This window comes from Equus quagga, chromosome 14, assembly GCF_021613505.1.
Source record: "Equus quagga isolate Etosha38 chromosome 14, UCLA_HA_Equagga_1.0, whole genome shotgun sequence".
Taxonomy (NCBI): Eukaryota; Metazoa; Chordata; class Mammalia; order Perissodactyla; family Equidae; genus Equus; species Equus quagga.
The window spans coordinates 87,820,034-87,952,138 of record NC_060280.1 but is presented as its reverse complement, the minus strand read 5'-3'; the positions used below and the strand labels follow the sequence as shown (position 1 = coordinate 87,952,138).

The window sequence follows — 132,105 nt, the reverse complement described above, 5'->3', positions numbered from 1 at the left end:
GTGGGAGGATAAACGGGGGGACTTCCAGATGGCAGTCACTACCGCAGGGGTCTCACCTCTGACTCGTGGTCCCCTGCCAAGCTTTCTGATCCCCTGACCTCTGACTCTTGACCCCTAGAGCCGCAGAACTGCGCCCGCCGTGGCCACCTGATCCCCAGCTGCGTGTCCTCCAGGGCTCCAGCCATGTGTTCGTCGCCCCGTGTGCCCCGCCCTCGATTGAGGTCTGAGCCCACACCCCTGCCGCTGCCCCTGCCACTGCCCGCGCCCACCCCCAGCCAGGGCCCCTCGCCCTCCTCCCCTGGGCCTGGGGGGCCAGGTGGGGGTGGCGGACGTGGCCGGAAGCTGCTGCTGCCCACACCTCTCCTGCGGGACCTGTACACCCTTAGTGGACTCTATCCGTCCCCCTTCCACCGGGACAACTTCAGCCCATACCTGTTCGCCAGCCGCGACCACCTGCTGTGAGGCCCGACCGCCCACCCAGAATCTGCCCCGGCCCCATTTCTTCCCTGCCACACGTGTGTGTGCGTGTGCCGTGTGAGTGCCAAAGCCCCCTGTCCCCAAACCAGCCAGGCCCAGACATAAGAGGATGGTTGGCAGGACACCTGGGGGACCCCCTGCCTCTCTTGCCCCCTGGGACACCCAAGTGGGCATAACTGGGAGGTGGGCCCTTGCCCCTAGGATTGCCCTTTTAAAGTCCAAAGCCTGACCCCATTGGCCATCGCCCAGCCAATGGGAGCCCCCAGTTCTCAGAATCCTAACCAAAAGGAGTTTATTGCAGCCAATGGGAGCCTCCCTCTCACTTCTTAGAATCCTCAGGCAAGAGGGCAACTCCAGCCAGTGTTGGGCATCTGAACATCCAATAGGAGTCGTTGGTTTTCAGAATTTTTAGGGTGGGTGGGTATGATTCCAGTCAATGGGGGACCGCCCATGTCTAAGCCTGTGCAAAGGAGAGTAGGGAGATGGGTCATCCTTTGTCATCTCATCCTCTCTCCTCAGCATCAGAGAGTCCAGCCAGAGGGTGGGGGGCAGGCTCCCCCGTGGCAGGGACCTCGGGGCACCCCTCTTCCCCAGCTCCTCCCCCACATACACCCTCTTCCCCCGTCCCTCCTAACTCCCTACTTAGGCAGGGCTTGCCCCACTTCAAAGGTTTTGGGGTTCAGGGTGCTGTGTCTCTTCTTGCCTGTGCCCAAGTCCCCCCAAACCCTTCTATTATTTATTATGGCTGTGGGAAAGGACTTTTTTTTCTTGGAACCCCCCGTGCTCTTCACACTGCTCCCCCGTGCCTCAGCCTCCTGCTGATGTGCCATCCCAGGGGGCATGGGGGGGGCAGAGAGGGCTCCCTCACCGCAGGCGGCCAAAGGCAGTGGGCAGCAGAGACACTGCCCCCCCTTCCTGCCCTCTCCTCCTCTTTAATAAAGACCTGTTTGTAACAGAAGTGTGGCCACCTGCCTTCCTCTCCTGGGTGGTGAGATGTGGAGGTCTTTAATCATGGGTCTGGGTGTCGGTGAGGCTGGGTGGCGGCGTATTGTCCCAGGGTGTCTGAGGGCGATTGTGGAGATGCAGTGTGGGGCCAGCGACTTGGCTTTAAGTCCTGGCTCGGCATTTCCTGGTTGTGTGGCTTCAGGAAAGTTAATTACCCTTTCTGTGCCCTTGTTTCTTCATCTGTCAAATGCGGACAGCCCCACAAGCCACATGTAAGGCACACGGTGAGGGGCCTCATGTGACTGTCTTCCCCCAGCAGTTGGCCTGCTTCTGACCACAGCCAGGGCACAGGGCATATGGTGAGGGGGCCCTGACGGTCCTGATAGCAAAAGGGGATGCTGAGGGCATCAGAACCTCTAGCCAAACCCCTGGCTGCCCGTGCACAGCTCAGCCTTATTTACCTCCACCTTGTCCCAGCGCTGTGGAATAAATGAAAATAGAACCCACCTCTTAATAAAGTGGAGAGAGTGGTGCTCAGCCATTGATGAGAGCAGGAGTTCTGATTATGAGCTTGTATTGAGTCCCAACGATTGAGGACCCAGTGCAGACCAGGGAGGGTAGGAGGGGCAGGGAGTCATTGACACCCCCCCCCCCCCCACTGGGGTTCTCCGGGGCTTCAGACAGGCCAATCAGGGCACAGAGTCACCCAGGAACCAGGAAAGGGGAGTCTGCTTCCCTGCCCCCCTCATTCATTCATTCCTTCATTCAAACACTGTGGCGCACCTACTGTGTGCCAGGTACTGTTTCCTTAGGCACAGGGGCTAAGACACAAATTCCTGCCCTCATGAAGCTCACATTCTACTGTGTGAGAGAGAGACAGTAAAAAAGATAAATACACTTTATACAGAGCCACAAGTCCAAATCCCAAAAAGCTCTGCAAACCAAAAATTTTTTATAATGCATTTGGGGAAAAATCTGATTCAAGTGACATGAGGTTATGTATAGCTCTTATTTATTTAACGTGAATACTCTTGTTGCGCTGCAGATAAATTGCTTGATTTTGGGGATGTTATCCAGGCCCCCCTCGGGGGGTTATGCGATACACAGTATTAACATTACGGTACCTTTTGAAAATCTGAAAAAGACTGACTTCCAAACTCTGAGATCAAGGATTTTGGTCGGAGATTGAGATTCTGCTATGTTAAATATTGATAAGTGGTAAGGAGAAAACTCAAGCTAGAGAAGGCAATGGGACGACTATGGGATGGGGACACGGTTTGCAACTTAAAGAAGATGGTCAGGGAAGTTCTGTCTGAGGAGATGGCCCCGGAGATGAGGCATGAAGGAGGGAGGGAGCCTTGCAAACATCAGAGGTGGAGGGAGGAGCGTTCCAGGCAGAGGGAAGAGCAAGCACGAAGGCTCTGAGGTGGGAACGTGCCTGCTGTGGTCGGGGAAGTGGGGAAACCTGTGAGGCTCGAGCGGAGTGAGCGCGGGGGAGGTGATGGTGCCGATTGTGGGCTACTGGGAATGAGATGGGAGCATGAGCGGGCTGGAGGCAGAGGAAGGACAGAATCCACTTCACCGACCAGAGCTCCTGTTTCCGGAGCACGCACCTGACACCCGTGGGCCCCCTGTCGTACAGCTGCCTCCACCAGGGCCGGGAAAGAAGCGAGACTTCTGGCCAACCCAGTTGGCGCTGTCCATGGTTCTGATATTAAACGCAGGCCAAGGAAGGGTAGAGTCGGGGCCAGAGAGGGTGGCGACAGCAGCCTTGGCCTTGCCCACACCCCCATCCCACGATGGACAATCTTAGGTAGAGAACCCAGACTAATGCGTACTTGCTTATTCAAAAGCCTTCTCAACGTGCTCCCATGGGTCTCAGAGCATCTCAAACTCAACTAGACCATATCCAAACACCGGTTTAGGATATAACTCAGACTCTCCTTTGCTCAAACCCTCTCACGGCCCCCCATGATGCTCTAATTAAGAACCAAATTTCTCCCAATGCCTCAGGGCCTTTGCACTTGCTATGCCTCCATCTGGAATGCCCTTCCCCTACACATATGCATGGTTCACTCACTCGCCTCCTTCAAGCCTTTCCTCAAATGTCACCTTCTCATTGAGCCCCTTCCCTACCACCCTATTCGAAATGTCAGAAACCAATCAACAGGCCCTTCCGACTTCCTTCCCCTGTGCAAACTTTTTTTTGCATACACTTATCATCTGCTCATAGACTATTTAAACTCCTCGTTATGCTTAGTGGTGATTATGCCCTCCCTTGCGAGGATGTCAGTTTCATCAGGACAGAGACTTCGTCGTCTGTTCTGCTGGGTCCCCGTACCTACAACGGGGCCTGGCACACAGTGGTGCTCAATAAGTGTTTGCTAAATGAATGAACTAATCACTTGAGGATGCTGATAAACCAGGGAGAAGCACAGACTGATCTTGAGCTGTCCACTTCCAGGTCCTCTCATCCCTCAGTCCTCCTCGTCCAGGAAGCCCCTCTACAGTAAGGGTCCTTCTGTCAGGACTTGAAGTTGGGAGGCTAAGTGAGAGAAAGAAGCACTGTGTGCATTAGAGATACAACAAACGTCTGCATCTCTGCTAGTGTACCCACTCAGCCTACATTTATGAGCACCCACTGTGTGCCAGGCCCTGTTCTAGGAACTGGGGACCCAGCAGTGACCAAAACAGAGACCCTATCCTGGTGGATCTGACATCGTAGTCAGCAGAGAGGCAATAAAACGTGTACATAACATTGGAAGGGGTAAGTTACTCGAAGAGAAATAAACATGGATAAACAGTTAAAGAGTGAAAGGTGTGCGATTCTACACATGTGGTCAGGGAGAGCATCTCTAAGTAGGTGATACTGAAACAGAAATCTGAATGGAGTGGAAAAATGAGCCACGGGGATATCTGCAAGCTGAGGGCTCTCAGCAAGGGAACAGCAAGTGCAGCGGGGCTGCGTTCGGCATGCTCCCGTGTACGTAACTGAGTGGCACTGTGTGATACGGGGGTCATCACTGGGTGCCTGTGAATTTGGGGTGTTTCAAAGCGAGGTGAATCATGGGTTGTGCATCTGTTCCGGTGGGGGCTGAGGTGGTGCATTTGACAAGGCAGTGTAACAATGTACGTCGTGTGTGTGTGTGTGTGTGTGTGCAGAAAGAGCTGTACGTGCATCAGGCGAAAGGAAACGTGACTGTGTGTGTGCAGTGGTAATGTCATGGTTGTATCTGAGTGTGTTCTGGTGAGTGTGCAAGGGAGAGAGTGTGTATGGGATGCTTTGTGTCAGGGTAGGATAGGGTTGTGAGCATGTGCTCGAAAGTCCATGGGGATTCTGGAAGTGGAATATATAGAGACGCTGTGGGGGTGCGTGTGTGTAGAGTGGCGTGGGGGTGCAGGCTGTGTGAGTGGGCGTATTGGGGGGACGTTGTGGAGCTGTGTTCCGGCCCCAGAGGGAGAGAGAAAGCCCAGGAAATCTCAGTTCCGCCTTGCCCCGGGTCTCCTGGCAACGGCACCACTTTGAAGTTACCAAGAGACCGCGTTGCCAGGGCAACAGGGGCGTGAGTGGCAGCTCTGGGGCGAAGTCTGGGTGAGGAGACCCAGCTAGCGACCGCTTGATCACTCACCTCGTTCCTCCTTCTCTCCCAGTTTCTCATCAACCCTACCTTCCTTTCTTCATTCATTTATTTAAAGAGCATATATTGAGGATCTAGAATGAGCTAGTAGCTGCTCCGGGCGCTGGAGACGCCGAAGTGAAAAGACAAACGAGGTCCCTGCCGTGGCTCTCCCTCTGTCTTCCAGTCGCTGTCTCTGCCTCTCCCAGGGCCTTCTTTGGTCTATGATCTGCCTTCCCCCGGACTCCCAAGCAGGACCCAAGGAACCCCTCGGCCAATGAGGAAGCCAGCTGATAGCCCTCTTCTCACAGCCCCTCAGAGACAGCTGCTGCTGTTTTGCACACAAATGTCCCCGAGCCTGCAGCCCCAGATACACGCTTGTGCGGGTACTCGGGTGCAGACAGAGACGGGCCCACAGCTCATCCCTCTCTCCACTTCTCCAGTGGAATTGGGTGACATCAGCGGGAACACACACAGACACATGCCCACCGCAGTATTCCTCTGAGACATCATGAGCTCCATTTTACAAGTGAGCAAACTGAGGCTAGGAGACTAAGTCATGTCAGTGATTAGGGCTTGCTCCCTCCAACTCTCAGCTCTTATACCTGCCTGATTAGATCACAATAGTAGTATTCGTGCTGCTTCCCTCAGCAAGCTCGCCCAAGGGAAGGAAGAGCCTTTTCTCCCTCAAACGCCCTGATTCCTCCTCGGTCAGACTAGGTTATTTCCCCCTCCACCAGGGGAGGAGCTAGCAGGCCGATCTAAGGTTGATGGACAGATCCATGGACCAACGAAGAAGCCAAGTGCACTGTAACCAATGAGACCTCGCCTTGGGCGGGATTAAGGGCAGAAACGGCCGCCGATTGGACAGAGTTACGTTGCGAATGGCGGAGGCGCTGAGGCGGGTGCTAAGTCCCAGCAGCGCGGCCGGGCCTGATGAGGAGAACACAGCTGAGGCTGGGCCACCTTTGCTGCTGCTCGGCGGTCCCGGCTCCGGAAAGACAGCGCTGCTATTCGCGGCGGCCCTTGAGACGGCAGGGGAGGGCCGAGGCCCCGTCCTCTTCCTGACCCGGAGGCCTCTGCAAAGCCTGCCTCGCGGGACCGGAGCGGCGCTCGACCATCTGCGGCTGCAGGTAACGGAGGGTGGGATCAGAGGCGGACCAGCCAGTGACGGGGCGGATCGATGATTGAGTGACAGGTCTACAGACCAATGGCGGCGACGAAGGGAGGGCGAGCCGGAGCAGCCATTATGGGGCGGAGTCAGGAATGAGCGGAGGGCGGGACCATGCGAAGCTAGTGAAGATTGACTGAAAGACCCTCCAGTGATGGAGCGGAATTAGCGAAAGGTGGTGCCCAAGGGGTGGAGTCTGCGGTAAGCAAGGGGCGGGGCTAAACTTGGGTCTCCTCTGGACGCGAGTTGGTACCAGTGGAACCGGAGTCAGTGATGGGGTCAGACTTGGGGCGCCACTGGCGGGTTTTCCGTGGAAACTTAGAGATTTGGCAAAAAGACATACCTTGTTTTCAACTAATACTAGGCAGTGATGAGTGCTGGATAATAAAAGGGGGAGAGGGCAAAAGAATATTCCATCACTGTGAACTGCTAAAGTCTGGTACCAGGTACCCGCTGCCTGGGGAGTGAGCGCCTCGTCCAGGACAGTATACAAGGAAACAGGGCTGCTGAGTCTGGCCCTTTCCTTCTTTTCCTCCCTCTAGAAGATCCGCTTCCAGTACCCACCCTCGACCCGTGAGCTTCTCCACCTCCTGTGCTCTGCCCATGAGGCCCGGGGGCCAGCCCCGTCCCTCCTGCTGCTCGATGGCTTGGAGGAGTACCTAGCTGAAGACCCGGGGCTCCAGGAAGCCGCCTACCTGGCTGCCCTGCTTCTGGACACTGCTGACCACTTCAGCCACCGAGTTGGACCTGGCGGTAGCTGTGGGCTCATTGTGGCCCTCCAGACCCAGGAGGAGGGAGACAGTGGGGATGCCCTGCAGCTGTCAGTGCTCCAGCGGTATTTCCCTGCCCAGTGCTGGCTGCAGCCGGATGCACCAGGGCCAGGACAGCACCGCCTCCGAGCCAGCCTGGAGCCAGGTGGGCTGGGCCCCAGGGCAGAGTGGTGCGTGGCTTTCCGACCAGATGGAGAGATGACAGTCACCCCGTGGCCTGCCCAGGCTGGCGACCCCAGCTCAGACAAGGGTTCAAGCTCTGGAGGCCAGCGCTGAGCTTTGGTGTGTGACAGCCTCTCTATGCCTCAGTTTCCCCTGGCTGGAATACTTCCCCCAGGGAAATGTACAGATTCGAAGACCTAAAGAATGTAAAATGCTTTTCCCTTTTAAAAATAGCATTATCATGTACACATTACACCCAAGCCACATACTGTTTCGTTTTGCTGTTTTGAACTTTATAAAAATAGTTTGATGATAAATGTAATTTTTTGAGACTCCCTTTTCTCCCACTCAACATCATTACTAAGATTCAGCCACATTTTTCAGTTCATTCCTTTTTCTCCACTGCATATGATTCCATGGGTGACCCCACCCAAATTTAATTATCAGATTGACTTATTTACTGCTCTGAACATTCTTGCACACATGTCCTGGTGCATGTGTGTGAGAGGTTTTTTGTTTTTTTTTGCTGAGGAGGATTTGTCCTGAGCTAATATCTGTTGCCAATCTTCTTTGTTTTTTGCTTAAGGAAGATTAGCCCTGAGTTAACATCTGTGCCATCTTTGTGTGGGTTGCTGCCAGAGCGTGGCTGAGGAGCGGTATAGGTCCACGCCCAGGATCTGAACCCGAAAACCCAGGCCGCCGAAGCAGACAGCGTGAACTTAACTTCTCCACCACAGGGCTGGCCCCGTGTTAAGAGTTTCTAGAAGGGGAATTGCTGGAGCAGAAGGTTTGCACATGTTCAGCTTCCCTAGGTTATGCCAAACTTTTAAAAAATAGTTAAACCAGAACTCCCACTGAACCACCTGATGACACTTGGTGTCATCAGAGTGCTTTTTTCGAACAGGGCCTGACACAGGATAAAGCCCTATGAATTAAGGTTATTATTATTAGTGGCAGAGCCTAGCTAGGGACTCACTGAACAGCTTCCTCTCCCTGGGCGCACAGCTAAACTACATTTCCCAGCAGTCCATGGGGCTAGCTGGGCGGGGGGGGGGGGGGGGGTCCCATGACTATTTCTGGCCAATGGGATTTATGAAGATGAGATGGCGCCCACTTCTAGGCTAGATCCCTGAAACGGCCCACAGAACCTTCTGCTGTCTCTCTCTCTGCTTCTTGGCTGGCAGGATGCAGAGGATCCATCTAAAGACGCCAGGGTGGCCCTGGGGGATGGTGAAGCTACAGACCAGAAGAGTCTGGGCTTCTCACTCATCTGGGGATGGCCGCCCACCTGTCGGAATTGAGATGCGAGCAATAAACCATTCAATGTGTTAAGCCACTCCGGTTTAGGCGTTGTTTGTTATGGCAGCTGGCGTAACTTATAGTGACTGATTGATTTTATTAGGATGATTATTCAGATTGCCAGGTCCAGAATTTCACACTGGGCTCAAGGCTTTTGATTGCTGCCCCTTATGGCTTGGGCCCAGGGACAGTTGGGGCTTACAGGGCATTTGCAGAAGTCCTGATAAAAAAACTTACACATGTGGATCTATACAAAAAACTATACATTTGAAAATACTGCAAGGTTGTGACTTCCTGAGCAGGATGGCTTGGGCAGAAAGCTGAGGTCAGCAATGCCCCTGGTCCTGAGGGTAGCCTCACCGGCCTTGCCCACTAAGTCTTGGGCCTGGCCTAGCCCTCGTGGTCATGCTAGGTCCCCAAGCTTCTGAGGGCTGAAGTCTTAGGAGCAGGCCACGTAGCTGGGGGCTGAAGGTTCAGGGGCCGGGACGAGGCTGTTCTCATAAGGGTTGGAATAGGGGCCATCGGAGGAGCCCCTCTGGGCACCCTGGGAGCCCCCTGAGCTGTAGTCAGTTGAGATGCCAGAATCGGACACCACGAGGTACAGGTACTTGAGGTGGGGTGGGGTTGGGGGCAGCTCAGGAGGCAGTGCCCTCGGGCGCAAGAGCTGGGAGCTGGGATCCAGGATGGTGTACTCAAAGCTGGCAGCCGAGGCCCCCTCCGGCCCAGGCTTCAGCGCCAGAGCAGATGAGCAGGAGGAGGCCTCCGAGCCCGCATCCGTGGCTGCCATGTCCAGACCACCACCAGGCTGTGGGAGGTCCTCGCTGGGGGGGGCTCCGGGGCAGCAGCCACTTGTCCAGCACCAAGTAGGGGTCCCGGGCATGCTCACTGCCCACCGGCTCCAGCAGGGGCCCCTCGTCCTCTGCCCCGGGTTCCACTGCCTGGGTCACCCCCCAGCAGCGCTCAGAGAGGACCTCCAGGGAGGCGGGGGGGTCCTCTGTGAAGGGAGTGCAGGGGTTCCACCACAGACAGCCGTCGTTCTGGTACAGCCACAGCTGGGGAAACAGCGCCAGCTGCTCAGAGCCCGGGGGTGTGGCCCAGGAGCAGGGAAGCCCCGGCCCCAAGGACAAGGCCACCTACCTGGAAGTTACCCTTGTGGGTGGTGAAGAGGCCCTCAAACTCGCTCTCGGGGCTCGGGATGCCAGGCCAGATCTTCTGCTTCAGAGCCCTGGTGAAGCCAAAAGAAACGAGTACAATACTCCCCAATACATCCCCAGCACCAGTCACAGGGGCACAGATCATGATGGAGGCAGAGGAACGCATAGGGACTGAGGAACGGGGGCTCTGGCTGAAGCATCTGCAAGGCCCCACAAAAGGGTGATGGGAATAGGGTTTTGAAGGATGAATAGGAGTTCAATACACACTGCTTCATGCTCCCTCTAAACCTGGCCCAGGCTTGCCTGGAGGTTCCTTATGTTACTTCCCTTCTCCTTTCCATGGTTCCCCAATGCATTCAGAATATAATTCGAACTCCTCCCCACAGCGCTGTGGAGACTCTGCATGTTCTGACCCCTGTCACCTCCCTCACCTCATCATCCACCACTTCTCCTTAGACACTCTGCTCTAGCCATAGAGCTCTTCTTGCAGCTGCTGCAATGTTCCAAGCTCCTCCCTACCTCAGGGCCTTTGCACTTGTTGTTTCTTCTCCCCACTTTTCATGTGGCTGCCTCCTTCCAACCTTCGGGTTTCTGCTCTGATGTCACCTCCCAGAGGCCTTCCCTGATCATCCCGTCATGTCCCTCGACCCCATTTGTTGCTCCAGCATCACAATTTATAATCAAATATCTGTTGGTTCCCTTGTTTGTTGTCTGACTCAACTTTGAGACCCTCAAGGTCAGGGATGTGTCTGGTTTGTTCTCCACTTTCTCCCCAGCGCCTAGCACATACCTGGCTCTCAAGGTGTGTTTTCCAACCAAGTAAATGAACAGGGCCTCGAAAGACAATGAGGAGATTGCTTGGGGGAGAAGGCAGGAAGGGCATTTCAGGCAGAAGGAACAGCATGTGCCAAGGCTTGGGGGTGTAAAACCACATGGTCTGTGCTGGGAATTACAAAAACCTCAGGATGGCTCGTCATATCATAAATCTTTCCGTGAAGCCCATCTGATGGATTTGACAAAAGTTGATGACATTGGGAAAAGGAATGAGCAAAGGAATCCAAGAAGGAGCAGCCGCTGAGGCAGAAGGAAAACCAGGTGAATGTCCCCCGAGAATTTTAACCAAAATTCTGGGTCTGGTCTGGCTGGCCTCCCAGCCCTGCCACTGACTGCTCACTGTGTGACCTCGGGCAAGTGCCTGACCCTCTCTGAGCCTGGGTTTGCACAGCGAAAAGGGGACGCTGGTGGGGAGGAGTGTGGGCCCGGGCCCGAACGGGGCGCTCACCGGCGGTGGGAGAGCAGCGCGAGCACAGCCAGCAGCAGCAGGATGAGCACGAGGATGAGGGAGAGCGTCAGGAGGAGGGGGTCCAAGTCTGGGGAGCAGGGAGGCGGTCAGGGCGGGGGCCTGGCCCGAGGCTCCGCCCCAGCCCCTCCCGCCCCCCGCGCGGGGCCTCACCACTGGCGGTCAGCAGCGACGCGGGCTCGGACCAGGCGCTCCAGAAGCCGCCGAAGCTCGGCTCAGCCATGCGCGCGCGCACCGCGAAGGTGTAGCGCGTCTGGCCGCGCAGGTTGCTCAGCACGCACTCCGTGCGGCCGTCCAGGATCTCCACCTGGGGGCGGGGGCGGGGTGAGAGGCGGGGCCGGAGGGGGCGGGCCCTGAGGGCCGAGCCAATCATAGGAAGGAAGGGCGGTGCTCAAGCGCGGCGGGAGGAGGGGGCGGGCGATGAAAGCAGGAGGCGGGGCCCAGGAAAGCTCGGAGCCAATCAGGGCAGGGGCGGGGCCAGAGCATAGAGGGGCGGGGTCTGGGGTTTGAGACCACGCGGGTAAGTGGGGTTGGATTCGGGTGGGCTGGTGGGCACTGGGAAGGAGGCCTTGTCGCGGGCGTCAGGGGCGGGACCCGGAGGGGCGAGGCCATGGGGGCGGGGCCGTGATGACCATCTGCGCGGGACTTAGATGGGCGGGGCGGGGATGGCGACAGGGGAGCCTTTGGGAAGCTGGGCGGTAGCGGCGGGCCTCACCCTCTGCGCGCCCCCGGCGGCGTTGCCTGCCGAGATGTTCACCTCGTAGCGGATAAGGCTCGCCATGGGGGCCCCAGGCGGCGGGAGCCAGCGCAGTAGCACGTGGCCGCCCTCATCGGCCAGCCGCGCCAGCAGCCCCGCGGGGGGATCCAGGAGCACTGCCAAAGAGGGGATGCTCAGGTGGGGGGAGACCAGGGGCCCCTCCCCCGACCACCGCCCCGTTCCCGGCACACCTACCTACTTCGTTGACCTGGATGACGCGGCGGTAGCGTGGAGCGCCCGAGGTGGCCGCTGTGACGCGCAACTCTAGGGGCACGAAGCTCGACGTGTCGGCCGTCGGCAGCGAGCACCAGAAGCGCACCGCGCCGCGGGCCGTGGACGCCTGGTGCAGGCGGCACGGCTTCCACGGCTCACCCCTGTGCGCCGAGGGACCAGCGAGGGAAGGGAGCAGGTTGGAGACATTGCCCGCACCGTGGGCGCACTTCGGACACTACCACCAGGGGGCGGCCCAGCCCCGACGCACGCGACGCCTTGGTCCTGATTTGGAGGGGTGTGGTCCCGGCCCTGATGTTTGGGGTCGTGCTCCAGCGGTGATCAGGGGAGCGAGCGTACAAGCCCTGGCCACTAAGGGACGTGTCAGTCCTGACCCCGCAGGCTTCCCCCAAGTGCCCCCCCCGGGGAAGGTGCCCTCCGGCCCCTGGCAACAAGAGGCGTCCCTAGCAACGAGCTCCGGGGCGCTCTGCCTCCCGGGTCGGACTCACTCGAGCTGGTAGGAGAAGCTGTAGTTTTCGGGGCCGACCTCGGCGCTTGCCGCCTCCTCCCAGAAGCACACCAAGTCCTCCAACCGCTCGGTGAAGCATAGAAGCTCCTCGGGCCCGCCGGCCGCCAGCAGGGCCGCTGGGGGTGGGCGCAAGGGGAGGGGGTCAGGGCAGCCGAGCCCGGTCCTCCGGCCCCAGCATCTTCCCCCTTCTTCCCGCCGCCTGTGCGCACCGATAAGAAAAAAGCCCCGCCCCGCTCTCTAACCCAGCGAGGCCCCCTGAGGGGTCCGCAGAGGTGCTGCCCCCCGAACTCCCAAGCGCAGGTTGCTTGCCTTACTGTCGCCCCCTCCACACACACCGGCCACCTCGCGAAGGGCTGAATTGCGCGCGGTATTCAAGGCCTCCGCCTCCCGATGCCGCCCCGCCCCAGCCCGGGACGTGCGTGCCCGCGGGCGAGTGTGGAGGAGGCGGGGCCCCCTATCGGCCCCAGCAGGCTCCCCGCTGCCCGATAGCGCCAACCGTGCCCCCTGCCCCCCTCCCTCGGCCCGGCGGGGAAAGGGATCTGGCGCCCGCATGCAAACCGTGTTTACAGTCGCCTGCGGCCCGGCCCCTCTGCCTCGGACTCGAGCTTTATCCTCCCTCCCACTCTGGAGGGTCCCCCAGGTCCCCTCCCTTTGGGGACTCTCGACTGCAGTACCTAGACCCAGCACCACCCCTGCCCCGTTAGCATTTAGCATGTCCCAGGCTCCCTGAAAAGATACAATAGGAAACTTATGTCCCTCTCTAGCGTCTCCCCCAGAACCCAGTCTGGGAACTGAGACCCCAACATGCCCCACTAGGACCCAGTCTAGGGGTTCAGACACCAGCTTGGCCCCCAGGACCCAGAGGGGACCTTCAGAACCCAGAAGGCCCCCAGGACCCAAAATAGAAGTTCAGGCCCCAGCATTGCTCTCCAGGCCCCAGTGCGGGGGTCCATACACAGCCCCATCCTCACCTTTGCTTTCAAACTTGGGGTCCGAGGAGTTGGGTGGGGGAGCCCAGGCGGCCCCAGCGAGCAGGAGACAGAGGGAGCCGACTCCAGGCCAAAGAGGCGCACCGAGGTGATTCATGATGCAGCCCCCGCTAGGAGGGGTCCAGGGCTCCCGCCCCCCCCTTTTCCAGCCCTGGCACAGTCCACAGCTGGGTCAGCAGCTGCCTCTGCCGGACACAGCTGGCCAGGCGCTTCCCGGCCAGGCTCCTCCAAGTGGCAGCTTCCCGGAGGGGGCGGGACCAGCAGGCAGCCTGGGCTCAGATAAGCGGGAGGCTGCTGCCCTGCCTGGCCCGCGGGAGGGGGCAGGGGCTCTCCTGGGCCCCGGGGCAGCTGGGGGGCTGGAACAGAGTTCTGCCTCAGACACACTTTCTTGCTGTGTGACCCTGGACAAGTGACTTACCTTATCTGCACTTCCATCTTCTCATGTGTAAAATCCAGCTTGGCATATAGCACACATTCCAAAACTGTAAACTTGATAGTATCGTGCTAACCAACATCTTTTCCCAGTCTGGGGAGGAATAAATAACAACAGTGATAGTGACTAGCGGTAGAGGGTTTTCGCAGTGCTGAGCAGGACGGCCAGACAGTATGCACGATCTCATTCATATTTGTAAAATACATATATTCTGGAGTGAGGTTTCATTTGTGATTTTTTTGGAAAAAAATTTTTACTGCTTACAATTTTTATATTCTTGGGATTTTAGTTTACAAGGAGTACACAGTTCTTTTAATGATCCGGAAAGTGATTCTAGAACAAACTGGAAAAGCTATTTGCTTGGGCTGAGCTCAAACGGAGGTACCCCTCGGCCCCCGCCCCAGGTACGTGCCTGGGGGAGGGGTGGTTACCTACCTCGCGCCACCTGCCCGCCCTAGACTAGCCAATCAGAGTTCTTCACTCCCTGAAGCACAGTGATTGGTTAAGGGTGAGCACGTGATCCAAGTGCATCCAATGAGCTTCCGTCTTGGGACTTTACCTGGAGTTACTGGGAAAGGGGGCGTGGCTCTCTGTCGGACGATAAGATCGGCGGATGGAGTGGCCAGAGACATCTGTGCCACTAAGAGGGAAGGAATTGCCGGATGGTGAAGCTAACACTGGCTTTTGCACCGTCTGTTCCCTCTACCTGGAAAGCTGTTCCTCTAACTATCCACAGGGCTCACTCCATCATTTTAAGCCTCTGCCTAAACGTCACCTCCTCAACGAAGCCCGCCTTGATCGCCCTCCTTAAAATAGCAACCCACCCATCCCAAACTCCCCGTCGCTGCTAAATGACTTATTTTATTATTATTATTAGTTTGCATCCTCTGTGCTGTTGTCACCTAACATGCATTTGATGTTATGTTATTGATTCGCCTCCCTCACTGGTCCATTTGGTTCATTTCTGCATCCCCAGCCCCTAGAACAGGGCCTGGCACACAGTAGGCCCTCAAGAAATACGGGTGGAGTAAAAGATGAGGGAAAAACCAAGCTAAGAGAGGTAAAGAAACACTTGGTCTTGAGTGAGTCCCCGGATGCAGCTGTGCTCGGGCGCTCCCGCGCTTTTAAAAACCAGAAGTCATTCCACGAGAATCTCTTCCTCAGGACATCGGCGTTTGGGTGTGTGTGTGAGAGAAGCAGAAACGGTAAGCCGTGATTCTGAGAGGCGAGCCAGCCCAGTGGGGAAGTAGACGTGTCTTGACACATCGGAGATAGTTCAAGTTTGAGCCCCAATCTTATCAGGCCACCTTGGGTCAATCACTTGACCCTCCCGAGTCTCCGTTTTTCGTGTATAAAATGGGCACAATAACAGTCCCTACTTCGTTGGGTTGTTATGAGGATTATGAGATAGATTCTGTCATGTTCTTAGAACAGTGTACACAGCAAGGACAGCAATTGCTTGCTTAAGCTGGTTCAAGAAGGTGATGTTACTTACACCCGATTGGCCTTAAGAGACTTAGAGGGAAAAAAAAGCCTGTAAGTAGCATGTTGTGTACCATAATTGACTTTTTATCAGACTCTCCGTGAGGCTTCAATTCTGTCTCCTCTCCCACCCCACACAGTCCTTGAGCATCCCCTTATGATTGTCCCAGGGAAATGTTTAGAACCCTAGGAATTGCTTTTGCCCATTCACCAGAGTTCTCCCTTCTCCTAACAGCGCCCAAATGTAATTTCCTTTTTTTCCTCCCCAAAGCCCCAGTACATAGTTGTATATTCTAATTGTGAGTCCTTCTAGTTCTTCTATGTGAGACGCTGCCTCAGCATGGCTTGATAAGTGGCGTGTAGGTCTGCGCCCAGGACCCAAACTGGTGAACCCCGGGCCACCGAAGCAGAGGGCATGAACTTAACCACTACGGCATTGGGGCCGGCCCCTAATTTCCATTTTTGTGCCATCCTCCAGAATCCTCTCCTGTGATTGGAAGTTTCTCTGCCAGCTCAAAGGATAGAACCAGGACCCAGGCCTGGCCAATTAGCATATTAGAATCCTCTGAACACAGTGATTGGTTCAGGGGTGGCCACGTGACACCAGCTGGTCCAATGGGCATCTGCTCTGAGACTTTTGCTGGAGCCGATGGGAAGGAGGGGCTCTCCTGGCATGGGAAGGTGGAGCTGGTGGGTTGTCAGCCTGTAACTGCCCCCAGGAGGTGTGAGCCTGCCTTGGAGCAGGGCTATATAAATTAAAATGTTCTTTTGGCTACTGCAATGGAGACCCAAATAATAGGGGCTTACATAAGATAGATATTTATTTTTCTCTTAAGTAACAACCCAAGTAGCAGTAATACAATATGGCAGCTCCCTGGTCTCAGAGAGCCATGCTCCTTCCATTTTGTCGCTCAGTCATTCAGAGAATGTTAAACCACCCAATCCAACATGATCCACTCCATGGCTTCATTCTAACCAGCAGGAGGCAGAAGAGGAAGAGGAGGACACACCCCTTGTCTTTAAGGGCAAGACCTAGAATTTGCCCAGCTCCTATCCCTTTACATCTCATTGACCAGCACTTAGTCACATGATCACATTTTGCTGCACGGGAGACTAGAAATGCGGTTTTTACTCTGGGTAGCCAGCTAAAAATCAGTGGTTCTATTACCATAGAAGAAGGTGATTGGATTTGAGGGGACAATGGACAGTCTCAGCCTCAGTGCAAATCCGAGCCAAGAGACAGCAACAAAATCCTGATGACATCTTTTTGAGTCCCTGGATCCAACTGTGCCTGAAGCTGGATCCATTGAACTTTTCAATTACACGAGCTATTAATTTCCTTTTTTGCACATGCCTGTTTGAATTGGGGTTTTGACCACTCGAAACAGACAAAACCCTGATTAATACAGTGAGCTATAAAGCCCTTAGTGTTCAGCACAGAATAGGAGTTCATAAGTGGGCATATTATTGTTACTATTATTGTTGTTGTTATAAGTATGTTGCAGGTGGCCCTACAGCTCACTGTTGCCTTCCCTACCTGTTTCTTCTTCCTCCCCTAGTACTGATAGAGAGCTCATCCCTCTGCTTTCATGCTCCCAGCCCTTACTGACTCACAGACCATAATGTTATTTGTCTCTGATTCCGATGGAATTTCATTTCGTCGCTCTTCCATATACATGGCAGAAAAGAAGCCTATCGCCCCAAAATGTTGGTGGAGGGAGTCCTGAACTCTGTGTGTGTGACAGGGCCCTCCTCTGTCATCCAGTCATGCCTCACCCACCCCCCTTTCTTAGAGCTCTTAGTTTTTTTTCTCCTTTTTAAAAAATTTTTGTCTTGATGAAGAGTAAACACGGGGCACATGTCCATAACTTTGGTCACTATTTTCATCCACTTCAGTGAGTTCTGATGCATCTCCAATGGTTACAAGATTTCTCTGGGGAAGGGTCTGACCCCCACAGTGATTCCCTTTCTATATTTACAGGAAGAAACTCTCCACCGGCCCCCCATGGGCCGATGCCTTTGGAATGGGGATCTGGTGCCAGGAGGGTCAGAGGGATGGGGTCCAATAAGGTGGGGGGAGGGGTCACGGGCTGGGGAGCACAATGGGCCCTACTGGGGAACGGAAGCTTTCCAGGGCCAGGCCCCAAGCTGCCCATGGGGTCTGCATCCTGGCGGGAGGAGAGAGCCACCTCAGGTCGGGGAGACTGAGTTTGTGTGCCGGGCCCCCTCCTTCCGGCGCAGCATGAAGTCTCCGGGGGCGGCTGGACTCATGGCATAGAAGACGTTGGCGTTGTCCGGAATCAGGAGCTCTGGCCAGAGGTGGAGATGATGAGCAAAGGCCCGCACAACCTCATTCTTGCCCCATAAAGCACCTCGGTAACGTGCTGCTGGTCACCCTGCGGCCTGAAGAACCTTGGGCCCCTTCAGCCAGTGTGAAGCCAACCTCATTCTCCTCTCATTGGGAACCTGGATGACTTCCCAGTCGAAGCCTGAACAACCTCAAGTCTGCTCCCCACCATGAACCTGGGCAGCCTCCTGCCATTTCTCCCTGGAGTCTAGACAACCTACACTAGCAGCTTGGGCAAACTGAGGCCGCCCGTCCCAAACAACTTTCTGTGCTCCCTTGCCCCCAACCAATGCCCAGCCAAGGTCATGCTGCTCTCACCATGAACTTGGACAACTTCTAACTTCCTGCTTCCAGCCTGCACAACCTCTGGCCCTCGCCCTTGACATCTGAATGACCTCATGTACTCCTTCCTAACGTTCAGCCAACCTCATGTCATGTCCAGTTATATATCAACCTCTTGCCTCTCAGTCTTGAAAACTGGACAACCTCCTACCCACATCTACACTGAAAACCTCATGCTCCCCTACCCTGAATTTCAATACCATGTGGCCCTCTCCATGCCAACTTCATGGACAAACTCATTTCCCCTCAAATCCAAACCCAGATCCCCTTCAGTCTCCCACCCCACCAGGCTGAGCCTGAACAACCTCATGATCCTACAAATTTAAGCCCAGACAACATTCTACACTCCCTCTCCCACTTGACCCTGGACAATCTCCTTTCCCCCATAAATCCTAGGAGGACATCTTTGGTGCCCCCTCCCTCACAGTGAGCCAGGACAACCTCATGACCCCACATAATTGAGGCACAAATATTTGACTGCCTCTTATCCCTACTCTGTACCTAAACTACCTCATGGCCCTGTTAGGGCCATGCTTGACCCTGGCCAGTCTGCCACCCTCCAAGCGGTCCCTGCTCACCCCGGTCCCCAGGAAGGACTTGGAAGAGCTGGTAGTCATGGGCCCAGGGCTGGGCCACATTATGCTTTTGCAAGGCTCGCTGCACCACGCTGGGGGCCTTGTCCTGACTAGTGAGCTGGGAAGAGAGGGTGGGAGGTGAGGGGTGATGGCCCCAACCCCAAGGGCAGGGCTGCTCCCAGCAGGTCCCCAGCCCAGCTGCTCACCAAGATACTCCGATACAGGTTCCCATGGTCATTATCGATGCTGACGCGGATGACACGGGCCTCCGAGCCCTGCTGTCCCGGGAGGGGGATGCAAGGGCCGCTCAGGGACAAGGCCAGGGGCCGGGGGCCTGGCAGGTCTGGGCTCAGGGGCAGCTGTAGGCAGCGGGGTGGGGGCTGAGCCGAGCACTAGCCCCCTCCCTCATTGTATCCAACTCGTCCTCTGAAACACCCAGAGCCTGGGGACACGCCATTAGGATGCACACCAGCTCACATCTACACAACTACACCGCAGACAGACCTTCATGCTGTGTTACACAAACACGCTACACACGACCCATAAACACACAAACCCACGTTCACACAGAAGACATCCCGTGTACACACACGTGCTCGCAACTGTTGTACACCCACGAGCCCACGTCCACAAACAGCCCTGCCAACGTCCCGCGGATATTGTAGAGATTCACGCCACATCTCTCCTTAACGTATGCAAATTCCTGGGGACACACATATCCTCGCAAAAGGGTGTGATCACGCCCTGGAGAGCCCTGTGGGCAAGCAGACCCAAGGGTCCAGATCTGAGCACAAGCCAGCTGTGTGCGCAGGCTCCTTCGCACATGCCTGGCCCCGGAAGCCCGCGCACGCCGGTGCGCATGCGCACACACAGTCTGGGCGCCCGCAGTCCCACGTGCGCGCACGGGAGGGCCCGGTACCTTGGTGCTGGGAACCTGGGGGCCTGGAGAGGCCGGGGTACTGCCAGGAGGAGGGTCCTTGCTTCTAGGACTGGACGGGGGGGACCCTGGGGACAGACTAGGGGAGACACAGAGCTGAAGGTGGGGTGGCTGCCCCGACCTCTGACTCTGTCATCTCCAGTCCCTTCACCAAGCGGGAAGCTCACCTGGAGGTGGGGGATGAGGGGTCCCCGGGACTCCCGCCAGGGGACGGGCCTTTCTCTCGGGACAGCTTCCTGAGAATAGGGCCAGGAGAGGAGGCTGAAGCCAGACTCCGTCCCAGCAGCAGACCGCCGTCCCTGTCCACATCGCCCCCCACACACCCCGAGACTCACGCACTGAGGCGCTTGGTGAGGCTGATTCGCCGCCGGACACGTGGGGAGCTGGGGCAGGAGGCGGCCGGCGGCTCAGTGACACGGGAGACGTGGTAGCTGAGGGGTCGGGGTGCAGAGGCAGTGGGCAGGGAACCAGGGGATGAGAGGTAGAATCAGTGGGAAGCTGGATTTTGGGTGGGTAAGTGGGGAACAGCCAGGGGGGAGCACCCAAGGTCAGGGTCAAGGTAGTAAATGGGGTAATTAGCATCAGGGTCTTATTTGGGATGAGTTGCGATGGCTTAGTTGACAGGTCACACTGGGACGCACAGGGTGGGAATGAGGAGTCAAATTTGGTGAAGGATAGAGTTCAAGGTCAGGTAACCATTGGGGTCCATGGTTAGGGTCATGGGTTCAACAGAATGGAAGGAAACAACTGGGATAGTTGAGTTGGATGGTCAGATATACGTCAAATTTGGAATCAATGTTGGGGGTCAATGATTGGGCTCTGAGAGTCAGACGGGGGGTCATGAATGGGGTCCAGGGTCAGATGGGGTCAAAGGTGGGAACAGAACAGAAGACACTTGAGTGCAGTTGCCAGCTACATGTTATAGGTTGAAGTCAGAAAGTCAGATGGGGTCAAAGTTTGAGGTCAGAGGTTGACTAGGGCCCTTGACCGGGCTGGAGATAATGCAGGGTCACAGGTTGGGGACTCAGGGCTCAGGAAGGGGTCTTAGGAGGCCTTGGGGAGGTAAATGGGGTAGGCAGATCCAGGGTGCATACAGGGTCAGCCCGGGTGGGGCCAGGCCACAGGGGGGTCACCTCTGCTCCTCGCTGAGCTGCCGCTGTGCCCGCAGGGCAGCCAGGACAGGCGGGTGAGGGCTCAGGCAGTAGCTCCGACAGCGCCTCTGCAGCTGCTGGATGCGGGCCAGGATCTCCCACTCCTGGGGGGGTGGCCTCTGAGACCCTGCCCCTGCCCTGCCCCCAACCCAGACCCCCCCACACCCACCCCAGGGCCCGCTTACCTTCCTCCTCTTCTCAAAGTTGATGAGATCCCCCTGCAGGCAAATTTTGTCTGAGCTGGAGCCTTCAGGGTCAAGGATCAAGGGTCAAGGTCGGGGGCTGAAATGTCAGGAGCCCCACTGCACTAAGGGGCTGGGGTCAAGAGTTCAGGCGGGGTCAAGGGTGGGGTGTCAGGAGGCCTACTGTGCTGATGGTGCTAGTGCTGAAGGCGATGGTGCTGGGGTCAAGAGGCAAGGGGCAGGCAGGGGTCAGACCTCTAGCATGTCCGGTAGGGCTGTGTCCAGCATAATCAGGTCCGTGAGAAAGGTACCAAGGTAGGGGACAGGGCCTGGGGGCAGTTTCTGTGGCCCCCAGAGCTCCAGTCAGTCTCAGCCATCACCCACTCCATCACGCTCCACCCCCTTCCCTGAGGGTCCCACTGGTCCCCATCCCAAACCACATCACTCACTGAGGGCAGGCTTCCTGGGGGGGTGTCCTCCTCTTGGGGTCCCTCGGTGGCCTCCTCCTGCAGGGAGGGGAAGATCTGAGCAGTCCTAGGGTCTCTTTGACCCCCCCTCGGGGAAGATGCCTCAATATACACCCATTTTGCTTTCAGCAATCACAGACCAGTTGCAAAGGTTTCCCAAGGGAAAGTGAACAGGGCGGGGGAGGGAGGGAGGGAGCAGATAAACCGCAGAAAGCAGGCCCCACCGGGACGATGAGACCCGTGGAAAGTCGTAGAAGAAAACTCAACTGGAGCCGGGAAGGCCTGTAGGGGGAGCTCTCACGCCCTGTGACACATCGTCAACTACACCAAATAGGAGACAGAGCTTGCATCATCCACGGGGAGTAAAATCACTCTACCAGGGGTGGAAGATTTCTCTCCCCACCCGGAAACAGCCCAGCCAATGAGAAATGCCACAGCTCAGCCAATGAGAAACGCCACAGCCCAGCCAATGAGAAATGCCACAGCTCAGCCAATGGGAAACGCTCCAGCTCAGCCAATGAGAAATGCTGCAGCCCAGCCAATGAGGAGCCACTGCCTCCCCGAGATGTTACTTCCCTCCAATGAGCTTTCCTTTAGAACAGCCCCTCCCTCCTCCCCCTTCTCTCTATAAAAGCCCCTCCCCTCCTTTCTTTCCTGCATTTGCCTGTGGTTCCCCATAGCGTGTACGTCGTGAATTGCAATTCTTTTGGCTCTCCCTGGATAAACCCCTTTTGAGGCTTTATAAGTTGACAGAGGTGGGGCTTGCATGTGACCCTCCAGGGCCAGCCTTGACACAGCTGAGAATCCTTGTCTGGGGCCTGGATGGAACGGGCTGGCTGTCAGTCTGCTGGAGATACCCTGAATCTTGCCTTCACAGCATCGCTTGGCTGATAATTTTTTTTTTTGGTAGTGCTTTTATTTTATTCTTTTTGTTTTTTAAAGATTGACCCTGAGCTAACATCTCTTACTAATCTTCTTTTCTCCTTCTCCTTCCTCTTCCCCTCCCCCCCCCCCCCTCCTCCTTCTTCTCAAAGCCCCCCAGTACATAGTTGTATATTCCAGTTGTAGGTTCTTCTAGTTGTGACATGTGGGATGCCACTTCAGCATGGCTTGATGAGCGGTGCTAGGTTGGTGCCCAGAATCTGAACCAGCGGAACCCTGCACCTCAGAAGCTGAGGGTGTGAACTTAACCGCTTGGCCATGGGGTGGCTCTGTGATAGTTAATTACATAGCTGCTGGAGGACTCATGACTGCACTGTGTGTCTCTCCCAAGGCGGGAACCATGCCTATCTGGTTCATGGCGGAGCCTCCTGGCACACAGTAGGTGCCTAATGCAGAGTCCCTTGTTCCTCGAGCTTATCGTTGTCATTAGAACCTAAACCTTGCCTACAATAAGTCAGATGTGCTGGCACACATTTTTCAGTTTTGCTTATCAAAGTCAAGGCCCTAGCACAATTTTTTTTTCACTCTTTGCTGCGACTGTGGCCTCAAGCGACCTTTTCCCGTAACTTCTGATATTTGTTGAATGAATAAATAAGGTGGTCACTGGGTGTGAGCTATCACGAGGGCAGCAGAGGTGGTGAAAAGGTGGGGCTGCTAACATACAGGAGGCAGGTCACTCCTGAAGGGCAAGAAAAGGACTCTAAGCCACAAGCGATGCCCTGTTCTGCCCCAGGTCCCCCTCCCGGCCCGGGATCCGCGGGGTCCGCACATCTCTACCTGGGAAAGGATCTCTCTGCAGCTGAGGTGGTTGTTCTCGTCGGAGAAAATCTGTGAAAGTTTCCTGAAAGTGGATAAGGGTTCCCTGGGGGGACAGGAGAGGGGTCAGAGGTCCGCGGCTGGGAGGCTCAGAGCTGGGATGGGGGAGGAGGAGAATCCGCCCCAGGGGACCCCCGCTCCTCGCTCACCGGCTCACGGCGCCCCAGCTGCGCTTGAGGCGGTAGATGGGGTTCGACTGCAGGGCCGACAGGATGGCGCGCAGCGAGGAGAAGTTCCGCAGCTCCCGGCAGCGCTGGGGGCGGGGTGGGGGCGCTGGTCAGACCTCAAGTCTGACCCCCAGGTACGAGCCACCTTTGATCCTATGACTTTTGACCCCTGGCCAGACCCCTACGACTCGCCCCACATCTGATAAGCTACCCAGAGTCAATCTCCTCCCGCAAGAGCCCCTCCCCTCCTCTCCCTGCAGCCCCAGCCCCGCCCCAAGCCGCCCCTCCATCCCTTACCTCTGACCTTGGCTGCTCGCGTCCCTGCCTCTTACTTCTCCCTGAGCCCTAGTCGTGCCCACAGCATCTCTCCTGGACCCAGACCCCTCCTCACTAAACCCAAGTCTCACCCCGGCTATCAACCTTCCACCCCCTCCCCTCCCCCTTCGCCACGCCCCCACTCTCTCCTGGGCCCCCCATTTCTCTCTACCTCTCTGCCCCGAGGCTCCTGCCGCGCCCCTACCCAGTCTCTTTCGGGGACCCCCGCCCCCTCCCCAGGGCTTCGGTCCCTCCTCCAATCGTATCCCTTCCCCAGCACCGGCCCCATCCCATCCTCTTATCCCTGCACCCGCCCAGCGTCCCTCAGCTGTCCCTGGGCCGGGCCAGCCTCCACCCGCCGCCAGGCTTTCTCTTAGGCACTTCCCAGCCCCAACCCTCCTCTTATTCCCAGACCGCGGTCCTCTGCCTTCCGCCCGCCCCGCCTCCCCCTCAACACGCACCTGGGCGATGTGGATCCACTTCTCCAGCCGCTGCGCCCTCTGCGGGGCGGCCAGGCCCGGCGGCCCGAGCACGGAGCCCAGCACGCAGCCGGTCACTGTGTTGAACTGGGTGACAGTGGCGCGCACGGTGGGGGCGACGCCTGCGGCCCCAGGCCGGTCCCGCTGCGACCACACGGAGCCCAGGCACTCGCAGGGCCGCACGCGGGAGAAGAGCTCCTGGGCGGAGAGGGGGACGTGGAAGTGGGTGGGTAGGAGCTGTGCCCAGCGGGACGTGCCCCCACCCCCCGCAGGCCCCGGGCCCTCACCACGTCCAGCAGGGTCAGCTGCTCGGCCACTTCGTCTACACCGAAGTCCAGGAGCTCAGGGCCTTCCTGCACCAATCCTTCCTCCTCTTGCGAGCAGCCTTCCCGGCAGCCTGCACAGGGAGTCTGGGCAGCTCCGGGAGGTCCTGAGGGAGCATTCGAGGGGGTTAAAAATGCGCAAATTTTAATCCAAGACTGGCTGTGTGACCTTGGGCAAGTCCCTTGGCGTTTCTGAGCCTCTCTTTCCTCATCTGTAAAGCGGAGACCTCCCTGAGCGTTTTTAAGGACGTGGGAGCAAAAGTAACATTCATCGAGCACCTGGCATGGATTAGCACACTCGGTAATTTAGCACACTAACCCAGCGGGGGAGGTACTATTATCCACCTTCTCCAGGTGGGGAAACTGAGGCAGGAACAATCTGCCCTATGTCACACCATCAGTAAATGGCAAGGCAGGGATTTGAAGCCAGGTGCTCAAAGGCTAGAGCAGAAAATAGGGCTTTTTGACTTTGAACCTCTGTTAGGATAAGATCCGTCTGCCCCGGTCTTGTGAGAAGTGGTAAAACTTTGTGGTTAACGGAAGGCTATTGTCCAAAAGCCCCAAGTTCAAATTCAAACTGGTCCACCGGGCTTGCTGTGTGAACTACAGCCAGGCTTTTTACCTCTCTGTGCCTTGGTTTCTTCATCTGGACTTTTTTCAGTCAAACAAGATCATGCATGCGAGACTGCCATAAAGTGCTCAAGAAATATGAATGATGTTTCCGAAGTGGGTTTCAGTGGTGGCGCCCCCTAGGGGACATTTTGAAAGCTGGCTCCTGCCACAAGGTGGATGGACGTGCACAGAGAATTGTCCCACTCAGCCTCCAAATGTCCCTCCGAGACATTTGTGTCCTTGAAAAACCTATTGTTTGCAATAATCGGCTCCCAGAATCCGACTGTCTTGCTCATAAACACGAATTATTTTGGCTCCAGGAATGCAAAGACCGTGAAAGTCTGGACTTTCTTTTGTTCGGAAATTACGAGTGTTTACTATTTCGGAAAACGATGTCACCAAGGTCTGTGCTTCCAGCGTCTGTGTTGCCAGGGTGCTAGTCGGTGTCTGTGGCTGTCACATTCATCACCATCCTGCCACAGACAAAGGCACTGGACAACTTCATCGTGTCGCCCAGTGCCCAAGCATTGACACATCAGCAAGCAGAGTTTATTGTTGTGCACGCTGCTTTCATTTGATTTCTTCCTCGGGTTACAGTTCCAGCATCATATTACTATTTTAAATTATCTTTGTGAGTCTAATTATGTCTCTGATTTCAAATTAGGACAGGTGGCATTGCAAAATATTAGTTTCAAAAAGTGGGCACCGGGAAAAAAAAAACTGCACCCAAGTTTAATCAAACCTTCAGATCTTCCAGCAAGTATGGGGGATAGAGGAGCATGCCACATGTCACCACGGGAAAGCGAACAGGGAAATAGAGAAGAACGTGTCCTTCCTCAAGACAGATGACCCATTTTTTTCCTAATGACACAGGGACTGTCACAGAACAGAGACCTAAGGAACAAACAACCAAATGCCTTGAATGGATCTTTGGATTTTGAAGAAACAACTGTAAAAAAGGAAATTTAGGGACCATGGCATGATTTTAATATAGACTGGGTATTTTTTGATGTTAACTGATGACTGATGATTTTTTTGGAAATGATTGTGGGCATGACTGTTACATATTTTTTAAAGTCCTTGTCAATTAGAGGTACAAACCAAAATATTTATGTGTGAAGTGACCTATGTCTGGGGTTTGCCTTCAAATCATCCTGAAAAGGAATTGGGGGGTCAAATGGATGATTGCTGAAGGTGAGCAATGGGTGTTCGAGAATTCCTTACACTATTCTCTCTACTCCTGTATAGGTCTGAAATTTTCCACAGTAAAAAGGAACCCAAAAATAAAGATATTAAGGTTCCCAGAGGCTGGCACACAGTAGGTATTCAATACATGTTTGTTTTCTCCTCTGACCTCAAGAACCCATAGCTTAGCTTAGCACTTTCAATAGAATTTCCTGCAATGGTGGAAATAGTTTCTACCTGTGCTGTCCGATGGGGCCGCTGAGCACTAGAACGGTGGCTAGTGGAGCCAAAGAACTGAATTATTTTTATTTAACTTAAGTGCAATTTCAATGGCTGCATGGGGCTGGTGGCTACCCCATCGGACTGAGCAGCTCTAATGACTTAGAATCCGCTGGTGAAATCTGGAAGGCAGAGGAAGAAAGGCACTTAGTAACCAGGAGGGAAGATTGCGGGCTAAAAATCTATAAATAACTGAGACTTTGTCATCCAGGAGAGAGCAGTGGCTGCTAGTTTGTAAAGCAGAGAGAAATGTGGCCACTTTATCTGAGTATTAGCGGATGGAGATGAGGGATACAGCGACACAGATGCTTTTGTGATAGGGATCAGATCAGACACAGATGGGTGAAAGATGATACTTTATAAGCAGGATGCAATTATTCAGTCAACAAATCCTCCTTGTTCCTGCCCCCTGAGGTCAGAGCCGGGGACAAGACGAATGAGAGATATGCAGAAAAATAAGGCGGGCTCAGAGGATGGAGGGGGGGGATATATTTGTTGGGAGGGGGTCAGAAAAGACATATCTCAGGATATTTTTCCCTCCCCCCCAAAGCTCTCTACAACAGAGGTTAGCAAACTCTTTCTGGAAAAGACCAGACAGTCTGCTGACACGTACTCGACAGGAAAATATCAGTGTGGCTTCTTGTATCTATTTCTTTATAAGTGGTCCATAGCTAATAAGTAAGAATCAGTGATAATAATGAAAATTACACTTTTGCCAAGCCCTCATTGTTTATTTATTTACTCGTTTACTGATTCTCTTCCCCAGGAAACTGGGTCTCCTGCCCACTCTTATGTGCCCAGAGCCGGTGGCCAAATATTTGTTGAAAGAATGAAGAGGCCAATGAGGTAAGTACTGTGATTGGCCCACTTCACAGCTAAGGAAACTGAGGCTCAGAGAGGTGAAGTGACTTATCCAAGGTCACACAGTCAGCAAACGGCAGAACTGGGATTCGAACCCAAGTCTCTGGGGCTCCCAACACAAGTAACAATGGAGTGATCTGTGGCTAGAAACACCGGGCGTCCTGACCCAATGGTGGAGTATCTTTGTAGTTAGGATGGAGGGGGTAGGGGGAGGCGCTAGACAAATGCTAATACGTTAGACCAAGAGTTATTATCCCCACTTCACAGGTGGGGAAACTGAGGCTCAGACAGGGTTAAGAACCTTGCCCAAGATCTGTAGCTCTTTGAGCAGAGAGGAGGCCCCTGGGGGATGGAGCAAGCAGGAGAGGCCTCCTCAGAGCCCTATCAGCGAGCAACTCCCTCACCTGCCCTGGCCTGGGGCTGCGCCTCCTCTTCCTGCGCATGCTCAGCCTCCTCCAGGAACTCGCCCAGCAGCTTCTCCGCCTCCCGGGCCTCGGCACCCAGGGGGGCCGCCCAGCCCAGGAAGGTGCGAACACTGCTCAGGTCCGAGTGGGCCGGAGGGTCCCGGAAATCCTGAGGGTGGTCCCGCAGCCAGGAGCCCAGCACCGACACCACAGCCCTGGCCGGAGGGGCGGGGCCTTAGAGCCCAGCCCGCAGCTCTGAACCTGGGGGGCCCCTCCTCTTCAGATCCCAGCTGTGACCTCTAGGACCCCCCCCCCCCCCACCCGATGGGAGACCAACCTCAGGTTCTGGTTGAAGCTCAGATCGCGGCCCTCTGTCTTCTTGATCTCTACCCTGGGCAGAATCCCCCAACTGGGTCAAGAGGAGGGAGCTATGGGGGGCTCAGGAGGAGGGTTCTGGGGTTGGGGGGGTTTCCGGGTTCCAAACCGGAGGGAGTGCCCAGGAGGTTTCCCGTGGGTACTGACCCCGGAGGCAGGGGCGGCGGCGGCGGGGGCAGGAGAAGGGCCAGCACCCGGGCAGTGGGCACGAAGGCCCGGTGGGTGGCCAGGAAGGCTGGCACGAAGCCCGGGTCCTGTGCGCGGTCTCCAGACACCAGCTCCTGCACCAGCCGCTCCAGCCGCGCCGCCCTCAGCGCCCGCACCTTGCTGGTACGGTAATGGAGGAAGGCGTCGCAGGCAGCGGGGCTGGGGACCTGCAATGGGACACGGAGGAGTGGCCCCCGGAGCCCCCCTCCAATCCCTCCCATCTCTACCGCCTCTCTTGCCTCTGATCCCGCCCCCTGGACTCATTATTTTGCCCCAGGCTCGGATGACCCGCAGCCTGGCCGGGACACCCTCGTCCTCCCAGGCCCTGCCCTCTGTCCTCAACGCTCCAGCCACGCTTCACTGGCGCTTCCTGGTGCCTGCCCTCCCCGCCCCCTCGCCCTCACCTGGCCGCTTCTAAAGACCATCTCTCCCTCCAGCTCAGCCCCACTAACCTGGCTAACCCGGGCCCTGCCGTCCAGTTGGGTCCCCGGGTCGCGCTCTGCAACCGCGCGCTCACCTGGCCCCGCCTTCCTCATCTCCTCCACTCACCTGGCCGCCCCAAGTCCCCTCCCCACCCTTACCTGGCCGCCTTGAAGCCCCACCCCTCCACTCTGCCCTCACCTCTTTACCTCCCCGCCCCTCCACTCGGCCCCGCCCCCACCCGGTGGCCTCCCGCCCCGCCCTCTCCGCCCCCTCCTCACCTCGCCGCCCCCAGGCCCCTGTCCCGGGCTCCAGCGCTGGCTGCGCTGCCGCCGCAGGGACACACTGTACACCGCGCCGTCCTCGGTCTCCTGGCCCCAGTCCTGCAGCGGCGCCTGGACGCGGAGGCGAGCTCAGGGCGCCGCTGGGGGCTCAGGACCCTCTCCCCCGCGGCCTCGGGCTGGCCCTTCCCGCTCCATCCTCCCTTCCCGGCCGGAGTCGGCGAGACTCAGGGCGGGGTCCCAGGCTAGAGAAGCCCCCTTGGCGCCGCGGGGACCCTCCTTCCCCGGTCCTGGGAGAATGGGGTGGCATTTTGGGACGTCCCAGGGTCCAGTCTCACGGAGTCTGTCTCTGTCCCCTCCTGCAGATGCGCTGAGACCACCCCCCCCCCCCCACACACACACCACCCCGCGTCTTCCATCCCTAAGAGGAACCTGCCACTGCACTGGGTCAGCAGCCAGGAGGCCTGAGGGCGGGGACCTGGAGGTCGCCAGGGATGTGGGGTTCCGGGAGCCCCGGCCCCCTTACCAGGGCGAGCTCCCGGCCCGCTGTCCGCTCCATGGCCCGTGCCCGTCCCGCTCAGTGGCGCCGAGGAGTGAGGCGGAAGGGCCGGCGGCGCGGGGCGGGGCAGCCAGGCCTCCCGGGGGCGGGACGGGGTGGGGCAGGCGGGACCCACACTCTCGGATGCCCCCAGGCGGACCCCCGCGCCCAGCTCAGGCCCCCGGGGTAGAGCTTCCAGCTCTCCCTATAGGTGTGTATCAACCTGTGCCCAGGAACAAGGCCACCTCTCTCTCCCAGGGGAGGGCTCTTTGCTGTGTCCCCAGGTGTGGGGGAGCTAGTGTGCATAGCTAAGTGGGGGCAGGTCTGCGTCCCCAGGCGGACAGTCCCCTGTCCTTAGACGGGGAGGGCTGATCCGCCCCAGGGGTGGGGGTATGTCCCATTTCTCTGGAGGGGCAGGGAGAGCCCCATGTGTCCCCAGCTGATGGCGGTCGTCACTGCCCCGGTCGGAGGGGTCTGGGTCTGCGGCGCTGGGTTTGAGGGGCAGCGTCTTTGGGGCGGAGCCGGATCAAGCAGAGGCGAATACCCAGGGGGCTGGTCGGTGACCTTTATTGCGCGATTCGGAGGCCGGCGCGGACCCGCCTGGGGAGATTTACTGTGGGAACGTCCGGCGGCCCAGCCCCCGTCTCTGCTCCGGGCGCCGCCGGCCCGCTCCGCTCCCTTGTGCCGGCGCGTTCAGCCCTTGAAGGGGCCCGGTGGGCCGGCGGCTGGGCCCAGAGGGCTCGAGGACTCCGCAGGGGCCGGGAGACGCCAGGTGGGCGCCAGGGCGAGTCTAGGACCTCCGCGAGCGATTGCGCCTGTTGTGGGTTTCGATGAATTTCTGGGAACGCATCTTGAGCGCCGCGCGGGTCACCATGCCGTCGTCTTCGTCCTCACTCTCCTCTTCGTCTGCGAAGGGCGATGGGGGGGGATCCAGGTTCCCACCTCTGGCTCGATTGTCTCTTCCTAGCCTTTACCACCCCACCCCACCCCCACCTGGGCCCATGGCCCGGCCTCGGACCACCTCCGGATGCTCGGCTTGGGCCCCCAGCTCCGCCCCTTTCTCCTGCCCGCACTGACCGAAGAACTTGTCCTTGGGCCTGGTGAGCGGCAGGGAGATGCGGGTGTTGTACAAGGGCAGCTTTCCCTCTAGGCTGGAGTAGAACTGGGGGGGGGGGGGGGGGGGGGGGAGAGGGGGGGGGGCGGGGCCTGGACTGCAGGAAGCCGAGTTCCCCTCCTGCCCATCCCGCTCCGAGATACACCTGAGTCCACACGCACGGCTGCCCACTCCTCCAGCTGAGTTTTTCTCGGGCCCGTCCGCGTCACCCTTTCTCGGCGCGCACCCTGATATCCGGCCCCATCTCCTCGTCCTCCCCCGAGACCCGCCCCTGGTCTCTAGGCCCCACCCCTTGGCCTCTCGAGACCCTCATCCCCCGAGCCCAATAGTATCCAGAGGACACTCTGGAAGCTCACCTGGCTCGTCCCTGGCTCCTCAAACCTCACCTGTTGTCCCTGAGGCCCATTCCCGGCCCCCCGGCCCCCCCACCCCCAGTCTTCCGAGGGTTGCCCCCGGCTCCTCGGTTTTCCGCCTCAGTCCTGGCGGCTCGGGCACCTCGCGGTTGGCGATGTGGCGCAGCATCTCCGGCACCTCGTGGCTCTGGAGTTGCCCCTGCAACTTCAGCAGCTTCTCCTCCACGAGGCCCAGCAGGTTCTGCAGATAGTCAGGCGCCTTGGGGTCCAGCTCCCTTCCCGCGGAGCGGCCGGCCTCCTGCGGCCGGGGGCAGAGTCAGGTCGGCCGGGGGCGGGGCCTCCGGGGCAGGCTCCACCCGGGGGCGGGGCTTTGAGCTGAGGGGCACCCAGCAGGGGCGGGTCCTCTAGGACAGACTCCACCCGGGGGTGGAGCTTTGAGCTGAGGGGCACCCAGCAGGGGCCACGCCTATGAGGGCAAAGCCTCTAAGAGCAGCGATGGGAGGAAGTCTTTTCGTGGGGGGGATAATAACTCGAGAGAAGCCTTTGGGGGGACAGGCTTCTGAAGAAATGGGACTCTGCTGCGGGATGGGTGGGGCTTCTGTCTCGGGCCGCTCCAAGATTGGAGGGGAGTCTCTGAGGTTTTAGAGGGGGCAAGGCGGGACCTTCCCACGGGACAGGATAACGGGGTTCCCCTAGGGACGTGGGTTGGGGCTTCCCCTGCAGGCAGGCCTCTGATGCCCCGGCGTGGGTTCCCTTGAATGGGCTACAAGGTGGGAACCTCACCTGGGTGGCTGCGCCTCCTCTTGGGTCCTGGGAAGTTGGGGGCGGGGCTCCCTCCCAGGCGGGGCCAGCCACTGAGACCTGGTGCAGCTTGCCTGCCAGGTGCTCCAGGCCCTCCTTGGTGGTCTGCATCGCCCGCAGCGCACGCTCCAGCTGCTCTCGGGCCTCCGTGCGCCGCTGCTCCTCCGCCTGGAGGCGCCCCTGCAACTCGGCTAGCAGCTTCTGCTCGCTGCAGGGAGTGGGGAGGCCGCCGTGGGAGCGCCACCCACCCCGCAACCCCCACTCTCGCCCTCGGGCCTCACGCGGGCCTCACCTCACCAGCGTGGCCTCCCCTGAGTACTTGAGGTCTTCGAGCTCCCGCTGCAGCCGCTGCTTCTCTTGCTTCAGCCTCATCAGCGTCTGCTCATTTTCGCTCTTGAGCGTCTCCAACTGCGTGAAGGTTTCACCTTGCGCCAGAAACCGCCGCACCACCGCCTGCGGGCCACCCAGCCTCAGTCAGAGCCGGGGCCTGGCGAGGCACGGGTGCACGCCTCGTCTTCCCCTTCCCCCGGGCACACAAGACAGGTGGCCTAAGCTGGTGGCTTCGGCCCAGCGATGTTTAGGGACTCTGGGATGCCTCAAAGGTCTGCAGTCCCGACAAACCATTTTTGCGGGCCCTTCCTTGTCTATATAAGGAATGTGAATGAGCCAACATCAGCTTGCGGGGCAAGGTACCAGGAGGCATCGCTGCTTTCCAGAACGAACGTGCCAGCGACATTCTGGCAGTGAATCTCGCCCAATCCCGTGAGTGATCCGCCCACCGGGCCTATTTCTGGAAAGGCGCCCAGCCCCAGTGTCCCAGATGACCACGTAGGTCCGAGACCCAGAAGTCCCCAGCGCCACCCATGGGAGAGGTCACAGGTTGGGGAGTCCCAAAGGGGAGAAACTGGACTAGAGTCCAGTGGGATCAGTGTTTGCAAGCGGAGGACATAAGGGTCTTAGAAAATGTCTAGGAAAACGCTGCAAGGCAGAGGTCCAGCTTGCCAGAGTCTGAGGGTGGCACGGGACAGTCTCCTGGGCCCCAGGCCATGTTACAGGCGCTGGAGACACAGGAGAGGACAGACAAAACTCCCGGTTCTGGCACAGCTCACTGCCAAAGAAGTCAGTGACCGCATCAGAGCGAACAGGAGAGAGAATGGTGGCGAGTGTAGACAGCGCGCGTGGGTTTTGCTGGGAGGGGCAGCAGAGAAACGGGGCAGTATCTGGAGGAGGTTTTGGGTGGGAGGAGCTGTCTTTTAAGAAGAGCGTAGGTTTGTGTGCTGAGGAGCCAACCTGGGAGAAAGGGGAGGCTGGATGTGTTGGCTTCGGGGCGGGCGGCTCGCGCGCGTCTGGAGCGGAGAGGGCTGTGGGCAGCACTCACGTGCGTTTCGGCCACGCCGGTGGCGTCCTTGACCTTGCCGAAGAGCACCTCCATCTGGTACATGTTCCAGCGCTGCAGCAGCTCCTGCTGCTTGACGTGCAGGCTGTCGTGGGTCACATCTTCCGACTGCAGCAGCACGTGCTCGCGCTGGGACTGCTCGTGGGTTGAGGTCAGGAGGTCAGCTCCGGGATAAGGGCTTAAGACGGAGGCCAGGGAGGGGTAGAGGGAGGGGGGTCGAGGAGGGGGTGGGGCCTGGCCTGGGAGCCGGGGCAAAGGCTTGGGGCCAGGGACAGGCACCCAGGCGGGAGTCAGGAATCAGGAATCAAGGCTGCTCGGCCTCACAGGCAGTGCAGAGGGGCGGGGTCAACAGAGAGGGGCGGGGCCTATGGGTTAGGGGCGGGCTATAGGCGGGGTCAGATGCGGATGGGGGCGGGGCTGAGTCAGGTGCGGAAGGATGCGGACCAACCAGTGAGTAAGAGGAGGGCTGGAGACTCCTCCAGTAGGACGGTCAGATGGGGGGCGGGGTCAGGGAAGTGGGAGGCACCTTGGCATCCAGAGACGGTGGAGGCGGAGTCAGGAGAAAAGTCAGGGGTGCGGCAGGGTCTAAGATGCGTGCCACCGTGGGGGCGTGGCCAGGACCCCGCGGGGCACAGCTGGGGCCCCTCACCCCTGGGTGCCCACCTTGCGCTCCATGCGCTCGTTCTGCAGTTTCTTCTCCTCCGCTCGCTTCTTGCACTCAGTTAAGTTGCGCTCGCGCTTCCTGCGTTCTCGGAACACTGTCTCCTCCAGAGACTGCAGCTGGTTCTGAAGGGCGGGCGGGCAGGGGAACAGCGGGGCTGGCTGGCACCTACCGTGGCTCAGGGCCGGAGCCGCGGGCCCAACTCTGGGCAGCTGGGCCAGGCTGTAGGATCCTGGGAGATAGATGGCGGGGCTCGGGGACAGCTAGGGTTCAGATTCTGGGGCCAGGGGACCAGGGTGGCTGGGCAGGACCCCCAGGGGCCGGCGGGCTGGCACCTTGGCGATGTCCCTGGCGTTGAGCGCCTCTTGATTCACCACCTGCAGTTCCTCCACCTCGTGTTTGGTCCTCACCACCTCGGCCTCCACGGAGTCCAGCCGGTTCTCCAAGTGAAGGCTCTCCTCCTGGGACGTGGGAGGTGGGGCAGGCCTGTGACCTCCGTCCCTGGCCTGGCTGCCCCTCCCACTTGCCTCCCCGCCCCGCAAGCTGTCCTGGGCCCTACCTGGAGATAGGCCTTGAGCTGCAGGTACACGCTGGTGATGTGCTCCGCCTCCTCTGCCTTCATCCGGGCCTTCTCCAGGCGGTTCTCCAGGTTCCGCATGGTCTAGAGGGACGCCAGGCTGGGCTGAGTCCTCTCCCCCTGCAATCCCTCCCCCAGGACCGAGCGCCCCCAGACCTCACTGGCGCCACCTTGGCCACCTCCGTGTTGCTGTCTTGCATCTCGGCCATCTCCAGCTCGCGCAGGCTGTGCTGCAGTTGCAGCTCCTCCAGCCACTTCTGCCGCAGCCCCACCTGGTGCCGCAGAGCATTCAGCTGCTTCACCTTCTCGCTCACCCGGTGGTCCAGGTACTCCAGGGCCTGCTGGAGGGAGGCGAGCAAGGGCAGGCTCATCGCCACGGCCATATCCATTTATTTGCCTTCCAGATGTCTCCATAAGCACCTCCAAGCCATGGTGTCCAAAATTGAGCACTTGATCCTTCCCCAAACCTGCCCTTCTGGAATATTCCCCATCTCAGCTCCTGGCAGCTCCATCCTCCCAGGGGTCAAGTCCAAAACCTTGATGTCGTTGTCATCTTCTCTTTTCCTCTCCTGCCTACATCCAATTTCTTAGCAATCCTCTGCTCTATTTCAAAGGTTCCCCCGGAGATACCTCTTTCTTCTTTCTTCTACCACTTTTCGGTGCGGCCAACACCATCTTTCACCTGGATGACCTCCTCCGGGCTCCCACTCTTGCTTCCTCACAGTCCATTTTCCACTTCTCAGATTCTTAGTACAAAATCCACACCCTTCATCGTGGCCAGCAAAGCCTGCTGCAAGATTCAGCCCTTGCTGGCCTCCCTGACCTCACCTCCTACGGAACCCCCTCACTCACCCCCATCCCACCACACTAGCCTCTCCGTGTCTCTAACACTCTATGCTCCTTCCTACCCCAGGGACTTTGCACTTGCTGTTCCATCTGTCTGGGGCGCTTCTCCTCAGATCATCTCCTGCCTGTTCCATTCTCAGCTCAAATATCACCTTCTTAGAGAGAGGCGTCTTTGCTGTCCCCCACCACCAATCTAAGTGCAAACCCCTGTCCCCATACATCTATAGTAAGTCATTCTGTTTTATTTTACTTGTTTTTCTTGTCACTACTGGAAATCACTTTGTTTCTATATTTGTTGTTTGTAGGGGGTTTGGTCTGTTTTCTCCACTATGATATGAGGGGACTTTGTTTTTTCACTGCATGGTCCCCATCATCTCATACCATGCCAGGCACATCATCAGTGCGTGATAAAGATTAATTGAGTGAATAAATGAATGGCAGCTGATGTGGAGAAAGGATTGGAGAGAGTGAGACGGGAGGCAGGGAGTCCAGTGGGAAGGGGACCTCCCCCCACTGGAAATGAAGGGGCATGGTCAGTGGAGTGGGGACACAGCAAACCTGGCCTGTCTTGTTCTTCAGGTACGGCTTCTCTGACTTCCACCCCCGAATCACTGCCTGGACCAATTTCTCATCTCCCTGCAAGGAGAAGGGCTCAGTCCGCACTCACTCAGGCCACCTCTACTCGAGGTGGCGTCCTGCCTCTGGGATGCTGCCCCCGTCCCTTGGAACCTCTTCCCTGCCTCTGCACCCTCACCTGGAGCAGGTCCGTCAGCTGTAGCTGCAGCACCCTGATCTCATCGCGCAGCTGGTTGATGGTCTCCTGATTCTTCTTCATGTTCCACTGGGTGCTCTCATAAAAGGCCTTCCTGTCACCCTCTGGCAGATGACCAAGCAGAGTGTCACCGGAGGAGGGAGGGACTTCCCAGAGGAAAGGCCTTTTGGTAATCATCAACTTAATATTCTAACAGTACTTCATTTTGAGCATTTATTTTGTGTTGGATGCTGGACCAAGAATTTTCCAGGTATCAAATACCAAATGCCAATAGGTGCATATCCAGATCCATGTCATACCCATTTTACGGATGAGAAGACTGAGGCTCAGGCTTATTAGAATGTTTGAGGCCATAAGCAGTCTGACTCCTGAGCCCATACTCTCAACCACTATGCAAGATTACCTCCTAATAATAATAAAACAACAATAATAATAATGGTTCACATCTGGATTTCTCAACCTTGGCATGACTGACATTTAGGATGGATAATTATTTGCTGTGGTGAGCTGTTCTGGGCATTGTCGAATGCTGAGCAGCATCTCTGGCCTCTACCCACTAGAAGCCAGTAGCACTGCCTTGACAATGTGACAACCAAAAATGTCTTCAGACATTGCCAAATGTCCCCTGGGGAACAAAAAAGCGCTCTTCCATTGAGAACCACTGCTTTACACTTTATATTGCTTGACCATGTGCCAGGCACTGTTCTAAGCCCTTGACACATTTCAGCTTCCTATGGGGTAATACTGTTACTATCTCCATTTTATGGATGGAGAAACAGAATAATTAGGTTACTCTTAATTCCCCAAGATCAAACAATTAGTATACGCAGGGGCAGGTCCAGGGCAGTTTGAATCCCGAAAATCTGGCTCCAGAATCTATGTTCTTCACCACGCCATGCACGGGAGAAGACTTGAAACTACACAAAAGTAGGAAATACAGTCCAGTTGGTTCTGAGCCCAGAAAAAGTTTTATGAGAGATGAGGAAAACCATGAACAAGTAGGACTCTTTGCCTCCAGAAACTGGCCACCTGGATGAATGCCGGTGAAACGCCCTTGTTAGACTTTGTGTGGTCAACGGGCTGGGCGGGCACTCTTGATTCTTGACCCTTCCTTGCCCTCTGGAGCCATCTTACCTAACAGTTGTATCTTCCTTTGTAACTCAGCCACCTGCATCTGCACAGCGGCCTTCCCTCCGATGGCGTGGAGGGATCTCGACTTGGAATGGAGTGGGGGCCAGGCCTGTGCCGCACTCTTGCCTCGGGGGTGACGTTGGTTGGCCTGAGCCTGACTCCCCTTGACCTTGGAGGTGGTTGCAACCTGGTCCTGAACAGGTTGGACGTTGGCAGAGGCCGCCCAGCACAGAGGAGACGTCATGATTGGGTTGGGGCCGAGGGCCCCTGGGAGTTACAGGGGCGACTAGGAATAGCCCCTGTCCGGGATCCGTCAGCTCGGGTTCCTCGGACTCCGGGAATGCACTTTCCGACCGCTTGGCGGGGCCTCGCAGCATCTCCCGGTTGCTAGGTAACCTCCTCCCCCGCCTCCCTCCAGCGCTCCCATGGAAACCTCCCGCGTTCCACACCACCGCTCTCATTGGCTGACCCTGCGAGGGTGGGCGGTCCCAACAGGGGGCGGAGCAGACCGCTCAGCAGGATGGTGCGGGAGAGGGTACTTTGGCTCACGTGGCCATCCCATTTCCTCCCCCACCCCGCCGGGGGTTCGGGGGCATTTTTCAGGAACTTTCTTTTCTGGATGCAGAACTCGCCACTCCCAAGATGGAGGCCCCTTGCGCCGCCATTAAGCGCGAACCTTCAGAACTATCCCTGTAAGGCTTCACAGTCCCATCCAAGATGGCCGCCCCGCTTCCTGCACAACTCTACTTGCCACTCCCAACATGGCGTCCCTAACCCGCCGTTCCGGGCGCGCAGCGCGGTGCCGGAAGTGACGCATCCACACAGTTCCGCTTTCTGTCTGCAGGAGGCACCGATTGCTGCTGGGCCAGGGGGGCGCGGTGGATCTTGACCTTTGCCCCGGCCGCGTGTAGGTGATGAACTAACGGGTGGGAGGGCGTCCCACTTTCCTATGGCGGGCAGCCGGAGGGTGTGCGTCGGGAGAGGGGGAGACTGTTAACCCCTTCGGCCTATTGGCGGGAATTGGCTGGCTCACCCCCATAGGGAGCGGAACTTTTGAGATCCCCGCCATTGATAGGAGCAGAGTGGGACTCCCCTCCACTGGGCAGGATTGGGGAGACCCCTCCCCAAATGGGAAGCAGAGTGAGCCCTGATTGCCCGGAAGCGAAGGAGGAAGAGGTGCCTTCCTTTGGCTGGAAGTAGCCCTTTGCCCTGATTGGCGCCCCTTCTCGCCGCAGCGTGGGGGCCCAGCGTTTCTCCCCGCACCTGCTTCCTCCCACCGAACCCGTTTCCGGCCTCCGAGCCTCGGGCGAGATGTTACTGTTGCTGCTGCTGCTGCCCGTGTGCTGGGCCGTGGAGGTCAAGCGGCCCCGGGGCGTCTCCCTCACCTGTGAGTCCGCCGAGGTGGGACTGGGGTGTGGGCGGGCCTGACTTTGGCACCCAGGACAGGCACTTACAGCCTTCTGCCTCAGTTTCCCCACCTCTGGGTAGGGAAGATGCCAGTGCTCAGCTGGTGGGTGGGGGCAGAGGTGCCATTCTTTGGAGAATGACCTGGGCCCCTTGTCCCCCTGCCCAGACCATCACTTCTACGACGAGACCAAGCCTTTCACTTGCCTGGATGGCTCGGCCACTATCCCTTTTGATCAGGTCAACGATGACTACTGTGACTGCAAGGATGGCTCCGACGAGCCAGGTGAGCTTTTTCTCCGTTCATTCATTCATTCATTCATTCATGGTACATTTCTCGAGCACCTGGTGAGTGCCAGGTCCTGCCCTCACGTGGCTCCCTTTGGAGTCCGGGGAAAGCAGGCACAGAAGTGAGTGATGGGTGGGTTGGTGAGGAGAGTCGCAAGCACTGTGGGAGCCCAGAGAGACCCCCACCCAGCCTGGGGTCGGGAGGTGAGGTCTCCGCCAATCGAGGGGTTCTGCCAATGGAGGGGCCAGCATGTGCCAACACCTGGAGGTGGGAGAGGATGTGGGGCTGAAAGGGAGACAGAAACAGAGGTGAAGGCCAGGGAGGGAGGAGCTGGTGGGCCCCTGTTCGTAGGGCCTCGATGGGGACAGGCAGGAGGGAGCTCTGGAAGTTTCCGTTTCGGGTCCCAAGTTTGCAACCATGTCCTGAGCACACACCGCCTCCCTCCCTTCTTCCTCACAGGCACGGCCGCCTGTCCCAACGGCAGCTTCCACTGTGCTAACGCTGGCTACAAGCCCCTGTACATCTCCTCCAGATGGGTCAACGACGGAGTCTGTGGTGAATGCGATGGCGCCCGCGCTTGGGGAAACAGGTGGTGGGGAGAGGGAGGAGGGACCTCTGGGTCTGATCGCGCGCCCCCTTCTGCCCTCAGACTGCTGTGATGGCACAGACGAGTACAACAGCGGGATCGTCTGTGAGAACACTTGCAAGTACGTGGGGACACCGACCCCAGGACCTGGCCTTGCCCTTCGCGGTCAGTCAGGCCCCCTCTCTTTTCTGCTTTTGTCTATCAAGTCCTCGCTCTGTGCTAGGCACCTTATGAACACTGCGGCACCAGTATCCCTTCGGAAACAGGTGTGGTTGTTTCCCTATTCAGTAGCTGAGCAAACTCAAGTTTAGCCAGGAAAGTGACTTCCCCAGGCTCGCATAGCTCGGAGCTAGCAGAGCGGGGACTCGAATTCAGGTTGGTCAAACTCGATACTCTGTGCTTTTCATTGCTATGCTTTGCTACAGGACCTGAGAACTGAAACGCGCACAGGCAGGCCATCTAAACAGAAATGGGCTGAGTAGGAGGCAGTAGGGAGTGGTGGGAACTGTGGCATCTAAAGGCACAGCTGCCCTCGACTCCTGTGAGTTGATGGCCGGTGGTAGGGCCAGATTTGTTTGCAAAGAAGCAAAAAATCGCCATACTTGGGAAAACTCTCCAGATCTGAGATCTTTTAAGTAGAGAGTGGCTCAAGCATGACACACTTACTGGCCCGATTGCCTTGTTGTCTGTGGGTCTTGACTTCTCTACTTGTCTCTCTTTTCTTTCTTGGGAGCCGACTTCCAGCCCCATATCCCAGCATTCCCGAGTCCCTCCCTTGACCCTGAGGATGGGAGAAACCTGCCCGCTGTCCCTCCTCCTGAGGACAGCGATGAGGGGCTCTGAGACCAAGAGAGCGGCGGGGAGGTGGCGGGGAGGAAGTGCTCTTTATCTTTCCCAGTGCGAGGGGTGGTGGGAACAGGTGAGTCGAGCCCTCCTGGAGGAGGCAGACCTGGGGGGCCCTCAGTGCCCGCTGGTGGTTCCTGTGTGTCCCCCCAGAGAGAAGGGCCAGAAGGAGAGAGAGACCCTACAGCAGATGGCAGAGGTTACCCGCGAGGGCTTCCGCCTGAAGAAGATCCTTATTGAGGACTGGAAGAAGGCCCGGGAGGAGAAGCAGGTGAGGGGCCCGGGGGCTGACCCAGGACCATCTGGAGGACGGGGCTGGCAAGGCCTGGCTGGGTTCACGTTTGCTTCTTGCCAGTGGTGTCCCGGGGCCAGTGACTATCTGTGCCTCAGTTTACTCATTTGTTCACTGGGCGTTTAGTTTTGGGGAAAGCTGTCACCAGCATGGCTGTCGACCAGAGCAGACTGAAGTAGGCTCAGAGGAGCTCTGCTCCCTTCTAGAATGAGAGGGACGCATTCCAGTTCTGCCGTTCTGTTGTCTGGAAGCTGGGGCCCATGACTGTGTGACTTCCTGGTCCTGGGGGAGGACTCAGGACAGTGCCAGGTGCAGCGAGTGGGGGAGGGGTGGAGGAGTATGTGTCCCCAGGGGTGTGTCTCTCCCTCACCCCACCCCTGCTTGCTGCCCCCTTGGCTGTCTGATGGGTCAGAGTCCTCTGAGCTGCCCCTGGGCTCCTGCCTGAGCCACTGAGCAAGGGCTCCAGCTGTTTTTCTGCCCAGGGAAGGTTCCAGGTCTTTCTCTTCCACCCCCATGGCCTGGCTACTGAGGTCTGTTCCGAATTTCCAGGGCAGGGGGGCCCCTCCTGGGTTTGGAAGGTAGTGAGCGAGGTCTTTCCTGAATTCAGAGGATAGCATGGGGGGGGGGGGGTGGCGCATGTGATAAGGTTTGCTTCAAGTGACCTTTGCCCTCGTGAGAGCTAGAAGGATTCTGGAAGCAGGCCAGGCTGAGGTGGCAGCCACAGTCTTGGAAGGAAAGTGATCCAGTGGGGGCTGGGCCTAAGACCCTACAGCCTGGGGTTGCATCCCTAGGCTGGAGCCTGCCCAACACACTCGTTCCTTCCTGAATTATCCATAGAGCCCGAGGATGTGCCATGCGCTGGGCATGAGGCTGGAAGGGGCCCTGGAACTACCTCAAGGGCACATCTTCTAGCGTGAGGGACAGAGAGACAAAGTGACACCCAGGGCTTTTGAGAAAAGGGACATTTGGGGCTGTGAGGCCTACAGGAGACTCTTGCCCAGTCCACCTCCCCCTGCCCGTCTTGGTGGCAAGAAGCAGGGAAGACTTCCTGGAGGAGGAGGCCTGTATGAAAACTAAAATCTTTCGGGTAATTCAGAGTTAGCCAGGCAGAGTGTTCCAGAGAGAAGGAAAGCATGTGTGAAGAACTGGGGGCAGAGAGTGTTGGGGGTCTGAATGTGAGGGCAGTTGGATCCTGGAGTTTAAGAGAGTGATAGGGCACATGGGGCTGGGGAGGTGGGCAGGGCCTGGTCACTCTGGGCCTGGGGGGCTACATGGAGGGGTTTGGGTTTCCCTCCAGTGGGCTGTGGGGAACCACAGCCAGGGGGACACCCAGGGAGGTGTGTGTTCTGGACAATCCCATAGCCACCCTGTGGAGTAGAGGTGGGGAGGGGACAGAACAGAGGGAGAGCTGGCCCTTTGCTTTCTGCCCACCCAGAAAAAGCTCACTGAGCTACAGGACGGAAAGAAATCCCTGGAGGACCAGGTAGAGATGCTGCGGACGGTGAAGGAGGAGGCCGAGAAGCCAGAGAAGGAGGCCAAGGACCAGCACCGGAAGCTGTGGGAAGGTACGTGGTGGGCTGGCCATCCCTCACCCTTGGCTCCTGGCCGGAAAGAGCGTGGGCCCAGGAGACGCTTGCCCGTTATCTGTTGTCTGTTGTCTCCGCCAACTTTTTTTTTTTGTAGTTCACATACAACATTTATTAATTTCAGGTATATGACATAATAATTTGATATTCCGCCAACTTTTGATTGTGATGCCTCAGCTCTCGGGTGCCTAGTTATCTTCGAGTGTGTGTCGGTCATCGTATGTGACAGTCATTTATAGGAATGATTGGCAGCCTAGGACAAGACGTCCTTCTCTCGAGAGGAGGGGCCTTTCTTTCTGCCAGTGTGTGGCAGCACTACCATTCGGGGATCCCACAAATCCAAATTCAGGCTGAGGTTCCTCCAGCCTCTCGGGTAGCGTGAGATCCAAGCAGGGGCTGGGCGATTTCTGGTCCAGCCTGTCCCTGTGGGGATCGCCGCTGGGGGTCCTGGCTTAGTTACTGGGGAGGGTCTGTTATGAATGCCCCTACCTGGGACTTCAATTTCTGTCTCTCTTGCCTCTCAAGTTCTCATCCACATTTGCCAGGATCGGCCAAGTCCCTCTGGGCAAAGGCAGCTTCTGCTCTCTTTCCTTCCTGAGTTCCTCTTTGCCCCCACAATTCCTGTTGCCTTGGTTGCTTTTCTTTTTTTTTAAAGGTATGGTTTTTGGTGAGGAAGATTGGCCCTGAGCTAACATCTGTTGCCAATCTTCTTTTTTTCCTCCCCAAAGTCTCAGTACATAGTTGTATATCCTAGTTGTAGGTCCTTCTGGTTCTTCTGTGTGGGACGCCACCTCAGCATGGCTTGGTGAGCGGTGTGTAGGTCCGCGTCCAGGATCCGAACCCCCAAACCCTAGGCTACCGAAGTGGAGCGTGCACACTTTACCACCACACCACTGGGCCAGCCCCTGCCTGGTTTTAAGATGGTGTTATACGCTGTGTCCAGCATTTTCTGGCTGTTGGGAGATCAGCTCTCATGGGGAATCTGAAACCTCAGTCCTCGTTCCCAGTCTGCTGCGTGGGGGGACATGCCGTGGCAGCAGCAGAGGAAGGGGATGTCGGCGGAAACCCACTCCACACTAGTTAAGGTACATAGCGTTGCTGGGAGCATTGGAGGTGTGGCCCCCAGCTGCTTGCCTGGCTGGTAACCAGGACTGGGCAGCTCCCCCGAGGCCACACTATTGATCTCCTCCATCTCTCTGGGCTTCTGCATCCTTCCTTCCCTCCCTCCCTCTGCCAACTGGCTCTCCCTGATTTCTCATAACCAGTAATTAAGTCATTCACCCATGAGCACCTGGGGTGTGCCAGGCACACCCCAGGTGCCACCAATACAGCACTGAACAAGATGGAGAAAGCCCCCTGCCTGCAGGGGGAGGGAGGGAGGGAGTGAGCGAGCCAGGCAGAAGGGACAGGTGCAAAGGCCCTGAGGCAGCCACACACCTGGTTTTTAAGGACCAGCAAGGAGGCCATGGGGCTGGAGGGAGTGAGCGAGGAGAGTTGGGGTGGGCAGACTAGAGTGGGTGCCCATGGGGCAGGCCGTGCAGGGCCTTAGGGACCACGGGGTGGACTTGGGCTTTTGCTCTGTGTAAGGTGGGAGCCATAGAGGATTCTAGCAGAGGAGGAACAGGAGCTGGGAAACCAGAGAGGAGCTCCCTGCACTGGTCCAGGCAACAGAGGAGGAGGCTGGGACTGGGGTGGGAGCCGTGGAGGTGGAGAGAGGTGGGCACATGCTGGATGCCGGCTGAAGGCCGACTGCAGCTGGCTATGCCCGCCCTCCCCGGGCCTGGGGCAGGTGAGCAGAGAGCTGCTCAGTCTGGAACGGCTGTCCCCAAGCTCCGCCTTCCCCTCCAGGGCTGGGCTGCGGGACAGCCTCTTCTCCGTGCTGGTGGAGCCCGACGTCCTGACCCTCCTTGTTCGCTGGGTTTCTGAGGCCTGGATTTCCCCCGGCCCCTTTCTTAGGTCTGTGAACTTTTTCTCCACGTCCTTTGTGGAAGCCACTGCCCCATGCAGGGGTCTTCCTGCCCTTTCTCCTGGCGGCCCCCACTCTAATCCATCTGCTCAGTGGGCCCAAGACCCCACTGGGCGGCCTCTTTGGGGCTGGGACCCTGATCTCTGTCTTCTTTCTTCTTTGGTTCCCTGCCTGGAACCCCAGCTGTACCTGAATGTACCTGCCTGTAGATGTCCCACAGGGACCCCAGGCTCTCCAGGTCACCCCCTCATGCCCCAAGCTTCCTTCGCTCCTCTGAGTGACAGCCAGCCTCCTGAGGCTGCCAGAATTAAACAAACACAGAGACCAGGGGTTGGCAAACTACGGCCCTTGGGCCAACTGCAGCCCACAGGTCTGATCTGGCCCGCCGTCTGCTTTATCAATAAAGTTTTATTGACACAGTCATGCCCATTTTTTAGATAATGGTTTATGGCTGCTTTTGTGATACAACTGTAGAGTTGAGTGATTCCAACAGAGACCTTATGGCCTGCAAAGCCCCAAATATTTATCATGGGACCTTTCACAGAAGAAGTTTGTCAACCCCTGATAAAGACATCGGTAGCGGGGGCTGGCCCAGTAGCATAGTGGTTAAGTTTATGTGCTCTGCTTCGGCAGCCTGGAGTTTGCCAGTTCAGATCCTGGGCATGGACCTACGCACTGCTCATCAAGCCATGCTGTGGCGGGGTCCCACATAGAAAGGGCTAGAAGGACCTACGATATACAGTTATGTTCTGGGGCTTTGGGGAAAGGGGAAAAAAAAGGGAAGATTGGCAATAGATGTTACCTCAGGGCCAATCTTGCCCACCAAAAAAAGAAAAGAAAAAAAAAAGACTGGTAGTTTCTTCCACACTGACTGTGGGCCTTCCAGAGCACCAGGAAGTTGTTTCATCTGCATCATCTTATCACCCCTCCCTCTCCTCATGAAGTGCACCCAGACATAACCCCATTTCACAGTTGAAACTGAGGCCAGAGAGGCCACTGATTGCCCAGTATCCCACAGCAAAGCTAGATGGATGCGTAGCTCTCTCCTGTTGCACACCTGGTCCCTTAACCACAGGCTCAAGTCACCCGTCTGTTCCTGCCTTGCACAGTGCCCTGTGGGAGTCCTCCCTCCACCTCTGGGCTCTGGCTCCTCTCTGGGCTTCCTTCCTGGGTAGGCTCTGCCCACCTGTGCCAGCACGACCCCAGGCAGCCTAGCTTCTTTCCTGGCTCAGCAGCCCCAGTGGGTAGAGGGTACCACTTTCCCATGAGCCTCAGCACAAGTCCCAGGGAAGGCTCCCATTGGCTCGTCCCAGGTCATGTGGCCATCCAAGAACTAATCCCTGCGGCGAGGGGGTACAGTGCACACTCTGATTGGCCAGGCCTGGGTCACAGGCCCATCCCTAGAGGCAGGAGGTGGGATCAACTCTGGCAGGCCCCAAGGGGGATGGAGGAGGTGTATTGTAGACCAGTGGGGGTTTTGCTGGAAAGGATTGCCCCCCTTCCCCGGTCCCGTCTTCCTGCTGTGCTCTCCCCTCCTGAGTTTTGGAGTGAGTAGCTAGTGCCCAGATCAGACGCATCCAGGGCCAAGACCTTAGGGTCACCCAGCTCAGACTTTCAAGGGTGGTTTGAGTCCCCAGGCCAGATCATCAGGGGCACAAGAGACGTAGGGTGTGACTTGGGGCCTTGAAAGAAGACTGGGAGTCCTCTGCTCCATTTCTTCCCAGTTTTCATCCGATTTTAAATATTCCATCTGATTTCCGTGTTCTCTGTGAAAAAGATTTTTTTTTATAAATGTCTAGAAAGTAATAAAGTAGGGAGAGTCTTTTTCTCCAGGGTAACCTCTATGCAAGAGATCTGAAAGCTTTTAGACTTTTCTTGCCTGTCCCAGACAGAGACGCAGCTCTCATCAGCTCTGTGGCCATTTCAGTGGCCACGTGTAGCCGGTGGCTGTCCTTTTGGACAGCACAGGTGTAGACCGTGTCCATCGTTGTGGAAAATTCTATTGGACGACGGCACTGGCCTATATGCTGTATGACTGTGGTGCTGTATCAGTGGGTACTTGGTTTCCTTTTTATTTTTGATCTTTAATTTCTCTCTTACTGTGATAAAATGTCTATAACATATACAAGTTACCATTTCAGCCATTTTAAAGCGTACAATTCAGTAGCATTAAGTACATCCACAGTGTCGTGTTGCCAGCACCACTGTCTAGTTCCAGAACGTTCCCATCCCCCGAAAAGGGAATCCCATGCCCATTAAGCCGTCTATCCCCGTGCCCCCTCCCCCAGCCCCTGGCGCCCACTCATCTGCTTCCTGTCTCTCTGGATTTGCCTGTTCTGGGCATTTCATATAAATGGGACCATACGTTATGCGGCCTTTTCTCTCTGCCTTCTTGCACTGAGCATCACTTTTTGAGGTTCATCCACGTGGTAGCGTGTGTCAGGACACCAATTCTTTTAACAGCTCTGTGTGTTCCATTGCGTGACCCTTGCAGGATTTATTTTCTCCAATGACCATTTTTTCTATCAGGTGTTTGCTATCTTCATCATTTCTAAGTGCACATTATGTATTAGAGGGTGGGCCCTTTCTGACTTACGTTACATACATTTTCTCCTTTTCTATCATTCACCTTTGGTGCTGGGTTCTTGGTGCTTTGTGGCCAGGCCACGTTTCAGGAAATGAATTCACTCCTCTCATCTTTGCTTCTGTTTTGCCTCGTTTGGGGAAGCATCCCTGTGCATGGGCCTGGGCAGACTGGCGCCCGGTTTCCCTTAGCGCACGTCCTCAGTCTGGAGTTGGCTGAATCGGAGGCAGCGCACCACACTTTGACCCAGATTCCCAAAGGGTGACAGGGACGAGCGAGGGCTCCGGAGGCTGATGGACAGCTGGGTGAAGAGGGGCTGAGCCTCACACCTCCATCTGGGAGAGTGACAGTGTCAGCCAGGTCAGCTAGCGCATTGTGGGATCTCCTGGGGTGACCCATGATGTGTCAGAGGACACACCACTTGTCACACTTGGTCCTGTTTTAGAGGGCAGAGCTGAGGCTTGGTATACAGTAGGAGCTTAATCATTGGAGCTGCACTGGTGGCTGTTTCCCCTCCCCTGGGCGAGGTGGGGATAAGGCAGGCAGAGGCAGGACCATCAGTTCCCTCAGTGCAGTGGCCCCCCTTCGCCTGAGACCCTCCCCTGGAGCCCCAGGAAGGCCCCCCTTGCCCAGCCACCCCCGCCCCTAGTGTCCGTCCCCTGGTCTCCTTCAGGTGGGAGAGTGAGCCCGGCAGGTGCTTGCTCTTCCCGTGGGGGCCTCTCAGATCTAATGCACGGTCCCCTGCCTGCCCCTCACGTGCTCTCTGCCTGTCCCTGCTTGTTCAAACCGAAAGTCCCAGGAGTGACCTTGACCCCCGCATCTGAGCCATCATGAGACCCCCTCAGCACCCCCTTCAGAATCTCCCCATAATCGGACACTTCTCACCACCGCCTCTCCCCTCCCCTGGCTGGGCCTCGTCAGTCATTGCCTGGCTCCCGCCCCCAGTCTGTCCCCACAGTGGCCTGACTCAGGGCCCCCGTGCCCAACAGAGGGCCCCGCGGGGTTTTTGGGCAGACAGGGTGGGGGCGGCAGGAACCCACGGGCAGGGCGGAGGGTGACGGAGCCGCCCCTCCACAGAGCAGCAGGCCGCCTCCAGGGCCCAGCGCGAGCAGGAGCTGGCGGCCAACGCCTTCCAGGAGCTGGACGACGACATGGACGGGACGTGAGTGCCCGCGCGGCCGTGGGCCGGGGTCCCTCCTCCCACCCCCCCTTCAGAAGCCAGCCAGAGGACCCTCCTGGCCAGGGGGCCTGAGCTGGTCCCAAGCCCTTCTGAGTGAGCTCGGCTTACTCACGTGTAAGGGGAGGATGTGGGCGAGGTGACAAGCCATCCCACTGCTTTTCCCAAGCTTCCTCTGTGGCCTGGGACACTGGGGAGAAAGCCAGCCCTGGCTTTGAACCCCTCTGTGCCCCTGCACTTGCTGGCTGGCCCCAGGCTCGTGGCTTGGTGGAGGCTGGGCAGGCACCCGGTGGGAGGTGTGGGGTGGTGAGAGCTGAGGGTGCTCAGAGGGACTCGGGGGCAGCATGGGCAGGGCAGGCCATTCCTCAGTTGGCGATGGTGACAGGTAGGGGACAGGATGTGGTGCCCGGGCCACTATGCCTATTTGGGCTTTGCTGGGTGGGGGGGCGCCAGGCAGAGGGCAGTTTCAGTGCATTGGGTTCTAAGGGTGGAAGGAAGTGGGAGTGGGTGGGCGGGAGGAGACGGGATCTTGGGGGACACAGGGAGGGTCCAGGGGTCTCCTGACCCCACCCCTGTCTCTCTCCCTCCTTTGAGCCCCTTCAGGGTTTGTGGAGACCTTGGGAGGGGAGCAGCCGGGCGACTGGGCAGCTGGGACCTGCTCCTCCTGGGGGCGGGGGTCCCCAGAGCCCCCCTTCTCCCACCTTCCTGCCACCAAGTTTTGGGGGGACCCTGGCGGGGGGAGCGGGCGGCTGGCTGGGAGCCAGTGGGCCTCACCCCTCCAGCCTCTGCCTGCTCCCCTGCAGGGTCTCGGCGGCCGAGCTGCAGACCCACCCGGAGCTGGACACGGATGGGGACGGGGCGCTGTCAGAAGGGGAGGCCCAGGTACCCCCCTGCCCCTTGGCCTAAGACTTCTAGAAGGATTGCCCCAGGTGGCCTTGGGGATGGGGGGCAGGGGACAGGCCGGCTGTGGACTGCTACCACGGAAGGCTCCCCGTGGGCCCCAGCCAGGGCTGCTGGGGTGGCTGGCTTCTCCCTGCCGTTTGGGACAGGGTGGGGTCATGCAGGTGCCACAAGTGTCTGGTAAGGACAGAGCCGGGTTTCGCACCCACATTCCTCTTTTGCTCCCCCAAGTGTGTGTCCCCAGTTCACCCTCCTCACCTGCTGGCCTCTGGCTCCTGGGTACCTGCTCCTTGGTCCCTCTGTCCATCCCTCCCTGGCCGTCCTCGGCCTGTCCTCCCTCTGACGGCCTGGCAGCTCTGGTCCTGGGTTCTCCTTCTCCCTCTCTGTCTCTGTCCCTCCAGCCCCACCTCTGTCCTGCAGGCCCATGCTGCCCCCTTCTGGCCACTGTGCCTCACCCGGCCTGGCTGTGGGCCCGCAGGGACGCTGGTGCCTGGCACCTCGGCCTCAGGCTCCTGTCTAGCCAGCCAGGGGCTCAGGGGGCCCGTGGAGGCCCCGCTCCGACACTGCCCTGACCCACACACAGGCCCTCCTCGGGGGAGACGCACCGACGGACTCCACTGCCTTCTACGACCGTGTCTGGGCTGCCATCCGGGACAAGTACCGGTCCGAGGTCAGTGTGGGCCAGGGGACGGGGGTGGGGCCCTGTGCCCCACCCGCCGCACCTCCCAGAGGAGCTGCCTCCAGTTCTGGCACTGGGCCACCCTGGCCAGCTGGGCGCCCCCGGCTCCCTCTGTAGAGGCCCCCCCACCCCCAGCTGTCGGAGCCTCCCTCCCTGCAGTAAGGGGTGGGGACATGGAGGCTGCCCCTTGGGTGATGGGCTCGAGCCCAGGCTGGGGGTGGACCCTGGGTCCACGGCACTGATCCCCCACGTGCCCGTCAGGCACTGTCCACCGAGCCGCCAGTGCCTTCTGCTCCTGACCTGCCGGAGCCCAAGGAGGAGCAGCCCCCTGTGGCCTCACCGCCCTCAGAGGACGAGGAGGAGGAGGAGGAGGAAGAGGAGACGGAAGAGGAGGAGGAGGAGGAGGAAGAGGAGGAGACCCAGGGGCAGGGCGAGCAGCCCAAGGTGCGTGTTTGGAGGAGAAGGGGACGCGCGGTGGGGTGGGGTCCCTCGCTGATGTGCCCCTCCCCCAGGAGCCCCCGCCCCCACTGGTGCCCCCACAGACCGCCAGCCCCGGCGAGGAGGACAAGATGCCACCCTATGATGAGCAGACACAGGCCTTCATCGACGGTGAGGCCCGGCCGGGGAGGGAGCGGACCCTGCCCAGACCCCGGGCCCAAGGAGGGACCCTGAGCGAGCCGGGGGTTTGGGCATCCTGGAGGGGGTGGTGAGGGCCTGGGGAAGCCAGCACCACCCCCCAGCCCCAGGGGCCCTCCCGCCTCCTCACGGGCTGCCACTTGTTTGTGCCACCCCAGCGGGCGGGCCAGGAGCCAGCTGGGCCCTGGGAGCCCTGGGCCCGCTCCCTGGGGAGCTGAGAGCCTGGGCAGCGGGGTGGGGTCTGCCCTGCAGCTGGCAGGGCACCGTCTTTGCCCAGAGCCAGGGGGCCAGGGGGAGCGGGCATGTCCATCTTCCTGGATGGCAGTGGGGGCCCCTCTGACCTGCCCTGCCCCACCCCCCAGCCGCCCAGGAGGCCCGCAACAAGTTCGAGGAGGCCGAGCGGTCCTTGAGGGAGATGGAGGAGTCCATCAGGTAACCTGGCGCCCTGCCCCACCCCGCCTGCTGCTGGCCCCAGAGGAGGCGGCACCCAGGAGTCGCCCAGGCAACGTGGGGAGGTGGCAGTGGCTGCTGCAGGGAGGGTCCCCAGGGGCGAGGAGCCCAGCCTGCACGCGTCCCTCCATCCCTGGCGTGGGTCTTCCCTCGGTGTCCCCAGCCGGGCGGGGGCGTCCCCGGCTCCCCTGACCCGCTCGGCCTCCCCTTCCAGGAACCTGGAGCAGGAGATTTCATTCGATTTTGGCCCTGACGGGGAGTTCGCCTACTTGTACAGCCAGTGCTACGAGCTGGCCACCAACGAGTGCGTCCCTACGGGCAGGCGGGCGGGCGAGCGGGGCGCTGGGGGGGCCTGGGAGGGTGGCAGCTGTGCAGGCAGTCAGTGGAGTTGGAGATACCTGTGAGCCCCCGATGGGTGGGGCCACCCAGGAGGCTGGGGTCCCGTGGCCCCCGCCCACCAGCCCCTTCCCGTGACAGGTACATCTACCGGCTCTGCCCCTTCAAGATGGTGTCACAGAAACCCAAGCTCGGAGGCTCCCCCACCAACCTCGGGTGAGTGGGCTTAGGCCGGGCCCTCTGCCCACAGCACGTCCCCCCCACACACCTTCCTCGCCGGTCCCCCTAAGTCCCCCTCTCCTGCAGCACCTGGGGCTCGTGGGCCGGCCCCGAGCACGACAAGTTCAGCGCCATGAAGTACGAACAGGGCACGGGGTGCTGGCAGGGCCCCAACCGCTCCACCACCGTGAGTGCCTAGCGGGCAGGGGGGCGAGGGGGGACGCCGGTGCCTGCCAGCCCACTGAGCCCCTGGCTGCCCACCGCCCGGCCAGGTGCGCCTGCTGTGCGGGAAGGAGACAGTGGTGACAAGCACCACGGAGCCCAGTCGCTGTGAGTACCTGATGGAGCTGATGACGCCGGCCGCCTGCCCGGAGCCGCCACCCGAAGTACCCGCCGAAGGGGACCACGACGAACTCTAGGCCTGCCCGGCGCAGAGGTGGGCCTGGATGCGGGGTCCTGCCCGGCCGTGGGGGCCCCGCGGAGTCTGAGGCAGGCAGACCCGCCTGTCTCCTCCGTCTCCATCTTTCTCATCTGGTCTTTCCTCGGCCCCAGAACCTCAAAGCGTGGAAGCAGCTCCGGCGGTGCCACCCACCCCTCCGTCCGTGGACCAAGGGCTGTCCCTCTGGGTCTCCTCACCCTCCCCAGGGGCGCAGAAACCGTGGGGGGCTCTGTCCTGCTCTCGGGGGCTGGGGGCACAGAGCCACATTCCCAGGCCCCAGCCGCCTCCAAAGATGAATATAAGGAAGCTCGCCCTCCCTGGGTCCCCACCTTGGTGGCTCCCCCCACCCCACCCCACCCCTGCCCAGGGCATCTGCCTCCCATCCTGTGGGGACAAATCACTTGACCTGTGACCTCAAAACAATAAACATGATCCCCCCCCACTGATCTGTGTCTGCCTTGCCTTGCTCGGGTGTGAAATAGGCCGTGGGTGGGCAGAGGGTGCAACCCAGGGGAGCAGATCCTGTGAGGGCCTCCTCCACCTTCAGGCCGGCTCCACAGGTGGGGCTTCATCAGGCCCCAAGTCACACCTGAGGTGATTCACACCTGGATGGTTCATACCTAAGATGTCTGGCACCAAAGAACAGAGGGACCCTGGACCCCTTCCATCTGGGTTTCCGCCTGCGCCAGCCTCCCACCTTCCTTGAGTCTCGTGTGCTCTGGGGAGACCAAGAGGCTCCAGATGAGACCCAGGGCCAGAGAGGGGCAGTGGCTTGCACACGGCCACACAGCCAGGGCCCATGGCACACCCTCCAACGCTCCCTGCACGCCGGCACAGACACCCAAGGCTGTAAGATTCTGAACTTTTATTTTCTGGCATGAAAAGTACAAATAATTAAACAATTCCATGTAAAAGTCTGTTACCGCGGCCAGGCCTGTAATCCCGGTAATAAATAGTCTAAACGCAACGCAAAGTGTTCTTGTTGGGTTTTGGGTTTGTGTGTGTCTTTTTTTTTTTTTTACAGTTCTTTATCACCTCCAACACGGACTCTGATTTGAAACCTTCCGAATAAATAAGATGAAGGGAGGGCTGGAGGGGCTGAGCCCCCATCCCCACGGCCCCTGCCCCTGCCCCCCAGGGACACGGGAGACCCCAGGCGCCCTCCCCTGGGGTGAGGGGCTGGCCTCCAGGAAGGGGGCCTGGCTGGGCTGAGTTCTGTGTTTTAGAAAAAGAAGTCCCCTCCCAGAGTTGGGGGTGGCAGGGGCCCGGGCCTCAGTGCGAGGGGGAGGGAGTGTGGGGAGGTGTCCCCTCTCCAGAGCCCGGCCCCCCCCCCAGGGTGGGGACAAACCCAGCCCTTATTGCTCACAAACGCCTCCACCGCGCTGCCCACGTGCTCACACGTGTCCCCCGCGCGGAGGGCAGAGGGGAGAGAGCCCAGGGAACAGCAGAGGAGAGGGAAGGACCCCCGGGGAGGGGGGGGGGTCTGCCCTGCTGGAGGGGAGGGGGGATCCGGGAGGACTTAAAAACCACAAGAATAAATAGGTTCGTGTATCAAGAACAAGCTAGGGTTTTCACCAGCTAAATAGGACTGAAAAAATTCTCAAGACAGCAAAAATAATCCCATTGAGACCCCGGAGGGCGCTGGCTGCGCGGGGACCGCCCCGCAGAGCGCATGCGCCCCCGGGTGCCGCTTGGCTACCGTTACTGTTATTAATAATTATTATTACTTTAATGATTCCACTTCCCCTTTTATAAATAAATTAGGCATAATCACGTCTCCGCAAAACTTAAAGAAACAAAGAACATCGTGGTTCCTTAAACTTGCAAACTGGATGGAGGAACAGAAATATACACAAATGTCCTTACAGGGCAACAATAAGAATAAATAGTTAACATAGCAATAAGTTAAAACTACGAGAAGCTAAATTCGGCAAAAAAGTACAAGAAAGTTAACTGGTGCCAGTTTATGTCTTTTTTTTTTCTTTGTTTTTAAATCTCTTCTGTGTGTTTTTTTCTTCCTTTTTTTGTCGCTTTTTTTTTCTCTTCTGTTTGTGTTTTTTTGTCGCTTTTTTGATTTTTTTTTTTTGTTGTTCCTTGCAGCAGAAGCTCCACAGACGGTTAATAACAACACCGGGAGGGGTGGGGGAGAGAGAGCTGGGCAGTCAGACGGGGCCGTGGCCGGACACCAAAATGCAGGGACACCGGAGTGGGGGGCGACCGAAGCTGAGAATTGGGGTTTGCAATTCTCACTTCTGATGGGGCCCGCTGCGGGGGTGGGGGGCTGCGAGGGCTCCCGGGGGCTCCGGCCTTTGGCTTCTGTTGGAATTTTGTTTTTTTTACGAAGAATGAAAACTAGGGGGATGGAAAGTTCCAGACAGAAGCCGGAGCCGGGGCTGGGGATGGGGGCTGCGTCCACTGCCCTCACTGATCTGGAAAGACGGAGAAACCCAACAACTGAAACAGGGGAACAGGTGGACGGGAAGGGGATGTGGGGCGGGGCCCCGGGCCCGTCCACCCTGGGCCTGGCGGGGGTTAGCTGGGGCTTGCTGCTGGGGAGGCCCTGCAGGGGCGAGGCTCAGAGCCGGCCCAGGGAGCCTCAGCCCCGGGGACGGGGTCCTTTGGCCTCAAGTGTTGGGGGGGCTGGCTCCAGCCCACCATGATGCCAAAAATGGAACGAGGTATTGTGTGTCTGGATGCATGGATGCCGAGTTCGCACGCCGGTGTTCGTGGGGAGCAGGGAGCTCTGGTGAGCGAGGTGAGACCTCTGCAGGGAATCAGGGCAGGGGCGAGTGGGGCGAGGGCCGGGGGCGGGGCCTGGCTGGAGGAGGTGGACTTCGCTGGAGTCTGTGCTGCGACCTCTCGCCTGGGCCCCAGGGATGCTATGGGCATGTTTGTGTGTCCCTGGATGTTGTGTCTGTTTCACCAAGCCTGGGTGTCTAGATTTGTGTGTCCAAATGTACCTTCCATGGGTCCACGTGTACACATGGCACTGTTCCCATGGCCACATCCACCTCTGGCCACATCCACCCATGGCCACTTGTGCCCACATCCATCTATGCTGACGTCACCCCATCTTTGGGTCTCCTGTGTGCATCCACGTGTTTATCTACATGTCTGGGTTTGGCCAGTGACCTCCTGACCGTGTCTGGAGCGTGTCTCTGGGTCTCTCTGTGTGTCCTTGTGGTGTGTATGCGTGTGTACGTGCCCCTGCGTGTCTTTGCGTGGCGTGGCTGTGTTTCTCTGTGTAGTCCCCCGGACCCCCAGCCCCCAAGCCTTGCCCCAGTTGGTAAACATAACCTGCCAAAATATTTTTTTTTTTTTGTCTTTTTTTGTGTTTTTTTTTTCAAGTTCAAGAATCCCCAGTAAAAATTCTCCACGAGGTCTTTTTTCTCTTTTTACAAAAATAGAGTTTTTCTTCCCCCCCCCCCCCCCCCCTTTTTTTTCATTTTGTTTCTGTTTCCAGCCCCTCCCCCTGCCCCTCACGCCCCTACCAAGGGGCTCTGGGCCAGGGCTGCCCACACCCCTCCTCACGCTTCGCTTTTTTGGGGATTTTTAAACCTGTTCCCCCCTCCCCTCAGGCTCACCTGGGTGTAGGGGAGGCCTGGGCAAGGGGGCCAGGGGGCCCCCCCAAGCCATCCCACAGGGGGAGGTGGAGGGTGGGGTGGGGGTACGTCTCTGCTTTCTTGTGAGCCGAAAAAAGAAACAAAAACCATCACCATGATCAAAACCAAGACGAGAGAGTGAACAGCCCAGCCTGGGGTGTGGGGGCAAGAGGATGGGGTGGGGGACCCCCAGGCACCCCCCGTTCCCTGCAGACCCTACCCCCCGAGTGCTCACCCTGTGGCTCCCGCCGGGATGCGGGCCCTCGGCCGTCCGTGGTCTGCCTGCGCTGTCTCTCTCGGGCCCCCTCTCTCTCTCTCTCTCTCTCTCTCTCTCTGCTGCCCGGGGAGGGTGGGGAGGCGGCTCAGGCCTTGTGCTGTTTGCTGGTCTTGAAGGACACCTGCAGCACGCGCTCGCCCAGGCGGTAGCCGTTGAGGCTGGCGATGGCCATGGCCGCCTCGTCGTAGTTGGTCATGGTGACGAAGCCGAAGCCCTTACACTTGTTGGTAGTGAAGTCGCGGATGACCTTGACGTTGGTGACCGCCCCGAAGGGCCCGAACAGCTGCCACAACACGCTCTCGTCTGCCTCCGGCGACAGGTTGTACACGAAGATGCACCAGCCGGCGCCCGCCGCGCCCCCTGACAGGCCCACGCCAGCCAGGCCACTCATGCCGTCGATGGCGATGGGCGAGAACCTGGCGATGAGCGACAGGGGACTACTTTGGGGGTCACGCGGGCTCTGCCCTGACCCCCTAGCATGCCCCCGATCCCCCTGCGACCCCGCACACTGTCATGACCTGGGACGGTGCTGTGACCTCGGGACTATGTGACCCCTGTGTTGGCCTGACCCTGCCACCGTCCCGTGACCTTCATCTGTGACCCCCACCTTAAGCCCACCCCGTCTGACTGGCTCAGAGACGCCAGCCCCCCATCTCCATCCTGCCCTGAGCCCCATCTAGACCCTGACCCCATGACCTTTGACCCTACCCGGTCCTTAGCCCTGTTGGCCCACCCCTGGCCACCACCCTTCCCCTTGCCACATCTTCCCACCCAACTCCTGCCCTCGCCCCCACTCTGACCCCACTCTGACCGGGTCCTCGACAACGGGGTCCCCTCCACCCCCTGCCCCTCAACCCCAGAGGCCCACCCTGGAAGCAGAGCGGTGGGAGCCAGGATGTGGGCGTAGCCCTTTAAGTGCCTCCTTCCCACGCCTCAGGTCTTAGCTCCACTGTCACCTCCTCAGGGCGGCCTCCTGTGACCCATCAAGAGGCCAGTGCCTCCCTCTGCACCGCTCGGCTTTTCACCATTCCGATTACACATTTATCCTTGCTCCCTCTTGCCTGCAGGTTCTGCTCCCTGCGCTGCCCCCACCCAGCACAGTCCCAAGCACACAGTAGGCACTCCAGAGGGGTTTGTCGAGTGACTGAATGAATGAAAGGACAGAATTGGCTCCACCCACACTCCTCACCGACTCCTTGCCTTCCTGAGGTTCCACTCGACTGGGGGGACCCCCAGGGTTTGGGCTCTTGGGACTAACTGTTCGCTCCCTCCTCCTGGCCTTTGCACAGGCTGTTCCCACGGCCAGGAACTCTGTGACCTCAGCTGGCTGAGGGGCTCTGCTGGGTCCCCACCTCCCCTTCTCCTGCCCCCTTCCCAGCCGGGGTCACTGCTCCTCTCTGTCTCCTTTCCCACCAGACTGAGATCATTAACAAAAGGGACAAGAAGCATGAGAGTGGCATCCTGTGACCCTCAGCCAAGATGACCAAGAGTGGCCAGTGGAACTCAGAGACCTAACGCGGGAACCAGGGGCACAGCTGTCCCCGGCAACACTGTCACCTTCCACTGGGCCAAGAGGTCACAGACAGGCCCCCTGGACCCACATTTTGTGGCAGCTCTTAGTTTTAGGTATTTACAGGCTTGACAGCCCCCCAGATCTCTGAATGGCTACGCCGCCCAGACAGGGACAGACATGGCGACACTGGCAATCCTACGGGGGGAGCTGGGGATGGGGTCCGTCAGGGAAGGGTCTGAGGGGACAGCAGGGCGGGGGCACTGTTACCTCTTGACTCCGTAGGCCATGTTGAGCAAATTGTCCAGCCTGTGGAGGCAGAAGGGGTGGTCACTGGTGGCCTCGGGCACGCCCCCGGCTGTGATGCCGGCCAGCCAGCCCTCCCAGCCCCCACCCAGCGGGCCAGCAGCGCCAGCCCTGCCCCCACCACTGCCCGCCCGGCTGGACACCGCCTGGCACGGAACCGGGGCCACAGGCACCGCCTCTCGCCTGCCCTGCTGTGCCCGGCCTGCCCCAAGTCCCTTTCCTCCCCCTCCCAGCCGGTCTGCTTGCCTGCCCCCACCCTGCAGGGCTTGGGTCCCCAGAAGGGGTGGTTCGAGTCTCTTCTCCGCCGCGCCTGGACTGAACCAGAGACAACGCCTCCCTGTGCCTCAGGGTCCCGTCCTTCAAATGGGGACAAGACAAGCTCCCTTCTCATCGGGTTGCTGTGCAGAATGAATAAGTGTGTCTGGCACGCAGTCCGCACCCAGGAAATGTGGATGGGGAAACTGAGGCACAGACAGCTGGAGCCACGGGCCTCAGGGAGAGGGACAGTCAGAGCTGGACTCTATCAGGTGACTCTCAAAACTCTGAACGCCCATAATGCCACTCACAGGGCCCTGCACACATTGAGTGCCTGCTGTATACAAAGACCTGCCCTAAGCCCCTGACAGGCCCACACATTTCCCCTCTGCGTGTGGGAGCTGTCCCGTGTCCCTCTGCCTCGCAGGAATGGGGTTCAGGGAGGGGGGCTGCAAGCTTTGGGCCACAGCCTGGGGGCCCCCGGGGCGCCCGGAGCAGGGGGGGCCTCACCGGAAGCGCTGCGTCTGATGGTGCAGGGGGCCCGCGTAGCGCCGGGCGGACGACTGGTAGAGGTGAGTGAGCAGGGCCTGCCCCGTCTTCTGACTCGGGTTGTTGGCGAACTTGACCGTGATGGGCTCAGCCGCGCCCAGCGGCTTCTGCCCGTTCAGTCCCTTGATGGCCTCCTCGGCCTCGATTCTCTTGTCGAAGCGGATGAATCCCACACCCCGAGAGACACCTGCTGGCGCGGGGCGGGGGGAAGGGGGGGCGTCAGGGGACCCCGGCCCTCACTCCTGTGCGACCCCTCGCTCTTCCCTTACTTCTGGCCCTTACTTCTACACCCCGCCCTCTCCATCCTGGTCCTCCCTCGGTGCCTCCGGCGGGCGCCCCCGCGGCCTGACCTGTGACCTGGTCCACCAGGATGCGGGAGGTGATGATGCGGCCGTACTGGGAGAAGAGCTGTTCCATCTCCTTCTGGCTCATGGTCTTGGGGAGCCCGCTGACGTACAGGTTGGCGTCCCGGATGGATGCAGAGCTGGGTCTGGCATAGGACACCTGGGGGAGGAGGTCAGGCGGCCGGGGTGAGGGGAGGACCCACATCGCAGATGGGGAGAGTGAGGCCACACCCAAAGCACCACTGAGGAGCAGAAATGCCTGTGTTCACTCGACAGATCTCTCTTGAGTCGTCGTCACCCTGGGACCCCCGCGGTTTGGGGGGGGAGGGGACATGGACATGGCCGAGACAACATGGCCCTGCTTGCAGAATGATGGGGGATATGCTGCCTGAGGAGGTCAAAGGAGCCGCGCCCCTGGGGTCATGGGTCTCCTTGGGGACCTCAGGGACCGTCGCGTCCCCAGCCAATGGGCTCACGCTGGACATTCCATCAACATCGACACTTTCCCCTCCTTTGCAAAGTGAGCCTGGGATGCTGTCCCCTTCTCTCCCTGACAACACTGGGCCCCTTGGGGTCCCTCAGGTCTTTAGCCAGCAGATCAAGGCTGACAACTCCCAAATGTTGTCCCCAGTGTGGGCCTTGTCCCCGAGTGGCACAGCTGTGTGCCACTGGCCTCCAGGGACCCCATGAGGGATCTCATGGTGGTGGTGGGGGGGTCACACTCAGTGTGGCAGCATTGGGCCCCTGACCGCCCCCCAACTTGCCCCAACTCAGTGATGGCAGGTCAGTCCTCCTGGGTGCTCAGGTCCCCAGCCTCTCTTGTCCTTGACAGCTCTTTCAAATTCACATCCAATCCGCCATCAATCCTGTTGGCTCCACGTTCCTCATTATCCAGAATCCACGCTCTTTTCCTACAGCCACAGCCTGGCCCAGCCCCCACAATGGCTCACCCCCGGACCAGTGCCACTGTCTCCATCCTCCTCCCCCCACAGTCTGTTCCCCCCACAGCAGCCAGAGGGCACCTGTGAGCATCTGAGCCAGGTCACATGCCTCCGCTGCTCAGAACCTTCAGTGGCTCCCACTTTCCTCAGAGTTAACGTCCTTCCCACGGCCCACAAGGCCCTGTATGACCTACCCCATCACCCCTCTGCCCTCATCTCCACCCACTTGCCCCCTCATTCACTCTCTTCCAGCCACACAGACCTCCTCCATGTTCCTCAAACACACAGGCATACTCCAGCCTCAGGGCCTTTGCACTGGCTGTTCCTCCTGCCCGGAACTCTCTTCTTCTCCCTTTCCTCCAGGTCTCAGTTGCAATGTCCTCGCCTACCTCCATGTGGGTCCCTGCCCCTACCCTCCTTACTCTTTCTCCAAGCCCTCTCCCAGTTGGGAGCTAGACACGTTTTATTACAATCATCTGATTGGTGTCATTAATTAGGATCCAGCCCCACAGTAAAACTCTGCAGCTGTTTAAAAAATGGTGGACGTGTAGATTTATTTCCCCGAAACAGTGGGCAGTATTGTGAAGTGGGGGAAGAAAAGTCCATTTACAGAGCAGCAAGGAGTGACCCCATCTCACTGTGTGCTTATCAGTGTCCGGGAAACCCGGGCTGGAGGCCCCCATGCTAAGGGGCCAGCGCCCTCCTCCTTATTTCTGCCCACGTCTATTTTCTTTCCCTTCTAAACTAACCTCTGGGCAGACGGAGGTCATTGTCAAGAGTCTGGTTTTTGTTCGGGGCTGTGCGTTGTAATGGCATCTTATTTCTTTAGAAATAACTGATTAAAAAACTAACAAAATGAATAAAGCGGTGGGGGGGATGGAGGGTGAGGGTGCTCACGGGGTGGGGGTGGCAGATGCTAATGAATGCCATGGTGCACACCTGGGGTCCTCCAGAAAAACAGGCAACCACATCCGCTGCTGTTATTTCTGGAATGATAATAAACATCGAGGTCCCGAACGTGCTGTCTCTTTCCTGTCGCAAGCTCTGAGGTGAGGGCTTGTTGAGAGATCGGGGTTGGGGGTGACAGGAAGGGGGCTCTGAGCTCCTGGGTGGGTGTTTGTCTAGGGCTGGGGGTCATCTGAGACACAGAGAAGGTCTTCAGGAACCTTTCTTGTCCTTCTGTGACCTGGGCTGACCCAGGTCCCTCACCTGTGTCACACTCCCTCACCAGGAGGGGCCTGGCACGTGGCAGGCAGCTGGAAATATTTTAGGCAGAATGTGCTGGAGCATCCAGTCAGGATGGACCACGTGACAGTCACCCAGGCGGACACACGCGCACACACACAAGGCCACGCTGTGCCCCTCACTGCCCAGCCCTGGGGACTACACCAGCGGGGAGGTGACACGGGCCGCTGCCATGTTCACAGCGACTCTGGGGGTCATGCATGATTACAGTAACCACACACCCGTCACACCACCACACAAGCCCACAATGTCACACACGTTCCACCCAGAACCGGGCCCAGATAGACACACCCACACAACTTCACTGTGACACACAAACACCCCGTCACAGCCAGACACACCCACGCAGCCCCATCAGGTCACAGCCAGAGTCACAGTGTGTCACCGAGCGCCTGTCAAATAAACACCACGTGCCCACAGACACACAGTGACACGCCCAAAGTCTATCGTAGCCGGACCCGTGTGACAACAGCCGCTCCCGTAGCCACAGCACCCCACAAACACCATGAGTCCCAGCCCACGGTCACACACGCACACTCGCTGCATCCCACGTGCATGGTGGCCCTCTGGGTCTCCCAGTTTATCACTAGGGCCCACCCTCATGTCCTGGGGCTTCTGGGTCTAGTTGGCCATGGAGGGACCTATCAAGCATCACCTCGTGACCCCCGCATCTGAGAGAGGAAGAAATTCCCGCACCTCTGTTCCCACAGAGAACTGGGGGCCAGATGGGCTCCCCCAACCCCGCCTCCCCCAGGGGCCGGGAGCAGATTTGTGGGGCGGAGCCCAGACACCCCCAGGCGAACCCAGAGAGGGGCGTTTCCATGGCGACACCCCCAGGGAACCCGAGCTCACGGGGTCCCAGCTGCAGCTGCTGAGAGGGGAGGCCGTGGGGGGAGGGGCGTTGCACAAAGATGGGGGAGGGCCCACCCCTAATCCCACCCTCTCAGCCCCTAATTAGGCTCCAGATGGCAGATGGGCCCCCACCCCTCCCCCATTTCCATGACAAAGGCGGGGCCAGGTGGGGGGGGCGCCTGCCCGCTGGACCCTGGTCACTCTCTCCTGCTCCTCCGCTGATGAGGTGGGTGCCTCCCTGAGGTGCCAGAGAATGCGGGGCTGATATTCTCCCCAGTGACGAGTGAGGAGACTGAGGTTCAGAGAGGCAAAGCTGTCGGCCCCTGGGGAGCCCAGCCAGGAAGGCTCGAGGGAGAGATTTGAACCCTGAGTGGTGGTGGGAATGGGTATGTTGGGAGGGTGGGTGGCCGTGGGGCTTGAGTGGCAGCGAAGTGGGTGGTCCAGGTGGACAGTGACGGGGCACTAACCTTGATGGTCTTCGTCTGCAATTTGAGGCCGTTGAGGGTGTTGATGGCTTTGTCTGCATCGTTGGGGTCCGAGTAGTTCACAAACCCATAGCCGAGGCTCTGCCCTGTGGGCAGGACCGGATGGTGAGCTGCCCGGACCTGCCAGTGTCCTCCCAGCCCCCAGCCTGAGAGGCTGGCAGCCCCCCTCAAGGTGATGAGAGTCAAGATGCCACCCGTATCTGTTTCCCCAGAGTCCTGCCTGCCCCTGTCACCCCTGAGCCACCCCACCTAGGGTCCCACCTGTCTCCCCATCACACCTCAGACCCCCAGGGTCCCACCTGCCCCCTCACACCTGCACGCTTGAGGCTATCACCTCTGTCCTCAGCCCCCCCACCCGCCAGCAGCCACACCTGTGATTTTGTCCCGAACCAACTTGCAGGACTCGATGTCGCCAATGCTGCCGAAGAGACTCTTGAACTCGTCCTGAGTCATGTTCTGGGGCAGGTAGTTGACGATGAGGTTGGTCTTGCTGTCGTCAGTGGCTCCGTTTGTACCAAGGAGTGGCCCGTTGGGCAGGGCCGGGCCGGCCGGGCCCCCCGCCACCTGAGACTCCATGGCCCCGAGTATCTGCTGGAGACAACAGGCCACACCCGCTCACGGCCCTGTCCCCGCACTGGGGACCAGCGGGAGTGGTGGGGTGCTGGGTGGCGATGGATCAGGCATGTCTGACATGGGCTTGAATGCGGGGAGGGGACAGTGTGTTAGTCTAATGATCTGTTCCACTCCTTGAGCGCCCAGCAAAGCAAAAGACTTTACTGTGGAGAATTCCATCTATAAATGCCATACATGCCCGATTGCATATACATTTGCCTATTTATCTAACACCAATCTGTGCATTTTCAGAATCATAAAATAAACGCTTTTGTCTTCAGAATAAGAAATATGACATTTTTATTAGCTCTGAAGCCCTCATAAGCCCCTCCCTGACCGTGTACCTCCTTCCTCCCAGGAAAGGTGATTCATACCCCAAATGTGTCAATATTTCTTTCACTTCATGCATAATTTTCCCACTGGGGATTTACCCTCCCCAGTTTCTCCACTGAGCTATTTTGTTTTTTTATGTATGACATAGTAACACCTGCAAATAATGATCATTTCAGTTCTTTGTCTCCAGTCTATACCTGTTATTTATTTTTCTTGTCTTATTGCAGGGGCTACAATGTGACAGTGGCTTCTTTATTCCTGACTTTAAAGGAAATGCTTTAAACATTTCACAGCTAAATGTGATCTCTGCTATAGTTTTTTTGTAGATGGCCTTTACAAGGTTAAGAATGTTTAATTCTAGTGCAAGATATTTTTTAAAAAAATAGATGTATTTTATTGAATGGTTTTTTCTATATCTATTTTTTAAAATTAAGATATAATTGAGGTACAATGTTATATTAGTTTCAGGTGTACAACATAATAATTCGGTATTTGTATATATTGCCAAATGACCTCCACAATAAGTCTAGCTGACATCCATCACCATGTAGTTTTTTATAGTTAATATCTATCCATACATAGTTACAATTTTATCTTATGATGAGAATTTTTAAGATCTACCCTCTTAGCACTTTTCAAATGTATTCTACATCTATTTTACACGTCATGGCCATGTAGAGAAGAATTTTAAAGCCACATCTGGGGTCAGCAGGAAACAGTGCTAGGATTGATTAGTATTGTCTGTCATGGTCATGGGAAGGCAAAACAGTCAGCATTTCCTTAAGTCTCTGCTATAGCATGATTGGCAAATAGGTTGCCCTCACCTGAAAACTCAAATCGATTCGTAGGGTTTTCCTAGAGGGATGAATTTAGAAGGATTTGAAGCCATATCCAGTTTCAGCAGGAAAGGCCACTGTGATTGATTAGCAATGTCTGCTTCCATTGCAGAATTAGAAACAGTCAGCAGGTACACATTATCTCAGCCCTCCCGGACCCAAAATACAATACCATAACTGTTCCCAAATATTGGGTATTGCTGGGTGCCAGGCACAGTGCAAAGTCCTCTAGAGGCAATTTTTCTTTTCTTAGTCACAACGACTGAAAAGAAGAGGGTTTTATTCCTCCTCTTCACAGATACTATGGACTAAAAGCTGTGTCACCCCAAATCCATATGTTGGAATCCTAACTCCCAATGTGATGGTATTTGGAAGTGGGGTTCTTGGGAGGTAATTAGGTCATGAGGGTGGAGCCCTCATGGATGGGATTCATGCCCTTGTGAGAAGGGACTGGAGAGAGGGTGTCTCTCCCCCCACCATGAGAGGACACAGCAAGGAGATGGCCATCTGCAAAGCAGGAAGCAAGCCCTCAGCAGGAACCAAGTCAGCCAGCAGCTGGACTTCCCCGCCTCTGGAACTATGAGAAATAAACGTCTGGTGTTTAAGCCACCCTGTTGATGGTATTCTGTTATGGCAGCCTCAGCTAAGACAACAGAGGAGGAAAGTGAGGTTCAGAAGTGATTGCAAAATGACCAAAGATCATGCAGCCTATAAATGGTGGCACAGGGATTTGCACACGAGCTTTTCTGATCCAGAGTCTGTATTTCCAACTTTCACTGCCAACTACGACCAGTACCAGTTCTAACATTTCCCGGCTCTGTGGCCTCAGGTATGCCACTTAAGGCTTCTGGGCCTCTGCTCCACTTTGCTGCAGACTCCAAATTACTGGCAAATTAGTGGCCTGGGGAAGGATCTCAGACTGCACGTGGGTGCAGCTGGAAAGCATTCTGGCATCAGCTAGCCATGTCTGCTACGTGCACAGTCACGGGAAGCGGCAGCCGGCTTGTCACATCCTCCGTCCCTGCCTCACGATACTGTGATTAATAATTGTCCTGCTCCACTGAGTATGTACCACTTGCGGGGCATCGCGTGAAGCACTTCAAGGAATCATTTCATTTATGTCTCCCAATAATCTTGAAAGACAGTGACACACTCTCCATTTTACACGGAGGAAGCTGAGCTCAGAGCTGTTGGGTGACATAAATGGGGAACGCCATTTCAAACTGGATGTGTTGGACCACAGAGCTGGTTTTGATGACAGTGGCCAAGGCACGGGGGCCTCTCTGCCACTTATAGCTGTGTGTCCTCAGGGATGATCTGAGCTGTTCTTTGGGCCCTCCGCTTCTTTCCCACTCTTTCTTATTAAAAGGATGGCCTGGAGATGCAGATCCCCTGCATTTCCAGTCGGCTGAGAGTGGCTGCCTGGAGGATTATTCTGAAGCCCCATCCAGGCTGAGCAGGAACACACACTAGGTTGAATAGCAATATCTGCCACAGGCGCCTGGGATAAAGCAGTAACCATACCCCACAGATCTGCATCCTGGTCTCGTACCATTTAATACTTTACTAATAACATGGCCAAGTTTGGAGGGCCTGCTATGCGCCAGGGAAATTTTTTTTTTTTCTTTTTTGGCACCTTGGCATGTTAAATATCTGAAGACAAAGGTTTTTTTTTTTTTTTTTTTTTTTTGGTGAGGAAGATTGGCCCTGAGCTAACATCTGTTGCCACTCTTCCTTTTTTCTTTTTCCCTCCCCAAAGCCCCAGCACATAGTTGTATATCCTAGTTGCAGGTCATTCTAGTTCTTCTATGTGGGATGCCACCACAGCATGGCCTTATGAGTGGTGTGTAGGTCCACGCCCAGGATCTGAACCAGCAAACCCTGGGCCACTGAAGCAGAGTGCACAAACTTAACCACTGGGCCATGGGGCCGGCCCCAGAAAGCTCTATATATGAAAATTTCCAGGCAATTCTCCCAACATCGAGGGTTATGGGACTCTTTTCTCCCTTTAATAGATGAGGAAACCAAGTCTCAATGAAAGGGTAGAGATTTGGGCGAGGTTGGGCAGCAGGTAAATGGCAGAGGAAGAATCCAAAGGCGGCGTTTGGACACCAGAGCTCACTTTCCTAATGAAAAAGCCAATAATGGTAAAAACAATAACAGCCAAGGAAGGCCGAGTACCTACTCCACCTCACGCCCCGGCGCCTCTTGATTTAAACCCACTCTGTCGGCCGAGTCTACTTATTCAACTAGACAAATATTTCCTAACTGCCACCACGTGCCATCTGCTGGCTCCACCCTCGTCGCTGTGTGTCTCTGACACTCGCGTTGCCTCTCTGGGCCCCTGTCTCTCCGCTAAAGGTATGTCACCGAAGTCCCCCGTATGGAGATAGATTCTGAATTGCTGCGCAGACTCAGTGAGCTAGAGTTCTGTGATCGATTGATAATGTCTGCTATGGGAGCCCAGTCAGCCGACTGCAGCCACTGTTTCAGGACGGCCGGCCTCGGAGCCCCTCCTGTGTGCCAGGCAGTGAGCATGCGCAACATTCTCTCTGCCGTCCCACAGTCACACTGAAAGCTGGAGATCATCTTATCCATTTCGCAGCTGGAGAAACCGAGGGTCAGAGGGACCTGACTTGCCCAGGGTGACAGGGGCAGGTGGCGGAGATGGAGTCAGGGTTTGACCCCGATCAGATGACCCCAGAGCCTTCAGGGTTACTGACTCTAGCCCCTCCAAAATGCTGTCCTCAACCCGGATGGGGTTTAGAAGGGATTCGGGAGTCCTGCCCAGGATTTTGAGGGCCAGCCTAGTAATCCCGCCACCACCACCCCGTCTCCCTCCCGTCTGTGCCAGAGCTTATCCGGATCACTGTCGCGTTTCCTCCGCGGCTGAGCCGGCTGAGCCGCTAATGGGGATCGGATTGGTGGAGGCCCCACCCGCCCTGCTCTAGCCGGTGGCATATGTGGCCTGGGATGACACGGAGAACACAGGGACCTTCGAGGGCTGTCCCAGGACGGGGACGAGGGCGTGAAGTCAGAGCAGAGGAGGGCAGATCAAGGATGGCGAGGCGGAGGCCAACTGGGAGCATCGAACCTCCCCTCCCACTCTCTCCAGCTCTTCCTCTGGGTCTCTCCCTCTTCCTGTTTCTCTCTCCCTCTTTCCCCCTCTGTGTCTCTCTCCCCTCTGCCCACGTCTCCCTCTGCACCCCTCTCTCTCCCCCTCCCTCTCCCTGTCACTCTTTCTCCAACCCTCTGGCACCACTGCACATACATTTCACATACGGATTTTGCCGTGAACACACCTGTGGTCACTTGACGTGTAGCTCCTCCCGTGTCTAACCCCCTTGGCCCCCAGCTGCGCCCCCTGGCCCTGGTCACAGTGACAGATGCCTGGATACTGGCGACAATAGGGCATTGAGTGGCTATGCATGGTGAGGCTGGGCCACCACGTGGTGCTAGCCAAGCCTCCCACTTCTGGGCCCTTCTCCCTCCATGCAGGGCCCTGACTGTCTCAGTTTATCCCCTCAATTTCTCCCAGCCTGTCGCCATAGTGGGCCTCTGCCTGAGCGCCCTCCGTTGGAGTAACGGAAGGATAAGAGCTTCAAGGCCCCGTGTGACCTCTGACCACACCCTCTCTCTTTGTGCATCAGTTTCCCTTTTTCCACCGAGGGAACAGATCAGAGGAATGGATGCTGGACTGCTGGGGGTGATTCTGAGGGTCCTCAGGAGGCCACACTCACGTTCCTGGACCTGAGTGAGTAGTGTGAGGCCGAGAGGGGAAGGAGCCGGCCCGAGGTCACACAGCAGGGACGTGTGGCCTCCCGGGCCTCATTTCTCAGAGTCAGGTGGGCGGGTCCCAGGGTCCAGGAGAGGAGAGGCCCAGGCCTGCGGGGCGTGCTGAGCATCCCACCACTCACTGCTCGCCACGACTCGAAAAAGAGGCCCAGAAAGAGACACAGTGTACAGAGACGCACACACAGAGACCCGAGAGACAGGAAGAGCCGAAGGGGGAGGCCCGGGCGCCGGGACCAGACAAAGGACGCGCGGCGGCGCGGGGAGCGGAGTCGCGCGGCGGGGGCGGGGGTGGAGCCGGGGTGGGGCTAGGACGGGCCGGCCCCGCCCCCGGGATACGCCCGGGCTGCCGAGTGGAAATCCGAGGGCTCGGGCGAGGCCGGGCCCCCGGGGCCCTAGGGGGCGGGGCATAGATGGGCGGGGCAGGGGCGTGGCCAGGCCGGGCGTGGCCGGGCGTGGCCGCGCGCTCGGGAGCTGACCAGCTCGGTGGCTGCTGAAAGCACCGGGAGCGGGGCGAGAGGCGCGGGCGGGCGGGCGCGCTCAAGGTCACCCCGCGGCCCAGAGCCCTGGAGGGGTGGGGCGCCCGGACCTGGCCTAGGGGGCTTGCCTCGGCCCCTTACCCCATCCCCTGGGGGGCGGGGGCTCAGGAGCCGGGGGGCCCCCCCGCCGTCCCTCCTCTCCCCTCCCCCTCCCCGGAGCCCGAGGCGCCCGCGCGAGGCTACGGCCCGCGAAGAAGCGCCGAGAAACAAAGGGACGCGGCGGCGGCGGCGGCGGGCCCGCGGGGCCTCCGGGCGCGCCCCCTCCTCTCCCCTCCCCGCTTGCCGCAAGGTCGACGGGCTCGAGGACGAGACGCCCGGCTCCCGGGCGCGGCGGAGGCCTGGGGCGCGCGATCCGACGCCACCCGCTTCCCCGGGGCTCTCGGGGACGCCTTGCCGCCTGGTCCTGGCCCAGCACCAGCGACTGGGGCCCTGCGTTAGCCTGGGCGGCTGCGGGGTCCGGGCCCGGATGGAGGAGGCATCCTTCGCCGCCGCGGCCCCTCCCCCATCAGGCCTGCCAGAGGGGGGGGCAATCCCGCCCCCGGGGCGCCGTAGGACGCCCCCCGGATCGCAGCTCGCCTCCCTAAGGCCTCTCGGGCAAGACTCTAAGTGCCCCCAGCACTCTGGGCGCGGCCCTGCCCACTCTCAGGCCCCGAGGCTCGGTCCTACCCCCCCACCCGGGCCTAGCTAGGCCTGGTCCTACCCCCCCTCCATCTCCGCGGAGCCTGTGCCTAACCCCTTACTGACCAGGTTCCCTCTCAGCGACAGGGGAATACCTACAGTGACCATTCTTGTGTGCCCGGCGGGCGCGGTCCGTGCTGAGGGCGGCTCCGGGGGTCGTGCACTCCTTGGGGGGCGCTCGATGCTCACGCCGGGGTCCTGCCCGGGCGGCCTCTGGCGCGGCCGCTGCAGAGGTGTCGGTGAAGGCGGCGGCTCCCTCGAGGGCCGGGAACGGGCCCGAGCCCGGGGACGCGCCCGCGGATAACCGGGCTCCGGAGTGGTCTGCGGGCGGCAGGGGATGGAAGGAGGGAGCGGCAGCGGGATTGAGAACGCCCCCTGCGCGGCCCCGCGGGGCCCGGGGAGGGTGCGCTTCCCGACAGAGATCGCGGCGCCCTGCCTTTCGCCGCCGCCCCTCGGCCCAGCCTGTCCGGTCGCGGGTGCTCAGTCCTCTCCCCTCGCCCGCCCTCCCTCCCACCCTCCGGCCCGCGCTGCGCGCTCCGCGCTCTGGGCCGCGCAGCCGCCGCCCCCAGCCCTTTATAGCGGCAGCTGCCAGCGCCGGCGCCGCCTATTGGCTGCGGCAACCGAGCCCCGCCTCCTCGCGGCGCCCGACGGCGCGGCAGGTGGAAGCGAGCGCGCGCTGGCCGGGACCCTGCACCCCCAGAAAACGCTTCTTCGGGGCTCGGATCGCCAGCTTCGGGCCCTTTTGCCCCCGCAGACCCTGCTTCCTGTCTTGGCGCCCCTTCTTGGGTGGGCTTTCTGGCCGGAAGACTGGGCGGGTGCCCCTCCTCTGTCCAGCACGCAGAGCCGGAGGAGCGAAGAGGGCGAGGATGTATCGACGGCCCGATTGTACGACCTTCTGGAGGTGCTGTCCACCGAGGGGACTAGAAAGAAAGGAGGAACCAAGACTTCAATGGGCAGAGGCTTGGGTCTCCAGATTTGGGGGGGCCAAGGGAGGAAGGTGGGGGTGGCTGAGACCCTAGTCTGCCTGCAGAAGCAACTGAGACCCTGTGGATTTTGAGTGGGTTAGGTGTCTATAGGGTTCAAAAGCTCTGGACTGGCAGCCTACAGTGCAGGAGAACTGGGCACTGCTTCAAAGGGGATTAAGAGGTTTGGGGCTTAGGGTTCCGGGCAAACCTCACTGGCGCCCTCCAGCTCCTGGAAACCACTGGGCCTTCTCGGACCCTATAAACTTCGGGTGGGCGGATCTGCCATGTAAATATCCTGACTTTCCGGGCTCGTGATTGGTCCGCTTGTGGAGTCACGCTTCCTCTCTGCTAGTGGGGACCTGGCCTCTCTCTCAGACGATGGGGGGTGGCGCAGCCTCCTTCGGGGAGCGGGTGGGAGCGCACGTTTCTGTCGGGGCGGCCATCAGGAGCAAGGTGTTCTCACCACGGCAGGGGCGCCTTCGAGTGAGGCTTCAGCACCACAGACAGCGGTCCGACGGCCCGGTAGAGGGCGCTGCGGACGAGAGATCCTGGACCCCCTAACCGGAGAGTCGCAACCCCCACCCCATCCCCGTCCCTACACGTCCTTTTAGGATCCGAGCGTGCCATCCACCCCAGCGAGGAGAGCCTAATTTGGCCAATCAGGGACGGTCCTCGGGAGAACCAATTGCGGGAGGATGCCCTCGAGATTGAGCCAATGAGAGCGGACGCAGCAGAGAGCGCTGCCACGCTGATGGAGAGGGCAGGCCAATCATAGCGGCCCGCGCAATCTGGGCGGTGGTGATGCGGGTCCCGCGGTGGCCCCTCTTGGGTTTGCCGGGGCGACCTAGATGATCCGGGGACCCCAAGCGATGGCTTCTTCCCAACCCGGCGTTCCTCCCGGCTCCTGTCGGACTGGAAGCCGTGCCTGTGCCGGGAGGGGGGCTACTCCTGGGCGCGCAGACCCGGCTGCGGTTCCCATGGAAACTGCTGACTCCGGTTATGCGGGAACAGCGAAGGGGACTGAACCTGCCGGGGGCGGCTCGCGGGGGGCGGGGGGGGCCCAGCGGCCAGACTTGCTCATCCTCGCCCCCTCTTCCGTCCCCGGCTGGGGTAGCCTCGGGTCCGGAGGGTAAAATGAGGCCTGGCTGTGGCCCCGCCCCCACGAGCTGGTGAGGAGCCGGCGGGGCCAATCTGCGCGTGGCGCCACAGGGCTCCCTCGGGCACGTGCCCAGGCTCGCTGCTGCGGTCCCCGGGGTCACGTGTCTGCGGCCACCAGGGCCCACGCGGCTTGCGCGCCACCTGGCGGCCGCGCGGCTTGGTTTGGCTCCCCGCCTCTCTCCCTGGAGGCCCGCAGGAGGAGGAGGAGGAGAAGAGGCGGCCTCAGCATCTTCCTCCGGGAAATGGGGCCAAGGCAGCCGCTTCCCCCCCCCCCCCCCCCCCCGCCGCCAACTCCCGTCCCCCCCGCAGCTTCCTGTTCCAGGAACACGCCGAGCCGGTTCCACCTCGGGACTTTGGCACCAGCAGTTCCTTCGACCTGGGATTTGCCTACCCCAGCTTTCTTCGGGGATGGAATCTTTGTCATTCTGGTCTATTCTCAAATGCCACCTCCTGACCACCGACCTAAACAGCACCCCCCAGAATTAACCAATCACTCTCTTTTCTGCACGGCAGCTATACAAGTCTTATTTAGGGGGTTGCTGAACATCTCCCCACCGGTCCCTGAGCTGAGAATGGGGAATAAGTGGAGGACTGGGAGTGAGCGTCAGGATCGAGTCCTGGGAGATGTCCAGTGGCCTCTCTGGGTCTCCAACCTCCTATCCCTGACCCCGAGAGAGCAGGGAGTGACCGAGGTGGCCCGGCCAGGTAGCCGAGGCAGGGCGCAGGCTGACAGGAAGGGCCCTGCTGGGCACGTAGGGACATCTCCCCACCCCCTCACCGCCCATCCCCCGCCTTGCTCAGGAAGGGACAAGGTTGGAGATAGAGAGGGGCCCGGTCCCCCCAAATCATCCAGGCCTGGGGGAAGGGCATCTCCTTTCTCGCTCTTTAATCTTGCTCTGCTCTCTTGACACAGTTCCAGCAGCGCGGCCCCAGGCGCCAGCTCCGGAGCCGGGCCGGGGCGGGTGGGGGGGGTCTGCCCCGGGGGCCCAGCCCTGGGGCGGGGCAGGGGCGCCTCCTTCCGGCCTGCGGTCCGGGCGACGCCCTCGGCGGTCCGGGCAGGCCCGGGCGTGGTGTCCAAGCGGACGAATAAATAGGGGTGGGCGGTGGTCGGGCGGGTCAAGCGGGCTTGTGGTCGGGGTGGCTCTTGAGCGTGTGGAACTTGACGCTGTCCAGCTTCTCGAAGCGCTTGCCGCAGCGCTCGCACGTGAAGTTGTACTGCACCTCGGCCGTGTGCTTCTTCATGTGCCAGTTGAGCGAAGCGCGCTGTCGGCACTGGTAGCCGCAGATCTCGCACCTGCCGGAGCCACCGGCACCAGCGCTGGTCAGAGGGGGCGTGGCCCAAACACGAGGGCGGGGCCAACCGCGGGGCGTGGCCTAGCAACCGGGACAGGGCCTAAACGCGAGGGCGCGGCCCAACCGCGGGGGCGGGGCCTAACCACGCGGGCAAAGCGTAAACGGCGGGGCCGGGGCCTAGCGGTCGGGGCGGAGCCCAAACGCAAAGGGGCGGGGCCATCTGCGGTGGGAGCGCTCGTGGAACCCAGCGAGGCGACCCGAGGGTGGAGCCCGCCCGCCCGCGGTCCAGCCCAGGGCCCCTCCCTCCAGCCCCCTCGGGAAGCCGCCACTCACTGCAGGGGCGTCTCGCCGGTGTGCGTGCGCCGGTGCACCTCTAGGTGGTTCTTCCTCTTGAAGGACTTGCCGCAGGTTTCGCAGGTGAATTCCCGCACACCTGGGGCAGACGCAGGGCTGAGGACGCCGCTGCGGGTGGGGCCGGGGGCCGTGTCCCCGAGTCTCCCGGGCCTCTGGGCGCAGGGAGAGTAAACCCCACATCCTCCGGGCGCCAGGGCCGATGATAATAATGACAGCGGCTAAGGCGAAGGGCGCCTCACCGCCCCGCATGCGCTCCCAGGCTGCCCAGGCGCGCACCCGGGCACAGCCGGAAGATGGCTCTGGTCCCTGAGGGGCAGAGGGTGCAAACGGCCCAGCCCAGATGGGCCTGGACTTGACCCCAATATTTGAACTTCGGGGAGATTTCACAAAAAAATCCAAAGTTCTGGCCTCTTGAAAAATATGAAGATGTACCACCTCTGGTCCCCTGGAACTCCATGGTCACAGGCACCACTGCGTCCACAGCCCATGCTCCGGGTCAAGGAAGCGCTTGGGGCAGAAGACCCACATCTCTGCCACGAGTGGAAACAGGGGCCTTGTCTCAAGCCCACCCCCACCCTGCCGTCCCCCATCAGCCCTGCCCATCTCAGGTGGGTCACTGTCCCCGTCAGCGCTGGAACGGCTTCCACATGAGACCTGCTCATGGGAGAGGGGAGGCCAAGGGGCTGCAAGTTGGGGAAGAGACAGCCAGCCCCTGCCTCATTCCTGGGTATTTATAACAGTCTGTGTCATTGAGACTGTGTAGCTCCAGTTTACTGAGCCCCAGGGAGGGGCCTGGTGGGCACCAGGTTACGCTCTTTACTTTCCCCATCTCACGGCAGCCCAAGTGGAGGACTCGGGGGAGGCTCCGAGACGGGCAGGCCCCTGCCCTGGCTTCTGGCCCAGGCCCCCGTGCCCCGGCCCGTGCGGCTACCCCTGCCCGGGGCCTGACCTGAGTGGATGATCATGTGCCGCCGCAGGTGGTTGGATAAATAGAACTTCTTGCCGCAGCCGGGATGAGGACACACTTTGGTCTTCCCTTTCCGATGCACGAGGTTGACATGGTTCTGGGAGCAAGAGGGGCAGCAGTGGGGCTGTGGGTGCCGTGGGCCCACCTCTGGGGCTCTCCAAGGTGGGGACAGATGAGGGCGGCTGGGAGGCCGGCTGGGGCTGGCCTGCCTGGAGGAGGGAAGAAGGGGGCCCTTGCTCTTGGGAGGGATGCCCAGCTCCGAGCTGGGGCCCAGGGGCACAGCTGGGATCAAACAGCAGCTTTTCTGAGCCCCTGCTACAGCTGGGCTCTGTGCTGGCGCATCACTCTGAAGGAGCTGGACTGCGAGCCCAGCTTATGGGCTGCTCCCAGGGCCTGGAGCAGGCAGCCCCCGGCCCTTCATCCTTTAACTCATGAGAAGGGCTGCGGCTTCAGTGCCCGGCCCCAGGCCTGGCACCCAGCAGGTGCTCAGTACGAGCTTAATGAGAACATGACTCGGCAAATTCGAAGGCCCACTGGTGCCGCCTCCTGTGCCAGGAGTGGGGATGTGACAAGACCCTGTCTCTGCCCTCGGGGCAGCCCATCCCGACTCCAGGGGCCCTGGGGGACTAGGGTGGGCTTCCCGGTGGAGGGGCGTGCTGAGCTGAGCCTGGAGAGGAGGCATCCCCAGCCAACAGGGGGGCCTGGACCAGGGTAGGAGGAGTTCAGAAGGGCTGGAAGAGGGGGAGTGTGTGGGGAAGCAGCAGGTCCGGACCAGGCAGCCACTGGGCTGTGCAGAGAGGCCAGGGCTGGCTGAGGCATGCTGGGTGGGCTGGAGAGTGGGAAGGGAGGACACAGAGGTGACACCTGCCTCTCTGAGGCCGGGTGGGTGCATGGGAGCCAGGCTAGTGGCACCCAGCAGAGCCAGGTGGGTCCTCCACGAGCCACACGGCCCAGACGCCAGCGCCCAGGCAGCCGGACACAGCAGCAGGCCCCGCCGCCCGCTCGGGTGGTGGCCTCACCTGGAAGCTGCTGAGGGCCACGTAGACCTGGCTACAGCCCTCATAGGGGCAGTGGAACATCTCCAGCAGGCCGTCGGCGTCCATCACCCGCGCCCGCTTGCTCCGCCGCCTCCTGGAGAAGAAGGGGCCCATGGCGTCGGGGCTCCCACACCGGGCAGGCGGAGGGCCCACGGGCCGCTCCTCGCCCCTGCCCCGCCCGCCCCAGCACTCACTTCTCGGGCTCCTTGGGGATCTCGTAGATGATGGCCGACATGTCGCTGCCGTCCAGCTCTTCCCCGTCTGCCTCGGCCTCGGGCTCAGTGCTCTCAGGCACAGTTGCCGCCAGCTTGGCCAGCTCCGGGGCCACTGGCTCCTCCTTCTCCTCTTTCTTGAGCATGTACAGGTCCTCCTTCTCTACGGGGGTGGACACGGGGCGGGTAGCTGTGGGGACTAAGGCTGTCAGGCTCGGGGTCCCTCCTCACCCTCCCCCTCCCAGGCCCCACCGCAGCCCTTGACCAGAGCAGCCCCCAGACCTTTCTTGGTCTCAATGTCTGCCACGGCGGTGGGGTCCAGGGTGCTGGGCTGGCTGCCCTCGGGCTCTGTCTGCGTGTAGGCTGCCACACCCTCCATCATGGCGCAGGGCACCTCGTCGCCCAGGCTCCCACCAGCGGTACTGCTGCCTGCGGCCACGTTGAGATGGATGCCCTCAGCTGTGAGGGCGTCATAGCCGGGGCCCGCGATGATGATCACCTGCGAGCCGGGCACCATGCCCGGCATGGGACAGCTGGCCACCACCTCGCCCAGTGCCTCCTGGGGCATGTTCTCGAACAGGGTGCCGGGGCCCGGGCCCACCTGCACGGGCACCGGCACACACACCACCGTCTCCAGGGCTTCGGGCCCACTGCCCGCCGGGTTGGGGCACAGCGGGGTGCCCTGCTCGGCCAGGCTCTCCACGTGGTGGACGTCGAAGGGGATGTGCATGCCCTCCTGCGTGATGAGCCCGCTGCTGCCCGCGGGGCTGGTCGGGGTGACTGCCGCTGCTGCCGCTGTCACCTTGGCTGGCTGACCCTCAGGGGGCTCCTCGGAGTCGGAGCCCGAGCTGGAGCCGGATAAGTCAGAGCTGCCGGCTGCCAGGCCATTGCCCACTGCGGTGACAGAGGAGAGGGGTGGTTACAGTCGTGGCCGCGGCAGCTGGTGGTGCTGACGGCTCATGAGGGCTGGGCGCTGTGAGGTCCCCGCTGCCATGACAGTGCTCGGGTCTCAGTCCCCATCCTCCCCATGCGCCCCTGCTCCTTGGAGATGGTCGCCTCCATCGGCCTCCAGACACATCTGCACTCTGGTTTCCTGGCCCCTTCAAGGCGGCTCCCTTTCAGCCTCTTTTGTTCTTACGGCTCTGGAAGGCTCAGGCCAGGCCTCTCCTCAGACCCTACACCCGGGGGCTCGGCCAGGTGTTAAATACTGTCCGACAATTCACCCCAGTTCTGACACTAGCTGCCTGGAGAGCGCGGCAGACCCCATACGTGAAATGGCTCAGGCCTGCAAGGCTGCCCCGGCTTCGGATGCCTGCTGCAAGTCCCGGGCCACCGTCCTTCTGGCTGTAAGTTGGGGGTCCCATGACCCCCTCCTCAGGTCCAATAATTTGCTAGAAAGACTCACAGAACTCAGGAAAGTGCTCTGCTTCCAACTACAGTTTTATGGTAAAGGATACAACTCAGCAAGAGCCAGATGGAAGAGATGGTAAGGTGGAGGGCAAGGCATGGGGGGAGCCCGGAGCTGCCAGGCCCTCGCCCAGCGTGCCACCCTCCAGTACCTTGAGGTGGTCACCAACCCAGAAGCTCCCGGAGCCTCGCTGTTCAAGAGTTTTTATACCCCAGTCTCCAGCCCCCTCTGCTCCCTGGGGACTGGGGGTGGGGCTGAGGCTTTCCACCCTCCATTACCTGTTTGTTCTTTCTGGTAATCAGTCCCCACCCTAAAGCTGTCTAGGGGCCCCACAGCTCCCGCCTGGACCCCCCCATGGAGCTGGGACTCTTCCGTCCCACTGCCCCCTCCGCTGCCCCCCCCGGGGGGTCTCACAGGCATCTCAGACTCCGCCCAGCAATGCTGGGCTCTGAATGCCCCTCAGAGAAAGCCCGTGCCGCTCCCAGGCGTCCCCACCTCCGTGATGGCAGCTCTGTCCTTCCAGTTGCTCCAGCCAAAGTCCCGGGGCTCCCTCCGACTTCTCTCTCTCCCACACCCACTTCCAATCCATCAGCACAAGCTGCCGGCGCTGTATCCAGAATTCACCCCACCTGCCCTGGGAGCCCTGGCTGCAGCATCTCCCTGCCGGGACCATGAAGTCTCTTCTCCCTGGTCCCCCGGCTCCCACCCTCACCCCACAGTCAGTCCTCCTCACAGCGGCCAGAGAGCCTGTGAGCACCTTCTCAGCTCAGTCCCTCTTCTACCAACAACCGGCTCATCACTTCCTGGGCTCATCACTTCCTGTGCAAGACACAAGACCAGCAAACCCCCTCTCTTCCTCCTGGCACCCAGTGGACTACATTTCCCAGCAGCCCTTGCAGATGGGTGTGACCACAGAGCTGAGTCCCCATGGGGGCTGAGTGGAAAGGAGCTCCCAGCCACCAGCTTCCACATCTCTGTCCCCACCAGCCAGCCAGGACTCAGAAGGAGGCTGGAGCCACAGGACATAAAGAACCTGGGACTCGGGATGGAAAAAACCCTGCGGGTGGGGAGCACGGGACTTTGTGTCCCATGGGAACCGAACCACTACGCTAGGTCATAAGAGCTGGGGCGTGTCTGTTTCAGCAGCTGGCTTTACCGCACTTAACATCTTTCCCAACTCACTTGGCATAGCAGCCAAAGCCCTCACCATGGCCACACAACCCGCATGTCTGCCCCCCAACCAGTCACCTCCAGCCCCTCCTCCCCTCCAGCCCCACTAGCCTCCCTCCTGTGCCTAGGGACACGAGGCAGGTTCCTGCCTCAGGGCCTTTGCACTTGCCATTGGCTCTGCCTGAACTCTCTTCTCTCAGACACCTGCATGGGCTCCCTCCCTCATCTCCATCACGCCTTTCATCAAATGGTATTTTTCAGAGAGCACCCCTCTGACCACCTTGTCTCAAACTGCATCCTTGTTTCTCCTTTATGTTGCCCCCAAATACTTTCCACCTTCCACGGGACTCTAAATTTTACTTATCTTGTTTACTGTCTGCTTCCCCTCGGGACCATAAACTCCACAAGGACGGGGGTCCCTGTGTGCAGGCCCTGGTGCCCAGAATGCTGCCTGGTACAGCCCACCTTTGCCGAAATGAATACATCTCGGACGAAGGGGGTCCAGAGGACACACATCTGCCTGGGTGTTGGTGCTAACGTCCAGGGAGAAACTGGGGACAGGAAAAGTGAAGGCCTGACCCTTATGTCACATGCTCATGCAAGCTGGGGCGCACTGGCTGGGGAGGAGGGTCCCATGCCCCCAGAGGGCCATATGGAGGGCACCCAGGGGAATTCTGGTGCCCACTCTTGCAGCTGTGCGCATGCGGGCCCCTTATGTAACCTCTCTGGGCCCGGGGACAACTTGGCACCTGCCTCAGGAGTATTTAATGAGTAAATACACATAAAGGGTTTAACACAGTACCAAGCTCAGAGAGAGCCCCGTCAACGTTTCCGTTATCATTAGCATCCTAATGTCCCACCCCCGACTCACCGCCCTGGGGTGGCAGCAGGGATGGGGTGGGGGGATCAGCCCCTCCTCCTAACACCCTGTAATCTACAGGGGGCCAAGAGTGCCTGGCTCCAGCCTGAAGGTGGGGCGGCCACTGGTGAGTTGGGGGCACGGCCAGGGCGTGCGGCTGGGCCCGGCTGTTAAGGCCAACCCTGGACTTCTCCCTGGATGATAATACCCTAACCACAGAAATGGCCGAGCACGCCTGGTGGGAGGTCCCTGTACTGAGTGAGAGGGGCAGGGCCACCCAGGCACAGAGCTGATAAGGATGCTGCTGGGGGAACGGCCATGCCCCATGGCCCCCCAGGGTCCACAGCAGACCTGGTCATTGGATCCCAGCTTTCATTCCCGAGAGCCCAGATCTGGCAGCCATGAGTGTCAAAGTGGGCTGGGGTCCCAGGGGGCATCTCTGGGTGCCACCCCATCCCAGCCTGACCCAGCACCAGTGGGGCCCGTTACGTTACTCCCGGGCCTCAGTCTCCTTGACTGCAAAGTGGGGCTGGTGACGTGGCTGTGGGGAGAAGTCAGCATGGTTTGGGGTGGGCCTGGCACAGGGGCCGGACAGGATGGCCAAGGGGCAGGCCGCACACGGGGAGCCTGGCTGAAGCACAGCGGGACAGCCATTGGCCAGGGTGCCCGCCCGGAACACCTCTCGCCCACAGCTTCCCCTCGGCCAGCTGGGACGCCACCTGCTCCGAGACGCCTGCCAGCAAGGGTTCAGCCCTGGTGACTGGCCACACCCTCGGGCCTGGCAGGGCGCCTGGCAGCAGGCCCCATGCTCCTCTCAGCTGATGCCAAGCCCCTGAGGCAGACGGGCAGCCCCTCGCCACCCCCAGCGTCCCATCTGCTCCCTCATCAGGACCACTGTGGCCTTCGGACCTGAGTCGCAGCCCGTCCTCAGCAGGCAGGTAGCCCATGCATGTGACCACTGGGGGATTGCAGGAGAGGTGCAGGGAGAGACACGGAGGGGTGAGGAGTAAGGAGGACAACAGGCTGGAGAGAGAAAGAGGATGAGACTGGAAGAGACAGACCCAGAAGTGGGACAGATCTGGAAAAGATAAGGCGGAGGAAGAGGCCGGGAGAGCAGTGCCACCCTGGTGGGTCTGAGGCCCAGCGCCCGCCCCTCCCTGGGCCCCAGCCCAGTCTGCTGGCACCTGGCCTCAGCTGTCCCTCTGTAAACTGGGGACCACCTTTGGGGCTCCGTGAGGACTCAAAGATGGCAAGTCCATCCCACATTACTGCCCTTCCAGCTGCTGTGATGTTTGCGAGGCTGGCGAGACCCAGGAGGGCCGCGAGCCCAGGGTGCCCCCCCGAGGGGCTGCAGAGCCCCCAGACACCGGGGGCTCTGGCCCCAGAGACCCACCTTGGTCGCTGTCGGGGTCCGAGTCGCTGAGCGGCTTCAGGGGCGAGTGCAGGTCCTGGAAGTAGCGGTGGCCGGCCTCACACTGCCACACGGCCGTGGTGTACAGGCCAAAGGTGGGGTCCAGCTCGGCCAGGTGCGGCTCGTAGGGGCAGCGGTGCTTGTGGTCCTCGTACCAGATCACCACGTTCTTCAGACAATTCACGTTGCGCCGCCGCCCTGCGCACACGGGGCCGGGTGTGAGGGGCGGTGCGCGGCCCTGGCACCAACCTCCCGGAGCCTTGTCTCCCCAGGCCTGTCCCCAGGGGAGAGGTGAAGAAACAGGCTCGGAGAGGTGAGACCCACCCTGGAGATAAGAGACTCGCCAGAGACCGTCTTCACTGGCTGAGTCACAGATCATACAGGCCTGGCGCACAGTGGGTGTGCAGGAATGATCAGCTGCTTGTTACTGTCATAATCACCCTCATCAAGTCACCCGCTCCAGCCTGGACCAGCTCAGTCCCTCGGCCCTGGCCTCCAGGCTCCCACCTTTGCCCCCTCTACAGTCTGTTCCCCCCGCAGCCACCAGAGGGCCCCCGTGGACATTTGAGTCTGGTCTTGTCCCTCCTCTGCTCAGAATCCACCAGGGGTCCCACCTCACTGGGAGTCAACACCAAAGTCCTCCCTGAGGTCCACAAGGCCCTGCATGTTCTTCCCTGTCACCTCCTCCCACTCTTCCCTTCATCACTCTACTCCAGCCACATGGCCTCCTGCCTGTTCCTCAAATGAGCCTGCTGTGGTCCTGCCTCAGGGCCTCTGCACAGGCTGTGTCTGCTTCCTCCAGGTAACTGCCTTGCCCCCTTTACTCAGGTGTCTCCCTCAGGCTAACAGCCCCTCCCTGCTGTCCTTTCTCTCCAGGCAGCACCGAGACACCCTCTGTGGGTTTTGGTTCTATGTTACTGTCTGTCTGTCTCCTCTGCGAGACCATCAGCTCCCCAAGGGCGGGGCATTTATCTCTGCTGTTTCTCCTGCATCCTCAGTGCTTACACAGGGCCTGGCACACAGTAGGGGCTGCCGGATGAGAGGATGCTGCGAGGGCGTGGGCACAGTGGAGCCAGACCACCGGGGTTCAAATCCCGGCTCTGCCACTTCCTGGCTGGGTGGCTCCAGGAAACGGACTTGGCTTCTCTGGATCTCAGTCACCCGCTCTGGGCCAGGAGGGAATAAGGGTCCCCATTCCCTGAGGGCTGCTGGGGCGGAGGTCAGGGAGTGAAGACGTCGACAGGGCACAGAACAGTGCGGCGCACGCTGGCAGTGCCCAAGAAATGGCACCTATGCTGTGTGTGCTGGTACTGTGTCGCCGCTGAAGGGGAGGAAGGGGCGCCCTCAACCCTCCGGGCTGGGAGATGAGGAGGGGCCAAGAAAGGTCCATGGGCCTAGGGAGGGTGCTGGGGGGCTCCACCCACGGACGGCCAGGCCAGGAGGGCACACCCGGCCACCTCCTCTGCCAGCGCTCGTCTCCGATCTCACTCCCCAGCCCTCTGGGATTTGGGCGTCATGGCTCAGCTCGTCCCTGCTCTGAGAACTGTGAGAAGGGGAGGGGCTCGTTGCCACCAGAAGGCTGGCCCTCCCCGTCCTGGACATGGCCAGAGAGCCACAGCCCGGGGCTCGGAGGTCATGGCTGGGGCGACAGGCTCCAGGCCTCCCGTCGAGTCTGGCACACGACATGCCCTGTAGGGCTTGGCACAGCTGTTCCCTCTGCTCTCCCTGCCCTCCCCGGACCACCTCCCATGCGCTGGGCTGGAGCACGGAGGAGCTAAGGGCACCCCTGGGGCGACACCGGACTCGGCTCTGCCGCTGGCCCTGCCACTTTCCTGCTGTACAGCCTGGGGCAGTGACTCAGCCTTTCTGGCTGAGCCGGGAAGCTGAGAGCACCCCGGCCAGGCCCTGCCCAGCCTGTCTTGTCCCACGTGGCTAATGGTCCCCGAGAGAAGGACCCGAAGGAGCAGTGAGGGCAGGAGCATCAGAGCCCCTGGCTCCCACCGCCCCACCCCTCCTGACTTGGCCCAACTTACTTTTCTTCCGCTTTGGCTTTTTGGGGACTTGTTCCCAAGGCTTCCTGTAACAGAGAGGCAGGGGAGGTGAGCGCAGGGCCTGACTGGTGACAGCGACAGCAACTCTGGCTACTGCTCCTGCTGCTCCGGGGCAGAATTTTCACTGGTTTCCCAGCCTGTTCCATTTCTTGCAGCCCTTCCCCCGGGCTCACAACACCGTCAACACCAGCCCTTGGAGGGGTTGCCTAGGAGCATCACCCTCCTCACAAATGGGAAACTGAGGCTCAGAGGGGTGAGGCCGCCTGCCCGGGGTGCCATGGCCAGGGAGCAGAGAAGTCCGAAAAGGGGTCCAGGAGGTCGGTGTGGTGTGCAGAATCCTAAGCCGGCCCCACGATTCGCACCCCCTGGGGCACACGCCCTGGATAATCCTCTCCCCATGAGTTGGGCAGGCCTGTGAATATGAGGGATACCACTCCCTGGCCAGGTGACGTTGAATTCATCAAGAGGGAGCTAATGGAGGTGGGCCTGGCCTAATCAGGGGAGCCTTTAAAAGGGCCCTGTTGATGTCAGAAACTGAGGCTGAGAATGTGAGGCAGCCTATGAGGGGCTACATGGCAAGGACCTGACAGTGGCCTCCAGGAGCTGAGAGCAGTCCTGGCCAGCAGCCAGCAAGCCCGCAGGGACATCAGTCCTCCAACCACGAGGACACGATTCTGCCAATGCTGAGGCAGCCTGGAAGAGGATCTTTTCCTGGCTGAGCCTCGAGGTGAAGATGCAGCTGGCTGACACCTGGATTTCCGCCGTGTGAGACCCTGAGCTGAGGACCCAGCTAAAAGGCGCTGGACCCCTGACGCACAAAAACGTGAGATGGTAAACATGTGTGGTTTTAAGCCACCGTCTGCTCGTTGGTGACACAGCAACAGCACCAGCACTGCCCCATCCAGGGTCCTGCCCCGGAGGCTGCCCAAGAGCCCTGGGGAGGTGGTCGGACCCAGCCTGGAGGGCTAGTGCTGCGGAGGGTCCCCCACCCCGACCCTATGTGTCTGCTCTATGAGGACCCCAGCCCCAGGCGCTGACCCTCACCCCCAGCAGTCCCGCCCCTGCAGCCAGCTCAACCCGGCTATGAGGCCCACCTGCCTCCGAGGCCATCCCCCTCTGGCTGGGGCCCAGCACCCAGCAAGCCAGGGCCTCAGGGAGCACAGGGCAGGGCCGAGCCTGAAGACCAGGGGCCCCCATGGCCTCTCACACCAGGACAGCCATCAGATCTGCCAGGCGGGCTACTGACCTGACTCAGGCCACCTGGCTGTGGCTTAGCACCGGCTCCACAGAGACTGAGGGCAGGTGCTTTGGGGCCATCTCTCTCTCGGACCGGCTTCCTGCCACCATGCTTCTGGGTGTGTCCACCTCACTCTGGCTGTCTCCTTGTTCCTCCTTTCCTGCGCCGTAGCAGCAAGCTCTGCGGCCCCAGGGGAGGGAGCTTGCCTCCCTGTGCCTCAGTTTCCCCTTCTGTTGCGTGGCATCACAATGTGCCTTCCTCACGGAGTCGGCATGAGTTCTGTGCTATCTAAAGAGCTTGGTGGAGGCCCTGGCAGTCCGTCATCACTCAGCAAAGGGCAGCAATGCTCCTGGTGACGGTCAACGTTACCACGAGCCAGAGACGGCCCTGGAACACCGGCCTCTTCGCTGGGGCCCTGGCCACGTTCTCGCCGCAAATATCCCGACAGCTAGTCCTGGGCCTCTTGTCAGCTCCACTGTCCACCCCGCCTGACCCCCCAGCCTGACAACAATTCTCAGCCCCTACACCCCAAGTCTAGTCCCAGGACGGCCACTTGGGGCGCCTCTGCCCCGTACCCGGGGCTCCGCGCCCCCTCGCTCCATCTCTGGACCTCCATCCCCTCCTCCACAAGGGGCCAGACTGGCTGTCCAGACCCTCACCCAAACTCAAGTCCAAACGCCCCCAGCCGCCTCCCCCGACTCTCGGTGTCACCGCGGCTGGGGTGCTGGGAAGGCCGCTTCCTGGTGGGGCAGGCTTGATGTCCATCAGATCCCAGTTCAAGTCTCGTTTCTGCTATAGACTGGCTGTGTGACCTCAAGCAGGCCGCATCCCCTCTGAGCCTCAGTTTCATTATCTGTGAAGTGGAGTTCACAGCAGTGCGCCCCACACAGAGTCACGTTGGGACCAAACGAGGTCAGGCCACGTCCTGACCCTAACGCGGCACTTTCTCCCTCCAACTGCCTCCCGCCCCTGCCCGCTGCTCCTCCGTTCAGCCCCCTCGGCAGCCACCTGCGCTTGAGGACAGCAGTTGCCGGGGCTTCTCCAGGGCCTGGCCATGTTTTCCACTAGGTGGCCAGCCTCCAAGTGGGGCCCCGGCACCCCTCCTCTGCCCTCCTCCGCCCTTCCTTCACTCTGGACCCCAACATCCCGCCTGCATCCCAACACACCAGCATCTTCCATCGTGGACTAAAATGATCGTGAGCCCCTTCCTGGCCAACTTCTGCCCCCTCCTTTTGCTGCTCTGCCCAAGTTGTCTACACTCACGGTCCCCATGCCCTCTCCTCCATCTCTCTTGAACCCCTCTAGTCAGGAATTTTCTCCACCATGCCACAAACTGTTACGGCCACCAGGGACGGCCGCCTGGCTCAGCACAGATCTCGATGCTTCCCGCAGCCTCAGGGAGGCAGCCCCTGCCTGCTTCTCCTCCGGCCTCAGACCCGGGTGCTCAGTCTACACAGATCCCCTCGGCAATCCCCACCACCATACATACCATCCCCACCCTGTGGCTCCCACATTCGCATCTCCCGCCTGGCCCTCTCCCCACCACACCACCACCACCCTGACATCCTCTCTGACCCCCCATGTAGGGGTCTCATGCCACCTGTCATCTTGCCCCTCAACCTGTCCCTTCTCAGTTAACAGCACCTGCAGCTTCCCAGGTGCTCAGGCTCAAACCTGGGGCATCTCTGTCCACGCCCACCAGCGAACCCTGTTGGCAGGAACTTCACCCACTTCCTCCCAGCCGGGCCCAGGTCTGCCCATCATTGCTCACACGGACCAGCGCAGGCACCCGCTTCCTCGTCTCCCAGCTCCCACTCTCCACTCCCCAGTCTCCACATGGGAGTCAGTATGATTCTTTTCATTTCCTGGAAATCCAAACCCACACCAAGCTAGAGAGAAGAGTAAAGAGACCCTCCTTGAACCCATTGCCGGCTTCAATGACTGTCAACTCTTGGCCAACCTTGTTTCAACCCATACCCCGCCCATTCCTCCTGCCACACATACACTGGAGAGCACAGCTTTTAAAATCTAAGCCAGATGTATGACTTTTCTGTCCAAAATCCTGCGTTTAAGAAAAGCAAAAAATTGGAGCCACCCAGTGGCATAGCGGTTAAGTCCTGTGCTCTGCTTCCACAGCCCAGGATTTGCGGGTTCAGATCCCAGGCACGGATCTACACACTGCTCATCAAGCCATGCTGTGGTGGCGTCTCACATATGAAATAAAGGAAGACTGGCACAGATGTCAGCTCAGGGACAATCTTCCTCACCAAAAAAAGAAAAGAAAAAATTCCTACCAGGGCTCCCAATTTACTGGGAGAAAAAACCAGAGTCCTCCCTGCAGCTCACAAGGCCCCGTCACCTCCCTGACCTCGTCTTCTCCCATTCCTCTCCCTCATTCATTGTGCTCCAGCCACACAGGCCTCCTCACTGTCTCAGGTACAACACCAGGCAGGGTCCTGCCTCAGGGCCCTTGCACCTGCTCTTCCTTCTTCCTTGAACACTCTTCCCCCAGATATCTGTATGGCTGTCCCTGGCTTCCTTCAGGCCTTTCTCAAATGCTATCTTATCAGTGTGGCCCACCCTGACACCCTATTTAAACCTCCAGCTCACACTCCTGATTCGTCTTTCTCTATTTCACTTTTGATTTTTCCACAGTCTCTATCACTTTCTCACATACTACACACTTTATTAGGTTTCTTGTCCACAGTAAACAAGACTTTGCAAAATAGACAAGCGTCTGCTCTCCGCCCTTTAAAACGGCAGGTCCATGAGGTAAATGAATGAAAGGACACTGGAAATTCCACTACTGACCATTGTCTCCCTTTTACCACTGGCTGCTAGGAAGCTCTGAGGCAAATTCCTGGCCCATTTGCCACTGCCATCTCTTCACGTCTCTCGAACCCCTCTGGTCAGGTTTTCACCTCACCATGCCACAAAACTGCCCTTGTCATGTCCCCTGTGACTTCTCCCTTAATCCAGCATCACTGACCCTGGCCCCACTGTTTCTCTCGTCCTTTCTCTTTTCACTCTGCTTTCATTTCTGCCTTCTTATCCATGTTTTACAGCCCTTGAATTGAAATCCTTCCAGGTACAAGACAAGTTATAAATAACTGGACAACTGAAGTAACAGACTCCCATCTCTGGTCACGTCCACTAGCTGCAAGAGACCCCTCCCTCACTCAGGCTAGTGTATTTCCCGACCACCCATGTGCCCCAGGGCCAGGTTTTCGCCACGTGCAGTCTGAGGCGTCTCAATGTCCCCGCCCCCATCCTGCAGGCCCTCGGAGCTCCAGGTTGGCCAAACTAAGCTTCTGCAAATACCGCCTTCAGCTTAGAGACCTCCAGGGCTCCCTCTGGCCAGTGGTTCTCAACTCCACCTGCATATCAGCTCTCTCTAGAAGCTTTGCAAGGAAAAAATACAGGATCTGCAACTCCACCAGACTAACTGAATCAGAAGATCCCATAGTGGGACAGCGGCTTGAGGTTTTAAGCGCCCAGTGTTTCCTGCTCTGCTCTCGGGCATATAAACGGGCCTGCCACCCTGGGGAGGGGCTGGGTACAATTCAGCAGGTTCTGGTTGATTCTTGACCCTCAGAATCTCCGCCCAGAGAAACATGCGAACGTGTTTCCGAGCAAGGGTTTCGTGGCGGCACTGCTTGCCCTAGGCAACGGACAGCATCCTAACAGCTGGAACCCGGAGCGCTCACCATGTGCCTGGAACAGTTCTCCGCCCTTTGCTGTACTGTCATGCATTCAGTCATCACATCAGCCCACAAAGCAGGATGGGAAAAATTCCATCACACTGCTCATCCTCAACACTGAGACTCTCAGAAGCCTCTGCCCCCCACCTGAGCAGCTAACTCGGGGCTTCCTCTTCACCTGGTCTCCCCGGGCAGAGGTGCTCCCCAGGAGCCAGAGTTTTAGGGGCATGCGACCTGGATTGTGAGGGGTCCTCCGGGTGTGCGCGGCCTAGAGTTGTGGCAAGGGGGCCACACGCAGTCCCAAGTGGGGCACCAGAACCTCATGAGAGTCAGGGCTGGATGGCCCGGGATGTCCAGTTCCACTTCCAGACTACACTGGCGGCTTCAGGGGGATGAGGCCCGGGAGATCCCAGGGGCCCGCAGGGACGTCGGGCCATTGCGGCTTCGGGGGGCGGGGCCGCCCCTGCAGGGACTGGGCAGTTACAAAGCTTGGAGGCGGGCCCCGTCCCGGGATTGGGCAGCCGGAGCTCCAGTGGCGGGGCCGAGCCCCGGGGGCGGGCCGAGAGGCTGGGCGCATCCTGGGATTGGGCGGCCGGAACGCGGGGAGGCGGGGCCGCGAGCCAGGCGCGCCCCAGGACCGGCAGGAGGAGACCCAGGCCGGCAGCCCGGCCGCTGGGCGGGGCTCGCAGGTGCCGGGGGCGGGGCCTGGGCGGAGGGGCGGGGCCGGGCTCAGCGGGGGATGGGGGCGTCTCCTCCCTCTCCCTCCCGCCCTGGGGCAGGGCCCCCTCACCCGTGGCGGCCGCTCCGCTGGCCGCGCTCCAGCGAGATGAGGTAGGCGGCGAGCTTGGCGTCGCTCCAGCCGCTGCGGCGCCGCAGGTCCACCCAGGGCCCGTGCGCCTCGCCCAGGTACACGCGCCGCACGTCGTACTTCTTCCGGGACTCGAGCCGCCGCCGGGCCCGGTCCGACTCCGTGAGCCGCGGCCGGCCCCGCGCCTTGCGACCCGCCGCGCCCTCCTCGGCCGCCGCCTCCCCGCCTGCGCCCGCCTCAGCCTCCGCCTCCGCCTCGGGCTCGGGCGCCCGCTCCGCCATCCCCCCCTCCCTGGTTACCAGCCTCCCCCGTTGTTAGGAGCCCGACCGGAAGTGGCGCGCATGTTACGCGCCGCCGGGAAATTTCTCATGGACTCTCACTGCCCCGCGGCGCCAAAAGGGGACTGAGCGCGAAGGCTGCGCATGCGCGCAAAAGCGCGTGCAACAACCCACGCTCCTCTTACTCCTTTTGTCTCTTTAAACTTTCTAACTTCGCAGAGACGGAGGGAGGGCCTGAAGGTTTGAGGCCAGGGCCGGGAAGAAGGAGCCCGAAGAGCCTGCAGATCGTGGGGACCACGCAGGGACTTCTCCCTCCACGCCTTTATCCTGAAAGCACCCTGGGAATAAGGGAAGGGCGGGAGTTGTCAGGTGGAGGCCGAGGGAAGGCCCGGGTCCCACCCACCGGTCCTGGATGCTGGAGTGCTACAGGCACTAAAGGGCAGGGAGGCCACACTGCAGAGAGGAGGGGAGGCAGCCCCGAGCCCGAAAACTTTTATTTGCTGTACACTCAAAGGTCATCTCATGCTTTCACACCAGTCCGCAGCCCGTGCCCCTGCGACAGCTCAGGCTCAGCTCTGGCCCTGCTGCTGTCGCTGCTGCTGACTGTCTTCTTCGTCTTCCTGGCCCTCGGGTGGTGGCGGGGACGGCTCCTCCAGCCCTGAGGAGGGCGCCAGGAGCTCCCCGGTGGACCCTGCCAGACGGAAGACCACGGGGATCTCGGCCAGGGCTGGGTTGGTCTCCTGCAGGCCCTGGATCCACTTGGCCAGTGTGGCCTGGTCGTGGGCACCCGCCATGCATATGGCGAAGACTGGGCCTTCCTCCACTGTTGGCAGAGACGGCCCTCAGTTTGTGCAGTGGGGGCTGGAGCAGCGCCCCCATTCCCCACACCCCTTGGAGGCCACGGGCGGGGACTTTAAGATAGCCCTCTCCCCAGACTGCCGGCCCCACACTTCGCCTGAGTGATGTTGCCTGGTTCTTCAAGATTCCTGACCCCCATCTGAGGCTGGGTTGTTGCTCCTCCCCTGAGGCCCCAAGAATGTTACTTGCCTGGTCCCCTATTGGCCCCAACTGCCCAAGGGCAGGAACAGGGCCTGTCCTGGTCACACCCAGTGGCCAGCACAGAGGCGCTCCATAAATGTATGAAGGAGGAAATGACAGGGCTGACAGGCCTGGAGCCCCTGGGGCATGTGAAGGGTGGGTGTGTGAGTACCTGGGCCCCACCCCTGGACCCCAGAGGCCGCACCTCTTCCTGTGCGGTGTTTGGAGTCCTGCCCATCCCAGTTCTACCTTCATCGATGTCAAACTCATAGTCATCCCAGCCGCTCCTCCCATAGTCCAGGTCCAGCTGCATCGGGTAATAGAGGTTCCACTCCTCCGGGGTCTCCTCCACTTCCTACCCCGGGAGGGGGGTTTGGGCAGAGTCTCAGGCCCAGGAGCTGGCAGCCACCTGCTGCCTCCCTGCCCCCACAGGAACTGTCCCCTTTCCCCATCCTGCACCTCTGAGCCCTCCCATGACCCCTCGGGGCGGTGCCAACCACCCCCCCCCCCCCCCAACTCGCGTTGGGCTCTCACCCTCTCCTCGGGGGGCAGCAAGTCAGCTCGGAGGATGTGGTAATAGACACATTTGTCGCGAAGCCACAGGGAGAAGGGGCCCTCGACGAAGATAGGCCGGGCTGGGTTGTGGCGGGCCAGGGCGGCCTGCTGATCGGGACTCTGGATTCCTGGTGTGGAGACACACATACCCGGGGGCCCTGGCTGAGAGGCTCTGCCCAGAGGCCCAGGGAGCCCACCCAGCAGAACCCCTGCACAGGGCCTTACCTACGATGTGCGGCTCAGCGGGGTCTGCCACACCTGTCGAGTCTTTGGACGAAGGCATCTGCAAGGAAGAGCAGGGTGGAAGCTTCTGGCCCCCAGTCCCTACAGAGGAGCCGAGTGGGGAGAAATGGGGGAGGGAGATCCTAGCAAAGTCAGAGCGCCTCTTGGGCCCATCTCCTGGGCCTCCTACATGTCACTCCAGTCCACCCCTCCTCACTTCTATCCGATTCAGCAATAGGTGCCAGCATTGAAGATGCTCACACGGAGCCAGCCCTGATGGCCTAGTGGTTAAAGTTCATCAAGCTCCGCTTTGGCAGCCTGGGTGTGGTTCCCAGGCACGGAACCAAACCACTTGCCTGTCAGTAGCCATGCTGTGGTGGTGGCTCACATAGAAGAACTAACAACAAGAATATACAGCTATGTACTGGGGCTTTGGAGAGGGAAAAAAAACAAGAGGAAGATTGGCAACAGATGTGAGTTCAGGGCCAATCTTTCCTAGCAAAAAAAAAAAAGAATTCACACGCCCAGAATATTCCAAGAAGGAGTGACAAGAAGCAAATCTCAGCGTGTGCCTCTGTGGAGAACCGGGGGGAAGGGACACCCTTGTGTATCTTTTTGATTTTACACTCTGAACTTGGTTCAAAAACCTAAATGAATTTTTTTTGTTAAATGCACATACTCTTTGACCGAAAAGTCTGGGATTGGACAATTATTGAAACACATAGCATCCATGTTTTCAAGTCAAAAACAATTGAGGCGGATCAATGGATATGGACATAGAATGGGCTCCCAGCCACAACAAAAGGCAAGTGGATAATGCTCTGCCATTGGAGAAACCTTTATAAAAGTATATATTTGGGGCCAGTCCTGGTGACCTAGTAGTTAAGTTCAGTGCTCTCTGCTTTGGCAGCCTGCGTTCAGTTCCCGGGTGTGGACCTACACAACTCATCTGTCAGTGGCCATGCTGTGGTGGTGGCTCACATACAAAAAGAGGAAGATTAGCAACAGATGTTAGCTCAGGGCAAATCTTCCTCAGCAAAAAAAAAAGGAAAAGAAGTATTTTGGGGGGGGAGGGGAAGTGTATGTTTTGCTCCTGGGCCCTTTTACTGGACAAGGTATTTATGTTGATTTTTCATTGCAACACTATGGAGTTTTCTAAACATTTTGATAGTATATTAATTATCTTTTTCCCTCACGCTAAAAATCTTGGTTCCTGTCAGCAGCAATACATTTACTTATTTGACTTATCCATCAATATACATAAATAGTGTCGATATTACTACTAACCATAACACGTGGGGTTAAGTTCAGGATTTCTCTGCAGACCTTGTTTGTTCTTCAAATACCTGCCACTAAGGATGGGCAGTTGATTGACAGTGACTCAGAATAACGTTTTTCTCTCACTGGTTATGTTGTCAGTTAAATATTATCCACATCCATTTGTTTTCTTTTGGTTTCAGTTTTCGTAGGATTTTCCCCTCTTTTTTTTTTTAAGATTTTATTTTTTTCCTTTTTCTCCCCAAAGCCCCCCAGTACATAATTGTATATTCTTTGTTGTGGGTCCTTCTAGTTCTGGCATGTGGGACGCTGCCTCAGCGTGGTTTGATGAGCAGTGCCATGTCCACACCCAGGATTCGAACCAACGAAACACTGGGCCGCCTGCAGCAGAGCGTGTGAACTTAACCACTTGGCCATGGGGCCAGCCCCATCCCCTCTTTGTTGATTTTATTTTTTTTTAGTACCCTAAACATTCACATCTTTTAAAAGCCAGCCCATATCAAATAGATGTCTCTCTTCCGTCCCTGTTCTGTCTACCCATCTCCTCCACCTGCCCAGAGATAATCGTTTCTACCCGTCTCTGATTTATCTGTGCCTTCTTTATTTTTGTGAAAATAGGCGAAGAGGTATCCTCACTCTGATTTGCCTCAGTCCTCTGCACCCTCCCATCCAACACCATCCACACGGCCGCCAGGGGGCGCTTTCAAAATCGCAAATCCTTCCAGAAGCAAGACTCCCACTCTTAAACCCTCCCCGTGGCTCTCTCCCCAACCAGGTTCAAAACCAAGTCCTTTAAGCCCGTGCCCTCCATGCCTCTTCTCCCCGACCCCGACGCCCGGCACCGGCCACAGGGGGCCTTTCTGTATCCTCAGTGGCTCCGGGCCCTGGCCTACACTGCTCCCTCGGCCTGGAATGCTCCTCGCCTCTCCTGTCCTGCCTGAGCCCAGTTCCCCCTCACCTCCTCCAGGAAGCTCTCCCTGCCCCCTGCCCCTTCTGGGGTCCCACAGCCCCCAGGGCTTCTCCATCTCAGAAGCAGCAGCTCTGAGAGAAACCGTGTCATCGGGGGTCAGCCTCCAGGACCAGATGACAGTGCTGCGAGGGGTTCTCTTTGGATGTCCTATGTGGCCGGGCATGAGTGGGGCCCCAAGGACATGGAACTGGGGGAGCCAGTCTGGAATATTTCATTCAGTCATTCAACAAACAAATGCTGAGTGTCAGCCTTGTGCCACACCCTTGCTGGGCCTTGGGGGACACAGGGGAAACTGAGTCACAGTGAATGAGCAACCAAGCTCAGCACAGGGACGGGGTGGTGCCTCAGCCAGGGTGGTCAGGAAGGGGATCCTGAGGAAGGGACAGTGGAGCTGAGACCCGAAGAGCAAGAAATCCCCAGGGAAGGGTGTTCCTGGCAGAGGGAACAGCCAGTGCCAAGGCCTGAGGAGGGACCTGGCACGGAATGCTCAAGGAACAGAAAGGAAGAGTGTGGAAAAGGGGTAGGAGCAGAGGTCAGAGGTCAAGCTGTGGCAAGGAGGGCTCAGCCTGGGCACACGGCCTGTGTCACGGTAATCACTCGGGGTAGTGACGGGGGGCCCAGCCCCGGCGGCAGCCGGCGGTGTGGCTGGGGTGGATACCTGGTAGATGGTGACCCTGGCGCTGAGGTCAGGCTCCATGTGCCGCAGGCCCAGCCTGGCGAGCTCCACGGGGTCCTGCGGCAGGTCCCGGGGCACGGGGAAGGGGTTGATGTTCTTGAAGCGGGAGAACCACAGTTTCATGCGCACGAACTTGAGCATGGGGTAGCTTTTGCGTCCAAATATTTGAAGCAGCAGGAACTCCGTCTCCTTGTTGGGCATCACCCCTGTGCCGGGGGCGCAGGCAGAGCCTCAGGGTGGAACCGAGAGGGAAGGGAAGACGGGACACACAGAGCAGCAGAGGGGCCGGGAGCAAGGGGTGATCAGGGAACTGATGACAGGGAGGGAGAGCGGAATCTGAGAGAATTTAAAGGAAAAGTCAGAGGGAGAAGAGAGATGAGAGACAGAAAGAGAGACTGAGAGAAAGAGAGGGAGAGAGCGAGACAGAGAAGAGCTGTGCAGCAACGGGAGGGCGGGAGCCCCCGCGAGCAAGGCGGCGCCCCCAGCCCCACCCCCACCCCCACCGGCCCCCTGGCCTCACCGTGGTTCTCCATCTGCTCCAGGACGGCGATCCCGCACTCCTGCTGCCGAGGGTAGTGGATGAAGATGCTGTGGAGGACGCTGCGAGGCCGGAAGACCTCCTTGGGGAAGACGTCGAGCAGCAGGTTGTAGACGGCCAGGTCGCGCTCGACACCGTACTCCCGCATCTTGCGCAGGGCTAGGTAGATGAAGTCCACGTGGCCCCGCCTGTGCACGTTGTGCTGCCCGAACTTCTGTACGGCCTGCACGAAGCTCGCCTTGTCCCGCGCGCCATCCGGCGCCTGCCTGAATAGCTCCTCGTGGAGCGCCAGGGCCTTGGCGGGCCTCCGCGGGGGCTCCGGTGGGCGTGGGACCAGGGATGAGTCGGAGTGGTGGGCGGCTGTGCTGCAGTGGAGGCCCCGCGGGGCCTGCGGGGGGACCTGGGGACGGAGAGCCGCTGCTGGAACCTGGCACGTCCTGGTGCCCCCGGGGACTGCCGGCTAGCTCCTCCCTGGGCAAGGCGCCAACGGGCATCCGGACGGGCCTCCGAGGAAATGCGGCAGTGTGGTTACAATCCCAAGATCAGACACCGTTACAAAGTGTGGGAAGACAGTGGTAACCTCCCCACGGAGGCAATTCGGCAACATTCACGCATCCTCTGAGGCAGCAGTCCTGCATCTGGCATTTAAATCCGACAGCCATAAACACACCTGCGCCAAATGACTTTCCTGCATCCGCTGCATCCATGGAAGCAGCCCAAATGTGCATCAGCAGGGAAATAATTAAGCAAATGGCCGTGAACCTGGACAGGGAGCATCTGCAGCTGTAAGACCCCCTGAGAAGGTCTCGTGTCACCCGGAATGAGCTCCAGGGTATATTATTAAACAAAGAAAAGCAAGGTGTGAAACAGTGTGTAGAGTAGGTTCCCATTTGTGTAAACAAACAAAAAAAACCAACCCAACTTCTATGCAGTGGATCCTCATTATTTGTGGATTCTGTATTTGCAAATTTGCCTACTCGATAAAATGTATTTGCAATCCCCAAGTCACTACTCCCGGGGCTTTCCCGCTCATTCGCGGACACACGCGGTGTGGTGCCCCCAACACCTACGTTCCAGCTGAGATGGAACAAGGTGACGTCCTGCCTTCTTGTGTCATCTCTCATACTGTCAACGAGCCTCCTTTCAGAGGTTAATTTAGTGCACATTTTTCGCATCTTTTTGTTGGTGATCAGCTGTTGAAACGGACCCCAGCGGAGTGCGGCCGGCTGTCTAGTGTGTTCCTGCGTGCAAGAAGGCTCTGCCATTGCTCACAGAAACTACGCGTGGTAGAAATGCCTCGTTCAGGCATGCGTGACAGTGCTGTTGGCCGTGAGTTCCATGTTAGAGTCAACCATATACTTTAAATAAGATGTCTTTAAACAGAAACACACATACAACAAGGTTATGCTGACGGGTGGATGAGAAGCTGTGACCAGGGGCTCCCAGGAACCCTACCCCATATTCCCCGCGGGAGCAGTGGTTCCATATTTGCTAATTCAGTGGATGTGGTGACTTTATAGCATGCAATTGCTGCGAATAATGGGAACTGACTGTATTTTTTGCTTCTGTGAAATATCTCCGGGAGGAAATACAAGAAGCAGGTAATATCTCTTGCCTCTAGAGAGGGTGCTAACTGGTGGCCCAGCAAGAGAGGGACAGACCCTTGTCATGGTGTAGCTTGGAATTTTGAACTGTAAGGCCCAGTGGAACTAATTGTATTACCTATTCAAAAGATACATTTCCAGGGCCAGCCCTGGTAGCCTAGTGGTTAAAGTTCATGCACTCTGCTTCAGTGGCCCGAGTTCGGTTCCTGGGCACGAACCGATACTGTTCTGTTAGCAGCCATGCTGTGCTGGTGGGCCACAAACTAAAAAGTAGAGGAAGACTGGCATGGATATTAGCTCAGGGTGAATCTTCCTCAGCAAATAAATAAATAAAATTTTAAAAATTTTAAAAAGGGACCAGCCCACTGGTGCAGTGGTTAAGCTCATGCACTCTGCTTTGGCGGCCCAGGGATCACCAGTTTGGATGCCGGGTGTGGACCTACACACCGCTCATCAAGCCATGCTGTGGCAGCATCTGACATACAAAATAGGAAGATTGGCTCAAGGCCAACCCCCCCCACCAAAAAAAGGATAAATTTCAAAAACTCAGTTAAAAAAGGAAAATGCAGATTTTGGGGTCAGCAGGAATCTTGGCTTGACTGGCCTCCACCAGGTGATGCCCACATCCCACTTTACTGCTCAGGCCTCAGTTTCCCCATCTGCTCTGACGGCATCTCCCTTGGGTCAAGGAGATCTTGTTCCGCAGAGTGGGCTGCTGGGAGCAGGCCAGATCTCTCTAGAACAGAAGTTAGCAAAGCCCAGCCCTTGGGGCAAACCCAGCTGCCTGCATTTGTCAATAAAGTTTTATTGGAACACAGCCATGCTCACTCATTGTCTGGCCAGGGGCTGCTGTGTGCCACAGTGGCAGAGTGGGGAAGTTGTGGCAGGAGATCGTGTGGCTTGCAAAGCCAAAAATATTTACTATCTGACCCGTTATGAAAAGGTTTGCCGACCTTTTCATTGCCTGCTCTAGATGGTATACAAACAAATTTCTTATTTTAATTTAAACTGAATTTTTAAATTAGAATGGTCATAGATGAGTTATCTTTAAAACTATATAGTTAATAAAAGCTAATATTTACCGAATATTCTCATGTTTCAGGCATTGTTGGGCATTTTGAGTATGAGTCTCATTTCATCTTTCCAGCTGCCCATTGAGGGAGTGCTCTTAGTGTGCCCATTTTACAGATGAGGAGACTGAGGTCCAGAGAGGGAAAGTGGGATGCCTGGTGTCACACAGCTACAAACCAGCAGAGCTGAGATCAGAATTCTTGCCCTCAGTCCCTCTGCTCTGCTGCCTGCAAGAGCCACCCCAATGTCCAGCTTAGAGAACGTGATGTTTTTTTTAAAAAAAAGGTGGGGTTCATTTTAAGTGAAATTGTAGGCAGCTAATACTATAGGTGGCAGGTGCATTGGGAAAAAATCCAGAAGCTCTCCCCATGGAAGGGGAGACACCACAAAGGAGATAATGTAAATGAAATGCATTACATAGGCCTGGCACAGAGAAAGTACTCAATAAGGAATGGTCATCGCCACCATCAGCGTCCTTGGTATCCACGGCCGCTGACGGGCTTGGGCCCCCTGGCCACTTCGGGTAAGGGATGGAAGTTCCATTTTCTGCCCCCATCTTTACAGTGAATGTAGGAGTTGCCCACGTTCCCCACCCAGATCCATTAGCGCATACATCCTTATTTTCAAATTCAACCCCCTCACCCACAGGGGCACCGGCACTTCTTAAAATGAATGAGGCACGTTCAGTGGGCCCTCAGAGCAGACTGGCCAGCCAGACCAGGAGCTGGCTCCACCAGGTAGAATCTGGAGGGGCTGGGAGCACATCCAGGGCCTGCCCGCCTCCCTCCACCCCGATGACTGTTCTGCTGGTGGTTACCTGAGAGAAGGGGGCTCCGGTGAGGGCGGCCCCGCAGATGCCTCCCCAGCCCCGGCACAGGCCCCGGGCCAGGAGGCTGGCTTGGGCCCAGCTCATGCCTCTGCTTGTCGGACAACCGCCTGGCCAAGAGAGAAGAGACAGCATCAGCCTGGCGTCCCACCTGCCAACAGAGACGAGCCCCCTCTCTTGGGCAGAGGCCAAATTCCAGACGGCGTGGCTCACCTGCCAGCGCCACTGGTTTCCTCATCCACGAGATGGGGCTTAGTCGACTGTTAGTCAAGGGTCTCTGTTCCACTGGGCCAAACCCTTCACTATCTCGAGGGATTTGCTCCTGCAGTGGCCCCTTCCCTACAGGATACAGGTGACCAGATGATTCTTTTTATTTTTAATTGTAATTTTTATTGAGATAATTTTTTTTTTTAATTTTGAGGAAGATTAGCCCTGAGCTAACATCTGCTGCCAATCCTCCTCTTTTTGCTGAGGAAGACTGGCCCTGAGCTAACATCTATGCCCATCTTCCTCTACTTTATATGTGGGACTCCTACCACAGCATGGCTTGACAAGCGGTGCCATGTCTGCACCTGGGATCCGAACTGGTGAACCCCGGGCCGCCAAAGCGGAATGTGCGCTCTTAACTGCTACGCCACCGGGCCGCCTGGATGATTCTTTTTCTTTTTTTTTTTAACAGCTTTATTTGCATACCATACAGTTCACCCTTTGAAAGTGTAAAATTCAATGTTTTTTTTTTTTTAGCATATTCACAGAGTTGTGCCATCCACCACTACAATCTAATTTTAGAACATTTTTGTCACTCCCAAAAAGAAAACCTATACCCATTAGCAGCCACTCTCCATGTCCCCTTAGGCAACCACTAATCTACTGTCTCTATAAATTTGCCTACTCTGGGTATTTCACATAAATGGAATCATGATACATGCTCTTTTGTAACTAGTTTCTTTCACATAGCATGTTTTCAAGGTTCATCCATGTTGTAGCATGTATCAGAACTTCATTCCTTTTAATTGCCCCCAAGGGGGCTGGCCCCGTGGCCGAGTGGTTAAGTTCTCACGCTCCGCTGCAGGTGGCCCAGTGTTTCATTGGTTCGAATCCTTCAAACCACGCTGAGGCAGCATCCCACATGCCACAACTAGAAGGACCCACAATGAAGAATATATAGCTACATACCGGGGGGCTTTGGGGAGAAAAAGGAAAAAAAATAAAATCTTTAATTGCCCCCAAAACCCTCCATTGTATGGCTATAACCACATTTATCCATTCATCGATTGATGGCCATTTTGGGCTGCTTCCACTTTTTGACTGTTATGGCTAATGCTGCCATGAACACTCATGTAGAAGTTTTTGCATAAACACAGTTACACTGTCCTTCTGCAAACACTTAGGAGTCAAGTTGCTGGGACATACAAGAACTCTCTGCTTAACATTTTGAGGAACTGCCAAACTGCTTTCCAAAGTGGCTGCACCATTTTACATTCCCACCAACAATGGGTAAGGGTTCCAATTTCTCCACATCCTTGCCAACACTTATTATTGTCTGTCTTTGATTATAGACATCTTGTGAGTGTGAGGTGCTATCTCCCTGTGGTTTTGATTTGCATTTCCCTAATGATTAATGATGCTGAGCATCTTTTCATGTGCTTATTGGCCACTGTGTATCTTTTCTGGAGAAATGTCTATTTAGATCCTTTGTCCATGTTCAAAATTGGGTTAGCCTCTTTTTATTACCGAGTTGTAAGAGTTCTTTGTATATTCCTTTTTTTTTAAAGACTTTATCTTTTTCCTTTTTCTCCCCAAAGCCCCCAGTACATAGTTGTGTATTCTTAGTTGTGGGTCCTTCTAGTTCTGGCATGTGGGACGCTGCCTCAGCGTGGTTTGATGAGCAGTGCCATGTTCACGCCCAGGATTCGAACCAAGAAAACACTGGGCCGCCTGCAGCAGAGCGCGAGAACTTAACCACTCGGCCACGGGGCCAGCCCCTCTTTGTATATTCTGGATACGAGACCCTAATGATCTACAAACACTTTCTCCCACTCTTTGCATTGTCTTTTCATTTCCTTGTTATCATTTGCAGCACAAGTTTTTAACTCTAATGAAGTCCAACTTATCTGTTTTTCTTTTATAGCTGTGCTTTGGATGTTGTCTTTAAAAAACCTACTGCCAAGCTCAAGGTCATGAAGATTTACTCCTATGTTTTCTTCTAAGAGTTTTACAGTTTTAGCTCTTACATTTAGGTCTATGATTCACTTTGAATTCATTTTCATGTATGGTGTGAGGCAGGGGTTCACTTCATGTGGCTATCTAGTTGTGCTAGTAATATTTGGTGAAAAGATTATTCTTTCCCCATTTTATTGTCTTGGCATTCTTGCTGAAAATCAATTGGCCATAAACATAAGGGTTTATTTCTGGGCTCTCAATCCTATTCCATTGATCTACATGTTAAGCCTTAGACCTGTACTACAGTTTTGATTATTGTAGCTTTGTAAGTTTTAAAATCAGGGAGTGTAAGTCCTCCTCCTTTGTTCTTCTTTTACATTATTTGGCTATTCTGGGTCCCTCACAATTACATATAAATTTTAGAATCAGCTGTCAATTTCTGCAAAAAGCCAGAGGGATTCTGATAGGGATTGTGTTGAATCTGTCGATCAGTTTGGGGAATTGGTATCTTAATAATAAGTCTTTTGATCCATGAACATGGGATACCGCTCCATTTATTTAGATCTTCTTTAATTTCTCTCAACAATGTTTTATAGTTTTCAGTGTATGAGTCTTTTATTTCTTTTGTTAGGTTTATTTGCATTTCACTCTTTATGAAGCTATTGTATATGGGATAATTTTCTTAATTTCACTTCCACATTATTCATTGCTAGTGTTTAGAAATATAATTTATTTTTATATGTTGATCTTCTATGCTGCAACCTTGTTGAACTCACTTATTAGTCGCTTGTTTGTTTGCTTTTGAGGAAGATTAGCCCTGAACTAACATCTGCTGCCAATCCTCCTCTTTTTGCTGAGGAAGACTGGCCCTGAGCTAACATCCATGCCCATCTTCCTCTGCTTTATATGTGGGACTCCTACCACAGCATGGCTTGCTGAGCAGTGCCATGTCCGCACCCAGGAGCCTAACCAACAAACCCCAGGCCACCGAAGCAGAATGTGTGAACTTAACTGCTGCGCCACTGGGCCAGCCCCTCACTTATTAGTTTTAATTGCTTTTTATTGGATTCCTTAGGATTTTCTATATATAAGATCATGTGATCTGCAAGCAGAGATAGTTTCACCTCTTCTTTTCGAATCTAGATGCCTTTTCTTTCTTTTTCTTGCCCAACTGCCCTTGCTGAAACCTCCAGTACAGTGTTGAATAGAAGTGGCAAGAACAGACATCCCTGTCTTGCTCCTGATCGTAGGGGCCAAGCAAAGCATCCAGTCTTTCATCATGAAGTATGTGAGCTGTGGGCTTTTCAAAGACACCCTTTATCAGGTTGAGGAAATTCCCTTCTATACTGGATGTTAAGTGTTTTTATCAGAAAGGGTATTAGATTTTGTCAAATGCTTTTTGTTGCATCTATTGAAATAGTCATGTGGGTTCTGTCCTATGTTCTATGAACGTGGTGTATTACATTAATTGATTTTCAGATTTTAAAGTAACCTTGCATTTCTGGGCTAAATTCCACTTGGTCACAGTGTATAATCCTTTTTATATGTTGCTAAAATTTGGTTTGCTAGTATTTTGTTGAGGAATTTTGTGTCCATATTCATAAGAGATACTGGTCTGTAGTTTTGGTGTCTGTTGGATTTGGTATCAGGGTAACGCTGGCCTCATAAAATCAGTGGGAAGCGTCTGGATCATTCTTATCACCATTGAAACTTTTTCTAGCATCTCCCCTCTTGGCCTGAAGTCCTCGTCCAGCCTCCGCCCCACTCTCTGCTCCCTTTACAGCAAAGCTTCTCCTGAGAGATGTCTACACACTATCGTCCTTCCTCACTCTCTCCAACTTAGCTGCTGCCCCCACCACTCCACTGACGTCCCTTGTAAGGGCCCCACGTGAGTTCTACATTCACCAAAGCCAGTGAGTACTTCTCAGGCCTCATTTTGCTCAATTTCTCAGAAGCATGCGGCATGGGTGGGGCCCTCCTTAAACCTTCTCAGCCAATCAGCAGGACCTGATTCCTTCTCTAAAGTCTGCGACGTCTACAGACATGAATGTGCAGACGAATCAGCTGGGATCTTGTTAAAATGCAGATTCTGATTCAGCAGGTCTGGCGGGAAGTCAGAGACTCTGCACATGTAGTCAGCTTCCAAGTGAGGCTGAGGCTGCTGGTCTGGAGACCACACTTTGTGTAAAAAGGCTGCAAAGAATTCCACATTCTGGATTTGTCTGTCTGCTACCCTGGGCGTCATTCAACTCGTTCCTCTCTTCTCTGTAGTCCTATAAGCAGCTCTAATGGTTTCAAACCTTGTTCCTATTAGAATCATCTGAGGAGCTTTAAAAAATCCCCACACCCAGGCCATACCCCAGACATATAAATCAGAATATCGAGAGGTAGGGCCGAGGCATCAGCACTTTAAAGCACAACCATGACGCTAATGTGCAGCTAAGACTAAGACCTTAATCGAAACCTTTGCTACTCAAAGTGCATTCCAGGGGACCAACTGCATCAGCAGCAGCATCTGGGAGCTTATTAGAAACACAAATCTCAGTCCTAATCCAGACCTACGGAATCAGAATTTGCATTTTAACAAGAGTCCAGGAGCCCAGGTGTCTCCTATGTGTGCGCAAGTCTGAGAAGCAATAACATGGGTGCTTATGGCTCCCAAATGCTTATGGCCAGCTCTGAGCTCCAGCCTCCAGACCTGACTGCCACTTGGGCGTACACGCAGCCATCTCAAACTGAATTTGCTCCCAACTGACAACCCTACTTAAACCTCTTCCTCCCCATCCTAGCCAATGACACCACCATTCCTCGTCATTCAGGTCACAAACAGAGGATGTCCCTCCTTCCCCCATTCAATCCATCAACTCGTCCTGATGACTACTTCAAAATCCATTTCAAATGCATCCAGTCCATGACCTCTTTCCTGAATACCCACCCAGCCTCCCACTTCTTTCCTTACCCGCCTCCTCCAGTCACTTCTCCCCACGGTTTAGTTTGAATGCAAACTAAATTCAGCGTTCTCTGCCTAAAATCACTAATAGTCTATCACACTTAATATCAGACAGGGCTTCCCCCTCCAAACTCAACTGAACACCAGCAGCTCCAGCTACACTGTTCCTTAAACAAGCTAAGTTTATTGTAGCCTCAGGGACTTTGCACCTGCTTTCCCTCTGGAAATTTCTCCCCCCCACATCAATCCATAGCTGTCTCTGTTTATTCAGGTCTCTATTCAAATGACAGGCCTTTCCTGACCACCGCCCCACTCCCAATCTACAGCCCCCATCACCCTGATGAATGCATTTTTAGCAATTCCTAGTAGCTGAAATCACCTGTTTCATTTATTTCTGATTTGTTCAATGTCTGGCTCCCCCAGGAAATGGGGATTTTTGTCTGTCTTCCTCATTGCTGTGTCTCCAGCACCCGGGACAGTGCCTGGTATCAGCTGAATAGGAAGAAGAACGAAATTTCTAAAAAACTTCTATAAATCGCAACCCCCAGGCAGGGTGTACCTAACAGCAGCCCTGAGGCTGGCTGCCGGGATTCCGGGTCCCTTAGGAAAACAGGCAGACGCGGGTTCGAACTCCCGCCTAGAAGCCCTCTTGCAGCGTGGCCTCAGGACAAGGCCTTAAACTCTCTGAGCCTCAGCTGTTTCATCTGCACAGCGGGAGATGAGGGACGTCAGAAGGCGGGTACCCGGAGGGCGGCCTTTCCCTGCACGTCCCCGCCCTGCACTCCCAAAGGTCACCGTGCCCTGACCCTGCAGCCGGGTCCCTCTGGGGCCACCCTCCCGCCCTGCCAGCCCAAAATGGGCCGCCCCAGGACCCAGCGGTTCCCGCTCGCCTCCCGACACGCGACCTACCTACTCAAACGGCCGTCCGCGGACTCCGGACTGGTTCTGTCTTACCGCTGGGCGCCGCCATTTTGCCCGAAGAACTTCCGGGTCACGGGCCACCAGGGAGCTAGCCAATCGCGAGCGCCGCTTTAGAGGGGTACCCCCCCCATAGGGAGAAGGACCAATAGGAAGGAGGAAAGGCCTTGGTCCCTCCTCATAACGAGCTAGGCCCCGCCCCTAATGAGGCAAAGCCCCACCCCTGACCTGGGAATTGAGTAGTCTGGCCCCGGATGGAGCCGCAGGACCGTTCCCGGCTGGGAGGCTGCATGTGGGGGGTCCGTGAATACAGCTGGCGGCCCCAGTTTTTCCGCCTGAAATGGAATGAAGTATTAAAGGTAGGAGTGACGGGATTCCTTCATTTGTTCAACAAACATTTATTGGGCGCTTACTGTGTGCTAAATGCGCTGAGGATATGGCGTTGACATTAGCGAAGGAGACAGGCTCTGCTAATCTAGCTTCGTGATTCTGGGCTGGTGCTTAACCCATCTGTACCTTGATTGTCTCGCCCCCGAAATAGGCCAATTATAATAACCTCATGGGGTTTTTTGAGGTTTAGTTAAGTTAATCTACGCAGAACAGCCATACAAATGTTTGCTATTATTATTATGGGGGATTCACCCTAACACCTCGCTCCGCCTCCCTCCCTGGGACGGCATGGAATCTAGTTTGACACCTTGGACCCCCTTGCTGAGGGCTGACGGTCCTGTGAGGCTGGGTGTGTGTTCATGATTGTGTCCTGTGGCCGCGGTGTGTGTGTAACTGTGATGTGGGGTGACAGTTGGGGTTTTTTCATGCGTTTTTGTAGTATCTCAAAACTCGAGCAAAGGTGTCTAGCTGTATGTGTGGCTGTGTGAGTGTGGTTCAGGGGTGGTCCCTGTGTGTGTGTCAGTGTGAGCCAGGCCAGTCTGGGAATTGGTGTGTGTGGGTTCTTGTGTGTCAGTAGTTACATGGGCACCTGTAATTGTACAGCTTCTGGGCGTCTGATTCTGTGTCTGTGTGCAGAGGGTGTGTAGAATTTGTCCCACAACCCTGAGGGGCTGGCAGTAGGTGTGTCAACATTTCTGTGATGATTTGCATGACTTAATGTGTGTGTGACTGTGTGTCTGAACACTGGTGGGTCGAGGACTGTGTCCGTGATCCCTCTTGTGTCCCCAACTTGTAGATGAATGATTGTGTCCCACTGTCGAGACACATGTGACTATGTGTGACACCCCATATCTGTCTCTCTGTGTGCGATTGTGTCTGACTACCAGCGTGTGTCTGTGACTGTATGAGCCTCTGATTCCATGTGTGTGGGACTGTGCTCATGACACCCTGTGTGTCTGTCTCTGACACTGTGGGACTCTATGTATGTATGTGTTTGTAACACCCTCTGTGTCTCTGACTTGTATGGGTGTCCCCCACCATCTATGTGTCAGTGACACTATGTGACACCGTATGTGTCTGTGATTGTGCCTCAACATGGGTCGATTCTGGAACTGTGTGTGGTTGTGTCTGTGTCTCTTTGCCTCTCTGCATATGACCGTACACCCAACCGTAGTAAGCGCTGTCGCTGTGTTTGTAGCACCCCGTGTGTATCTCTGTGTGTGGCTGTGCGTCCGATGCCCAGGGTCTACCCACGGCTGGCTGTCCCCCTAAGTGTGCGTGAGAGATGCAGCGTCTGGGTCCCTGGATTTGTATTTCTCCTCCCCTGTGTGCAGCAGGCCTGTGATCGTCGACAATCTTCTTGCCTCAGGGCACAGCGACATTGGAGATGGTGCAGCTGGCATCCGGGTCGCTGGCTGTAGGGGCTGGGCAGTCGGGCAGAGGAGGGACCTGGGCCGTGGACGCGGCCACAGCGCAATAACCACCCCTGCACGTCCCTGTGGCTCCCTTTGCGGTTCAGCCTTCTGATTTCGTCTCGCGCCAAAAGAGCTCCCGGGCGCTCAGGAGCTCCGCAGCCTGTGGCAGGCCTGAGAGCGCCTTGGGCTCATGCAAACACCTCCAATGGGCTGCTAGGTGGGGCGGGGCCTGGAGGGGCGGGGCCATGCGAGGAGATGGGCGGGGCCTAACGTCCGTATTTCCGCCCCAGGTGTATATCATCCTCCTGTCCCTGGCGATCGGCGTTGTTAGCCGGCCCAACCTACTCTCCGTGGAGACAATCAACACCAACCTCACTCTGTAAGAGGCAGCTGGGCCCGGGTGGACGTTTTCCACTTCACTCCCTCCCCAACCCCGCGCTCCTGTCGGGGTGGGGAGCCGGCAGCATGGTCGGGGGGCGGTGGACACTGCTGAGGGTGTCTAGGTAAGGAAGAGACCCCTCCAGGGAGGTTCTCAGAGTGAGACTGGCTCAGCTAAGGAGCCTCATAGGCCAGCCCGCAGTCTCTCTTGACCCCAGCGCAGGCAGAGGTTGACCCACGGCCTTGACCCCTCCATGCCAGGTCCAGCGCCATCCAGAGTAGGGCGTCGGTGGGCTCCCAGCTCCCCTCATCCCACGGATTGTATGTAGCTGATGCCTCTGATTACCTGCTCCGTGGTAGACGGGATCCAACTGGGTGAGACCTGGGGTCACCTTGACTCAATCCTCTGCCCATTTCTGACTCCTGCCCCCTCCAGACCTGGTGGTGATTCTCCGAAGCTGGGATCGCATGTTCCCATGTCACCACGCAGTTTCTCTCTTCCGCGTCTACCGCCTGGTGTAGAGACCCCTGGAGACACTACCTCTCCCCACGTTCACGCCCCGCATATATTGAACATCTCCTGTGAAAATTTTACAACTATTTGCAGCTTGAAAAAATTAAGTGCAATTTCAAAACTGTTTAGGATATTATTTCATTTATAGTCTTGTTAACCTTAATCTATTTTGAACTTGGAACATGTTACTTTTTGAAATGAATAGCAATTTTTTAGTCCCTTTTTGCTTGTGCGTAGAGGTTGATTCTCTGTGTTCTGTGTATTAATTTAGATATGTAGATTGATGTCTTCTATCCTTCTGCCATCTCAAAAGATCATAATACATTCATTAATTCAACAAATATTTATACGCATTTTAAAACAAATACTTGTTGTGTGCTAAAGCCAGAAGGAAATATAAAATTAACTCGAAAGAGGAAAAGAAATTTAAGTTCTCCAAGTGCTTAGAGTTTTTTCCCCAAGAAAGGGCGTATTTTCATGAAGTAAAAATGTAAGATGCTACATGTGACTAACAAAATGGTTGATATTAACAAATAGATTAAGAATTAAATATATATATGTTATAGCTTGAGCTGCATGGCAATTACACAGGTGTATATGTATGTAAAAATTCATTGAGCTCTGCATTAAGATTTGTGCATTTAAGTAATATCTCAACTTAAAAGTTTTAAAGTGATCATGGATTAACTAATCTATCATTTGTACACTTTTCTATATGTATGATATACTTTCAAAGTCTATTTAAATACTTCACATCCATTAGGATGGCCATTATCAAAAAAATAGAATCTAACAATTGTTAGTGAGAATGTGAAGAAAGTGGACCCTGGACACTTCTGATGGGAATGTAAACTGGTTTAGCCACTACGGAAAGCAGTTGGCGTTCCCCAAAAATTAAAAATGAAGTTACTGTATGATTCAGCAATTCCACTTCTGGGTAGATACCCAATAGAATTAAAAGCAGGGCCTCGAACAGATACTTACACACCATGTTCATAGCAGTCTGATTCACAATAGCCAAGGCGACTCAAGTGTCTGTCAATAGATGAATGGATAAGCCAAATGTGGTGTATACATTACAACTGAGTATTATTCAGCCTTAAAGAGGAAGGAATTTCTGATACAGGCTACAACATGGATGAACTTTGAGGACATTATGCTAAATGAAATAAACCAGTCACAAAAGAACAAATACCATATGATTCCATTTGTATGAGGTACCAAGAGTAGTCACATCCATAGAGAGAAAGTAGAAGGTGGGTACCAGGAGCTGGGGGAGCGGGATGGGGAGTTAGTGTTTAATGGGGACAGACTTTCAGTCTTGGAAGACAAAAAGTTCTGAAGATGGGGGCTGGCCCCGTGGCCGAGTGGTTAAGTTCGCGCGCTCTGCTGCAGGCGGCCCAGTGTTTCGTTGGTTCGAATCCTGGGCGCAGACATGGCACTGCTCATCAAACCATGCTGAAGCAGCATCCCACATGCCACAACTAGAAGGACCCACAACGAAGAATATACAACTATGTGCCGGGGGACTTTGGGGAGAAAAAGGAAAAATAAAATCTTAAAAAAAAAGAAAAGTTCTGAAGATGGATGGTGGCGATGGTTGCATGGCAACGTGAATGTACTTAATATCACAGAACTGGTCAATTTTATGTTATATATTTTACCACAATATTTTAAAAAGTCTACTTCAAAAAAGGTAAGTGGGGCCCGGCCCACGGCCGAGTGATTAAGTTCGAGCGCTCCGCTTGGGCGGCCCAGGGTTTTTGCTGGTTCGGATCCCAGGAGCGGACATGATACCGCTCATCAGGCCATGCTGAGGCGGCGTCCCACATGCCACAACTAGAGACACTCACAACTAGAATATAAAACTATGTACTGAGGGGCTTTGGGAAGAAGAGGAAGAAGAAGAAAAAAAAGATTGGCAACAGATATTAGCTCAGGTGCCAATCTAAAACAACAACAAAAAAAGCTAAGTGATAGAGAAGTGAAGCAGAGAAAGGGAGAAGGTACAAGAGGGCTTTGCAGTTTGAAGTCGGCTGTTCAGGGAAGGCCTGGCAGAGTAGGTGACATTTGTGTAGAACAGGTGAGTGAATCATCTGGAAGTTTGGGGAACACTCTGGACACAAGGAGCGACCTAAAAGGCCCTGTGTGGCTGGAGTGGGATGAAGTGAGGGTAATGTGATAAGACATTAGGTCACAGTGGAAGAGGGGGGTTCATGGGCTCCCCCAGAAAGCCCCAGTTTTAGGCTGTTAATAACCTAAGTGGATTAGAACATAAAACAGGTGCTTGGCATAGCAGAGGCTCCAGGCGAGGATGGTTATTCACCTCCATAAAGTCTTTTCTGCAGCCTTTGGCATCCACGACGCAGGACGCCGGCATGGGTATAGAAGGATAGACGCGGCTACCCTTAGGACGCCTCAACGGCTCTGCGCAGCCGCAGCACATTTGCCTCCTCAAGATCCCTGTGATTGGCCGATCTGAGAGGCGCCGCAGCCAATCAACTGCCGGTCCAGGAAGGCGTGCGCACCCCCCCTCTCGCACATTGACAGCAGCGAGGGCAGCGGCTGGGCGCACTACTGCCCCCTGCCGGGCGTGCCTAGCTACGCGCAGGCGCATTTCGCGCTGCTCAGCTAGGGCGTGTGTGGGCGGTGGTGGGGGTCCCTGACCTGCCTGCCACCTTCAGCGTCCCCAGTATCCCCTCTTGGGGACAGTCACAGCTCCTATTTTCTGATTTATCCTTCCAGAAGTAGTGGATTCAAACACAGGCATTTACATGTTTTTTGTTTGTTTAACAGAACAGAAAAGTATGTGTGAAGCCCCAGTGTAGAATTTTTACCTGTAGTCCTCCAAACAACCCTAGGAAAAAGAGCAGCTGCACAGTGGAGGACACTGGCAGATACCACCTCAACCAAGGGACCAAGGTTAACATCACCAGCAATGAGTCATAGTGCCATCACAGTGACGTCATAAGCCCCTGGTATGAGAAGGGCACGTCATCTTTCTGGTATCCTTCCCAGGGACGGGAAAACCTCAGTCTAACCAAAACAAACCAAACTGAGAGACAGTGGACAAAATTACCAACCAGTACTCTTCAAAAACGTCAAGGTCATGAAAGACTGAGGGGCTGTCACAGACTGGAGGAGTAAGGAGCTATGTCAACTAAGGAGCTATGTCAACTAAAGAGCTACGTCAGCTAGATGCAGCTAGAAATCTTGGACTGGGCCCTGCGACAGAAAAAGGCACGAGTAGAAAAGCTGGAGAAATCCAGATCCAGTCTGTAGTTTATTAATAGTAGTGTCCCCAGGTTGATTTCTTACTTTTGATAAATGTACTACAGTTACGTAAGATGTTTTCAGTAGGGGCAGCAGGGTGAAGGGCATATGGGAACTCTGTGCTATTTTTGCAAATTTTCTGTAAGTCTAAAGTATCTCAAAATGAAAAGTTAAAAACAGAGAAACCTGAGAAGCAGGCACTATTAATATGCCCATTTTCCCAGAGGAAGAAACTGAGGCACAGAGAGGTTAAGACACCTGTCCCAGGTCACAGAGCCAGGAAGCACCATGGCATATTCTTACAGAATATGGACCCAGAGACCCTGCTCTCAACCACAGCACTGAAGTGCCTTTCTTTAATTGAAACGAAGTGTGGCATATTCTGCCTTTATCCTTGTCTATCTCATGTGTTACTGTTGATGGATCTACAGGTGACTTGTTATTAAATGGCCACTGCAATCAATATTCTTGTACATGTCATTCTCCAGACTTACGCTTGTACTTCTTAGGAATATTCTAAAAAAGAGATTTGCTGATTCAGAAGATGTATTAGATAGATAGGGTTCTCCAGAGAAATGGAACCAATAGAATACATATAGAGAGAGACAAAGACAGAGATTAATTTATTGTAAGGAACTGGCTCACGGGATTATGGAGGCTGAGAAGTCCAGGACCTATAGTTGGCAAGTTGGAGACCCAGGAGGGCAGCTGATGTCGTTCCAGTTGGAGTCCAAAGGCCTGAGAACCAGGAAGAGCCAATGGTGTAAGTTCCCATCCAAGAGCTGGCAGGCTGGAGACCCAGGCACAGCTGTTGTTTCAGTTCCAGGCTGAAGGCAGGAAAAGACTGATGTCCCAGCTCCGGGCGGTCACGCAGGCAGGAATTCCCTCTTACTCCAGGGAGCATCAGCCTTTCTGTTCTCTTCAGGCCTTCAACTGATTGAATGAGACCCACCCACACTGGGGAGGGCAATCTGTTTTACTCAGTCTACCCACTAAACGTTAATCTCATTCAAAAACACCCTCGCAGACACACCCAGAATAATTGACCAAATATCGGGGCACCCCGTGGCCCAATCAAGTTAACACACAAAATTAAGAAAAGGTAGGGACGCTTGTCGTTTCAAAAGCTGTGGACAAATTGCCCACGCCCATCGACAGTGCTCCCACAACACTGTGTTGTCAGGTGTTCTGATTTTTGCCCATCTGTCCACTTTTTTCAAAAGCTCTCTTGTTCAACCAGATGTTTTTCCTATAAGACACCTCCTTGCAAAGCTCAAGGCCAGACAAGGGAGTGGGCAGCTGTGGAATGGCCTGGAATAACCCCAGCCACAGCCCATGACCCAGTGCCCTCTCCGAACTCCAGTTGGTCCTCTGGGGAGGGTGGGGATGGAAATGCAAGGGGGAACCCCAGCTCAACATTCCTCAGTCCAGGAGGGGCTGGGAAATAATGTGCTTCCTTTGCACATGGTTAAGCGCCAACATTTCAGACAGATGTGGGTTCGAGTCCTGGATTACCCACTTTAATTCCATTTCTCAGCACTTTGTGAGTGCCTGCTGTGTGCAGGCACTGTACTGGGCAGTGGCGATAGAGCAGTGACCCAGACAGGCTAAGCCCTGCCCCCGTGGAGTTTCTGTTCTTGAAGGATGACACAGATAATAGGCAAAAAGGAGACGATAAGGAAAAGAAAGGGAAAGGAGATAGAGAGCAGTGGGGGCTTTCTAAAATGAAAGTTTTCATGGAGGTAGACAGACCCATTGTCAGGTGCGAACTCTTAAGTGAATAGCTCCCTCATGCCCATCCTCCCACAGTCTGGGGTGGAGGGTGCTGTTATTTGAACAGAGGAAGTGAGGGAGAGGCCAGACAGGCATCTTTCAGGAATGTGTCCTGGCAGAAGGGACTGCCAGTGCAAAGGTCCTGAGGTAGGAGCTTGCTTGAGCACTCATGAAACATGTGGAAGGATCTGGAAGCAGCTGGAGCAGCGTCACCCTGGGAGAGTGTCCCTCTCTGAAACTTGTTTCCTTATCTATAAAATGGGCCTACGAGTTTCCGCCCCCCCCGAGAGTTGTAGTGAGGATTAAATGAGATTGTGCCTGGCACAGTGCCTGGCATGGAGAGAGCCTTCCAGAAACAACTTTGAAAGCTTTATGAACAAGTCTCTGCCTGTTTTCCGGAGGCAAAAGCTAGGTGAGGAGGGGGCTGGCCAGGCAGGGCTGCCAAAACAGGCAGGTGCGGTGGCGGACGGGGCCGGGACTGTCTCACGGGGACACACCGGTACAGAATTGTGTGTGTCTGTGGGTGTGTTAGGAGACTCAGTAAGGTTTTAGGGGTCTCCCAAGGTTGAGGAGAGGCTGGGTTTTCCTTTCATGACCATCAGTCCTGGACTCTCCAGGAATCTCCGTTCCTTACAAGCTCCCACCCTTTCCTTTAGATGGGAAACTGAGGCACCGACGGGCTGGAGCCTGGGAAACGCCAGACAGGAGCTGAGGAGGGGACTGCACACCAGGCAGCCAGAGATGGGGGAGTCCCCTGGGGTTGGGCCCTCGATGGCATTAGCCCCCTCTCTCCGCATCTACCCCCATCTGCCAGACAGGGACACAGAGAGAGGCGGAGACAATACAGAGACAGCGAGAGAGAAAAATGGTGACCCAGAGACGTGGACCAGAAACAGAGACACAGAGATGGAGAGATAACGAAGAGAGGAAACCTGGGGACAAAGAGAGACAGTGAGACACGCAGATTCAGAGACACAGAGAGAGACAAAGTCTAGGCGACGCCAAGGCACGGACAGAGAACGACCTAGAAACAGAGCCAGAGATGCAGAGTCACACATCAGAGAGGGCTGCCCTCCAGGGAGACCCCGGGCTGCCCCGATGGGGGCGCGCCGACTGCCCCCCCGCCCCCGTCGTGCCTGGGCCGTGACTTCAGAGCCCGCGCGGATGCTATAAATGGCCAGGCGGCCGCGCCGGGGGCGGGGCGAGTGAGTCAGCGCGTGACGTCACCGCCGCCGGGTCCCGCCAGGCCCTGCCCCTCCCGGCCGCCAGGGGGCGCCGGCCGCGAGCTGGGCCGAGGCGCCGGTCCTCGCATGCGCAGTCGCGACCTTGGGCGGCCGAGGCCGCTGGGCGCGGACCGGAGACGGAGTCCGCGCGTTCGAATCCTGGTTCCGGCACCGGCGTGCTGTGTGACTTTGGGCAACCGGCTTCGCCTCTCAGTGCCTCATCTCGACCCCACTTCATAAGGCGGTTGTGAGGAATGAGTTAACAGAGCCAAAGCGCTTAGTACGTAGCAGGAGCCAACTGTTGGCTCATTTTATGTATTTTAGTGTATCTTCAGCATATCGTTTCACACCATCAACTTGTCCTAAGTTGCCTTGTTCTCAAATGGGGACGATCTGCCCTCCTTCGCACCCCACCCCCCGCCCTCAGGAACCCTTTGCAATGTCTGGTGATATTTCCGTTTGTCAAGACTAGGTAGAGGCTGAGGATGCTGCTCAAAGGCCTACAATGCCGACGACAGCGCCCCCCACCCCCACCACGAAGAATTATCCAACCCTGACGTCAGCAGCGCCAGGGGCAAGAAACCCTGCCTTAGCCTCAGAGCATTAGGGGCAGGGGCCTGGGTGCCAATTCTGCTCTGCCGCTGGCAAGCTGTGTGGCACTGGGAAAGTAATCCACAGCCCTGTGCCTCAGTTTCCCCATCTGTAAAGTGCATATTAACTGCGTCCACCTCGGAGGGTGTTGTGAAGACTGGGTTGATACATGTAGTGCCCGGATCGGGGCCCGACATGGGGCTGCTGTCATATTAGCATATCATAGCTGTGCCCTTCGCACGTGGCCCGCAAACTGCAGGTCCTTAACCTATGAGTGTGTGGCAGGTTGCTGCCATGCCATCCAAGCATCACTAATGCCGTATGCACGTGACTTGGGCATGGCATCCGCCCTGTGCTCCAGGGTGAGATCTGGCCTGGTGGGGCTGCTCAGGTTGGGACAGGGACAAATGGGGGTGTCCACGGCCTGGAACCTGCTAACACAGTCACATGGTAACTCAGGCAACCCACAGGTGGACAGAGAGGGCGAGATGCAGCATCTCTGCTCCCCCAGGTCCTTAGGACGGGCTGGAGGGGACAGAAGTGGGTGCCAGATTCTCAGCCGCAATACTGCTATTTCCTGCGCCCTTCTCTGTGCCAGGCACTGGGCATGTCGGAGGCATTATTTCTTCTGACCCTCGTGACACCCCCAGGAGGCAGGCAGCATCACGAGTCCATTTTACAGACGTGCCAGCCGAGGCTCAGAGAGGGGAAGGGACTGTTGGTGTCTGGGGTTAGACCTACAGAGGTGCTGGCCAGTCTACCATGGGTGGCGGTCCTGCGGCAAGCCTGGAGAGAGATGACCTCAGAGATACGGAGAGATGGCCTCAGAGAGAGACATCGAGACGTGGAGACCCTGCCAGAGGCCCAGTGAACAGCGGGGGGTGGGGGCGCGTGGGGAAAGGTTGCTCTCTGTCTGGCCAAGACCCCCCCCCCAAAAAGAATAACCCAGGCCGCCCCCCTAGGTGGAAACAATGACACAATCAGCTCCCAATACCAAGGGCCTGACATCAGAGGTGGGGGTGGCCGCGCTGGGGGGGCGCCCCGCCCCCTGGCAGGCCCCTGCGGCCAATGGGACGGCCTTGGAAGAGGCCCGGGCCGCCTCCGGAGCTTCAAAAACTTGTGAGGAGGGAAGAGGGTGCAGACGGAGCCCCAGCCGCTGCCTAGGTCCTCAGCGCCCCCGCCACCGCTGCCCACCACAGGCCGGCATGTCCTCTGCCCACTTCAACCGAGGTCCCGCCTACGGGCTGTCCGCGGAGGTCAAGAACAAGGTAGGGCTGGGGCCACATGCCCTGCTCTGGGGCTTCCCTGGACCCCCTCCTGCCTGTCCCATGTGGCTTGGAACCTGAGAGGGAAGAGGGATGAGGATGGGGCCGGGGCTGCCTTCCTCCCCCTGTGAGCATCCCAGAGCCCTCAGCTACTGTTGGGGAGTGAAATGCCGTGGCGCGCGGCAGCCACAGGTAAACTGAGATGGTCGGTCCACTTGACCAGCCCCTTTAACCCTTTGTGTTCCTTGGGGGCTGGAGAGGGACTTGAACCCCTCCCCCAAGCCTGACAAAGAAATTGGGGAGCGCTGGAGAGCTGGGGCTCCTGGAGGTGAGGCTCAGAAAGTGTGGGAGATCGCGAAGGGAGAGGGAGACAGTTGCGGGGGGGGGGGGCAGAGAGCCGGATTTGACAGGGCTCTCCTAACTTTGGAGCTGGGAAGACACAGGGACTCCACCTCCATGCTGAGGATGGGTAAACTGAGGTTCAGAGAGGGGAGGCAAGTAGCGAGGGTCCCACATAAGGGAGGGGCAGAGCGGGACCCTGGACTCTCCCCCCTGCACCAGAAACGGGTCAGCTTCTCCAGGACAGCCAACTTGAAGTCCCCAAGCCACCGGAACGCTCCCATGAGCGGGACCAGGGGAGGAGCGCCAGCCCCATTTGACAGAGGGGAACGCTGAGGCGCAGGGTGGCTTTTCCCAGGGTCCCACAGCGAGGAGGTGGGGAGCTGGGATGAGAAGCTGAGTCGGGGGCTCCTCGGAGCTGGTGGAGGGGGCAGGTGGGGGGCGGCTGCTCGGGCCCGGAGACAGATCGCAGCGCCACCCCCCTTTCCCCCCCAGCGCCGGCCCCAGAGCCGAGCGGAGCCGCCGCGCCATATAAGGCGGCCTCGGGGAGCCCGGCCCGCGGGGCCGCGCTATATAAGGGCCGGTTTGCTTTATAAAGCCGGGCTGGTCAGGAGGGGGGCGGCAGGGCCGGGGCCAGGTGAGGGGGCCGCCCCCTCCCACCTCTCCCTCCCCTGGAGAAGGGGCAGCCGGGTCCCCCAGGGGCTGGGAGCCTGTCTGGGCTTGGGGGGAGTGTTCTGGAGAAAGGGAGAGGGGCAAAGTGGGGAGGGGGAAGAGGGGAGAGACGCAGACAGATTCTGGGAGCCTGTGACAGGAGAGAGACGGATGGGGGAGGGCGAGCCAGGAGCCAGATAAGGCTGAGACAGGGATGGAGAGGCCGAGAGGGGGGACACACGGGCCCCACCCCCACCAGAGGCAGAGGACCTGGAGTCGGACACAGATGGAGACCTACGGAGGCAGAGATGGACGAGCCCTGAGCCCCACCCCCAGCCGGACGTGCAGAGATGGGGACGGAAGACAGGGCCAAGGAAAGACAGACAGAGCTGGGGTGGGGTGGGGGAGGCAGATGGAGAAATGCAGATGCACACGGTCCAGGAGTCAGACAAGGACAAGCCCCCACCCCCAGCTGGAGCTGGAGCCCCGGAGATGAGGACCTGGAGAGACACTGAGACAGACAGAGATGCAAGACAGAGCAGTCCCCTGCAAGGCGACATTCCGGGGCACCTCCTTAGATCTCCTCCCCTGCCTGAGGCGCCTGGCTGTCCTGCAAGGGGGGGGAGGGGGGCAGGGCCAGGCCAAGCTGAGCCCCAAGTTTGGCCTGGAGGGGGAACCAGGAGGCCAGGCACCACCTCCCAGCTCTGAGGCTCTCACTCTCCACCCCCCGTGTCCTCATTCTCTGGTGCCAAACCTCAGAATGCCCGGAATGGCCCCCTGGGCAGGTGCCACCTCAGCCCTGGCCCTCTGCCCCCCCCACCCCCTGTGGACGCTGGGGCAGAATTGCCTTAGTTGGGAAGGGACAAGGATCAGGCCCAGGGAGCCTCAGATTGGGCCCGGGGAGCCAAGCTGTTCCCCACTGCAGCCTCACCACCCTCTCTGTGCCCCCCTCCCCCTCAGCTGGCCCAGAAGTATGACCATCAGCGGGAGCAGGAGCTTCGAGAGTGGATCGAGGGGGTGACAGGACGCCGCATCGGCAACAACTTCATGGACGGCCTCAAAGATGGCATCATTCTTTGCGAGTGAGTGGGGCAGACTGCCCTGGGCTGCCCCCCAACCCGGGTCTCAGCTCTACCCCCTCAACCCCTCCAACGACCAGGAGCTCGGAGCTGGGTTGGGCACTTTATCTCTGAGACCTCGAAACAGTCCTCTGGGGCGGCAAATAAGCATTGTGCCCATTTCACAGGAACGAAAACTGAGGCCCAGCTAGGTAAAACACATTGCCCAAAGTCCCGTGAAATGACTCCAGATCCAGAGTCTGAACCACCATGTAGACAGGACAGGCCCATTTGTGGCCTCCAGGGTCAAGAGAAAGAGAGGTCACGGCTACAAAGCCACAGGTGACAGTGGCTGGCTGTCGCTGGCTTGGTGACGTGAGGGCTGTGCTGTGGACATTGAAGCAGGTCCCGACTTTCCAGTCCTCTCAGAACTTAAACCACGGAGGAGAGCAAACCCTCACAGCTCGGAAGCCCTGATTCCAGACTCACTGCAGCTCCAGCCGGAGTCCCGTCTGCATCTGAGTCTGACCCAGGGCAAGGTGACCTGCGGGCCGCAGTGTGCCCTGGGAAGCCTCCCGAAGGCAGGTGGGGCCTGGCCAACAGCTAGGTGCTGGACAGCTGGAGGGAGAGCGGGGATATCTTATTCTGCCACAGCCCCTGGGAACAAGGAGCAGGGGACGTCCTGGTGCCCCAGCTCAGACAGCGCCGCCCAGGCCTTGAAGAGCACAGAGCCCCCGCTCGCTCAGTCCTTCATGCAACAAGCACTGACGCAGCTCCTGTGGTGTGCCAGGGGTGGGCACTGGGGACAGTGACCAAAACAGACTGACTCGGAGCCCACACACGGCTTTAGTCCTCGTGGGCGGATGGATCAGATAATTGATGAGACGGTCACATACTTGCCTGCAGCGGGAAGTGCCATGGAGAAGAATCAAGCTGGGAAGGATGGGAGGGCCGGGTGGGGAGAAGGGTGGCTGCTTGTACAAAATGGTCTGGAGGTAACATTTGGGCAGAATCTTGGATGAAGTGGGGGAGAGAGCCAGGAGGGCATCAGAGGGAAGAGTGGACCAGGCACAGGGGACAGCCATGCAAAGGCCCTGAGGTGGGCACGTGCCTGGCATATTCAAGGGACAGTAAGGAGGCTAGTGTGCTGGCACCAAGTTAGGGGCCATGGGGGGAGTTAGCTGGGGGCCTTTTAATCATGCTAAGGACTAGGATTTTATTCTGAACCCAATGGGAAACCATGCGAGAGTTTGAACCACAAGGTTACTTGAGTTGCTTTGAAAGGCCATTTTAGCTGCAAGATGAAGAAGCGTTTGTAGAGGACGAGACGGAAGCCGGGAACCCCCAGGGAGCCCACTGCGAGAGCCCAGGAGAGAGCCGCTGGGGGCTCAGAGCAGGCTGGAGATGGCGAGGAGCCAGCCGTGGGCTTCTGGAAGTCTTCAGGAGGCAGAGCCAGAGGACTCGCTGAGGGACTGGGTGTGGGGGTGCGAGAAAGGGAGGGGAGCATCAGGAGCCAGTCTGAGAACTTGCCCTGAGCACCTGGAAGGCCTGTGGGTTTCCTGAGCCGGGGGATGGGGGGGGCCTCGGGGGGGGGGGGGGGGTGCGCTGGATCTGAGACACGCTTGGAGGGAGCTGGCTGGAGAGTGGGAGGTCTGGGCTGCTGGGGCCACTGGCGGATCAATGGCATTTAAAGTCAAGAGACTGGACAAGGTCAAGGGCATGAATGCGGCACAGAAGTCTGAGGCCTGAGCTGCAGGCTCTCCAGGGCGCAGAGGTCCAAGGGGGAGAAGGAGGCTGAGCTGTGGTCACCAGTGACGCGGGGGCATGTGGGAGACCCCGCACGCCTGGGATAGAGACTTTGGGACCCAAGGCCTGAGTCTGGCTCCAGGGGTTGGTTTCCCATCTCGGTGGGTCCTGCCTGTGTGTCTGGGTGGATCAGCGGGGCTGCAGCCGGGAGCTGACGCCCGTGGGCAACAGCACAATGGGTGTCACCTGTCTGTCATCCTGATCCCTGGTCCCACCGGGCTGAGCCTGGGAAGGGGGTGGCAGGGTCACCTTTCCCACTCCCCTCCCCCACTCCTCGTAGGTTCATCAATAAACTGCAGCCGGGCTCCGTGAAGAAGGTCAACGAGTCGACCCAGAATTGGCACCAGGTGAGCCCGGGCTCTTTTTTAACTCAACGCCTGGCCCTCAGCCCCTCAGCCCTCCATCTTCCCTCTCCCCCTCCCACCACTGACGCCGCCTTCTCCCCTCCAGCTGGAGAACATCGGCAACTTTATCAAGGCCATCACCAAGTACGGGGTGAAGCCCCACGACATCTTCGAGGCCAATGACCTGTTCGAGAACACCAACCACACCCAGGTGCAGTCTACGCTCCTGGCCCTGGCCAGCATGGTGAGTGGGGGAAGGGTGGGCAGGGGCCAGGGGGGCTGTGGGTGGTCTGGGCGTGGATGCCAGTGTGGCTGCTCCCAGCGTGGGTGGGAGGGGGAGTGCAGCTGCTGCAAGGGGTCTCCGAGGGGACAACGCGGTCCAGAGGCTCCCTCAGTCCCTGCCCTCTCGCCCTGCCCAGGCCAAGACGAAAGGGAACAAGGTGAACGTGGGCGTCAAGTATGCCGAGAAGCAGGAGCGGAAATTTGAGCCCGAGAAGCTCAGAGAAGGGCGGAACATCATCGGGCTGCAGGTACTGCCCCTTCCTCTCCTGGCTCTGGCTCTCGATGCTGAGCTGGGAGGAGGTGGGGGAGGTCGAGGAGGCTGGGAGGGCACTCTGGTCCCCGCGGGCTGTGGGGGACAGGCTATTTGGCATTAACTGAATGATATGCCAGGCACTGTGCGCAGCATTTTCCAACAGTTCTGCGGGGGGAGGGACTGTCAGCATCCTACCCTTTACACAGATGAGGAAACCGAGGCGTGCAGAAGCTAGCTCACTTGCGAGGATCGCCCAGGTGACGAGTGGCCAGGCTGGGCCTTGAACCTGGCAGTGAGGCCCTGGTGCTCGGAGCCACTTACTGGGGGTGTGACACACACTCTCTGGGCTGGTTTCCAGTCTGTAGCCTGAGGGTGCACAGAGGGCTGTGTAAGGGTCCCCGGACATCATCTCGTGACCTTCGGTGGTTCTCCTTCTGGCTCCCTAGATGGGCACCAACAAGTTTGCCAGCCAGCAGGGCATGACAGCCTACGGCACCCGGCGCCACCTCTATGACCCCAAGCTGGGGACTGACCAGCCCCTGGACCAGGCCACCATCAGCCTGCAGATGGGCACCAACAAGGGAGCCAGCCAGGTGTGTGGGGGCTGTGGGGCGGGCTGGCAGGGCCTGTGCCCATGGCTGTCCCCGCGGCCTGACCGTGTTGCCCTTTGCAGGCGGGCATGACCGCGCCGGGGACCAAGCGGCAGATCTTCGAGCCGGGGCTGGGCATGGAGCACTGTGACACGCTCAACGTCAGCCTGCAGATGGGCAGCAACAAGGGGGCCTCACAGCGGGGCATGACGGTGTACGGGCTGCCACGCCAGGTCTACGACCCCAAGTACTGCCTGACGCCCGAGTACCCGGAGCTGGGCGAGCCGGCTCACAACCACCACCTGCACAACTACTATAACTCTGCCTAGGGCCCTGGCTGAGCCCTCCCCCAGGAGGCTGGCTGCTGCTCGGGGCTGGGCCCGGCCCGGCCCCGCCACCCCCTCCCCCTGCATGGCGTCCTCCAGGGGTAGTGTTTGGGGGGAGCAGCCTGGGGGCCTGTGTGCGGAAAGGGGGCCCCCTCCCTGGAGCGCCGCGGGGCCCACCATCGAGCCGGGTGTCCCCAACAGCACTCAAAGGACGCACTGAGCAAAGCTACTCCGGCTGTCCCCCCACGCCCCCACAGGTGGGTCCCCCAGGACGAGAAGCCCCCCAGCGAAGCCCCCAGCGCCCAGGCTCGGCCTGCCCCCACCCCATTCCCGCCGTGGGAGCAAACTGCATGCCCAGAGACCCAGCGGCCACACGCGGTTTGGTTTCAGCGACTGGCGTACGTGGATGTGACAGCGGCGTTTGTGACGCGAGCACTTTCTTTTTCTATTTCACTGGAGCACAATAAACAGCTGTAAAATCATCCGAGGACCCGGGGCCGCTCTGTCCCAGGAGCCTGCGTGACTCTTGCACACGTGCAAATACGCTCCATCTCACACACACACACACACACTCACACGCACCCAGACACGCACTCGGGGCTCACAGCCACTCGCTGGACCCAGGATAGGCACTCACTCCCACCCAAATCTGCACACGTGCACCACTGTGTTTGAAGGGCGTGCACACGCTCTCTGCAGCCTTAGGCACATGCACCCTCCCCTTTCATACACAGGCAGTGCACACTCACACCCATGACATAAAAACACACACCCTCGCACACGTACACTACGTCTACACACACACGCTCGGCACCCACGTCCCTTTCCAGGAGGCTGTGGGTTGTGGTGAGATGGCCCGGGCTAGCGGGTTGTGAATCAGTCTCGCTGCTCGCTATCCAGGTGACCTTGGGCAAGTCACTTCCCTTCCTGGGCCTGTTATCCCATCAGGAAAATGGGGACAGCTGAGCGTTACAGGGTCTTACGGAAGCTTAAATGGAACGACTCCTTCAGGCAGGGGAATGACATTTGGCCCTGACCAATGTGAATGGACAACAAGCTGGGTCCTGGAGCCTCTGTGGGTGGGGGGACCCTTTAGCCCTGCAGTGGACTGTGGCAAGATTGAAGGGGACAGGGCAGTGGGGGAGTGGGCACTGTGGTGGGCGTACAGCGACAGCCCTTTACTGACTGCAGGGTGCTGCTGCCCTGTGGGCCCGGCGCACTGTCTCCCCTCTCCTTAAGGCTGGTCCCCGAGTCTGGCCTGCCAGCCCAGCACCCTAGAAGTCTGTGGATGGGGCTCCAACCTCCCCACGTTTCAGAGGGGACTCTGTCCTCCCCGGAATGTGGGCCCCAGCTCTCCTGCCTGGAAGCCACCACTGTCAGGGTTCCCAGGAGAGGAGGCAGCTGTGCGGGGCTCACAGAGCAAGCAGGCTTCTCCCCTTCCCTCCCCAGGCCAGGGGACAAGGCTGGAACGTGGGGACCTACAGAGACACACACCAGAAGACCTGAACGCACAGCCGCACGCAGCCCCTGGGGCCTCGTAAACGGATTCCAGGCGCTCTTGGCCAGGCTACCAGCCGAGTCCTGCTCCCCCAGGGCCAGTGCAGGAAGCCATACTGAGGAGGACCCAAGCCTGGCCCGGGGCCCTGGCTCCTGGGGAAAACAGCACCATATTAGCACTCGGCCTGTGAGAGCGGGCTGGGCGGGCCCTGGATGCCAGAGGGACGAGCCCCCTTTGTGCTGGACCCCAGAGGGCACCCCGCCACCCAGGCGCCTGTCCACTGCTCTGCCCATGTCCCCTGGCTCCTACTGGGCCAGGGGACCTTACCTGGAGCCTCGGAGGGAGAGGTGGGGGCACCAGGGAGGGGCATGTCAGGGCAGAGGGGCCTCGGGGGGCACATGCCAGACCCAGTGGCTGGGCCTGGTGGCCAGGGTTTCCAGCCAGCTCAGCACCTTTGCTGTTCACGCCCCTCACTGCCCTGGGTGGGTCGCAAACTACGCCAGGCACAGGGCTGGGCGCCTCCATTCTCAGCACAGCCCAGGGAGGAAGGTTCCATCATCCTTCCCACTGTACTGGCAAGGAATCCGAAGCAAGGTCACCTGCTGCCCGGGCTCCTGAGACCAGGGGGACGAGCTGGAGCTGCCCCAGGCTGCTGAGCATCAGGGCCTCTGTCACCCACGACAGCCTCTGGGGCCACCATGCTGTAGGTGGGTGCTCACCATCAGCCACGTTCTGGTGTGTGTCTTCCCACCACCACCAAACAATGAACTCACTTCTGACACCGTCTACCTGGAGATGCCATCAGATGCCACAGGTTAAGGGCTCAGTCCCACAGGACTGCCCCCCCCAAGCCAATCACAAGTCCAGGTTGTCACCTGTGCCTCTGACGCACGACCCCCTGCTCGGGTTCCATCAATCTGCTAGGGCGGCTCACAGAACTCTGATACCTTTCACTTACGAGATGATGGGTTGATTCTAAATGGATGTAACTCAGGGACAGCCAGATGGACGGTGTGTGGGAAGGGGCGCCCCTCTCCCAGCACCGCCCCGTGCTCCCCAAGCCGGAAGCTCGTCAGATCTTGTCCAACTTTCTACAGAGTTTCAGCTGCAGCCCCTGTCCCTCCCAGGGCTCGGTGGGCATGGCTGTTCACACTCAGTAATCATTTTCCGCGGGGACCAGCCACATCCTGAGACCATCTAGGGCCTCACCCTAAATCACCTTATTAGCATATGCTTGGTGTGATCAAAGGGGCTTCTTATGAACCACAAAAGACACCATCACTCAGGAAATGCCAGGGTTTGAGGAGCTCTGCCAGGAGGCAGGACAGAGACCAGTTAACGTCTCACTGCACCACACATGCGCACTGAGCCGCACCCTCGGACAAAGGCAAGGTCCCTGCTGTGGACCCTTACTTTTCTCCAAAGGGAGAAGGCTTCCCCAGAGCCCCAGCCACGAGCTGCTCCCTCATCCTGGACCCTGGACTCAGGGGGAAGTAAGCCCCCAGGGCTGCGAAGTAGGGCCCCCCTGCTGTCGGACCTTGGTCAGTGATCTCCCCTTTGGCCTCAGTTTCCTCATCCGAGAACCTGGGGCCTCTGCTTCCTAGGTGGCTGTCAGGACACGGGGGTAGGGCAGGGAAGCCTGGGAGCAGTGTCTGGCACACGGTGGCCCGAGTGTTATTGCTGTCAGGCTGTCCCCAGGAAGCTCCACCCCATGCCCTTGTCCCCGTTCTGCCCCAGCTCCCCGGTTGCTGGGCTCCACTCTTTGTTGTGACTAGAAACGCCTGGCCTGATGTTTGTGGGTTCATCCATGTCCCCTGCGTCCAGCACTGCCCCCATTTCACCCTGAATGCTTGTCGAGTGGATAAAACGTTGGACAGTTTGAAGGACTGACCCAAACCCACTTCCATGGGCCGCCCGGCTGCCTCTGAGCGCCTCAATCTCCCCTTCCATCCCCGTCTCTTGCTGAGCCTCTGGGACTGACCCAGAACGCAGGAAATCAGAGCCAGGAGTCTGTATCTCTGCTTTATTTAACAGCCCGTGACTGACAGCTGTCCCCGACCAGCCCCTCCCGCCTCTACAAAAGCAACTAAAAATGAGCCGGGGCTGCCCTGCAGGGGACCTGAGGGACTGTGGCTTCAAATCCCAGGCCACCGGCCTTGGAAGGCAGGGAAGGAGGGCAGGCAGCACAGCTCAAACCAGGAGCGGGGGAGGAGGCTGGAGAGTCCCGGGGCAGCCTCTCCTGGGCTTGCCCTGGCGCCAGACGCCAGGATGCTGGCCTGGGGGAGCCAGGCCGGCCACCCGGGGCCGGAGGAGGGAGCGAGTCAAAGCCTTTCAGAGTCAAGGGAGGCGGTCAGGCCCCTGGGGCCCAGTAGCGCGCCCTCAACTCCACCCCACGCTCACAAGCACACCCCCACAGCCACCCGTGCAGCCACACACACTCACACCCACACCAACGTCACACACACAGTGGGCTGCAAAGGCCCTGGACCCACCCCCTGGACCCTGGAATGTCTCTGGATTGGTACCCAGTAGGCGGGCCCACGGCAGGCGGGGCTGCCACGGGGGTGGGTCCTCTGTGTTGCTACTGATTGGCTGCCTCGCAGGCATCTATCCAATCGCTGTACACGTCCACCGGTTCTGACAGATCTGAGCCGCTGAGGTCAAGGGCCACGGGTGGCATTGGACCCCTTCCCCGTTCACCCCTCTGTGGCTCACAGACCCCTGCCCTGCACCCCATCACCCCATTTAAGTCAGCAGGCAGCAATAGTTCCTCTGGGCGGCCACAGCCCTGCACCAAGGCACACGGTGGGGCCAGAGGAGCAGGCGCTGGCCTCCAGCCCCCTCACCCTTGGCCAGGTGCCCTTGAGCAGCCCACCCTGGGCACCCTGCCCCCTCCCCTGGAAAAAGCCAGGCTTCTGAAGGATACATGTGATGGGTGTCTGGAACTCCTCTAGGCACACGGTACACGAGATGACTCCAGTGTTGCGGGCACGGTCCCTAGAACAGGAGGAGGTGGAGGGACTGGTGAGCCAGGACGCCTGTGTCTATGGGTGATGGTCCCCCTAACCGGAAGGCCCAGGGCAGACCAGAGGACGGTGACGGACACAGGAGAGGTCCCATGAGGCAGGATCCCTGGCCCCCGTCCCCACTCACATTTTCACGTCACAAGACTTCTCGTGGTTGCAGAAGGGGCAGGTGAACTGGGTCTCTAGGGTGCCTGTCATCTTCTTCTTGGGGGGCGGCTTCCGTTTGGACTTTCTGCGCCCCATGTCTGCAGGACGGCGAACCTGGGGGAGGGAGGCAGAAGTCAGCGACTCAGGGGACCCACGGTGAAGGGGGACTTGGACAATGGTGCCCTCTGGGGCAGGCGGACAACACCAGAGCACTCTGGGTGGAGGAGGTGGGAGCAGGCTCTGGGGCCAGGTGGCCTGGGTTCTAACCCTGGCTCCCCATCACTGTGTGACCCCGAGCAGGTTACTTAAGCTCTCTGTGCCTCAGTTTCCTGCCTATAACATAGAGACAGGCCTACTATCTCAGAGGGGTCTTGTGGGGCTGACACGACAAACGGTCAGTGAAGTGCACACGCAGGGCCTGACACCTCCACTGTGGCCCCTGCACAGGAAGCCACTGTTCCTGGTGAGGATGACACGACAGATTCTGCGACAGGCCATTGCGCGGGGCTGTGCAGAACCTAAGTGCTCAAAAGCCACTGATTTTCGGAGCAGCTGTTCCTCTTGTCAAGGGGAGATGCAAGTGCCACCCAGGAGGAATGACACCCAGGGCATTTGACAGTCTCCGGATGGGCCCCCTGGATGCCTCTCTGCAAACAAGGGGCTGTTGAGCAGAGAAGTAGGGACAAGCATTTTGAGCAGAGAAACACCACGTGCAAAGGCTCTGGGGCAGTTGTCTGAGGGTCCCGGGCAGCATTTGGGGCCCGCATAGGTGGGGGAGAGGGGCAGGCTGAAGAGGGCGCAGGGACAGGCGGGAGGGGTTTGGGTGGATCCTGGAGGCCACGGGAGGGAAAGGACGAAATAGCTTTGTGTTTCGAAGGGACTGAGGAGTAGCGGTCAAAAGCCGGGATAAGATGCAGTCAGACCAGGACAGGGCTGTTCGGGGTGACAGACATCGAGGAGACGAGTCAGCAGAGGGAACGAGAGAAGGGCAGCCCCAGGATGACTCCTCAGGTTGTGGTCGGGGACAGAGCAGCAGGCGGTGGAGAAGGTGACATCATTCTCCGATGTCTAATAGGAAGAGCAAGGTGTTGGGGAAAATAATGGCAGCAGGTGCCAGAGGGACGTCTAGGGACAGGTGTCTCACAGGCAGGGGCTGCCACTGAGTGTACTGCCCACGCCAGGCACTCGGCTCAGGGCTCTGCATTCGCCATCCCTGAACCTCCCAAGGCACTCCTCGCCCACTACCACCACACGCACGTGCACACACACTCACTCCACCGCTGGTTCCAGCATCAATCCTGCACAACAGGGGAGGGGAGCCGCCTGCCAGAACAAAGCCCAGGGTTTCATTCATATTTGGCGCTAGCCCTCTATGTAACATCCTCATTCTTGGCTGAGGGGGCTTCCAACACACTGAGAGGCAGCAACATCCACAAGCCCATAGGCCCGCCTGCTCCGCCTTCCCTCCTTCACTATGGAAGAACGTCCACGCTCACCACAAAAACCATATGTTACCACGTGCCTGGATCCCAACATCGCATTGTCTGTCTCTCCTGCATCAACAGACACACTGTGATCACCTCTTGCATTGTGAAAAACAACAAACCCTTCGTTCTCCGTGGGCATTTTCTCCCCTCCCATTCTCTCTCCAGCCCCTGCCCCTGCTCCCCATCCCAAGCGGCAGTCCGCGCTCCTCAGGGCACTAGACACACCGGCTCCTCTTGCCAGCCTTCCCGTGGGGCTCTCAGGACCAGCACTGTTCCCTCCCTGCCTCAATGGCGGCTTCTTTCAGGCTCTGCAGCTTCTTTCAGGCTCTGCGCTGCTGCTAAGCCCCTCCCCAATTCAGTAATGATAGGTGAGCCCCCAGGCTCCATCCTTGAGCCCCTCCCCTCTCTGGGTACACTCGTGTCCACGGAGACCTCGCCCAGTCTCTCCCTCCACCCTCCTGTCCCACGTGGACTGCAGACTCTCCCGTCTACCTGCCTCGGCCACACTTTCTCCTGATGCTAACAAACATTTAAACATCACCTATCCAAAACGGAGCTCCTGGCACCTCAACCTGCTCTCCGGCAGTCTTCCCCATCTCAGAAGACAGCGAGTCTCTTCTCAGAACCTTGGACTCATCAATTCCTTTCTCACACCGACTACCTGATACCAATCCAGCTGGTCTACCTCGAAAACAGTCAAGCGTCACATAACGACGTTTCAGTCAATGATGAACCGCGTATACGACGGTGGTCCCATAGGATTAGTACCAGAGAGTCCAGCTGTGTAGTAGGCTGTACCATCTAGGTTTGTGCACGTACACTCTCTGTTGTTCACACAACGACGAAATCGTCTAACGACGCATCTTTCAGAACATGACCCTGTCATTCTGCACTGCATGACTGGACATCCAGAATGTGACCACTTCTCACCATCCCCAGAGCCAGCTCCATGGTCTGAGTCCCCGAGTCCTGGTCATCTCTGGCCTGGATGATCACAACAGCCTCGTTGGTCTCCCAGCATCTCCGACGCGGTCCCCCACCCTCCAAATGTAAATTCCCTGAGGGCAGGAATTTTTGTCTGGTCTTTGTATCCCCAGAGCCTAGAACGGCCCCTGGCACAGAGCTGGCGCTCAGCAAATATTTACTGAATGAATGAATGAATGAATGCACCCAGGCCAGGCCCTCCGCTAAACTGCAGCAATGCTGCCAGGAAGGCAGGCAAGGCATCTGCTCTTGTGAAACTTACATTCGGGTGGAGGAAGACAGACCGGCAAGGTAACTAACAAGCGAAATCATTCAAATACTGGTAAGCACGATGAGGTTAATAAAACGGGGCTGGGTGGACACTTCCAGAACCAGATAAGGGTGGGGGGGGAGGACCCTGGGTAAGGGTCATTTAAGCCGAGGCCTGATTGAGAAGAAAAGGCAACCATGAGAGGGAGTCCAGGCAGAGGGAACAGCACCTGCAAAGGCTCCGAGGCAGATGCCGCTGTTCTGGAGAAAGAAGACTAGTGCGGCTGAAGCCCCGTGAGCAATGAGGAGGGTATGAGATGCGACAGAAAGGCAGCAGCAGACCCCACAAGACCCTGCAGGCTTCAGTAAGGTGTAGCCCATGCTCTCACCGGCAGGGGCAGTGTTTTTTTCTTTTTTTCCCCCAAAGCACGCCCGGAGTACCACCTGCAACAGAATCACCTGAGGGTACTCCAAAAAAATGCAGATTTCTGAAGCCCCTCCCAGATCTCCCCCCTGCTAGACTGTCAGGTCCGCAAGGCGGGGGGAGCATGAGTTGCCCACTGCTGAATCCCCAACATGCGTAGAGCCTGGTAGGTATTAGGCGCTCAATAACTACTTGTTGAATGAATAAATCATTTGTCCCCTGAATCAGAAGCTACAGATGTGCCCCAGAATCTCATTTTACCCGGTGTCTACAGCAGCACCCCAAACCCCACCCCAGAAAAAGGGACGGGCCTGCATCCAAGGCTCCAGAGGCCCTGGCCTGGCCTTCTGTGGCCACCGAAGGCCAAGCGCGCCAAGAAGGGGCTGGAAGAGGGCTCGGCCCTCGGCCCTGCTGCGACTCAGGAGGCGGCCGGGGGCGGCCCCTCCAGGCTCCCCGAGGCTCCGGCGTCGCCTCCCGCCGGCCTCCCGCGGGAGCCAGGACTCCGAGCAGGGGGCCGGGGAGGGAAGCTCCCCGCTGGGCCGCCCCCCAAGCCCGGGGCCTTTAGGGACCCCTCCAGGACCCCGTAAGCGCCCCGGGGTGGAGCAGCGCCTCATCCCGCCCGGCCCCAACGCCCGCCCGCGCGACCGCCACCTGCGCTCAACTTCGCTCGTTGCGACCGGCCTCGTTCACCCGGGAGACAGGGACTTCCGGCCCTCGGCGGAAGCGGAACCCCTCTACTCCCCTCACGTCCCGCCCACCCACGGCCGGGACCGCCCCGCGAGCGGGCCCCGCCTCCTCCAGTGCGCACGCGTACCCGCCTTCAGGGCCCGGCGGCGGGCTCGCTCTGCGCCTGCGCGAGGGCTCGAGAGCTTTTGGCTGTAGCATAGCGCACGGCCGCTAATTATGGTGAGTTCCCAGCGGTGGCCTTTCCAGCGTTTCCGGGCCGCTGGGCCGGGCCATACCAGCGCTGGAAAGGCAGCCTCGGCCTTGGCCGCCGCATCTTCACTTGTCTTCTCTCCCAGTTCAAGCTTCAGCCCCTCGCAGCCCACCTAGGTCTCCCCAACTTCGGACACATTCAGATATCCCAGTGCTAAGGCATTGCGGGTGTCCGTATGGCTGAATCGGGGTGAGGGCGAAGCTTGTAAGATGCTGTTCTCAAACTTTAGCAAGAACCTGCCGATCTTAAAATTCAGGTTCTGATTCGTTAGGTCACGTGGGGTCTCAAAAGTCTGCATTTCTAACTAGCTCCGTGTTGACGTCCGTGCTACTGGTCGGCGGAGCACACTTTGAGTGCCAGAGGTTATAGTAGCGGAGGTTGGATAGGCGGGCAGGGGCCAGATCACTCCACAAATCCGACAATTTGGTGAAGAGGCTGGACAGAAAAGATCGATGACCACACAAGGAGAGTGTGTGGATCTCTAAGAGCCTATGGTGGTGGAGGTGGTTGCCAAACTGGTCTGAGAAGTGAGGGAAGGCTGATGCTCGGGTTGCAACCTGAAGCCCGAGTAGGAGTTACACAAAAGTAACACCCACAGAACTGATGATGGGGTGAAGGAGAGAGAGGAGTCAAGGATGGCTCCTATTGTCTGGAGCCCCCCTGGGTGCTGCCTCTTACTCAGCTGAGGAAGGCTCGGGGGAGGTGATTCGGAGAAGTCAAAGGTTGTGTTTTGGCCGTAATAAGTTTGAGACAAGCAAGGGGAGGTATGAAGCAAGCCCCTGGAAGTGGAGTCTGGAGCTCAGAAGAAAGACCTGGATGTGATTTTGAGAGCCTTCGAATATGGAAGTTATTTGAAGTCTTGGAGCCAGAGGAGGTCACCTGGTTTCCTGAGCAAAATGCGAAGTGTAGCAAAAGAAGAGGGCTAAGAGGGAGACCAGGGCCCCCCCAACCTTAGAGGTCAGGGGGAGGGACCAGCAAGAGACAGGGAGGGCCAGTCAGGTAGGAGGAGAAAGAGGTGGGTGTCCCCTCCCAGAAGCCTCCAGAAGAGGGTATTTCAAGATGGGGAGAGTGGTCAGCTATGTCACATGTGGCTGAGAGTTTGATAAGATGAGGAAAGAGAATTGACTGTTGTCTTTGACAAGTGGTTGGTCACATGTGTCCTTGATAAGAGCTGTTTTCATTGGAGTGTTCAGGCAAATAACTTGTAATGAGATGCGTTTCAAATAGGCTTATCTCCAACATGTCCGTGAGGGGGCAGTGTGATCCTTGGAACCGCCAAGTGCAACCCTTGGAAGTGCCTCCCTGGAGGACCCCCCTCAGTGCTGGTGCAAACCTGGACACACACAGATGAGATCTTACTGTACACGTTACCTCACAACCTGTGTGTGTGTTGACTTAATGGTCAACACACACACAGGAAACTCTTGTTTTAGTAGCTACACAATTCACATTGTGGCTCTGTCATAGTATATATGGACAATCCCGTATTTGCTTGTGATTGCTAAGTTAGTTTTTTCTTCCTTCCTTCTCTTTCTCTCTCTCCATCTCTCTCCCTTTCTCCTTTCCTTCCCTTCTTCTTTCCCAGCTTTATTGGGATATAATTGACAGACAATAAAATGCACATACTTAACCTATGAAATTCCATGTCTTGACATACGTGTTCACCCATGAAACCGTCACCACAATCAAGATAGTGGATGTCTCCACCACCCCGAGGAGTTTCCTCGTCCCTCTTTGTAGTCAGTTCCTTCCGCTCTTCCCAGCCCCTGACATCAACGGATCTGTTTTCAGTTCCTATAGTTTTGTGTTTTTTCAGGAAGTCACATAAACCAAATTATTCAATATGTAGCCTTTTGAGTTTGTCTCCTTTGACTCAGTTTACCATGTTCAGGATTCGTCCATGTTCTATCAGTCTTTTTTTAAATTTTTATCACTGAGTTGTAATCCATTGTATGGATGGACCACAGTTTGTGTATCCATTCACCCATTGATGGACATTTGGGTCGTTTCCAGTTTGGGGCAATTATGAATAAAGCGACTATGAACCTCTCATTCAGATCTTTGTGTGGTTGTTCGTTTTCATCCGCTACTGTGTTTGCTTTCTATACAAAAATGTGTGATTCCTCTGGAACTCATTTTTGTATATGATCTGAAGTCGAGTTCAGGCTTTGTCTTCTTCTGGGCAAGTCGACAAGGCAAATAACACCTTTCTGCGAAGTTGCAACACCACCTTCAGCCTACATCACGTTCTCGTGTGTTCTTTGAATTTGTTTTCTGGGATTCGCGCTGGATGTTTGCCCTGAGCCCATGTCATCTTGTTTTGATGACAGCCGTGTTTTGCTGTGTCATGAGGCAGGACTCTCCCCTTCTTATTCATGATTCTTGGCCTTGGAGGTTGTTGAGGAGGTGGGTGTGGCCTGACTCTCTGGTGACAACCTCCTGGCTGTGTGAGGATGCTGGTACCTGTCCGAGTAGCTGGTGTGAGGCGTGGGGAGATAATAATATCCGTGATGCTTGAATCAGACGCAGTTGCTTGGCAAGAGTAAAAAGAGATGGAGATGGGACCCTGGGACTGGCCTTGAGGAAATCCGCCATCTTGTTCTTTGCAGTTTAAAGCCATCTTTCTAACAATGGCCATGTGCCAGCTGGCGTTGTCCCCAAGCTGGATGGACGCCCTCTGAGGGCAATGTCCACCCTGCCTTATTCCTTTTGGTGCTCCTTGGGTCCCCAGCTGCCTGGCACAGGACTTAGTCCTTGGTACTTGGTAGAAGTACTTGGTTGTTGTGGCAGAGAGGGCCAACCCCCCTTCCTGCCACTCATTCCCTGTGTCAGCTTGAATGTGTCACTTCTCCTTTCCACACTCTGGGCCCTGTGAACGGGGACATTGGCCTAATTCCACCCTCCAGGCCCTGCAAAAAGGGACATTGGGCTGACCACTGATTCAGACCCTGCCTGCCCGGAGTCTCTGAGTCAGTGGGAAGCGACAGGGTGGCTTTGAGCAGCCTGGATGGTCCTGGTTAAGACTGAGGGTCTCCCACTTCCTGGGCATGACCTTGGGCACTTTGCCTATAATCTGTCGGATTTCCGTCATGTCCTCCGAGAAGCGAGGATGCTTCTGGCCCTTGCCTCGTGGGTCACGATTAGGAGAGAGGGTGTGTGTTAGGCAGAGAGCTTGATTGATAGTAATGCCAGCCAGGTAAACGTCAGCTGGCAGGGACTCAGGGCTGGCATTTCCATAGAGCTTTGCCTCATTTTAAGAGTAACACGTGCGCCGTGTCACAAATTCAGCAGTATCGACATTTATAAAGTAGCAAGTGAAGATACCGCTTCCAGCAAGTTCCTCTCCCCAGAAGTAACTTGTTACATTTTGTCCAGGTTGTTATTTCATGTCACCCAACTGGGCTGGCAGCTGCAGCCAAACAGATGGGTCCCTGCCCTGTAGCAGCTGAAGTGACAGTTGAAGGCGGGCCCAGGGAGCAGTTTCTGCCACTTGCCTTGAGCTGCGTGGCTCAGGCTGTAGGTGGGTGGGTGTTACTCAACTCTCCCACAGGGGAACTAGGCTTCTCTGCAGCTTCCCGCTCACGAGGAGCATTCTGCTTCCAACATCTGTCGTAAAAAACAAGCTCTGAAATAATTCTGCTTCTGGAAGTTTTCCTACATACATACCTGCACAGATGTACAAAAGCACGAGGCCAGGGGTGTCCATGGTGCCTCTGTTGGTAAGAGAGAAAGACTGAAATTGATCTCAACGGGCCCCAGCAAGGAGCCGGTGACATAGGCGGAAGCTCCCTGGCTGTCAAAAAGAAGGGCCACCCTCTTTTGGGAATGCCTCTTGTTTATCCTACATACATACTGCACACGTGGGAAACAAATGTACAGGGTCATTAATTGCAGCAGTGTTTGAGGAGGGCAAAATTATTGGAAGCAATCCAGGCCACCCTCTGTAGATGGCTGGTTAGATAGACGGTGGGTCAGGCACGCAGTGGGGCCTCTGTGGCCTCAGAAAGAGCTAGAAGCTCTCCCTGAGAGCTGATGGGCAGATGGCCAGGTGTAACAGGCAGAAACAGCAAAGTACACAGAGAACCTTTTGGGGTGTGGGAAATGCTTCTATCTTGCTTGTGATCATGGGTTTGTGGGTGTGCGCCTGTGTCAGAACTTCCCGACATGCACCCTGCAAATGTGTCAATTACACCTCCATCAAGTTGCTTTGATAAATCAAAAAATGGCACAGAGAAAGACTGGAAGGGAACACAAAGCCTTTATAAAAAGTTCTTTCTTTTTCGGAGAGGGGGAGGGAAGGGCAGGGAGGGGCGTAAGATACTTCTGCTTTCTATAAATTTGAGATTTTCAAGCCATGTCAATGTGTCACCGATTCATGTTGAAATGAACAAAAATGAAGGTTCTGTTGTGAGCAGTCCAGCTGTGGTTAACTAGAAAGAGCACAGGCAGAACTGTGTGTATCTCATGCTGG

At 57.7% G+C, this 132,105-nt stretch overlaps 11 protein-coding genes across 36 annotated transcripts in view; 4 read left to right on the top strand and 7 right to left on the bottom strand.

The window, feature by feature from the left end:
• Positions 1-1,429, top strand: part of PLPPR2 (phospholipid phosphatase related 2) — an 8,821-nt gene extending 7,392 nt beyond the window's left edge. For 4 of the 8 annotated variants that reach the window (XM_046685869.1, XM_046685867.1, XM_046685870.1 and 1 more), the window contains exon 10: positions 119-1,429. In XM_046685869.1, the coding sequence (XP_046541825.1) occupies positions 119-462 (344 nt within the window). In that variant the 3' untranslated portion in view covers positions 463-1,429. The remainder of the gene's footprint in view (positions 1-118) is intronic. The other 4 variants (XR_006891956.1, XM_046685871.1, XM_046685874.1 and 1 more) reach the window with 2 other exon arrangements.
• A 4,494-nt stretch (positions 1,430-5,923) lies between these two features.
• SWSAP1 (SWIM-type zinc finger 7 associated protein 1) lies at positions 5,924-7,464 on the top strand. The gene is made up of 2 exons (XM_046684694.1): positions 5,924-6,172; positions 6,753-7,464. The coding sequence occupies exons 1-2, from the start codon at positions 5,924-5,926 to the stop codon at positions 7,254-7,256; spliced, it is 753 nt and encodes a 250-aa protein (XP_046540650.1). The 3' UTR covers positions 7,257-7,464.
• A 280-nt stretch (positions 7,465-7,744) lies between these two features.
• Positions 7,745-13,575, bottom strand: EPOR (erythropoietin receptor). The gene is given in 9 exon segments (XM_046684693.1): positions 7,745-9,270; positions 9,272-9,493; positions 9,579-9,666; positions 10,878-10,965; positions 11,049-11,202; positions 11,611-11,768; positions 11,848-12,026; positions 12,372-12,507; positions 13,363-13,575. Coding segments are annotated over 9 exon segments (1,530 nt in total). The 5' UTR covers positions 13,478-13,575; the 3' UTR covers positions 7,745-8,880.
• A 2,524-nt stretch (positions 13,576-16,099) lies between these two features.
• On the bottom strand, positions 16,100-29,553 carry RGL3 (ral guanine nucleotide dissociation stimulator like 3). 6 transcript variants are annotated; one of them, XM_046684676.1, is made up of 19 exons: positions 29,489-29,548; positions 28,963-29,076; positions 28,202-28,428; positions 28,017-28,070; positions 27,680-27,894; positions 24,303-24,445; positions 23,998-24,213; positions 23,204-23,307; positions 23,016-23,100; positions 21,279-21,335; positions 21,085-21,171; positions 20,833-20,865; positions 20,630-20,751; positions 19,832-19,927; positions 19,664-19,732; positions 19,479-19,575; positions 18,766-18,918; positions 18,563-18,677; positions 16,100-17,604 (listed from the first exon to the last, which is right to left on the bottom strand). In XM_046684676.1, the coding sequence occupies exons 1-19, from the start codon at positions 29,519-29,521 to the stop codon at positions 17,486-17,488; spliced, it is 2,139 nt and encodes a 712-aa protein (XP_046540632.1). In that variant the 5' UTR covers positions 29,522-29,548; the 3' UTR covers positions 16,100-17,485. The 6 variants fall into 6 exon arrangements, with proteins under 6 accessions (XP_046540632.1, XP_046540636.1, XP_046540635.1 ...); XM_046684680.1 differs by lacking the exon at positions 28,963-29,076 and having other exon boundaries at positions 29,489-29,553; XM_046684679.1 differs by lacking the exon at positions 19,832-19,927.
• Positions 29,554-30,051: 498 nt separating this feature from the next.
• Positions 30,052-37,506, bottom strand: ODAD3 (outer dynein arm docking complex subunit 3). 5 transcript variants are annotated; one of them, XM_046638044.1, is made up of 13 exons: positions 37,155-37,506; positions 36,003-36,124; positions 35,807-35,884; positions 34,573-34,743; positions 34,385-34,486; positions 34,161-34,286; positions 33,828-33,950; positions 33,147-33,299; positions 32,061-32,221; positions 31,751-31,976; positions 31,110-31,265; positions 30,578-30,662; positions 30,052-30,406 (listed from the first exon to the last, which is right to left on the bottom strand). In XM_046638044.1, exons 1-13 carry the CDS (start codon positions 37,393-37,395, stop codon positions 30,291-30,293), a joined length of 1,860 nt encoding a protein of 619 aa, XP_046494000.1. In that variant the 5' UTR covers positions 37,396-37,506; the 3' UTR covers positions 30,052-30,290. The 5 variants fall into 5 exon arrangements, with proteins under 5 accessions (XP_046494000.1, XP_046494002.1, XP_046494001.1 ...); XM_046638046.1 differs by having other exon boundaries at positions 34,582-34,743; XM_046638045.1 differs by having other exon boundaries at positions 34,573-34,740.
• A 266-nt stretch (positions 37,507-37,772) lies between these two features.
• On the top strand, positions 37,773-51,983 carry PRKCSH (protein kinase C substrate 80K-H). 3 transcript variants are annotated; one of them, XM_046638050.1, is made up of 19 exons: positions 37,773-37,843; positions 37,996-38,058; positions 38,387-38,538; positions 38,725-38,841; positions 39,304-39,399; positions 39,494-39,551; positions 40,427-40,544; positions 42,001-42,130; positions 47,779-47,863; positions 48,682-48,760; positions 49,362-49,448; positions 49,719-49,901; positions 50,000-50,066; positions 50,456-50,525; positions 50,758-50,847; positions 51,021-51,095; positions 51,186-51,285; positions 51,371-51,534; positions 51,651-51,983. In XM_046638050.1, the coding sequence occupies exons 1-18, from the start codon at positions 37,794-37,796 to the stop codon at positions 51,515-51,517; spliced, it is 1,767 nt and encodes a 588-aa protein (XP_046494006.1). In that variant the 5' UTR covers positions 37,773-37,793; the 3' UTR covers positions 51,518-51,534; positions 51,651-51,983. The 3 variants fall into 3 exon arrangements, with proteins under 3 accessions (XP_046494006.1, XP_046494005.1, XP_046494007.1); XM_046638049.1 differs by having other exon boundaries at positions 49,970-50,066; XM_046638051.1 differs by lacking the exon at positions 37,773-37,843 and having other exon boundaries at positions 37,987-38,062; positions 49,970-50,066.
• A 3,205-nt stretch (positions 51,984-55,188) lies between these two features.
• On the bottom strand, positions 55,189-70,739 carry ELAVL3 (ELAV like RNA binding protein 3). The gene is made up of 11 exons (XM_046638291.1): positions 70,685-70,739; positions 70,122-70,206; positions 69,315-69,613; positions 68,789-69,014; positions 68,097-68,526; positions 62,275-62,491; positions 61,886-61,989; positions 58,387-58,540; positions 57,998-58,223; positions 57,197-57,235; positions 55,189-55,832 (listed from the first exon to the last, which is right to left on the bottom strand). Exons 1-11 carry the CDS (start codon positions 70,737-70,739, stop codon positions 55,502-55,504), a joined length of 2,166 nt encoding a protein of 721 aa, XP_046494247.1. The 3' UTR covers positions 55,189-55,501.
• A 948-nt stretch (positions 70,740-71,687) lies between these two features.
• ZNF653 (zinc finger protein 653) lies at positions 71,688-87,605 on the bottom strand. 3 transcript variants are annotated; one of them, XM_046637553.1, is made up of 9 exons: positions 87,307-87,605; positions 81,561-81,604; positions 79,510-79,725; positions 74,962-75,573; positions 74,662-74,869; positions 74,450-74,561; positions 73,413-73,527; positions 72,443-72,542; positions 71,688-72,110 (listed from the first exon to the last, which is right to left on the bottom strand). In XM_046637553.1, exons 1-9 carry the CDS (start codon positions 87,603-87,605, stop codon positions 71,933-71,935), a joined length of 1,884 nt encoding a protein of 627 aa, XP_046493509.1. In that variant the 3' UTR covers positions 71,688-71,932. The 3 variants fall into 3 exon arrangements, with proteins under 3 accessions (XP_046493509.1, XP_046493510.1, XP_046493511.1); XM_046637554.1 differs by having other exon boundaries at positions 74,662-74,842; XM_046637555.1 differs by lacking the exons at positions 71,688-72,110; positions 72,443-72,542 and adding an exon at positions 72,549-72,993.
• Positions 87,606-87,800: 195 nt separating this feature from the next.
• Positions 87,801-102,489, bottom strand: ECSIT (ECSIT signaling integrator). Of its 4 annotated transcripts, XM_046637559.1 has the most exons (9): positions 102,403-102,446; positions 101,873-101,985; positions 96,372-96,490; positions 92,862-93,279; positions 92,324-92,547; positions 89,421-89,478; positions 89,175-89,323; positions 88,890-88,995; positions 88,066-88,425 (listed from the first exon to the last, which is right to left on the bottom strand). In XM_046637559.1, exons 3-9 carry the CDS (start codon positions 96,465-96,467, stop codon positions 88,172-88,174), a joined length of 1,305 nt encoding a protein of 434 aa, XP_046493515.1. In that variant the 5' UTR covers positions 96,468-96,490; positions 101,873-101,985; positions 102,403-102,446; the 3' UTR covers positions 88,066-88,171. The 4 variants fall into 4 exon arrangements, with proteins under 4 accessions (XP_046493516.1, XP_046493515.1, XP_046493514.1 ...); XM_046637560.1 differs by lacking the exons at positions 88,066-88,425; positions 101,873-101,985; positions 102,403-102,446 and adding exons at positions 87,801-87,940; positions 96,594-96,695; XM_046637558.1 differs by lacking the exon at positions 101,873-101,985 and having other exon boundaries at positions 102,403-102,489.
• A 10,597-nt stretch (positions 102,490-113,086) lies between these two features.
• On the top strand, positions 113,087-119,364 carry CNN1 (calponin 1). The gene is made up of 7 exons (XM_046684517.1): positions 113,087-113,236; positions 115,184-115,305; positions 117,368-117,434; positions 117,538-117,675; positions 117,851-117,961; positions 118,413-118,559; positions 118,640-119,364. The coding sequence occupies exons 1-7, from the start codon at positions 113,174-113,176 to the stop codon at positions 118,883-118,885; spliced, it is 894 nt and encodes a 297-aa protein (XP_046540473.1). The 5' UTR covers positions 113,087-113,173; the 3' UTR covers positions 118,886-119,364.
• Positions 119,365-122,389: 3,025 nt separating this feature from the next.
• On the bottom strand, positions 122,390-127,430 carry ELOF1 (elongation factor 1). 3 transcript variants are annotated; one of them, XM_046638585.1, is made up of 4 exons: positions 127,349-127,430; positions 123,534-123,667; positions 123,307-123,377; positions 122,390-123,026 (listed from the first exon to the last, which is right to left on the bottom strand). In XM_046638585.1, the coding sequence occupies exons 2-4, from the start codon at positions 123,647-123,649 to the stop codon at positions 122,962-122,964; spliced, it is 252 nt and encodes an 83-aa protein (XP_046494541.1). In that variant the 5' UTR covers positions 123,650-123,667; positions 127,349-127,430; the 3' UTR covers positions 122,390-122,961. The 3 variants fall into 3 exon arrangements, with proteins under 3 accessions (XP_046494541.1, XP_046494542.1, XP_046494540.1); XM_046638586.1 differs by having other exon boundaries at positions 127,360-127,408; XM_046638584.1 differs by lacking the exon at positions 127,349-127,430 and adding an exon at positions 125,971-127,332.
• Positions 127,431-132,105: the final 4,675 nt, after the last annotated feature.

Bases quoted from the DNA above. Each gene is read 5' to 3' on its own strand.
- ODAD3 (XM_046638044.1), bottom strand. From the start codon at position 37,395: ATGACGTCTCCTCTGTGCTGGGCGGCCTCTGCCAACGTCCAACCTGTT. The intron at 33,951-34,160 runs GTGCCAGCCCGC...CCCGCCCTTCAG, and splicing joins ACGCCAGGGACATCGCCAAG to AACCAGCTGCAGTCTCTGGA. The intron at 30,663-31,109 runs GTGCCCGAGCCG...CCCCCCCCCCAG, and splicing joins GCCACATCGCCAACCGCGAG to TTCTACTCCAGCCTAGAGGG.
- ELAVL3 (XM_046638291.1), bottom strand. From the start codon at position 70,739: ATGAGCAAGTCTGGCCGCTGGGCCCCCCCCGCCCCCCGCGAGCCGCCC. The intron at 62,492-68,096 runs GTAAGGGGCCGA...TGTCTCCAGCAG, and splicing joins CCCGCCCCCCAGGGGATGGG to ATACTCGGGGCCATGGAGTC. The intron at 61,990-62,274 runs GTGTGGCTGCTG...TCCTGCCCACAG, and splicing joins GGTTCGGGACAAAATCACAG to GGCAGAGCCTCGGCTATGGG.
- ZNF653 (XM_046637553.1), bottom strand. From the start codon at position 87,605: ATGGCGGAGCGGGCGCCCGAGCCCGAGGCGGAGGCGGAGGCTGAGGCG. The intron at 75,574-79,509 runs GTGGGTCTCTGG...CTGTCACCGCAG, and splicing joins GGACCCCGACAGCGACCAAG to TGGGCAATGGCCTGGCAGCC. The intron at 72,111-72,442 runs GTGAGTGGCGGC...TGGCTCCGGCAG, and splicing joins ACCGGCGAGACGCCCCTGCA to GTGCGAGATCTGCGGCTACC.
- CNN1 (XM_046684517.1), top strand. From the start codon at position 113,174: ATGTCCTCTGCCCACTTCAACCGAGGTCCCGCCTACGGGCTGTCCGCG. The intron at 113,237-115,183 runs GTAGGGCTGGGG...CCTCCCCCTCAG, and splicing joins CCGCGGAGGTCAAGAACAAG to CTGGCCCAGAAGTATGACCA. The intron at 115,306-117,367 runs GTGAGTGGGGCA...CACTCCTCGTAG, and splicing joins GATGGCATCATTCTTTGCGA to GTTCATCAATAAACTGCAGC.
- SWSAP1 (XM_046684694.1), top strand. From the start codon at position 5,924: ATGGCGGAGGCGCTGAGGCGGGTGCTAAGTCCCAGCAGCGCGGCCGGG. The intron at 6,173-6,752 runs GTAACGGAGGGT...TCCTCCCTCTAG, and splicing joins TCGACCATCTGCGGCTGCAG to AAGATCCGCTTCCAGTACCC.
- RGL3 (XM_046684676.1), bottom strand. From the start codon at position 29,521: ATGGAGCGGACAGCGGGCCGGGAGCTCGCCCTG. The intron at 23,101-23,203 runs GTGAGCGAGGAG...CTGTCCCCCCAG, and splicing joins AGCTGGGGCGCCGTGAGCCG to GGAACCCTTATCCACTTTCA. The intron at 19,733-19,831 runs GTGAGTCTCGGG...CCCTATTCTCAG, and splicing joins CTCACCAAGCGCCTCAGTGC to GAAGCTGTCCCGAGAGAAAG.
- ELOF1 (XM_046638584.1), bottom strand. From the start codon at position 126,267: ATGCCTTGCCTGCCTTCCTGGCAGCATTGCTGCAGTTTAGCGGAGGGC. The intron at 123,668-125,970 runs GTGAGAAGTGGT...TCCCTCCCCCAG, and splicing joins TGGAGCTGGCTCTGGGGATG to GTTCGCCGTCCTGCAGACAT. The intron at 123,027-123,306 runs GTATCCTTCAGA...TCAGCGGCTCAG, and splicing joins GTTCCAGACACCCATCACAT to ATCTGTCAGAACCGGTGGAC.
- ECSIT (XM_046637557.1), bottom strand. From the start codon at position 96,618: ATGAGGAAACCAGTGGCGCTGGCAG. The intron at 89,324-89,420 runs GTAAGGCCCTGT...TCTCCACACCAG, and splicing joins CGCTGAGCCGCACATCGTAG to GAATCCAGAGTCCCGATCAG. The intron at 88,426-88,889 runs GTAGAACTGGGA...CTCTGCCAACAG, and splicing joins TGAGTTTGACATCGATGAAG to TGGAGGAAGGCCCAGTCTTC.
- PRKCSH (XM_046638049.1), top strand. From the start codon at position 37,794: ATGGAGGCCCCTTGCGCCGCCATTAAGCGCGAACCTTCAGAACTATCC. The intron at 38,059-38,386 runs GTAGGTGATGAA...TTCTCGCCGCAG, and splicing joins GACCTTTGCCCCGGCCGCGT to CGTGGGGGCCCAGCGTTTCT. The intron at 38,842-39,303 runs GTGAGCTTTTTC...TCTTCCTCACAG, and splicing joins GGATGGCTCCGACGAGCCAG to GCACGGCCGCCTGTCCCAAC.